Source organism: Amblyomma americanum, chromosome 7 (genome assembly GCF_052857255.1).
Source record: "Amblyomma americanum isolate KBUSLIRL-KWMA chromosome 7, ASM5285725v1, whole genome shotgun sequence".
NCBI lineage: Eukaryota > Metazoa > Arthropoda > Arachnida > Ixodida > Ixodidae > Amblyomma > Amblyomma americanum.
Window position 1 is genome coordinate 38,039,079 of NC_135503.1, and position 121,896 is coordinate 38,160,974.

General features: G+C 44.5%; 7 protein-coding genes across 16 annotated transcripts; 4 read left to right on the top strand and 3 right to left on the bottom strand.

The window, feature by feature from the left end:
- Positions 1-2,170: 2,170 nt before the first annotated feature.
- LOC144097648 (gastric triacylglycerol lipase-like) lies at positions 2,171-14,964 on the top strand. The gene is made up of 9 exons (XM_077630299.1): positions 2,171-2,275; positions 3,977-4,184; positions 5,538-5,649; positions 7,188-7,338; positions 7,794-7,886; positions 9,333-9,491; positions 12,093-12,164; positions 12,461-12,529; positions 14,600-14,964. The coding sequence occupies exons 1-9, from the start codon at positions 2,171-2,173 to the stop codon at positions 14,843-14,845; spliced, it is 1,215 nt and encodes a 404-aa protein (XP_077486425.1). The 3' UTR covers positions 14,846-14,964.
- A 1,438-nt stretch (positions 14,965-16,402) lies between these two features.
- Positions 16,403-21,157, bottom strand: Bet3 (blocked early in transport 3). The gene is made up of 5 exons (XM_077631875.1): positions 20,873-21,157; positions 20,638-20,735; positions 20,289-20,385; positions 19,470-19,652; positions 16,403-16,610 (listed from the first exon to the last, which is right to left on the bottom strand). Exons 1-5 carry the CDS (start codon positions 20,912-20,914, stop codon positions 16,491-16,493), a joined length of 540 nt encoding a protein of 179 aa, XP_077488001.1. The 5' UTR covers positions 20,915-21,157; the 3' UTR covers positions 16,403-16,490.
- Positions 21,158-21,363: 206 nt separating this feature from the next.
- On the top strand, positions 21,364-26,308 carry LOC144098918 (RWD domain-containing protein 1). The gene is made up of 6 exons (XM_077631874.1): positions 21,364-21,528; positions 21,673-21,750; positions 21,826-21,953; positions 24,117-24,260; positions 25,479-25,665; positions 26,121-26,308. Exons 1-6 carry the CDS (start codon positions 21,456-21,458, stop codon positions 26,213-26,215), a joined length of 705 nt encoding a protein of 234 aa, XP_077488000.1. The 5' UTR covers positions 21,364-21,455; the 3' UTR covers positions 26,216-26,308.
- A 2,248-nt stretch (positions 26,309-28,556) lies between these two features.
- Positions 28,557-54,659, bottom strand: LOC144098923 (uncharacterized). Of its 2 annotated transcripts, XM_077631880.1 has the most exons (12): positions 54,224-54,659; positions 53,225-53,390; positions 52,301-52,379; positions 49,465-49,527; positions 45,021-45,106; positions 41,852-42,003; positions 39,956-40,030; positions 38,159-38,203; positions 37,915-37,953; positions 33,469-33,507; positions 29,989-30,027; positions 28,557-28,672 (listed from the first exon to the last, which is right to left on the bottom strand). In XM_077631880.1, the coding sequence occupies exons 1-12, from the start codon at positions 54,377-54,379 to the stop codon at positions 28,646-28,648; spliced, it is 966 nt and encodes a 321-aa protein (XP_077488006.1). In that variant the 5' UTR covers positions 54,380-54,659; the 3' UTR covers positions 28,557-28,645. The 2 variants fall into 2 exon arrangements, with proteins under 2 accessions (XP_077488006.1, XP_077488007.1); XM_077631881.1 differs by lacking the exon at positions 33,469-33,507.
- LOC144098925 (26S proteasome non-ATPase regulatory subunit 9) lies at positions 28,865-29,980 on the top strand. The gene has a single exon (XM_077631888.1). The coding sequence runs from the start codon at positions 29,008-29,010 to the stop codon at positions 29,641-29,643; it is 636 nt and encodes a 211-aa protein (XP_077488014.1). The 5' UTR covers positions 28,865-29,007; the 3' UTR covers positions 29,644-29,980.
- Positions 54,660-54,823: 164 nt separating the features above from the next.
- Positions 54,824-80,078, top strand: LOC144098924 (androgen-dependent TFPI-regulating protein-like). Of its 6 annotated transcripts, none has more exons than XM_077631885.1 (9): positions 54,875-55,007; positions 55,293-55,471; positions 58,453-58,620; positions 59,803-59,925; positions 61,190-61,291; positions 63,114-63,229; positions 76,108-76,259; positions 78,855-78,930; positions 79,254-80,078. In XM_077631885.1, the coding sequence occupies exons 3-8, from the start codon at positions 58,468-58,470 to the stop codon at positions 78,920-78,922; spliced, it is 714 nt and encodes a 237-aa protein (XP_077488011.1). In that variant the 5' UTR covers positions 54,875-55,007; positions 55,293-55,471; positions 58,453-58,467; the 3' UTR covers positions 78,923-78,930; positions 79,254-80,078. The 6 variants fall into 6 exon arrangements, with proteins under 6 accessions (XP_077488008.1, XP_077488010.1, XP_077488011.1 ...); XM_077631886.1 differs by having other exon boundaries at positions 55,293-55,409; XM_077631887.1 differs by having other exon boundaries at positions 55,293-55,409; positions 58,459-58,620.
- On the bottom strand, positions 65,461-117,194 carry LOC144098921 (uncharacterized). 4 transcript variants are annotated; one of them, XM_077631877.1, is made up of 12 exons: positions 116,972-117,194; positions 105,701-111,045; positions 101,308-101,446; positions 100,506-100,704; positions 98,216-98,370; positions 93,771-94,157; positions 92,485-92,598; positions 91,044-91,157; positions 89,675-89,822; positions 87,703-87,762; positions 87,475-87,590; positions 80,495-86,850 (listed from the first exon to the last, which is right to left on the bottom strand). In XM_077631877.1, exons 1-12 carry the CDS (start codon positions 117,170-117,172, stop codon positions 86,668-86,670), a joined length of 7,161 nt encoding a protein of 2,386 aa, XP_077488003.1. In that variant the 5' UTR covers positions 117,173-117,194; the 3' UTR covers positions 80,495-86,667. The 4 variants fall into 4 exon arrangements, with proteins under 4 accessions (XP_077488005.1, XP_077488002.1, XP_077488003.1 ...); XM_077631878.1 differs by lacking the exon at positions 87,703-87,762; XM_077631876.1 differs by lacking the exons at positions 80,495-86,850; positions 87,475-87,590; positions 87,703-87,762; ... (1 more) ...; positions 91,044-91,157; positions 92,485-92,598 and adding an exon at positions 65,582-73,084.
- Between the last annotated feature and the right edge of the window lie 4,702 nt (positions 117,195-121,896).

Consider the following 121,896-nt stretch of genomic DNA (forward strand, 5'->3'; position numbering starts at 1 on the left):
TCCGGAATAATTTCGACCACCTGGGGATCTTTAACGTCCACTGACATCGCACAGCACACGGGCGACATAGCGTTTTTCCTCCATAAAAACGCAGCCGCCGCGGTCGCGCACATGTGTCTGCCGGTATTTTCGGCATCCCCGATTTTGCTGGACGTCTTGAACAAAGCTGCCACTCTCTATATTTCTCCCCCCGCATGTGCTACGTGCATTGCGCGTATCTCATTGTTTTTCGAGCACTGCCTATTGTATAAGCGTGGCATCTCGCGCAACCACTTCTGCGCTACACACTGCATATGCCCCGCTCCCACTGCTTAGCCATCTCAAGCGGTGGGTGTGTGTGCAGCCGTTCATTGTCCGAATGACATCATTCATCTAGAAGGAGCGGTGTGCGTTGTTTTTTGGGACATGCACACGTGTTCATGATGGGCAGTCTTCTTCTTGAGGGACGCACCCATTTCTGAGAAGATCGGTTTTAGGGCTTGCGTACGAGCCAGTGAGAAAAGTAAGAACATTTTGCTCTGTTTTAATAGACCCAGCTTCCTTCAATCTTTATCTACGTTCACCTTAACTCTTGTTTTTGTTCGCCTGACCACTAAGGTTGTACTATCTGCAACGAACAGCCTGCTAGTTTATACTGGGCCTAACGTAAATAGAATATGAGATGGTGGCAGTGGACGAAACAACTTTAAAATTGAGCAGCACAGAATCGAATAATTCGTCTGCAGACAAAAGCAGACCACAGCAGTTTTTATGTTGAAGTTTTTCGTGAGCTCTTTTTTTTTATCATTCACTTTTCATGGCTTTCCTTTCTCAAAAAATTCGTTATATCGCGACAGAACCTGAATGGTATTTCGGTGATGGGAAAATTCGTTATATCGAAAAATCATAGTTCGTGAAATTGGTGAGAAAATTGATTCCCGTACTATAAATCGAGACGCGATTCTTAGTGAGTTGCAGTGTGCTTAATTCGATAGATCGGCCATGGTTACAGTGACGATATACCAGGTGTTTGAGGGAACCCGATCACTAATTTTTGAAAATATGGTTTTTGAGATAAAGAGAAGCGTTTTGTGGCATAGTAACGCCTGTATTGGCGGACGGCAAAAAACAGGCGAATCATGTTAACTAGTAAAGTGATTAGTTAAATTCTAATAGTTAACCTTTTTACTATTACGATAGGCACCTGGTTGAAATTAGATTTGTAGCCGGCCGTTAGTAATAGCATACCAGTGCTTTGAGTTTAGAAGACGAGATTACCATCGCCGCTGTGTCTCTACAAAATTTGCTTATTTCGACTAGTTATGTGCACTGGAGGGGCTGCTTTGCGTGCATGCTTCTCGATAGAGCATCTAGTTTGGCACTATGTAGCCAAAATTAGTTGAGCCACAGCGGCGAGGGTAATCGCATTTCTAAGCACTGATATGGCTATTACTAACAGCCGCGGCTACACGTCGCTCATTGCAGTCCGGTGCTATAAGCAATACTTAAAAAGTTAACTATTAAAATTTGGTTAATCACTTTACTAGTTAACGTGATTCCCCTGTTTTTTGACGTCCGCCAACATTGGTATTACTATGCCGCAGAAAGCTTCTCTTTACCTCAAGAACCCTATTTTTTAAATAATTAGTGATGGGTTTTCCTGAAACACCTGGTATGTATACGCTGCTCAGCTGTCCACTTTCGGCTTTTAGTGAACGTATGCAAGCTTTCCTCCTACACAGTCCGGAGGAACATGTCACAGAGGATGTACAGTCGAACGTTAGCGCCGACTGAAGCGTGCCTAACATGCTCCTTGCTTTCGGTGACTGTTGGCTGCCGTCATGTATGTCATAGCGAGCCCGTCTTGTTCCTTCCTTTGTCTACTCAAGCGGCTGTCATGTTAGCCCTTAAATTATTTACATGGTTCACTTTGTTCTACTAATAATTACGGCAATAACTTCTTTACGTCATTATCTACATGGTATGTCGTTTTGCGTGAACAAAAGCTGCGTTAAGCAGAAGTAAATTCGTTTGAGAGTGTATTGGCACACCCTTGACCTCGATCGCGTCGAAGAACCACAAATAAACAACCCTGTTTATGCACGTCTTGCACCATAAATAACAGAATGCGCGAAATGGACAAGAACCCGCCGACCGCAGATCTGCATATTCCCTTCTCTTGCTTTCAGATATGCAGAAGGCAGGTTCTGTTTTTCTATTTTTGTTATGTTTCACCGCCGTTTCGACGGCAAGCGGCGCCTTGCGCAGGATCAAGGATAGCACCGACAAAAATGTCGTGAGTATGTTGATATATGAGAGCTGACCTCAGATTCAGCCTTTTACTGCGCACGCACGCACGCACACGCGCGCACGCACACACACACACACACACACACACACACACACACACGCACGCACGCACGCACGCACGCACGCGCGCGCACACACATTTCTGACAGTAATCAGGCCAGACTTTATCAATGTTATATTTGGTCATCTTTACTGCAAATTAATTTCTTTGTTGCATGGGACACAGCACCGAATGATTTGAATAATACACTAATAGAAAATTTTTGTTGTGTTTGAGTTTTTTATCTGTTTGTAACTTACGGAGAAAGAGCGACAAAAGGAAGGAAAGGCATGTAAAAAGGATAGCGGCCTCTCTATCACGTTCTCAAAAACTAGTGCGAGAAAGCCGGTCCACTGTAGACTGCACGTTTAGTATCTATCTACCACACAATAGGCCAGGCAAAGCTTTCTCAAAAATAGCTGAATTGCGTTCAATTGTGCCTTTAAAATATTGTTCTAATTTCAGGTAGACTACATATTAACGGTTAGACACACGGGCGGTTTCAATGGTAGCGATCTGCTGATGAAAGACAAAATCAAATGAAAAAAAAAGACTAACTTTTGGTCGTGTCCAAGTGTGAAAGGGTGGCAAACAATAGCTCCAAAGCAACCCCACCGTCTTTCCTTACCATGAGAAAAATGGAAGTTTTTAAGTGGTTTACTTTTATTATTTTTGTCTGAAAACAATGTGGTAGTCACATTATCATGCAGCACATCAAACTGAAGTTGAAAAAATGCATTATTTTATAGTGCGCATTTAAAATTGAACTATTAGGCGGTAATGTAAAATGTTATTTGTCTGATGCAAATGTTGATGAATATTAAATTAAATGTTTTTAACCTTAAGCTTATAAAAATGAGAAGAGACTTTTAAAAATGTAAAGTCATATTATCGTATTTATTTTATTTCATAAAGCATCTTAAACTTAAAATGCTCTAACTTGCCAACACATTGAGCTACAAAATAATTTTTGCTGCCTCATTATGCCGTTTGGTTTCACTGCATGATGCTATTGGCTTTACTGCACGGCGTCATGGAGGAGAGAAGCGCAAAACGCCAATCTTAAAGAGAAGCCGGGTACAAATATTAAAAGCTACACAAACTGAAAATAACGGCCATAGTACTGCGAACATTCCCAATACAACTTGGGCAGCACAGAAATCAGTGACCCCCCCCCCCTCCCCCCATTCCCCCCCCCCCCCCTAAAAAAATTACAAAGCGAAGTTCATTTCCGACTATCAGCGTCAGGACGTTTGACATGCCCGCTACGAAAATTTGCGCACCGCACTCCTCTGTCCCGTACCAAAATTCACCGCTTCGTAGCAAAATTACTAATTACTTCAAAACTGAAAGTTGCCTGCTTAGAGTACACATATAACAGTACAAGTTCATATATAACAGTACAAGTTCGAAAATGCATAGGTAGCTCTGAAACAGCGACCGATATCTAAGTCCCTCCGTTGAGGCGCACTAAGACCGCATGATAAAGGATGCCACATTCCAGAAAGCCCACACAGTGGCCCAAGTGTTACTCGAGGTTCAGGATCAACTACACAGCGTTCTCTTTAAACAGGGCAGGATACTTTTCAGTTACGATATAATTCGCCGAGAAAATGCCTCACGCAGATGTCACTGTAAAAATTTCAGTCTCAGCTGATAAGCAGCAATGGCTACCCCGTGCAAGAGTACACCGTCACGACCGAAGACTCGTACGTCATCACGATACAAAGGATACCGGGTGGACGAGGAGAGAGGCGCAGAAGGCGCAGAAGGCGGAAGCCGGTCGCCTTCCTCATGACGGGCCTCGAATGCAGCAGCGCCGAATTCGTGGTGAACTTGCCGCACCAGAGCCTTGGTGAGGTGGCTGCAGCTAGATGCAGCCCATTTACACTGCATTTCGCTCCGTAGATAGCCGGTTGACTTTTAAACGAAATATCGATCTTAACAGTCCTCGTAATACGGAAATCCACCGGGGCATAACACGCAATCTGGTGAAAAGGTTAACTCGGCCGGGGATATAAAGATTTTCGGATAACAATATAATATCAACGTAATTAGAAATCCATCACTTGCTGAAAATCTATGAACTTTCAGGTCAGGTGGGCGGATGAGATTAAGAAGTTTGCAGGCAAATGGTGGATGCAGCTGGCAAAGGACAGGGTTACATGGAGAGACATTGGAGAGGCCTTTGCCCTGCAGTGGGTGTAGTAAGGCTGATGATGATGATGACTCGTTCCAGAGATCAGCCGAATTAATTCTGTGAATGCAGTATTTCAAGCTATATGCAAGGCTTATGCAGAATAAGAGGGCGGACATCAATGATTGCTTGCAAGCTTACAGCTGCATACCATTATAATAAAGTGCGCCCAGAACTTACCACGAATTAGAATGTTGGAATTCACGCTTTACGAGACCTACAGATGACTGGTATTTCAGTTCTCATACATGGAACATGGTACCGGCCTTTAGGCCCAACCTGGCCGGCTCATAGATCTCGGAGGCACCCGCGCACGCGCAAGTGACTCTGAGTCCGTACAGGGTACCGGTAACATTCTACACTGTTTTGGTACAAGAGATGGTACCGTGGAAACAGTGATTAAAATTTAAAATCGCAAGAACCGCGAGAAATTAGTTATTGTTCCCGTGTTTCTTGCGTGCGCTCCTTCCGACCACGCTGCCCTCATTGATAATTACAGGCATGTATAGATTACCACTAATGAACCAAGAAGCCCGTATGAAATTTCTGCTCCTACGGAGTGTTTGGTTATTCTAGACAATTTTTCCCCAGTCATTACGAAAACTTTTGGCGCTTCGAGTTCCATGAGTGCTATGTTGTGTGTTCCTTGTGTGTTAGCAGCGAGAAATCATTTGTACATAACTTTCGCACAGTTAGAAAGGTGTTGTTAAACGACTTACTAAATGTAGGTGGTCATTTACCACGCATGATGATAAAGTGACACTAGTGTGGCATGAAAGCAGAAATGTAATTAGCTTTCCCATTTCATTTCTTCCGCAAATTTTACGTATACATGGATGTCACAAAGGCGCTTACAGCGAGAATACCGGAAACGAGCAACGAAACGGTGATGAGCCGTCAATGAGCAGACTGCCACGCGTGATCGCTTTCACCTAATGTAGTTGCTGTTGCACAAAATTTGCACATACTGCACTGTGGTCACTGGGTTAAGAATAACATGTATACCCGCAGGTTTCATTCTAGCAGACCACGGCTTCGACGTCTGGTTAGGCAACGTCAGAGGTACACAGTACTCGCGACACCGGCGCCTAAAGAAGTGGATGACCAAGTTTTGGAACTTCAGGTAACCCAAGGCCTGCTTTGTAGCACTATAAATGTCTGCCGAAGACAGCTGGACATAGTTCGATATTTATACCCGACCTCGTTCAGAACACCAAAGAGAGAGAGAGAGAAAAAAAAGAGGTGATATAGCTACGCAATAGCCTGCTACAGGGATCACGCTGGGAGAGATCACCGCGGCCGTAACAGGAACAATGATGTGAACAAATGAACCCCTCGTCACCTCTCACAGAGGTCAGTTAGGGTGTCAGAAGACCACTGCAGGGAGACGTGTCACATATAAAAAGTGGCACAGCCGCACGTTATTTTTTTTTTTTCAGCGAACAAAAAAGCTGGTTTAATTTATACGCCAAGAAAAGCATAACAACTTACAGAATGACCTATAACCAGCATAGATCGGAACGAGAGTCTTTTGCATCTTGCTGCAGATCTGTATACATGTGAGGCGGCTATCTCATCGAGCAGAAATCGGAACGAGAGTCTTTTGTATTTCGATGCGGATCTGGATACGTGAGGATATCGCAAATCGACAATATAGAATCACCCCCTCCCCCTCTATATATCCACCTCTGCGGCGTAAAGAACGCACTGTTTCCAAATGAAGCACATATCCTAAATCACCACCCTCCGCCGCTTATCACAGTTACCACGCAAAGAAAAGGCGTTACAAATTTTGCTCTTACGAGCGTTTTGCACCATTGCCTTGAAAACGCGTCCCGCCATTTCCGACCTGTCCTCCAGTGAGGCAGACTCGCAACACTTGCGTCGCTAGTACCAGTCCTGTGTGGAAAGCACTGTGCTGATTTTGTAAGTGTATAGAAGCCCCTTTCAAATACAGAATGCATGTCTTGCACCCCCCCCCCCCCCCCCCCCCCACCCCGGCGGCCGCGTTTCGACGGAGGCGAAACGCAAAGGCGCCCGTGTCCTGTGCGATGTCAGTGCACGTTAAAGATCCCCACGTGGTAGACATTATTCGGGAGCCCTCCACTACGGCACCTCTTCCTTCCTTTCTTCTTTCACCCCTCCTTTATCCCTCCCCTTCCGGCGCGGTTCAGGTGTCCGCCGAGATTTGAGATAGATACTGCGCCATTTCCTTACCCCAGAAACCTATTACCCCCCACCCCTTCCAAAAAAAAAAAAACACGGCGCGATTCAGGTGTCCGCCGAGATGTGAGATAGAAACTGCGCCATTTCCTTACCCCCAAAACCAATGCCCCCCTCCAAAAAAAAAAAAAATCAACCATGAAATAGGTGAGACATACCAGTCGTTGTCCTGGGTTAACTGCAACGCCCTGGTGTTCTTTTAAACTTCCATGTATAGTTTCTGTGCTTCTCTTCCGTCGAAATGCGGCCATCGGGACAAAGTATCGAAACTCTTGCCTCGTGATACTTCAGTACAGAACAGACCGGACAGAGCTGTCCTGTTACGGAGAGCAGCTCTGCTTTCCGTAACAACGCTTTCGTTTGCAGCTATAGCCAGCGTTATTGTACTGTCTTCTTTTTCGCCACCACCCAATAACCCGCACTCCGATTTTTGCGCAGCTTTGACGAAATGGCCAAGTACGATCTGCCAGCCCAAATAGACTTTATACTGCGCGAGACGAAGCGGCGAGCGTTGGAGTACGTCGGGTGGTCTCAAGGAACCCTGATCATGTTCGCCCTGCTTGCGGAACAACCTAGCTACAACAGGAAGGTAAGCAACAACAGCCGATACGCAAAGACCCGATTCTCGTTTGATAACTTAAATGTTGGTGAAACGTTGGTAGTGAGCTAGGTTGCTACTCACTATTATCTCAGCCAATCAAAAAGAAAACAATCTGCAATTAAAGATTAAAATTTTGTCCACTCAATAAAGATAAGGGGTGGCAACATGCCACTTCATCACATGTGAAATGTGAAAGGAGGACCTCAGTTACCTCGCAGTGCATACTGTGGTAGATTGCGAGCTATACGTTGCAAACTTCATTGAGAACAGAGCGGTGAATGTGATGCGAATGACACCTGTGATGCGAATGACTTTGACAGTCCGAAGCTGCAATATCTCAGTTGAAGAAAAATATAGGCTTTATACGTAAATCTCACGCGACTATGAGCGAATTATAATCCCGCTTCTACTCTCAATCCCACTTTTTTTACGACTATTTCAAGGTTCGTCTCTTCAATGCCATGGCACCAGTCGCCTATTTGGGCCACATGACATCGGATATCAAGCTCCTCATTCCGGTATCGAAAATGCTGGCCGCGAGTATATTTCAGCGCAACCCGAACACATGACTTCACTTGAACAGCCAGCTTCCGTTCCCTTCTACACTGACTGCTTAAAAAGCGGCATTTTTTAATCACCTTTGAGGTGACCTGATGTAGACATTTCCACGCCAAAGGCGCTCACTGCGGTCATGACGACACGGCGGTCAATGACACTAGCCAGTTTTGACATTACCAACGCAATTACCGCACCGTACAAACATCAAATGAAAGGGAATTTTCAGCAGTTAGCTTTAACTTGCCCAGGATTGTAGAAATGCAGGAAAAAGAACAAGGAGTAGATTTCTGAGTAAATAAAAATCGGTTGGTAAGTATAAAACATTGTAAAATTAATAATAATAATAATTGGTTTTTTTGGGGAAAGGAAATGGCGTAGTATCTGTCTCATATATCGTTGGACACCTGAACCGCGCCGTAAGGGAAGGGATAAAGGAGGGAGTGAAAGCAGAAAGGAAGGAAGAGATGCCGTAGTGGAGGGCTCCGGAATAATTTCGACCACCTGGGGATCTTTAACGTGCACTGACATCGCACAGCACACGGGCGCCTTAGCGTTTTTCCTCCATAAAAACGCAGCCGCCGCGGTCGGGTTCGAACCCGGGAACTCCGGTTCAGTAGTCGAGCGCCCTAACCACTGAGCCACCGCGGCGGGGCGTAAAATTAAGCTAATTCCAAAATTTCTGGAAACTTTAACGGGACACTCAGGAACTCTCTGTTGAATTTTTGTTTTAAGTGAAAATCGATTTTTTCTCGTTATGCTTGTTCGGCAACGAAACACTCATTTATTGTTCAGAAAATTGAATTTAAAGTGGAATGCTTTCCCGCCATTCGATTCAAAATTGTGAATTAAGGACTCCGTGGCCACCGACAGGAAATGTTTTATCAAGTAACCTAGCCTGTCTTCACTTGCCATCCACTGCCCCGCAATGGCAGGTGTAGTGACGTACCGCTTAACCGAAGTGCTTGCGACCTAATTCGCATCTGACCTAACCACGTTAAATCGTTCGTCACTTTTTCTCGCTGTGATGTCATTCCACTCTCGTCACCCGGCATACCGAAAGGCTGACCTGAGCGATAAGCATGCGGTGCAGCTCTACCAAAGCCAATGGTCAGAGGCACGAAGAATAAAAATAGAATGTAATTAAAAGAAAAAAGGTGTATCTTTCAGTTCAGGCAAATCATTTTGCGCCGCAAAAATCTTTTAATTTCGTTCTACAATAAAACTACTTTACTATGCGGCTTCGACGACGAATGCTAGGGAAAATACCCTGTACCCATTGAAACCCTACTGCGAGTGAAAGTGAAAGAGACTTATTAATCCAGAAGTTAAAAGCCTGCGTACTGCTGAAACTTCGCAAATGAGCGAAAAGAGAGACAGAATGCGGACCTTCCTCGGGATCGAAGCGCTGGTTGTTTCCATTGCAGGACCTTGCCCAAAGTGCATTCCGCGGGGCTTTCCTAGCAAAGAACAGCCCAGTTCTCAAAATATTACGAAAAAAGGCCTGCGGAAGCGTCAAGCAAGGCCCTGTTTGCAAGTCTGCATTCAAGCTATTCAATGGGGGATTCCCCATAGAAATGAACATGGTGAGTCGCTCACAAATCGTTCAACCTCTCTATCCGTGAAAGCAACTAAACCATAGGCCGCACATGTCACGCTTGCAGAAGTGCATCTCTCTCTTTTTTTTTTTGAGAAATAGTCAAATTATGGCTCCATTCATCAGTTGTACTCACCATATCACCAGGTATCATGCACATAACCACTGAGCCATCGCGGCAGCTACCTGTGTCCACCCTATATGGCCGTACTCAAGTCACTCTATAAGGAACACCGCATCAATAAATAAATATATAAATGGCTGTCTGAACGGAGTCAAAAACTGAAACCTTTACAGCCCTGAAAAAGGACATCAGTATCAGTAGCAGCCTGATTACGCCCACTGCAGGGTAAAACCCTCTCCCATGTCTCAAAAATTAATCCCATCCTATATCAGCTGTGGCCACCGTATCTCCGCAAACTTAATCTCATCTGCCCACCTAACCTTCTGCCGCCCCCTGCTACGCTTGCCTTCTCTTGGAATCCACTCCGTTACTGCCCACGTTTCTGCCCCGTAGGTGAGTAACAGTACGACACAGCTGCGGTACACTTTTCTGTTGAGGGATGTTGGTAAACTGCCAGTCATGATCTGAGAGAACCTGCCAAATTCTCTCCACATCATCTTTATTCTTCTAGTTATTTCCCTTCATGATCCAGATCTGTGGTGACTACCTGCCCTAACTAGATGCATTCCCTCACCACTTCCAGCGCCTCGCTACAAATTATAAACTGCTGTTCCCTTACGAGACCTTTGAAGATTACTTTCGCTTTCTATATATCCTAGAAAAGAACATATATACGAAATAAAACATTTCCATAATACGTTCTTTATACAGACACCCATTTTTAAAACAATTGTTTAGTCGGATCAGAACCCTTCGTGAAGGAGACAAGTACCGCTATACGCACTGCTCAGGAAAATAAAATTCATAATAATATTAATGAGGAAAGAATAGGCACGGTAGCTGTCTCCCCCGATCAGGGTGGGCAGCCGAATCCCACCATTAGGGAAGGGGTGGAGGGGTTGAAAGGAGGGACAGAGAGTGGGAGTAGTAGTAGTAGTAGTAGTAGTAAGTGGTTTATTAAAATAATAATAGAAAGGAAGGAAAAGAATTTTGCTTGCCCGGCATCTGCCATCGATACTGAAGCACCTGAGCTGGGGCAGCGGAAATAAAAGATAGCAGGCAGAATAGAGAAATGAAATGAAAGAGGTGAGGGGACAGGAAGAAAGGATAGGGGGGTGAGGTAACATATACAAAATAAACTATTTACACAATAATAAATATGCACAGGTTGCGCGCGTGATTAGTTCATGATTAAGCAAGCGGGAGTCTCCGTGTTTCAGGGCTCCGGATCTATTTCGACCACCTGGGGTTCTTTAATGCATGTCCACTGAGATCGTACTACACGAGCATCTTTACTGTTTCGCTTCCTGCGAAATGCAGCCACCGCACCCGGGGTCCAATACTGCGACCTCGTATTATGTCTAAAGAAGGAACGGTGCCACACATCCGAACCTCTCTCTTTACTTCTTTCCGCCAGGTAACGGTCCCTCTTCAACGAATAATTTCTTGCATAGGCACTCTTATAATTAAAATCAGCACCCGAAAAAGCGCCACGCGGATGACTTTGACATTCATGCCTAGCTCTCTCAAACATTTATTTTCTTCAACAGGGTTCTTCATAAAAAAAAAAAAGATTTCATTAAAATTCGAGTACCTGCAGTCAAGATTCTGGATGGATGGATGGATGGATACGGCTGAACCCTTTAAATCGGACAGTGGCTCAAGCCACCTAGCCATGTCTTGTGAAATTTTACTCCTGTCTTGCTTTTAGCCACTAATCAGATAACCTTTGCTTGGTTACTTCTAACCTCTTAAAATCCACTTTCCCTTCACTATCCCTAAACCCCAATGCCTTGGGTAAGTCAGCCCCGCTGCTTTCCACTGTAGGGTGAAGCCCTTTACAGAAAAGTATCAAGTGTTCAGCCATTTCCTCCTCCTCTCCGCACGCAATGCACAAAGTGTCTATCTCATGGTACCTGACTCTATACGTCTTAGTCCGCAAAACTCCAGTCCTGGCCTCAAACAACAAAGAGCTTCCCCTACAATTATCATAGATATTTTCTTTGACAATTTCCTGTTTAAACGTCCGGTATGTTCCCAGTGCCGATTTCGTCAGCATCCCTGTTTTCCACAGAGCACTCCGTTTCCTTAACCTTTTTCTTAACTGATAATTGCTGATTTGCCCCTTTACTGCTGTCCAGATATTTGCTTGTCAATTTTCTAGTTCGTTTTCTCCATTTAGTGTCAACATTCTTTATATACAGGTATCTGAAAACTTTCCTAGCCCACTGCTTTTCCTCCATCTTTCTCAATCGTTCCTCAAATGCTATCTTACTGCTAGCCTCTCTGCTCTCGAAAGACGCCCATCCCATATCACCCTGTACCGTTTTCACAACGACCTCTGGTGGCAGGTCAGCGCGATAAACTGAAAGACGTCAGTAAGTCGACATAGTTCTAGAAATGTGCCCATGGAGTGTCTTTTGTTTATGACTATACTATAGCGCTGATTGCGTTCATTTTTTGCAGACGAGATTTCCGTTGTATATGGCCAATAGCCCTTCTGGATCCTCCGTGCGGAACATGTACCATTATGCAGAGGTAAGTTTCCGTGGTGTTCCTTGGCTGTGCAACAGATTTGCCTGCTATATTGCGGGAAAAAAAAGAAGCAAATTGAATCGAAAAAGTTGCATGAAAACATAAATATATACGTGCATATTGCTAACAAATGTCGAAAAATGAGTACGTACTACTGAGAGGTGCATGCTATTCGTAATAGTCGCAACACACAAGGAAAAAATTAAAACTACATGATCAAGCCTTTCGGTTAACTTGCTAACTTTCATATTATTAAAATACTCAGCCAAGATTCTAATTCTTCTCGCCATCTATTGCAGCTCATAAGAGACGACCGCTTTCAAAAGTTTGACTGGGGACGAAGGAAAAACATGAAAGTCTATGGACAGGTACGTCTGCTTCATAAATTTATTCAGCACGCCATAGAAGAAACTTCTGTCACGGCCGATATTGGGTATTGCAGTCAGCAGTGCACAACTAAATGTGCCGGCTTACCTGCACGTCGCAAGAGACAAATGGCAAAGATTGGCGCTGAACCGTTGGACTCAAGAGGGTTACGGAAGAGCTAGAAGGCGACATGGAACACAGGAAACGTTCAAAAGCATGCACGTGTAAAAGCACAAACGCAGAACATGACCCATGTTAGTGCTTAAATTTGTAGCCCTTCCATGTTTCCTAGTTCAATGCAACGACCTCCTCTCCCGGCCTACGTCATCAGCGAACGTGTTTCTGGTCCGATGGGCAAGACATGTGCTGTAACGAGGAGGCCCTCATCGGGAGAAGGAAGGCTGTGAGGTGTCTCGAATCAGGGAACAAAGGCGACGAGGGGGCGCTCGACACAAGAAAAAAGAAAGAGCATTAAATGACAGGTTAAACACGCGGAAGGTAAAAATTGGATAAATTCAACGGAAAAGAAGCATAGTGTAGAACTATGTCGATACTGGAAAAGGCAGATCAGGAAGGAGGTGTTTTATGATAACTCAAGAGGCAGTGCCCTCCTCTTTGAAGCTAGGTCAGGGTGTGTTAGAACGAGCAGCTACAAAATGAAATTTAACGAAGAAGATTACACATGTGCTGTGTGTGGTAAATCTGTAAAAACAATAGAACACCTCATACTAAAATGTGATGGTATCTATCCCGATGTCGATGCAGGCACAGTCACTCTTCCCGAGGCCCTATGGTTTCGAGATAACAATGGTCATGTAAATAAATCTGCGGTGGAAATGAGCAAAAAGCGATTGGAAGATTTGTGGCTCAGAAGCAAAGAGATGACAAAAGGTTAGAAGTGTAGGAAGACGTATTTAAAGAAAATGGCGAGTTTTAACCACAACTTACAACACAGTTAAACAAAAATAAAGGAAGAAAAAGAGCTGAGCATGGTGGCAACTGCCGTCACTCAGTTTCAAAGGGGACGCTCCTACCTTAGATCCATCCATCCATCATGTGCATAGGAAAATTATATACTTTAACTTAATAAACAGCAGCTGGTAACAATGGGATCCGAACCGCGGCGTCTTGTATTACTATGCTAACCAATCACAACTAATGTTCGACTGTTCCAAACAAGCCAGAGGCATTGAAATTTTTTAGCGTGTCTCATATGATTGGCTTCTGGTTAGGTAACAAGAAAAGCTTTAACAACGGTCTACTTTTTGTCACGGAGAAATTCTGTTCAGCGGTCCTGAATGTGGGCGGAGCTTGTCTGAAAGATGAAAACCGGTTTCGAAGAAATGAAAGGCCGCAGTAATTGTCACTCCTCAGTAGGCTCAATAGTTTGTCTAGGCGGTAGTAAAAGAGGCGTGTAGTGGAGAGCTCCGGAACAGTTTCAACCACGTGGGGATCTTTAACGTACTGACATCGCACAGTACATGGGCGTCTTGCTCTCCGGAAACATGGCCTGGATTGAATCCGGGTCATCCGGCAGAGTAGCCGAGCGCATTCACAACTGAGCCACCGCGACCATTGGGAGCCATGACCTCTGATATACGGGGCCCGAAGCCAGAGTTTGCTCAACTTAGCTGAACCGTGCCGCGTAGCCCAGCCTTGGAGGCCATATGCATGTCCAACATGAACGCCGCCACGAACCGCGTCATGGCACTGAACGCGGAGACCGATCGCGACAGCATGCCGTGCGGCGTCGGCCGGAGCGAGCCTTGTTTTTGAAACAGCCGTCGAAGAAAACTAAGGCGTTCCCTATTCGAAGTTCGTGCTTGTCCCAAAACTATTCGAAAACTTATGACCGCATTCGATTCGTTTCGAATATAACTTTGAACATGCAATATTTTATTTGTTCAGCGAATCGAACAGGAGAATATTCAATTCGATATTCGAAAATTTCACATATTCGCGCACCCCTACTGCTTACTCAGTACTTTGCTGTGAGTAGAAAAAACAAGACAGAAGGTACTCTGTCTTGTTTCTTCTCATTTCTTTTTCGCTCGATGTATCCGCGCCCACAGAAACGGCCACCTCAGTACGACCTCAGCAAGGTCACAGCACCAGTGGCACTCTACTGGAGCGACGGAGACGTCCTGGTCACGCCAAGAGACGTGGCGCACCTCGAGAGGAGCCTACCCAATGTGGTGCTCAGCTACAAGGTGCCCGTGCACGGCTTCACGCACATAGACTTCGCCTGGAGCACCAGAGCCTGGAAGCACGTCTACAGGAAGATACTGGAGATGATGACCACATACTCTAGGACGTGACCAGGTTTGCGGTAAGTCACGCTATGGCGAACAGAATAATGCCAATAATACCTATGCCAATAAACAACTTTTCTTTCCCGAGTGTGTCCGCACGTGACAGCGGGGTACGGCGCTCTGCTTGTTACTCCCTCCCATTTCCCCAAACGCATAAAAGTTGAACACATGCCAACTACAACGTCTGGGTGCAACTACGACAGTTTCTTCAAACTGCGCCACGCACAAGCTGGCCACCCACCCGCCTACCCTTTGTGCACGCACGTGCAAACACACATGCACGCACACAGGGTGTTTACACCTCACTGCTGCTATTTTGACCAGTCAGGTCCAAGCTATGTAGCAAAATTAGTTCCAGAACATCAAGTGGTGGGCTGGGCAAGTTGGTAGCAATCCATTTTAATACGAGAGCATTTAGGAGGACCATGACTGCGAACACTGTCCAGCGTGGGCGCTTGTGTGAAGCCTCCACCAGCCAAGTGTGGCAGGTGGCGTTCATGGGCAGTTCCCTCTCTTCACCTAACACCTCCACACTAACACCAGCTCTAACAACACACTGGCGATAGCAACTGGTAAGGACACATCAGTGCATGGACTCCTAAACTTTTTCTTTGAGTGGGTGGGGCAGGACATTGTTTTGTTATTTATTCGTTATTTAAAGATTAAATTTTATATTTATCTTTTTTTCATACTTTGCACTGTTCAAAGGTGTATTAGTTAATGCATATAAAATGAAATAGGTTTAATAATGATGTACAAACGAGGACTGATTGGTTGCATTGCAAGTTTGCGCATAGTCTGTTTCACTTCTACTAATCATGGTCATGAACTGGGGGCAGACAAATGCATCTGTTCGGACGTGATTGGTTTAGGCTACTCAAACGAAATGCTTTATGAATGGCTACGAAGCCAACTCCCTCAGCCCTACTGTGATTTACATTAATAATGTTTTAGAATTTAAGCTTTTGTCACAATCTGGTGCTAGTGTAAGCAGCTGGAAGCTGGAGTGGCACTGCCCCCTCGGGAGAGAAGCTGGGGTGGCGACGCCCCCTTGCCAACTGTTCAGAGGTGCTTGCTTGGTGACAGGTGATAGCAATTCAGTCCTAGTAATGACAGTGGCTTACTGAAGTTACAAGCAGGTCTAGAGGTCGTAGTGGTACAGCTCATGCTACAGGTTGCAGAAGGATAAGACATACGAAGCGAAGGTAGGGAAGAATGCTCTCGCATTTCTTCCACATCAATCCAATTGAACACCCCTCAATTTTTTATACGGCACAACAGACAGTAAAAGGGACCACAAAGAAACCGCAACATGTGATGTCAGTATTGGACAAGCCATGCCTCGTACTTGTCCATCTTTCATACCGCATAATAATATATCCTGCAGAATACAGTCATAACAGCTGGCCCTTTCCAAAAGCCAGTTGACCAGGATACGAAGTAATAATTTGCAAGTGGCTCATCAGAATGGACTATAACACATAGTGCGAAAGTGTCAAGTGTCTTACAATATGCAAAGCAAGTTCCTAGACAGCCAGAGCATGTGTAACAAGGAGAGTTCAGTTTTTCAAGGAATGCATGACATCTTTATTGTTAAGGTGATGGTGTGCCATCATAAAAACAACGCAGCTATGGCACTACCCCAGTCTCTTCAGTCCTCCCCTGCAGGAATGGCGTCTTCGAGGCGCCTGACGAACTTCACTCGGAGTTCGGAAGTAGAGTCGCCTTTCAGCTGGTCGTGGACGAAACAGGCTACCACCTCTGTCTGCACCTGAACAGTCGCAAAGAGCGAGGAATGCCAAGTCACCCTCACTTTTCCTTCCTTCTTGTTCCTTTATTCTTGCACCATATACACTAGACAACTCGTGCACTCATATCACAATGCATTCATATCGTCCAGTGGCCTGCAACTGATCAGGACACTGCTAGAAGCTTTGCTTGACTTCCGGGCTACTAAGTAAGGCAAAAAGCTGAGAGGGGCCATTTCAATGCCTAGTGGCAGTAATAGTGATTCAGTGCACATGTATAATTTCCACAGACATGCCAAGCTTCTCATGCCTGTGACATGCCAGAGCCATGAGATGAGTACACGTTTCAGAGAAACAAAAGTTGGCATCAATGTGTACGGCCAGTGCACAAGGATGGCTTAGTAAGCTGAAGGTATGCTACTTTCTTCACGGTCTCCCATGGAACACAACATACAGGAATGAGGGCCACACAAGCTATCACTGTCACCCTCATTGGCGGGGCATGCCAAAGACTTGCAGAAGCTTCTTCCCTGAACCATGAAAATATCTTGGCAGTGATGATAAGGCGGAGATCACAGGGTGGTTTTTTTTAACTCATACTTTTTCACGTACGGACGATAAGCAGGGTTGCAGCTGTCTAGTTCCCTTATTATACACCACCTCGAACTTTGAAGAAAAAAAAGGAAAAGAAACAGACTTCTAAGGGAGTACCTGCTCATAAGAATGGAGGTCAGTGTCAAAAGCCCTATAAGTAGTTTTTCACAGCTGACACCAGGGTACGTGAGGTGCTGGTTGATCCCACTCACACTAACGAATAAGTTCTTTTAAATAGCAAGAAAATATTTTTCTGCTGCTTCATTTCACAGGAGAAGAACGAATGGTGGGCTCTATGGGAAAGAAAATGCATTTTTGAAAACTGCTTTTTAAGCACAGAAATGCACTGTTGCTCCTCCTTGGTTATTCAGGCCAACAAATGAACGCTCAAGCTATGTTCCTTTATTGTCAACGTTTATAAACTTGAGCAATAAATCTTGTAAAAGGCGAGCAAGATTGCGCTGCAGATAGGAAAAATTTAGCAATTTAATGAAGATTTTCGGCCTTGGCCTCTGCCACAAGGTCCTCGTAAAACCACTTTTGGCAAACGCTTTCATCACGCAGTTTTACAATGATCCTTCCTCTACCACTCATTCAGAGTGCTGAACTCATTCTCTGCACAGAAAGCTTCGCAAGAGCATGATTTCATTGCATGATACAAGTTTGTGCACAGAACAGCTGACCCGTAAAAAAAAACAAAAGGCAGGTAAACTGAATGACATGAGTCTAGATTGAGACTGCATTACAGACATGTGCACAAAAATTTTTAAAAGCAAGCTCCTAATGTGGTTAGATCTTGTGGCAGGAACAGCGCAGCACGAGACAAAGAAAGGACAGGCGGGACACGACGCTGTGAATTAGATGCGCTAAAACTTTGGTTTTTCACTTCGGTTTCAATTCAAGGCTCGGTTTTCAAGGTCAAGCAGGCTTCAGACAAAGATCGGCGAAATCCACAAGTGGGGGCCTTAGTGCTAGTGCACTAAAACTGCAGGGGACACTTAAGCTCTGCCATAAGGGTATGCCGTGATAGCATTTATGGCCATATACTCGGAATTGGTCATTCTCTACTTTGCATTCATAGACCACTGAGAGTCCTCATATTCCTGGCACAGTGGTGCAGTGGTGCCTGTGATGGCACGTGCTGCCACTAGTGGGCTTGTGAGGCCCAGGTTGTTTTTCCCGAATGACCTCTCGTGACCAGTTATTAACTGAACTGCAACCTGCCATGGTGGGCAGTTTTCCCACAACCCAGAGGGCAGGTTGTGATGGCTGACAAGGTCACGTGACCTAGGTGGCCAACTTGCCACTTAAGTTGCTTCAAGGTGAAGCAGGCATCAGACAATTATTGGTGAAATCGCTGAGAGCAGGCGTAAGTGCTTGTGCACTAAAAATCTTTCAAAGTCATCAATGAGTAAAACTCCCAATTATCATCAACCACAAATACTGTATCATCACCACCAGCATGACTATGCCCACTGCAGGACAAAGGCTACTCCTGTATCTCTCGAATTAACCTTGTCCTGTTCCAATTGCGGCCACCCTATCCCCACAAACTTCTTAATCCCGTCCACCCAACTAACTTTCTGCCGCTACCTGCTCTGCTTCCCCTTCCTTGGAATCCAGTCTGCTACCTTTAAGAACTTGCTTTCCGAGCACCTTCTTTTAATACTCTTCCACAAATACGCTGCCATGTGAGTGCACACATCTCATGCCCCACATAGGTTAAGGTAGTTTGAGGTGGCATGGTGAAAGTGGTATAAATGCTTCCTTTTGCGACACATTACACAACCGATGTCATATGGCCCATTTAATTGGTAACATGATCCATTGAAGCCCTCATGAATGGACCATTGCCTTACGTATACATGACCCACATCTGCCCCTCAACAGCTGGCACCAACTCATGTCATGTCACCTGCACACACCTTCAATGTTATTTTTTTACTTTACTCACACTGTGGTCATGCAAAAAGAAAAATGCTGTTTCTGTTTTTTGGGGGGATTTAACATCCAAAAGAGACTCGGGTTGTGAGGGATGCCATAGTGGAGGGCTCTGGATAATTTCGGCCACCTGAGGTTTTTTTAATGTGCACTGACATCACACAGCACAATGGCCTCTAGCATTTCGCCTCCACTGAAATGCAACCGCCGTGGCCTAGATCAAACCAGCGTCTTACAGGTCAGAAGCCGAGCACCATAACCCCTGAGCCACCGTGGCGACCCAAAAGAAAAATGCTGTACTGATTGTAATGAAGAATTGCTTAACATCATTTCAACCTGCAGCTCACCATTTCAAGTGCTCCTCGGATCACCCCAGGAATGATGTTGCTGTACTTCAGGTTAGCATGGCTCTCCGGCAACTCGACAAACTCAGTGAGTGGGTTGCTTTCCAGTATAAGCGAGAACTCATCGCCCGCTGGGCTCCAGTTTGTGATGGATGGATTAATACCCAGGTACATCTTGAAAGCCATCTGCACAGAGCATCACCAAGACTCAGGAACTGACAGCACACTTGTCAGAGTCTAAACACACATCTCCAGTTTCAGAGGAGCATTATAAAAATGCTTCGTTTTTTTCTAAGCCACTATACGTATTAAAATTTTTGCAAAATCCATACTTTCACTTATAAGAGTAACAGTGAATGCATTAAAGAAAAGGGACTAAGACCAGGTTGTAGTGAATTCTGTGATGTCACTTAGGTCTGTTTAGGTTGTAGTGTATCTTGTGATGTCACTTAAGTCTGTTTTGTAAAGTGCCAAGTAACTGGTAGCATTTTAAAATGCCCAAGTAAATTTTCATATCCCGGCCTTGCAAGCATTACAGTCATAAAAACAAAACCCTTGCCAGTGAAAATGATGCACTGTTGTGCCCATGCTGCTGCTTTTGCTTGCCTAAGAGGCAGTGATCAAGAGCCTCAAGTTGGTGGTGATATGTTCCACGTGATGAAAGCGTCTGAAATCGATATTTGGATATTGGGGAAAACTCCTAGCTTTTATTTACTGTGTTGCCTGTGTGCCCTACAGATGACAATACGTGTCCGATTTTCATCGTCACTGTGAACACAGCAAATGCTGAGACTAACGACAGAGCCCCAACCAGACACGCACCTGAACCTTGTCAGCAGTGTCTCGAAAGTCAAAACATCTGCCCACGTTTGTCCGTGCCAGGAAATCTTCAATCAGCCTAAGTCCTATGTTGTAGCCCCTGAAACAGTACATAAACCACTAATATATGATTCCATTTTTAAAATTACACATCAGTAATTGTAACCGCCATGCAGAATGAGTACAACCGAAACAAAACTAATACTTAGCTGATTAATTCAGCCACCAGAAACAAACACAAGATATACCATGCTCGTTTTCTCTGAAAACACAATGGCTGAAAACTGGAAGCAAACAGTGAACACTGCTGCTTTATATCGTAGCTTGACATGCACTTGCCGCTATTACTCACATACGATCCAGCTGCTTGTTAACTTCCTCGTCGCTCTCATAGTCTTTCATCATTTGAGCCACCAGAGAGCCATAGGTGAGTGTGAAGAGCTCGGAGCTCTGAAGATGGGAAACGAGAGAACAAGTTTCGGATTAATCAAAGGCGACGCTCAGGGCTCAGAGCGTCACTTCCTCCAGTGCTAGCAGGCACAACAACATATAAAGGCACGAAAAATGCGCAGAAGAGCCGGTCGTACCACTTTCTTTGGGTCCGTGCTTCGCACAGCTTGCCGGGACATGGTACAGTCGGATGTAATATCAGTTTAGTCCACCACTTGAGGAAACGAACATGTGCTCACCACGAAGGTGCCGGTGAAGAAGATTTTGAAGTGCAGTCAATGAAGCGTATCTCTGAAAACACACAGCCCGTGGAGGGAATTCACGTGAACGCGTTGGAGTTCATAAAACTGCAACGCCCCAAACAAAAACACAACACACCCCCATACTAGATCACGCTTGCTTCCCAAAATCTGCACAATCTAAAAGCTAAAAGCACCAAGCGTTCCCAGCGTTCCGCCCAGGTTCTGCTTCCGCTGTCGCTGTTACGTGGTGTCGTCGCTAGAACCTGAATTATAAAATAATACAAAACAAACAACTTTCACTTTAAAAAACATTAAAGTAGTAAACAATGCCTTTAAACTTTCTCAAATTTATCTTAAGCGCATCAGAGTGAACACCGTGCGATGGCGCTGCCAGCGTTCCAGTCTCGTCAATATGGCGGCTTCCATGTGTCGTGTTTGAGAAGTAACGTTAACGGCTGTAGTAGCAGCGCGTAGGAAGATGACAGACTTTCAAGAGGAGCAGAAAAATGAAATAGAAGCGTTGGAATCCATCTATCCCAGTGAACTTGAAAGTAAGCATTCTGAGATTCATCTGTTTTGCTTGCCATTTTTCTTCCGTGGTGCCTCGTTTGTGCGTGACAGGCATATGATGCAGTCGACTGATGTGCTCGGTTTGATTTACTCAATCTGTCGCGCTGTTTTACTGTTCTCCGCAGTCTTAGAAACAGACCCTTACCATGCCTTCACAATTGACATCAAAGCCGACGCTAGTGAAGATCCGGAAGATGAGCAAAGTAAGAGACGCACGCATCACGTACGGGAACCTGTCACGAATGTTCTCATCTTGTTTTTCACTATTATTGTTCTAGTGTCGGTGAAGTTGAAGTTTACTTACGTGCCTCGGTACCCGGAGGAAGGGCCCATGATTGAGGCAGCCGAATACGAGAACATGACAGAAGAAGACATCGAAGCCTTTATGGCAATTCTTAAAGAACAGGTAACATGTCATGTAAAGTTTTGTTCTTCACTGAGTCGTCCTGCGTTTTATAATTGTGCGCCTGAAACCGTGAACCTGGCAGTAGAATACAAGGACTCCTGCTTTTGTTTACTACGGCTTTCTACCTTCAAAGTTGAATTAATAGAGGTGTCAGAAAAGGAGTTCACAAGCCCGAGGGAAACGTGATCTGTGGGTTCAGCGATCGGCTTGCCTAGCGCTTGTTTTTGGTAGGCCCGCAGACAGTCACTGCTGCTATCGCAGTCAGCCAGGTTACATGAAATGCAGTTATGTTAATACACTGGGTACAGCAAGTAAGAAACTTGCATCTGGTCCAAAAAAAGGTGACACCTTTTGTTAGCAGAATGCTGAAATGAATCATCTAATGTGCGGAGAGGAAAACAAGCCCTGTATTCTGTTGAAGTATTGTGCATTTGTTTGTCTAGTAGCCCTTATCTATAAAGATTTGTGACTCACTGTTACAGTGCGTGGATATGTTTTCGTTTACTTCATGTGGAGAGCAGGGTTGCATAGTTAGTGGGCTGACTTGTATCAGCTGCTTGTGTTACATAAAGAACTGGATAGCAATTCGTGTGAGCTTATTTTGGGATATATATAAAAAAAAAACACGATTACATTGGTTGTCAGAAAATGGAGTGGTAACTGTCTCACTTGTTGGTGGACACCTCAACCGTGCAGTGAGAGAAGGGAAAGTGGGAATGAAATAGGAGAGAGAGGTACTGTAGTGGAGGACTCTGGAGTAATTTTGACCAGCTGGGGATCGTTACCTTGCACTGACATCGCAAAGCACACGGGCACCTTTTTGCGTTTTACCCCCATCGAAATGCGGCCGCCGCGGTCGGTTCGAACCCGGGTACTCTGGCTCAGTAGCCGAGCGCCTTAACCACTAAGCCACCGCGAAGTCTCCACAATCCACCTCTAAAACGCTAGGTCAACTCTAGCTTACCTCCAGATTGCAACGATGATACCGTGCTTGTTAAAAAGAAGTTTCCAGTTACCAGTGTTTAACTGTAGCAGGGATACATTTTGCGGTGGCGAGAGAGTTTACAGTTACGAGTGTTTAAACATAGCCCTGCTACATTTAAGCGCTCGTAATTGTAAACTTCTTTTTAACAAGCACAATGTCATCGTTGCAATGAGGAGGCAAGTTTGAGTTGACCTAGCGTTTTATATGTTGATTATGGCGACTTACTAAATGGTTGTACGACTTGTCTTTGTGGACAGAGAAGCAAGCTTTGCAATATACAATTTGTGCCAGAGTTTGCAGTTAGGCGAAAATAAGTTTGGAAAGCACAAGGCATAGTCATGTGACGTTGTCTAAACAAAATCATGAACAGCTTTTGCAAACCTTTAAAGGAACATCCCGAGAGAAAAAATCGCAGACCATCAATGCGATTCATGCAGTGGTTCATGCGTTAACATTAGTGTTCGCCTGATGTTTGCATCTCCTGTACTCTGCTTCAGCTGCTAAATGATGCTGCATGTCGTCTTCACTGAGCGTGTGTTGCATCTGAGGCTTTGCCTCCGCTGCGGCATCCCTGTTGCGCTGAATGGCAGTATCCTCAGCAAGGCACTGCCACTCATTTCAAAGCTGCTAAAGCTCAGCCTACCATGCTGGCAGGCTTCTGCATCGCTGACCGAAGGGGCAGAATTCATCACTGGTCCCCTTCCTGTCGGGGCCTGTTTGAACTGGCATCATTCACTAGACTAAGTCCAACGGCTTCGGACACAGGAGGAGAATGCTCAGTATATGTCTGGCTGCTTCAAATTGTGAAGAACTGAAGGAGCAGGCGCCGCTCCTGATGTGTTATATAGCATGTGTGTCCTCCCACTGTCTCCGCATGCTGATTGGCTGCTGCACCTCCTCCTCTCTGCTCTCCCCCGCCCTTCTCTCCACAGCCTCAACCTGACACTACCGGACAGATTTTGCGAACATGGAAGTAGTAATGCCAGTGCATTAAAAAAAAAAAAAGAATTTTTGTGTGTGCTTCAAACGAAAAATACATGGTTGATAGCTTCCCTATCACATGTAGTTCATGTGATGGCCATCTCCTGAGTACAGTACAAGCAGGATTTGTGTTAGCCTTTCGATGTGTGGAGCACTTCAGGTAACCTGTGCCTAACAATCATTCTCTTTTTCTGCAGGTTCAAGAAAACCTAGGTATGGTCATGATCTTCACATTAGTCTCTGCTGCAACTGAGTGGCTGAACCAGCACACAGAAACTGTCAAATTCAACAAGGCTGAAGCCAAGAGGATACAAAAGGAAAAGGATGAGGAGGCAGAGAGGGTAATACAAACCTTGCCTTTCCTGTTGTGGATTCCATTGTTGGATGCAACTCAAGAGCACATTTACCGATTGTCATGACTTCGTGGATAACCCGGTTAATCTCCTTGCACCTATCGGCTCCCTGTGATGTCACTCCAGCAGGTGCTAGGGGATTAACCGCGGTGTCATGGCAACCGTGTGACACCATTGGCTGCAGGGCCTGTCTTGAGGTGCACTCACTACTTCGTTCTTGAGTTGTATCTGACTATAGCATGCATATTCAGGTCTTGCACAGCTACCCGCTGTGCTTGTGGTTCTGATTCCATTTCAGTGCCATTTTAAATTTTAAGCCGTGAAACACCTTCCTTTCATTTACAACCACTGCAGGCAGGTCACTCTTAAGGCATCTGTCATGCTAGTAGGGTTATGTAAATGGCTGAAGTGAGGCTACCGTAACTATGGCAGAAGAGTGTAAAACATGAGCTGTGACAGACCTGTAGCTCTGAATTGTGCATTATTTCCTTTCAACAGCTCCTTATAAGCTGTCAAAAGGAAATGGATTTTTTTTTCTACTTTCACATACGATCTAGCCTTTTTCTTTGTGCGATAGAAATGTTTTGCTTTGCTTTATCTGGCTGTTAGCATTTCCAGGTGTACAATATTTTAGTGTGAAAGCTCTAGATGCATCGCGAGTGAAAAAGTCGTCCTGTCTGGGAATGAAGACTCTACCTGCCAGCTGTGCCACCTGTCATGGTTGCTAGGTAGAGTGCACTAGCACTAGGTGGCCCAGTAGCGAAAAGGCCCTTATGTGCCCTGATGAAGCTTCCAGCTGACACCTGCCACGGTTTGTGGGTGGCAAATGGGGACAGGGAAATCACTTCTCTACTTTCAGAGGAGAGGGAAATACAAGTGGGAGAGGGAAGACTGAGATGGTGACAGGTTGCAGGTGGTCAAGTGGAGAGCGGGAAATCCCCCTTTCCTTGAGCTAGCTCTACTAGGTGGGTCACAAGCGAAAAAGCCCTTGTGTGTCCTGGTGAAGCCTCCAAATGCCACCATTTCCTCAAGTAGGGAATCTTAGGCTGCTTACGAGCTTTATCATTTATTTTAGGTGAGTTTGAGGCTTTCTTAATTGCCTAAACAGAAGTAATCAATCTTCTCATTTGTAGCATTTACTGCCTTTAATTCGTTTTTATGGCAGCCCTGCAAGCGATTAAACTTTCATTCTACGGCATGCTGCAGGTTAAATTTGAAGGTACCAGGGTCACTGTGGAGTCCTTCCTTGCATGGAAGAGCAGATTTGACGCAGAGATGGAGGAAATTAGGAACAAGGAGAAGACATTTATTGCATCAGGAAAGCTGACCGGTCGAGAACTCTTCGAAAAGGACCAGAACCTTGTCGACTCGGATCTCCAGTTCATGCAAGATGGTAGGTGGTTCTAGCAACTCTCTGGTAACTTATGCAAACTTATGGTAACGCATGCAAAGGAAGTTTTGATAGTTTTCAACACTTGATATGCAGCTCTATAGACCTGGACAATGTTGCACGAGTACAGAGAGCTGCAAGTCATTTTGCTAGCCGTTTAGATTTTTTTTTTTGGTAGGTCGTACACATGTAGCATTTTTAACGCACGAAAATTTTAAAATTTGTAAAAGGCATGAACGTTGCTGTTGTATCACCTTGATATTGGTGGTATTCCGATTTCATTGAAGGCTGCAGTACTAATGGGAATGTGGGCACCAGAATCGCATTGATTAGAAATATTGCTATGCTCACATCCAGCAGCAAAGTTTCATAAGAACAGTGCAGAATATATCAGACAAGACTGAAAGATTGATTGCCTCCTATATTTAAGCATACTTTTGTCACCTATATTCTTTTAGGAGAGGAAGACGTCAAAGTGGATGAATCGTTGTTTCAAGAACTGGAGGATTTGGACCTGGAGGAACTTGAAGAACCTGACGATATAAAAGCATGACAATAGGAACAAGCTTGTTGACATTTTTCTTAACCATGTTTGTTTCCCGAATTCAGACAATAAACATTTTCTAGGGCACGAAAGTTATATATACACCTGCCTAATGGCTTGAGTATTTGTCAGTCATACCAGTACTTGTGCTGACATGCGCAGCTATACTGTGACTTGGCATTGTGTTCCCTACAGCTTTGCAACACATCCTCCTAAACTCCTGCTCATCCAAAGAAAGATCAGAATTGTAAACAGCCCCTTTGCCAGAAGGACACTGCAGTTTAGGCTTCACCTTACTTTGCACCCCCTTCTTGCTACACCTAGGCAGAGGAGGCCGCCATCGCCCTAGCACATTCGAATGCTATAAATGTGTCTTTAGTGATTCCAAAATGGCTTTGTCCAACTTTGCCAGAGGTAGGATTCACATCCCTGCTTGGCACCCAAAATTTACCATGCAGGGTAGAGCTCCGCTGGGTGCCAACACACACTGGGAACCTTGGAAACGAGGCTGCCAATAATGTGGCCCAAGGTTAGATTTGCAGAGCTCAGGACAGCCTCAGTATGGGCTTTCGAGGGAGCAGGCGCACACCTTTGCAGAGCTCACGCAAATACCGTTTGGACCGCCAGACTTACCTCCTCCCCCACTCCCAACAGATCCACTGGAGACTCCTCCAGACCCACACTCTGTCGTACCCTCAGCTGTTATTCCACTATTGCGGCACCTCCCCTGCATGCTCCCTATGTGGCAACCTTCACACCACATGCTGCCACATCGTTTCGGCTGCCCTGTTGATCCTTCCATGCAGGGACAGCCCACCATCTCAAGTTGGGAGGACTGGGAGGTCATGCTCTCGTTTCCGGACCAGACATCGCAGCTTGCTGCAGTCACTCTGGCTGCCGACAGCATAAACAAAAGGGACATGAACATTTCAACATAAAGTGGGCAGTGATCCAAGGGACCCAGAAGTGTCCAAACTCACTTGCCTCATTAAGTTTTTTTCCGTCTGCCCGGTGCAGACAGAAAGGCCATCCATGTCAACAGTTCCTGCTGAGACCACCAGGCATTTTCATATTTATCTTTCCTAAAATTGGCATATTTATGTTGTGCCCTTGATGTGGGTATTATGTAACTAAATAATGGTATTGCTGTTTTGTAGAATTATTTAATGTTCTAAAGGGTTGTCCCAAAACAACTAGACATTAGGTTATTAAAAGGAATCTACCAATTAGTGTAAACTGCATGCAGGATACACGCAGATTAATTCAGTATGCAGCAGTTCAGTAACTTTCCTAACAATTCATTACAGCTTTTCACATTAAACAACTGCATAAAGGAAAATTTGCGGCAGAGCAGAGTTATATGAAACCAGAATGTGTATTTGTGTCTAGCTGATGAGAAACTGGAATGCATAAGCAGTTGCACATTATTTAGAGTGAAGCTGCAAGAAATTACTCTGTTAATAACAAGAAGGTACACTTTCATGCACTGTGTTTGGAACAATTTCTTCAATTAGTTTTGAAGTGTGAATTATTGGCTGGAGTCTCTAATGACCAGGCCCTACCCATTTTCCAGGCTCACAGTCAAGGCTATAAGGCAATTTTCACTCATGCTCAAGCAGCTACTGGCACTTTCAACACTACTCGCATTCATCAGCCGTGTCACGTTTTGCAGGTGGCAGCACACACTTGGGTCTAGATATACCCATTGTTCAATCCTGTACAAGTGGTGTCTTTTGCCTTGTGACTAACTAACACAGTTGCAGGTGTTCACGCAGAACATATTTTGGCAATTACTCCCTTGGAGCATGTTTTATTTTTTCCAAACTCATCGCGAGCTAATTCCACTGTAGAGCGCCTATGGTTAAAAATCTCTGCGCACCGAGCTTCAAACCAAAATACCTGTCTAGCCTGTCAATCCACAACTGACCAAGACTGAGGAGAATCGAATGGCCCAAGTTTCGGCAGTACTTTTGCAGCGTAAGGTTTGCTGAACAGTAAATATTAGGCTCACTGGCGCCTTGTTATATGATGCTATGAAAAAGCCATGTTTAGTACCTCCACATACTGCCAGCTGCTGTGGCAATTATGCTGGTTCCAAATTTCTATCAACTCAGTAGAAATTGGAAGTTGATTCAAAATGGTACTGTATCAGAGCTTTTGCCAAGTGTCCTTGCAGGTGCACTGCAGATTACAGACCCACGATTTAAAGTTTGCTACTAGCCACAACTTTTTTGTTGCATAATCATGCCCTTTTGTTTGCTACATTAGTTTGCTACATGGAAGAAAGTGACAGACGGTAGAATGGTACTTGTGCCAATGTAGGAGGTTTAGCGGGGCGGCCAAACAGAAAACAAATGCAGAAAAAGTTTATTTTAATACGTCTACAGCAGCACTGACATTCAATACGGCGAACACATCTGAAACTATCTGAAGCTGCTTTCACCACGGCACACCCAGATTGCTCTCCTGAAAGGCAAAACAGAAGTAAACCAAACATTTTGAAGTTATATTAGCAAAACCAGCTAAAGCGCTTTCTTTTGCCGGTTAGGCGACACGAGCGTGACGAAGAAAGGGCCGGGGCAATTTCCCGTTGCCGGGAAAGAAAACCGAAACTGAGCAAAAAAAAGCACTCAGTACAGCGTGCTGCTACCGACATGAATTTTCATTGCCACCGACATCACGCAATGGCGCCCGATTGGCCTTCGAGTAGCTAGCGAGCGACTGCGCAAGCAGCGTGATGCAGCGGATATCGCGTCCTTAGTTCGGTTCAAGTAGCGTTTACTGGCAAGCTAGACGCAGACATGATAGACCAGAAGCAAATCCTCGCGCAGCTGACCAAGCGAAAGCTCGACATCGAGGCCGCCATCAACGCTCAGAATGCGATACTCAACGCGAACGCAGTCGGTATGGACGAGCCGCTGGTTGACAATGAAGGCTACCCGCGCTCCGACATCGACGTCTACAAGGTACGACACGCCCGACACCGAATCAACTGCCTCCTGAACGACCACAAGGCGGTCATGAAGGACATCGAGAGGAGTCTGCACGCCTACCACGCGCAGATCTCGCGGAACGGCGCCGCCGCGGGCACCACCGCCAACGGTCATACCGTGGAGACGGCGGACTCTCAACAAAATCGCGGTGCGCACGGCAGGGCCTCGTCGCCTCTGCCTTTCGCAGTGGTGGGGAACGTCGAGAACGGCTCGCCCGCGCAGGACGCCGGCCTCAGCACCGGCGACAAGATTGTCAAGTTTGGTTCTGTGAACGCCGGCAACTTCGCGGACGTTACGGCGATTGGCGGCGTCGTCCAACACAGCGTAGGCAGGCCCGTCAACGTGCTGGTGAAACGAAACGAGGAAACCTTGCCCTTGGTGCTAACGCCGAAACAGTGGCACGGAAGGGGCTTGCTAGGCTGCACTATTCTTCCGACGCGCTAGGAGTGACTTCACAGCAGTTCTATTCGACTTTCCGCCAACAAAACCTGCGATTGGTTCCCGGAGACATTTCCGCTGGTCCGGCGTGCGCACCACGACTGTTCAGCGAGCCGCGTCAAGCGGCTGCAGTAAAAAATTAAAACCGCAACTTGCTGCGCAATAAAGACTGGGCCTTTGTTAAAAGAACAGGTTCTGTGGGTTACTAGGCTTCTCAAAGACACGGCATGACAGCTCTTGCTCATTGCACATGCATTGAATACACCCTCCTAACAATTCGTCCGACGCGATCACTCTTCATTAGCGCGCACAGTTTTATTAATAAAAACCAAATGGGGCATAACGTGTCACCTTCAGGACTGGTGTCGGGCTCTCCTTGAGTTCTGGCGTCTGCAAGCAACAGGAGACAAACAAATTCACTGCTTCTGTCTAACAAATGGTACTTCTGTGCCAGATCAGCGCCGCCACCATGCAAAACAAAAAGAAAGCTGCTTGCTTAGGTCAAAAATTTTTTGGAACAACTTGCAGCTGGAAATTGTGACTTAAAGCAACACCACCATGAATGCAAGAGAAAAGTGGTTGCGCTTCCTTAGCACACATGCATTCGCTGCAAATGGCTGTGTGCACTGCCATTAATGCTGACACTCTGCAGACTCAACTGGTGAGTACATCACCCAATTACGCATTGTCACTCTACTCATTCTGTGTGACCTTACTCACAGCTACATGCACATTTCTTTTGATCATGACCAGTGCTTGGTTTAGACTATTTTTACATGCCAACAAGCTATACTGGAGGAAAAATTAAGACCATTTGGGGTTTGTTGTTGTGCACCAAATTGTCACTACAGAAGAATATTTGCATTGTGCCTACATCTCGATGTGGCTGCCATCGCAGAAAATCAGACTTGTGCACTTGTGCTCGGCAGTAAAACAGCATTTTCAGTGAGCCACCAATACGGGTATGGATAGCGGATGTTGCACGATATTTCGCAGATGTCACTCCGAAATCTTTGACATCAGCGATTGTTTATAGGCTGAAGTGAGCATTAGTTAAGGCAGCCCAAAAGCAGCACAACTCCACTGACTAGTGGAAGCAGGTGCTGCTGCGCATACTTAGTTTCCACAGAGCTAAACAGAATCATTGATACAGCGCAAGCTCATAGTTTGTTAATATCTACCCATGCCCACACAGTTGTGCCGAAAACTTTTCAGTGGTGAAGTCAATCCAGTGGTCTGCAGATTAGTGATACATCTTTTCAACAACTCATCCAAAGGAAAGGGCAGACACACAAGCAGTGTTGGCAGTAACGCGTTATAAGTAACGCGTTCCTTTTTTCGGTAACTTAGTAACGTACTCGTTACCATTTCCAAACTGTAACGGGTAACATACTTACGTTAACATTTTTCGGTAACGGGAGGTGTCGCGTTACTAGTTACTTTTTTGTTAAAATTGGGACCCACTCCACATTTTTTTTTTAGAAAAACAAAGCGCAGAGCACCTAAACTCTTGTTGTAAATAAACAAAATGTACAGGTGCTCTCGACGACCCTTGTTGCGGCTCGCATGCATGCCAGAAAACACCTGCCCATGACAACGCACCCAACAAAAAAAAGAGAGAATAGCCATAAAACACGTACACGAACATGCATTCACACACTTGCCTTCAACTACCTCCCCTTCCCAAACAACTCAAACGTACAACTGTCTAAAGAGTGGAAGCATGCGGATCATTTTGGAACATCACATTTATCAGAATTACCTTAAATTTGTTGAGAGTTCAGCGATATTTTCTTTGTGAAGTTAGAATTGATGATGAAATGTCATATTTCGCTTAATGGCTTCACCATGTGCCACGCAGTTAGAAGCCATCACATGTAACTCTACAGGCAACTTTAAGCCACTATAACATTGCTAAGCTCCTGCACATTTGTGCAGAGTATTCCCGTTAAATCAGGATTTCGCGTAAAATGTTGCTTGGGCTGAAAATTTTATGCAAAATGTGAGCTTTATGAAATTGTTATGGTAAGTTCTTAAGGCGAAGACTAATTAAAATTATTGGCCACGAAGTAATGGCAAAGTAATGTGCGGTACCTTTTTGCGGTAACGGTAACGATAACGCGTTACCTTTTTTTGTAGGTAACATAGGGCAGTAACGCGTTCCTTTTTTAGTTGCATAACGAGTAACGTATTTAGTTACTTTTTTTCGGTAACGCCTACAACACTGCACACAAGTCCTAACAGGAATATGTTTGTGACATCAGAAGTGACTATGTTTACTAGCACTGCACAGAACAGCACAGCAGTTCATGCTTTACAGCTGCTATTGGAGGTGGGCGAGACCGGAACTTCAGGCCACACACTTCCATCTTTTCTCTGATAGCAGAGCCGACCACCATGTGTAGAATGACATCTAGGCAAGATTTTCCTGCTTGCATTCACTACTGTAGATTACTGTCTCAGTAAAAGCCCTTCATGTGAGAAAGACTACCATTTTTATGCCAAATGGAATTCACAGGAAAGCATTTACACTTGTTTGGTAACTACAGCTAACTACAAGTCACTGGAGTGTGTAAATCAACCTAAATTTGCAGGCAAATTAATGGGATTAGTACTAGGGCTGCATGAATAGTACTTTTTCGAAACTAAATCAAATACAAATAGTGCAGTTGAAAACCGAACCGAATACAAATTGAATATTTGAGTGATCATTTGCTACACTTGCTCGAATATTCGTACAAAACAAATAACTATGCGAAACAGCGAAGCGCTAGCGGCGGCGCTATAAGTCGTGAAACTAAAACTGTACCTATCGAAGAACGTAACACCGATCTCCGCTAGGAGACATGCAACACGAAGTCAGTATATTAACTCTGTGACCGTCATGTCATGCGCATCAGAAAATTGCCTTTTGGTACATACGACAACAACGAAAAAACTACCGCCAATGAGAAGATGAGAGGGACGACAGTTTCGAGCAATGGCCTCCAATATCGAGCACGAACGCAGAATTGGCTAAAACTAGCAGACCCATGTCGCCCGCCATGTCGCAGGGCGTTGGAGTATGCCCTGGTTTTTAATCAATCGCCGAAAACAACTACAATCTGCCCCATTCAAATTTCAAGCCAATTATTCGAAAACTACTCGAAAACTTCAAAACAAGTTCGTTGTTTTGAATAGTTTTAATCCTGCACTATTTGGTTCATTCAGCAAATCAATAGAAGAATATTCAATTTACTATTTGGACAATTAGAATATTCACACACCCCGAATTATAACAAATGTACAACACTTTAAAACTAACTTGTAACCAAAGCTACAACTAACCATAATTGTTTAAACTACAGCTCTTAACCATTTTTTCTGCTATAACAGACTGCAGCATTCACGAGAAGGTCTTGTCATGTAGGACCTGGTCACAATATTATTTTTAAAACACTAAATCGGCAAGCCACCTTATAATAAGCAGTGACATCTTCAAAGAACTTCTACTAAGCAAGTAACAGATGCGACGAAATCAAAAGTACAATTTGATTTTGTCACTGCTCCTCAACTTGAATCTCTTTTTATTCAGTTGAATCATGTTTCAACTTGCCTATCAGAAATCATGGAAAAGATGGAGCCTGATAGCAAATCATTTTTGCCCTTCTCTCCTTGTGTCAGGGAAAATAGCTGATGGCGTTCTGTTTTCGATGATCTCATAAAGGCCACGCCACAAAATAAGCCGCGAAGTGTGCAAGTGCAGTGAAAGGAAAATAAAGGACCAGCAAAAATTTTTCAGCGCCTCTTCGGGCAAAAACTGTACTGTTTTACACGGCGACAAAGCTGTACCTTTGGGAGTGCTGGAATGCCATGCTGGAATGCCATGTACTGAAAAACAAAATCAAATGTTCGTTTTATCGCATACACTCCCTGTCACAAACAGCTTTGCAATACGAAGCAGGCTGCATGCAAATTATGGCGTGTAAAGGAAGATGCTAACTTTAAATTACTCTGCTGTCGAACTCTGGTGCCTGCAAGAGGAAATATTTTACAAACACACAGAATGCATTAGCATTTTCAGCCAAACCCTAGCTGTTAATGCGCAAGGACAAAACATGTAATGGTTATGCTTGACAACAAATCCCATCTACATGCGCGAACACCAGGAACCAAACATGGCCATTCTGGGTCGAAGTTAGGTGCACTAATCTCTGGGCTGTGAGAGAAGCATTCAGATTGACTCCTTACAGTCCTGCATGCAGTCGCTTCCAACTGTACCTTTCTAGCGCTGTTTTTATGCCTCATACCCATGTAAGTGTGCAGCTTTGTTTTAATCCACTGTGCTAATAGGCACATGCATCATCAGTGCTGGTGCACACAAAAATTGAATTCCGCCAGTACTATGTCAAAACACTCACTACAGGGCAGACAAAAAATTACAAAGGTCACAAGCAATATTAGTTTGCAGGGCCTATGCTTCACTTATTCGACCACCGTAGCAATGGGTCAACCTTGAACGTGCTCGTGGCTTCTTGTTTGCTTCCAAACTTCATTTTTGGTACCTGCTTGAAACGCAGTCAGTATGCATTAACTTGATTGATGTCCAGTTTAATATCCTGAAGCTGCATGTGGGCTACAAGTGACACCGCAGTGGAGGGCTCCGTATGAATTTCGGCTATATACGGTTCTTTAACATGCATCGACATCACATAGAACATGGACATTTTCGCATTTTGCTACCACCGAAACGTGGCCGCCGCAGCCAGAATTTGATCCTAAGACCTTGTGCTCGGCAGCTGAGTGCCAAAGCCACTGCGACTGCAGCAGGTGACTTTGCTAAAAGGAGCAGGGTACAGGTTGAGAGGGTCATATGCATGAGAACAGCAATGCAAGCAGCCACTCGTGCTGGCTGTGCCTCTAAGAGTTTGTGGCTTGAAGCCAAGCAAGCAACTTCACTGTGGCTGTGAATGCTCACAGACACACTGATGCGAAACAATGAACTTGGTAAGTAGCTTAGGCTGAGATTCACTGGTTATATGGCTCCTTGTGCTTCCAGACTCAAAGGCACTTCTAACTCATTTACATGCCAGAATGCAACACAACACGATCTGGTGGGAAAGTTCAGAGGTACAAGTGTACCTGTTGCAGTTAACTGAAATTAGCCGTGGCTAACCAACATTAATCGATTAATACATGTTTAGAATAATTAGAAATTGATGACATATCAGCAAGGTTATTACCTATAATTGAGTGAGGTAAATGGTTATGAGGCAATTTGATTAACTAGTAGCCATTAGTTAAACAGTTAATAAGGTTACTGCATGGGGAATAAAATATTACTGTGCTGTTGAGGCCAATGGACCCCTCTTCTTCCACTGAAAAGGTGAAATTTCATTGGTTTGGTTTATGGGGGTTTTAATGTCCCAAACAGACTCAGGCTATGAGAGATGCCGTAGTGAAGGGCTCCGGAAATTTCGACCACCTGAGGTTCTTTAAAGTGCACTGGCATCGCACAGTACACGGGCCTAGTCACGATATTTTTCCCTCTCTCTTTTGTCGATGTTGTTGGATCCAGATGTGTCTCCAACTCCGCGACACCAGGACCACCACCGGCCACACACGACCGACCTGTCCGGCTGCCACCCACCAACCTCCCGCGCTCTCCTTAGCGCGCACCCATCTCCTTGTACTCCCGCCAAAACTACAACCTCAGCCAAAAGGTGACTTTCCCTTCACCTTTCGGACGCAACATATCACAACACAAAAGAAAAGCACGCAATATAAAACACACGCCTTGCAACACAAAAGAAAAGCACAAAATATCGAACACACGCCTTGCTGCAAGCTGCCGTGGCTAACTAGAAAAATGCCACAACACGGGGAGAGAAATCATTTACGACACATGCGTCACTGTTAGCCGCTCTGGCCTAGGGTGCCCGGATGCCCGCTCGCCTCCGGCACTGGCCCAACGAGCAAGCTGGCGTGCCTAACTAGAAAAATGCCACAACGAGGGGAGAGAAACCATTTCCAACACATGCGTCACTGTTATCCCCTCTGGCCTAGGGTGACCGGATGCCCGCTCGCCTCCGGCACTGGCCCAACGAGCAAGCTGGCGTGCCTAACTAGAAAAATGCCACAACGAGGGGAGAGAAACCATTTACAACACATGCGTCACTGTTAGCCGCTCTGGCCTAGGGTGCCCGGATGCCCGTTCACCTCCGGCGCTGGCCCACCCGAGCCGTCCTGTCGTCGTCTCGTGTTTCAGACCGACCGACTTCCAAAAACAGACCATTCCTCCTCGCTTAGGCCGAGGCTCCCGAAACTCGCGCGCGCCGCCGTCCTGAGAGTCTCTCCCTTTTGTCGGCGCGTTCCCCTGCTCCCCTTCGGCGGCATTCCCCACGCCTTACCACGACGTACACCAGCTGCATCATGATAGGCCTCTAGAATTCCGCCTCCGTTGAAATTCGACTGCCGCGGCTGGGATCGAACCCGCATCTTTCGGGTCAGCAGCCGAGCGCCGTAACCACTGAGCGACCGCGGTGGACAGAAATTTCATTGATAATTTTTTTGATAGCTTACAGTTTAAAGCACCCTCTGGAGCGACATGCAGGCTCAAATCACTGAGCTGGACATCTACCCCACTACAAAAGTAACAAAACACTTTATATGTATAGCAAACACACCTAATACAAGCTAGAAAAAACTATTTGAAAAGCAACATAAAAACATAATGCACTGCATCCCTCTCAGAGATTGCAGAAAGTGTAGAGGACATGGCCAGGGTATCCTTGGAAAAGCAGTCTTCACTAAGTCTGTTACTTTTCTCACAGACTGAGCAAACATTAGTGCTTCATTTGACTAAGGCAACTGTAAAGGAAGCACAACTATTTAGAATCAAGAACTAGTTGAACAGTCCTAAGGACTGTTTACACAGACCTTGGATGGACTACCGCAGCTACTGCACAAACCCCGTAGATATATTTTCTGGAAAATTTAGATTAGAGTATAGTAGACTTTAAAACGAACTTGAAGGAACCAGAAAATTAACGAAGGTCTTAACAGAGGTGCCCTAAAAAAAAATGTAAGCATGTTAGATGTGTCCAAAAATGTTACATGAAAATATTACATAAAATGGCCTTGCAGTGAGAGGGCAATTGCAAATAGTAGAACATTTATGGTACTATGCATGATGTGAACTGAAGACAGAGTATATAACAAGCTCATGTTATCCTAGAAAATGGTACAGGTCTAGTTTTCTTTCTCTCTTTCCTGCAGAGGGTGCCGTTTACTTTTTTCATTCTTGCTTTCCATCCGGCTCAGAGTGCTCCGAAGCTGCCCAACAGAGTAGCCTTGTGTCTGTCTCCTATCTCGCTCCTTCTACAGCATAGCTATTAGCAACTACATGTGCAGGCACACCACATGTCTTTGTGTCCGCCAGAGACATTGTGTGCAGCGCTGATTATCTGGCCGTCTCTGAACCATGATAATGTGTGCTGCCACACTGTGTCAGTTGAAAATGCAGCCCCGGGGTTTTCAAGCCCCATGTCAATGAGCAGGTGCACTTGCTCATATACACCTTTTAGCCTTTCGGAGGCAATTCGCGGCACTTTAAATTCACGCAATTCTATGATCTGACCCATGTCAGATCTCTGCGCCAGCATAGGTGCTGTGGTGCCTTGCCTTTTCCACACCGGCAAGAAAGCACAACTCCCGCAAGATGGCTTCCACGCACTTTTCCCAAAGGTCCGCTGAAGCCATTTTTTAGGAGTGAGCTTCTGTGCTTAGAAGCAGTTGATATATTCTTTTCTTTCTTGAATGAGTCCCGCAGACACCCCGAAGTACCGTTGCGCAGAGTCACTGTGCTTCACGGTTGTTGTCAAAGTTCATCTTAACCGCAGCACATGCGAAACATTCTTAATTGAGTCCTATGAGAGACCAACCAAATGGCCTCAACGTTGTTCACCTTCTCTGAGAATTTGTCTTAACTGAGTTCGTCTGAACTAGAGCCTACTGTATATAAGTTTCCACCATGACCTGATTACTTAATACATGTATCACAGCTGATGTTCCCACAGAATGAAACACTTTTTCGTAATTATGACAGCCATACGTATATAACCATTATATTGCACAAATTTCTACATGACCCAATTTATGGCATTAATGTATTCTACTGTCGAGCATTTCCTTCAAAATCTAGAATTTTCTGCCAAGTTATTTGGTGCTGCTTGAGAGATCCATTTAGGAGGTGGTGACTGTCCTCGGGTAAGGCCATGGCCAGCCACAGTGCCTTACCTTCAGCTCTGTCCTTGTCCAGGTGGTCTTGTTCTCCTCCTAATCATGAGGCAAAGACACAGGTTCAGCACAGGTCAAATTCATCATGATTTCAATTAAGTTTTGGCAATAGTACTTGTAGTGGAACAATGCTTCAATGTACAGTGTTAAAAAATGCTACCACTGACTAGTTCTTTAGTGTATGAAAAAAAAAACAAGTTTTAAACCAGTAAATGGCACAAAAAAGGGAAGCTCGAGTAATCACCTCTTCAAAAGCACTCTTTTTGGGCTCGGGTGTTTTCGGAAGAGGCTGAAAAAGAAAAGAACAGTAACTTGCGTGACAGTTTATAATTACACAAAATACTCTATTTTAGGAGCCTGAGGGCAATATACAGGTCGATTCACCCAGCCACTTTTGCAGTAAGGCAACATAACAGTCTCTATTTTAGGAGCCTGAGGGCAATATACAGGTCGATTCACCCAGCCACTTTTGCAGTAAGGCAACATAACAGCAAAGTGCACATATCTTGCCATTATCCATTTCATTCTTTTTTCTTTGCTACAAACAAATGCAAATGTTCCTTTTATGAATACTCTGGGCTTCGGGCTCAGGTCATTTAGGATCAGATAGATATTGGAAGTCAAGTCCCTGTTGGTGGGGTTGTTTCCCCTTTTATTTTTATTCAGTTTCCTACTGCAACAAGAGGAATGAAGTATTAAGACAGAAAAGCTTACTGCAGCTCTCTAAATAGAAGATGAGTAAGTTTTTTATTTCACGAGAATCGACTCAACCAATGTGCACTACACTTGCACAGGCACTCACATTGGGAATTGATTCATGAAACTTTAATTGTGCTGTTGTTGGTTTTCGACACTCTCAGTTGACTAACCAGAATTTCTAAATATACTACTGCTTGGACCAGCATATTTCAAGGTTGAGTTTCTCACATCAAGCTTTCTTTTTCCAATTTAAAACTTCTGCTTTTTTACAGAATGGTTCTCTACCACAACCACTTGCTTCCAACGCAACAAGCCACCAGGTATTCAGGAAGCACAAATGATGGTCCATAAAAAGCACTGCAAAATCTCGTAATGTGTAGAACTAATTCCGCTGAATAAACAATGGCTGAATTTTGTGAATAAACAAGGCCAAGTCATGGGCAGTCATGAATAAAAGTTTTTGGGATGAGGGTTTATGGAAAACAAAAAATCTATTTCTGTGTGATCAGGCAAACTAATTTGATGAAAAGGCTGCAAAACTTCAGTGGACATACATGCTCTGCCCATTGAAATGAATAACAACTAACCGGTTACTGAGGCAATGCAGAAATTTATCTTTTTCTGTGAGCCCTCATCACATGAACTTTCATACACACTATATGTACTGAGTTAGTTATAAATGTATCTGCAAGAAGGAAAGCAACAGAAGCAAGAGGCAGCAGTTTGTTATGCAAAAGGTAACTCTGTTTGACTAACACTTCAACAAATTTTTAATATTTCAAGCTTCTTAGCGTTTAAATGAAGACAGATGGCACCAAAGAATCTGAATTCACACAGGCCTATTGCCACGCAGTATGCACTCAAATGCTCTCAGAAATGCCCATATAGGAGCTACTACAACATGAATATCTCGCAAGCTATCCAGCATAAATTAATATGAAAAAGTGCACAAATAAGCTTCTTCGTAGACCATCATGCTGTAAGTATGAAGTGTATCTTACAGCGGGGAGGCATCCACGACCTAATTTGTTAATAGCTTAAGACCCACTAGACCTACTAGTATCCATTTTCATTTCAAAGAATAAATTCATGTGGTTTAAATACTACACATATTACTTAAACTAATAATTTTCCACTGCTTTGAAAATCACTACAGCAGACAAGACATTCTGAATTACACATGAAATAAGGAAGTTTTATGTGTCTCCTGTTGAACAAAAGCATAAACCACAATATCAGGGCTTAAAATTCCATAATAAATGACCCGTAAAGCTGAAGACACCAAATGCAGCAGTAAAACTGACAGCAAATACAAACTCCAAGGTACTGGGATGAAACAGACCTCAACTCCACAAGTGTAGGTTTCATCAGTCAATGCTTGCATCAGCCCTCGAAACTCGAAAACTTCGGACGGCTCCTGTAAGTTAGCGTGCAGCCACACAAGCAGAAAATGCTTTAACCATAAAAAAAAGACAATGCATATACACACACAAATGTCCATGCGACCAGTGCTATCCAGAATAATTTGCTTGTATATGTAGTAACACTTGAAATAAAAATGAGTGTTCAGGATTGTTACTGGTTTCAGAAACTCATATTAATGCTTCTCCCAACCAAAAGCACTGGCTAGCTTACTAAAAACACTGGCTAGACAAGGGCAGTATTTCACTGCTGACGTTAAAGGGGCTCTGAAACACCTTCCGAGAAGAGCACATCAACTCACTCAACCACTGCATTGTGTTGTCATGAATACCTGAGCCGAATAATACACTTCTATACCCAGCAGAGAACCCACAATCACTCGTGAAAGTTGGCGAGCCTTTTCCAGTGTCTTTTTCATGCTCGCAACCACTTTCATCTCACCGCTCCTGCGTATACCAGTTGAGAGATGGCTCTGGTTATACTGGTTAGATTCTTTGAGACCTCAGGCAGCTACCATGGCCGTGGCCAATAAGAGACTTAGCTCCGGCGGGTCAGGAAGCTCCACCCCCGTCGGTGGGGCTGGCTGAGAAGTGCAGACCTTTCAGTGTGCAAAAACTGACAAGAGGAGAGTTAAAGGCACGAAGATGCTGAAATTCAAATTTTTGCACCTACAGATAACTGAGCTTCTACAAAGCGCATGAAAAAAAAATTCTTGCTCGAGGATATTTGTGAAGCGGCATCCTTTAACATCACAGGCATGCCACAACTTTATTAGAGCCCCTTTCAGAGCCTCTTTAGTATACAGAAGAACCCTAGTGATACAAACATAGCTGATACGCATTCACAAAAATACGTGACCGAAATGCATTGTGGACAATATGCAAAATTTCAGGTGTTTTGAAAATTCTCCCGCACACCCACAGGTATGAATGTGGCAGCCATGACCACGCATGTACGCACCATGGCCTGCTAATCGGTGACACTGCAACCGCCAGTCGTATAGTACACAACACATGCAGGGAGCGGTGGCTGCACATCCATTAATAAATCCCATAAGCCATAAATAAATTTCCCATGCTTCAGCATACAAATCTTGTCAATATATGATGGTACAAGTTTTTGAGTGATATCATTATTTTTTTTGTGGCCCAATGAGGATTGCATCACAGATTCTACTGTACCACAGTTTGTTGTGGCATATGATACCTTGTCCAAAATTAATTGAGATACCTCATCATGTGTTGCCACCATGCCAAGAAATTCATGCTGCAAGGAGTGCCATCAGTCTTTAGGGAATGTGCCATGCCTTGTACTATAAAATTTCACATCTTCTTAACTGAGGGGAGAACCTAGGGATAGGTTTTATAAGTGTCTTTCAAAGCAATGCAACAGTTACCAGCACAACAAAGCAAGAATATACATTAGCAGAGTGCATGACTGGGCTAGTTCATCAGCATGAGCACAGCAAGATAGCGGCATAAAGTTGCACGAAATGGAAAGAGAGGCACAACTGCGTAAAGGATCGAAATACAAGGTTTTTATGCTGTACATTGCTAAGTGCATGGGAGCACTTATCTGGCCACCAGATGTCATCAGCATGCGAGTGGCTCTGACCTAAGCAGAACACTACCACGTCATGTTGAGGAGCAGAATTCTTGCTCCTGCTCAATATTCCCGACAGTGCAGGGTTACCATTCAGCTCACACAGCAACAGTTTCAGCACAGAACTGAGGTAGTAAACATGCATTGCAAAAGACATGTTAGCTACAGTGAACTTTCAAACCTGATTGAAACTGCATTCAAATTTGTCTCGTACCTTGACAGATGTGTAGGAGGCTGATGCAGTGTTTGCTGCTGCTCCGAAATCCTCTTCTGGCAGTGGCTTACGCCTCAAGAACAACAGTGAGTCGTCATTTCCGATTTCTTCAAGGTACCTGTCCAACTTCGATTTTCCCTGGGAGTGGGGGCCTGCAAAGAAAATGGGACGGTGTAGGAAACATTGAGGAGAGTCATCACAGACTTGAATGAGCAGCCAGGAAATGTGGCAGAACTCCAAAAAACATCCAGCCCTTGCTTGCGAAATGAGCTGTGCACGTTCATTAACTTTTGTATTAAATTACTGTTGTTCTCAGTACACAGGCAGTTACTCGCACAGTTTTGGACTCTGTTCTTCGTTTTTGCAGTGTTGTTGCACAAAACTAAGCGCCCGCATGTGTTTTCTCCACTTTGCTCATACAAAATGAAAATGTCCTCAGTATTCAATGAAATACATGCACTCCAGCCCACTCATAACAGTCCCAGTTTTAACGAATGCCCCCTTTGCAAAAATGAAGAGGATGCAACTGTCATGTTCACATTTGGTCCATTAGTCGTACAATAAAACCAAGTCTCTGAGAGAACAAGTACCTGCAGGCACGGGATTCCATGACAGCGAACATGGAAGTGCCACAAACAAGCATGACAAGACATGCTGCACGGCTGCGGCCATTTACTATGCATGTCCTCTCAAGCATGTATAAAATAAGAGTGGGACAATGGAGTGGGAGAGTGGGAAACAAAGAATAAAAATGCAAACAGGTCTGATTATCATTTGCAAAAAACAGTCACCAAACTTTCGAAACGCAGTTACTTTGCAAGAGACCATGTACGTAGTCTACCGGAACTACGAGTATGACCCGTACTTCGGAGGAATCATGCAAGCATACTTCCTTTTCCTACACTCAAGTCTCATTCTGCAACTTGCATTTGAATTGTCCAGTTCATGTTTCATTTGTCCTCAATAATATACAAGCCCAACAGTGTGTGCGAGGAACATGAAAAGAGTACGGGGTGCTTGAATGCAAGAAAAAGGCGAAAAAAGAAAGTCTGCCACACGTGCGGAGCAAAGTCTGCCACACGTGCGGAGCATCACCCAGGGTCTACAGTCACACCTTCAAGGCATGTAAAAAAAAATAGGTGTCAGAGTATGCATGCACGCACACATATATAGTCTCATACACATACATGTGGTTAGGTTCTTGTGCTTCCAGTATAAACTAAAAAAAAAAATGCATTCCAGACCTTCCATTTTGCCTTTTGCAGAAAAACTCATGAATATAGTTGGTGCCCTTTACAATCGGTGCATCCTACAATTTCTCAACATTTAAGCAGACCAAAATTCTTGCACTACAAAATGAAGCAAATCTAGGGGCTGCTTTTCTATCCAGTCATTCAAACTGGGATGGTGAGTCAAGGCCCCTCTTTACATTTGCATTTAGACTGTTGTGAAAATTGTCCGCATGTTTTCAGCTGAAGACTCTGCTCGGAAGTTGAGTGCAGACTTTTAAAATCAAGCCATTTCTATTAGCAGATGTTAAGCAAGAAAGGTGGATCCAGCAAGCCACGGATTTCGGAGCAAAATATTTGAGCAGACAAGATTCAGACAATGAAGGCTGTGTCAGTGCAGACCCATTACAGCAGATCTGTCCTATATTTCTCTTTTATGTATTATTTGTAATTGTGAAGAAAGTTAAAAGACGTGGCTTGCTTGACATTTGCACTACTGCTTCTTGCTGCAGTTTCAAATGATAATCAAGATGATAATTAGGACAGTGATTACCTATTGGCACCTGCCCGAGTACAGCCATACAGCTACAAAGGAAAGCTATAAAGCTTTCTCGGAAGCTCTGTCCTTATTTAAGATATACGTCCAGAGTGCAAGAACTTTACTTCAACTGCAAATCTCCTGAAAGAACTGAACAGGTTTCATTGGTAGCCAAATGACTGCCCTCATGTAAATGCTATGAGTAATTACTCCCTTGACTAAAACCTACTTCAACTTACAGGATTCTGCTAAATGTACCTGACTCACTAAATCACCTCATAAATTCATGCATTAGATCTAGGTCGCTCGAACAGTGCACTAAGGAGTACATTGGCGTCATTTATGAGCAACTCAGGTTTTGAAGCACCATTTTATTAAGCATGCACATTCGCATACAGAGTCGTTTGCTTCTCATGCCTCAATTATACGGAACTCTGCAGGCAATGACAAATGTCTAAATGCACAAAAAAGAGCATGCCGTTCAAGCGTTTTAGACAAGTGTGTGGGCATCAGTGAAAGCATCTGCCAGCGTGGAAAACAAACACACCACAATGAGACAGAAGACGAAATCATGACAAGGTGGTAGACAGAAAACGAAATCATGAGAAGGTGGTAGTCAGGTGGAGTAGTCAATGTCTAAATGCACAAAAGAGCACGCCGTTCGAGCATTTTAGACAAGTGTGTGGGCATCAGTGAAAGCATCTGCCAGCGTGGAAAACAAACACACCACAATGAGACAGAAGACGAAATCATGACAAGGTGGTAGACAGAAAACGAAATCATAAAAAGGTGGTAGTCAGGTTGGAGTAGTCAATGTCTAAATGCACAAAAGAGCACGCCGTTTGAGCGTTTTAGACAAGGGTGTGGGCATCAGTGAAAGCATCTGCCAGCGTGGAAAAAGACAGAAAACTAAATCATGAGAAGGTGGTAGACAGAAGACGAAATCATGAGAAGGTGGTAGTTCGGTGGAGTAGTCATGAGGAAGGGAAAAGTGCAATAAATGTCCTAATTCACCATGGGCACCCAACTCATACTGTGAGGGGAGAGATGAAGGAGGTGAAAGGATAGAGGGAGGAACAGTAGTTGCAGTGCCAGACTCTTGATTAACTTCAACCAATTGTGGCTCATTAATAAACAGCGACAACACACGGGTGCTTTGAATTTTGCCCTCATCAATAATTTTGCCCCCAACACAGCCGCAAAGCAGTTTAATGAAGGTGCCGTCATTCTATTTGAAGCAGCAGAACTCCGAGATCGTTTGGGCAAAAACGATGGTCTCTCAGGTGCACCTTGCCAAGCAGAGAGTGCATATGGGACTACAACGATACATAAGGCCAAGCTTGACACTGACCGTGTATTTGAGGAGCCTCCTTGTTCCAAACAGGTGAAAACAGTGACTTACGGGCAGGAGATCGGCTTGCAGGTTTGGAGTTCCGAAGTTGTAGTGATCGCTGGCGGAGGTGTGAAGACGTCTGACTTGTCCTACTGCTGGATATAGCACAGGAAGGTAAGAAAACATTACAAGCAGAGACTGGCATGGCCACTTGGCAGGAAAAAAATGTTTAATAGCAGACATAAACAACAAATTAGTGGTAAATCGTAAAAGCCATATTCTTTTATTCTGATCAAAGTGTTAAAGCAGAGACAAAATCTTCATATTTTTATTTTTTTTAAATGGACTAAGTATACACCTCATGCCAAGGCAAATTGCTTTTTCAGTTATACACATAAAGACATTAGCTGTGCAATGAACCAAAATATTTATTATACCGTCATCTTATATGGCGAAATGAGGAATGACTAAAAACTATGATTTTTCATATGGGCATCTTTTTGAGAAAAAATGCAGCAATAACAAAAAAAAATAAGATTTTTACTTATTGTGGTTTATTACACAGCTAGACGTACAAGAAATAAGTGTACAAAGTTTAAACAGAAAATCTTGAATGGGAATAAAGTTAGGATTTCTCGTGTATGAAGGAATGGCAGAAAAGAGTTGAGAAAAACTGCTAAGAAGGTTGTGAATAGCTACAAATGCCATAAAACAATGTCCAAGAGGTTTAAAATACACAATATCTACAGCTCAGGACCTCCTTTCACAAGCTTGTTATTGCTTTTGCTAGTGTGACAGCTAACTTCTTTTGTGTGCACTTTTTGTGACATCAGTAGATTGACAAGCAGATTTCCAGATACACTACTGGTCACCTGTCACGAAAGCTTTAAGTGTGTGCAGACCAGGTTTGATACCACTGTGCTTCAAAATGTTTAGCACCTCCCTGTTGCTTTCGTTGAAATGACACATGGTGTCATACAAACCAAACTTCAGTGCTGGTAGGCTGACAACCATTTAATGCATTCCAAACACCTCACATCGCTTTTGTGAGTTTTAGTCACTAAAATCAAGCCAAAGTAGACATAGGTGGTAAGAAACAATTATTATTAGTCGAAATTGTGAAATGAAAAAGAAAAAATAACCAGATAATTTAGGTAATTAGTATTTTGATTTAAAACTTTCTTTCAGTTCCGCGAGATACAAAGGGGGCTACAACTTTGGCTGTACCTTTTGAACGGTGTCAATAAGAAACAATTTTGGCTGCAGTTCATTCAGAAATTAATAAGTATTTTGATAAAACCAAATTTTAAAAATTAATTTTCAAAGATACTGCGTTTTCAAAGTAGCCTCACATTTAAAGTCAGATGAACAAAGTTTTACTTGTGCTACCTTTGCTATTTACAGAATGCATGCTACTATAGAACGTACATGTCACACTCATTTATTTGATTTGTAGATGCCCTTTCTGGTACCTGCTGATACATATATGAATTACTTCAAGGAGACCTAGAATAAGCTTCAACAGCAACTGGGTCCTTTTCTTCATAATGTACAAAAATTCCTCATGCTGTGATCGAATACTGCCAAGACACGATGGCACAAGTTGTATGTGGGTCTCCACCAACGTGGTGATAGAAGCTTTCAAGCACGTTCATTGCCAGCACTTTGCATGGGCTGCATCAAGAGGACACTTCAGACTCCAACCTGCATGGCTTCTGGCAACTTGATAATGGCTCAGTTTTTCTAGCTCCATATTAATGTTAATTTGCACCCCCCCTCCCCAATTTGTGTCATGCTTGCTTAAAACTGAAACGTGATACTTACGTAATATGCAGCATACTATTAAAAAGAAAAACTTCCTTTTTATAGTGTGTAAAATATCACTCCATCACCTAAAACGTGGTGCTGGGTAGCTGAATGGGCAGTGGTTGAAAATCACAATGCTAATGCGGAAACTATAACAGCACAAAATAAAAGGCTTGTAAGACATTCAGTGACAGCTCAAGATGGAGTTGAGAAACATGCAACACACCAAACCCCAAACATACAAATTTTCATTACTCTGCAGGAAAAGAAATAAGCTACAAAAGCTACTTGTTTTCTGATCTGCTGGCAGTAAGTAGTGCAATATGAACAGAATACACTGCAGCACCCAGGCAACACTAATTATAGCTAAATTACTAATTACTGAGCAACATGGTAGGCCCTATTCCAACATTCTTGGCCACTGCAAAAAAAAAAGAATGAAATCGCTGATACGTCATTTTAATTCACTACAATTAAGCCAGCCTGCTTCAAGAGCTGAAATGACAAAAATCAATATATCGACCAGTGGCATAGCCAGAGATTTTGTTCGAGGGGGGCTCATGTTGCACCGCGGGCTCCTCCTTGTAGACTTTGTAGAGGGATCAAATACATTAATCATAATTGCATTGCCATTGCGAATGCTATTGCTTATTAGATGCTGCAAACAAAGTATGTCTTGAATGCTACGCACTGTCTAGACAAGTAAAATATGCATTTTTCATAAAAGAGCATCTTCATGTGTTCAAAAAACTGTGGCAGAAATAACTGATATCAATGCTTCCATTTTTTTTTGTCTATTTAGTAATTAAGGAAAATGTGTCATGAATTTTAGAACTATATCAGTTGGAAACCGGCAAAGTAGACCATGTCCCTGATATGAATAGTCAAGTTCAGGACAAATATTTTAACGAATCTTTGTCGTTCAAGAACCTTGTTTACAATTTTGTGCATATGCAATGGCCACGAAAAAATCGTGACGCTGTCCTTCGTTCCAATGTATTGCGCGGGCGCAGCTGTCACTGGTCGAATATTGTAAGTAATTATAGTCGCAACAGAGAGCACATATAAAAAGCAGGAGTTCCGCAAAATATACATTACGAATTCAAAGATACAATGGAATATCACAAATGCGAAGATACATCTTGAGAAAGCGCAAAAAAGCGCCAGTGGGAAACAAAGTTCACTGCATGTATACTCAAAACATGGCAAGAAGATATTTAAACATACATATATTCCCTAATAAATCTACATGCCTAAGTTAAAGTTGTTCTATATAATATGTCAAACAAGCAAAATAAACATGTTGCACAATCACAGATAGTAACCTTTGCGCATAGAGAGACAGACTGTCCTGTAAGAATAAAACTATGATCGCAGAAATCGTGATAAGTATTTGGGCCATGCGGTGGTCGTGACAGCACCACATGGATATAGCAATAGAGGAAGAATACAGAAATCAATACGAAAATGTGTATTTTAAATGCCTGCAAAGTGGCAACAATCATTCTGCAAAGAAAATAAAGAAGGGTATTGGTCTGGTTCAAAAAAGAAGAAAATGCAGGTAGCTAGAAAAGGAAAGAAAATGACAAACGAAAGCCACAAGTGATGCGACAAGTTGAACTACCCAATATCCGAGAGTGTTTGTTGGGAAATGCCGTGTGCGTTGAGGCTTTCAATGAGCAAGGTCAGTCAAATTAGCTATTGATGTCCTCGTAAGTTTCGTATTCGCATGATAATTTTCATCATGATGCTAACTGTCACAATAAACGGCAAAATTTTCTGCGGTTAAATTTTAAAGGCTAATGAATAGTCATACGTTTTCCTAATTAGTCATATGTTTTCCTAATTATGCATTAATGGTCCTGAAGGAACAGAGCCTTTTACTTGCATTGGTTTTGTGCTTTACTATGTAAAGGACAAAGTTTATGAGAAATATATACCCATAAAATTTCGGAATTGAAATTCATGCGCCCCGTAGATTCCGCGGCTGCCGCGAGATGCCGCGACGAGCCTGCTCGTCATCGAAGCGCCCTTGACATCTTTTTTGTTTTCTCTGGCTCGTCTGCGTGTATGAGTTGAGAGGGGTGAGGAGGAGGAACACCATTTTTAATTGCCGATATCTGCAGTGTTACTGAAGCTAGCTTAAACATTTTTTGCGGTGCGGTGACGAGTGATGAAATACCAATTACTTGTGCACTTTTCCTAACCTCAGCAAATATAATTTCATGGTCCATTAAAGGCTTTCTTTTTATGTAACAAAATAAGGATAAGAATACCCACTAGGTTTCTGAGAAAAAATATCATGGCATACTAGAAGATTCTGAACATATGAAGCCCTCTGCGTGCTTATGTCTACTATAAAACAAATCAAATCAAGCAAGGCTTTAGTGACTACAAAGGCTATACGAACACATACAATAATGTACAAATGAGGGTCCCAAAGTCAGAAGACAATGGGATTCTCGGTAGAGAGTACTAATGAGAATTACAAGCTACAGCTGATCTTCACACTACTACAACTTCATGACAGAACTAGCAGAAATCTAGGACAACTGCACAGATCAGAAGGTGAGCAAGCAAATGCTACATGGTTCAAAATTCCCAAAGTGTGAAGTGACAGCCATTTAGCTACGCCATTGCACAGTGCCCTGCAACTCTAAAAGGGGCTGGACAACCACTTCAACAACAACAAAAGAAGCCAACTTACGGACAAAATGATCCTGTTGCTACGCTGCTGAACACTGGCTCTAGTTTTGTCACAGTGGGTTGCCTACAAAAACAGGTCAAGGAGGAAGTCGTCCAGGCAAAGAAAAAAGGCTGCCCAAAGCTTCTCATCCGCACACATGTTCGCATGCACGCACAAAATAACTCATTCACATCTTGCAAATGAAGAAATGAAGTGGACAAGCCAATTCCCAGCGTGTGCCCTGCTCCCAGAAATACGAAGGGAAGACCCACCAAGCATCACTGTTAGTAGAGAAAAAAAAAAATAACAACTTCTTGTTTTCCTCTTCACCAGCCTCACCAAGGGTAAACTTTGGACTTATGCTGCTTCTTTCTTATGCATTACATGCAAATACACTTTTTTCTAACCTGGTATGTCACAGCCTTAGCGTAGAAGAGACTGCAAAATTTATGTGGTACTGCCCTTATGGCGAAACCACTCCTAGGCCCCTATTATGCAATTTCCTGCAAAGTATAGGCATAGTGGTCATCTCAAATTACACACATGCAGTGTTTCCAAATGGCACCTTTGGTGTCCTGAAGCAAGCAGAGGCAAGCAGAAGCCAGCAGGGCTATAGGAGGTATGCACTCAAGCAACAGTGGCCGCCATTTTGGTGCCCATGTAGCATGGCAAAAGGCTACAGCGCATGTCTAATCAGGTTATCCTTCCTCTTCCGGCCTGCACCCCTGAAGCTGTGCTTTGAACATTAAAATGGCACCCGTGGTGTCACGTGAATACCTCCTATAGGCTATGATGGGAGACACCACAGTGGAGGGCTTAAGAAATCTGACCACCTGGAGCCCTTTGTTGGTCACTGACATTGCACAGTACCTCGGTTTTATTGTATTTCACCCGCTGAAAAGAAGCTGAAATCGTCAAGATTTGATTCTGTAATTTTGCACTTAGCAGCAGGATGCCTTACACTGCTGTCACATCGTGTTCTTAGTGACAATGTGCACTTTCCATTCTGACCAAGTTTACTAGGATTGAATTGAATGCAGATCTGGCATTTCGAAACAGCAAATTTCAATCGCAACTGAGCCCAGTCTTGCTCGACACCAAGCCTGCTCGCCGAGGGCAATCGAGATATTTTGTTTGGATCAAGGAGCTGTCATTGCCACCCTCACACTCAGAAAACAATGAAAGACAAATAATAAGCAGCCAAAATATTTGCTTAAGTATAATAAAGTGGACAATGTTTTGATGAAAAGTATGTCTTGCTTATCGCTGCTCCAGTATAAATTAATTTTGTTTCAAGTAATACGAGTGCTGGCAGCACCACCTGGCAAGCAGCGCGACAACTTATTAATCAGGATCGAGCGGAAATATGCAACAGAGCTGTATGCAGAGGGAGACTTTAATGAACACAGGAGAGGTCTGGCTTGAAGAATATGGCTTGACAAAACCAGTGCAGTGCTAGTGGTACCCTCGTTAGCGTGCACAGGTCTCTCCATAAAAGAGTGGGGGGCAAAAGTTCATGGTAGCGCCCTTTCATGGCGTCTGGATAGCAGGGAACAATATGGTATAAAATTTGCACCCCCTTCCCCATAACGGAAAGCTGGGCTGTTGGATTCAATTATATATACATCATAGCACTAAACAAAGAAAACTTGGTTGTTTAGTGCTATGATGTATAGTCCCTTCCCCATGTCTGTTAGGAGCGAGCAAATGCCCCCTTGCCCCCCCCCCCTTGGTGCACACACCTATGAGTGCCCGAATACATGCTCTGCCCATCAGCGCCATTAACAGCATGCAGGCAATCGTAAACAAAGCTGGAGTTTTGTGCCCTGTCAAATATGACTCTGCTTTAACAGACATTACAAAGGAAGACTCCAGATCAGCTCAGATCTTAAAGTGCTTTTCAGAATTTCGTGCTGCCGACAACTTGTAATGTTTTGCTCCAGCAGAAATGCTGCCAAGGAAGTGAGAAGCCAGCCCTGCTTTCACCCTAAAGATAAGTCAAGTCCCACTCCCACCCCAAAGCAATACCACTGACTCAGAGGGATGCTGAACTGAAAGGGAAATTGAAAATTGGTTTTTTAAGGAAAGGAAATGGTGCAGTAACTGTCTCACATCTCCTTGGGACAGACAGCACTGTGCCAGGGGAGGGATAAGGGAGGGAGTGAAAGAAGAAAGGAAGAAAGAGGTGCTGTAGTGCAAGACTACGGAATAATTTCCACCACCTAGGCATCTTTAACGTGCACTGACATCCCAAAGCACACAGGCACCTTTTGCGTTTCGCCTCCATCAAAACACGGCTGCCATGGCTGGGTTCAAACACGGGAACTCCGGTTCAGTAGCAGACAGCCCTAACCACTCAGCCATAAAATCAGCTTTAAATACCTGATGTATGAATATCTTAACAAGCCCCGATGTTTCAAGGCATGAGTGTTGTGGCATTCTGCCTCTGCTCATATGTGGTCACTGCCACAAAATCTTGAACCTGCAATTTTGTGCTTATGCCCTATAGCCAACTTGATATTGACTGCTAATGCCTTGGCTGCTGCAACAGGCAGAAAAGAAATAAGTGGTGGCACGAGGGGTTGGATATCTGAAACTCGCATATGGGATGGGCTATGAGGCACACCACAGTGGGGGGCGCTGCATAAATTCTGATCCCCTGGGGTTTCTTTGAAGTGCACTGGCACTGCACAGCACACGGGCATTTTTGCATTTCACCTTCAAAGATAAGCAGCCACTCTGGCAGATGAATAGAAATGAGCAAATGAAAAACTAAGGAGAGCTAAAAATGGAAGGTACATTGATACAAAAAGGTGGAAAAGAAAAAAAAGCAGAGCGAGAAGCAGAGCAAGGATACGGTAAGCATGGCAACCCACAGGATGTGGGTGAAGGTGTCTCGTCTGCTGAATCCTGGCCGCTTGGCATGTGCTGCAGGACTGCAAAGATAATTTATTAAGGCATGGTCAAGTTGCACAGACTACAGCATGTGAGGGAAAGAATCCTGATAAGATATGAGAAAGCCTAATCTAAAGAAAAAAACAGCTATTGCATATATGATGCAAGAGTGAACTTACAGCGCAAGAGTTCTCACAACATGCTGTATGCATGTCGAGCTTTGACATATTACAGGAAACCTTAAAACACCTTTCGTCAACAGTGTCATGACTTTTTCTCGGGGAACATCCCTTGGCTACTCATACTGCTGGATGATGGAAAGTACATGGCATGTATGTGGGCTATGTACTTTCCAGTTTTACCCGATCAACACCGATAAAGTACATGGCATGTATGTGGGCTATGTACTTTCCAGTTTTACCCGATCAACACCGATAAGCATCTGCTGGTAAAAAAGAAAGATGATATCTGTTAAAGCCAAAAAGCACCAATTTCTAAGCATACTGAGGCTAGCAGACGACAGTATCTACCAACTAACTTTCCCACTCCTTTCCTTTTCAAAGCACAGAAATGCTGAGGAGGAGTACCGCCAATATTCTAAATTCATGTTGACAAGAATATCGTCGCAATCAATCGTTTCGTCCTTCAAAAGCGCAGTGGGCATGACCAAGCACCTAAGCGCGCAGTCGACTTAATTGCAGGAAATGTTTAGTCATAAGTATGAATTTTATTCATAGATACGTTGAAAATCTGTTTCTTTTACCTATGTGAAGAAAGCTCGGATTTGGCTGAACATATACAAAAAAGAAAGGATCAGCCGTAGCGGCGGGCAGGACTTGATCACATCTCTCACCAGTTATTGCCAGCAACTGAGGCAAGAACTCACTAGGCAAAACGTCATCAGGAACTTTAAGCCCAAGAGGTAGAAGCTTCGGCAAAAGGTCCTTGTTGTCACAATCTGCATTTTCTAAGCAATCCGTCATCTCTTGAATCGATGCCAGTTTCTCCTTCACGACAGCTTCAAGTCGACGCTCAAGGAGTTTAAACTGCGCCTGAAAAAAAGGAGAGAGAATTGAGTTTCTAAGCAGCAGTAGAACATTCAGTGCAGAGGCCACATGAAAATACATTTGAAACAAAAACAAATGCCAAGCTGACCCTTTAAGAATCAAACGAACCACCGCCTAGAAAGGGGTCGCCAACAAGAAGTCCAACCCCCAATTATGGTGTATTCAGGCACTGACACAGCTTTATAACTGTACGGGAAGTGAAAATCTGAAAAGAACAAACTTGATGGTAAAAGGATGGAAACATTACTGCAGACAACATCATCACGTGCCCCCTGGCCGCTTGATGACCCCACGCTGGGAGCCATTAAAGTCTACATGTGTGTCCCAACGAAGGACGCGCCTTCAAGTTAATAGGGTCCATGAGCCATGGCTTTGCCGACGATTTTTTACCACAAGTAGCACCAGGATTTGAAGCACTGCTATATACATTCCGTGAGAAAACAGCCTGTCGCCCCCACCAAAAGCCTTCACTTTTTGTATGCTTCTGCATATTCCTTGCATAAATGTTGCCTTTTCATATTCCTCTACGTTACCATGATTCACATTTTCGAATAGCGAAAGTTAGGAGAACGTCTCAAGAACTGAAGGCAAAAGTCTTTGAGGTATCGCTTAACTGCGGCAGCTGCCTCGATGAAAGAAACAGAAAAGCGCTAGAGACGAACACCATTACTGAAGAAAATGATAGAAGCTAACAAGTTTCTGCGAGTAAGCAGTAGACGAACGTCATACTGTCAAGTGCGGAACCAGCGCTTTTCAAGGGTGAAAAGACAGCAAATTTGAAATCGACGTTTCACAGGCCTTAAATCGTCACGACTTACCTCAAAAGTCTTCGCCTGTTCAAAAGTCATGAAGGCATTGGTAGGCAATGCCTTTACCGGACCGCTCAAACAGTTGGCGGCGTTGGCGATTTCGACGTCCAGTCGAGCGGCCACTTTTTTCAACTCTGCAAACGGCTCTTTATGGAGGCTTTCCATGTTTACGGTAAGATGAGCCAAATGTCAAAAGACGATTCCCAGATGGCCGAAGGGCCGGTACGGAGGAACTACTAATATGATGCAAACGGGCGAACTAGCACCTCCGCGAAATTCATGCACCAAGCCGAATCTACCGCTCTTCAATAAGCCGCCACCTAGTCGAGCCGCGAAATTGAAGCTAACCAGTCAGAGTTCGACATAGGCAAAGGCAAAGTTTTCCCGCTTTTTGAGCCAAAGGAGGCTAAAGGTTTTTGTCGTGCCCGTCACAATTTAATCTCGAGGTTTTCATCTACTTCAGACTGCATTTCACATCCGTAATATTCAAAAGCTTACCGCCATGCGGCAGGAAAATCGCTATTGCCACTATTGCGCCTTGTTTTCTGCTCTCCTTCGTGTCCTCTACGCTCTCCTCCGCGGAATGGCAATTTCTCTTCTTTTTTTTCGTGCGTTTTTATCAGCTGTGTCAGATTGATGCTCGCGCGAAGTGATCTACAATCATAAGCATGACGCAGCGGCGCTTTTATTTGCACAGCCTGTCTCGGCGGATGCGTGTCGTTTTTATTAACGATAAAGAAGAAGAATGTTGGTTCGGCGCGCTGTAGAAGACGTAAAAGCAGGCGACAAACCGGTAGGTCAACTGCGTTCCTAGCAGCATTGCAGCTCACCGTTTTCCGCCCCACGTGACAAAGCGCGCCCAGCTCAGAATCAAAAATCATGAGCACGGAGCGAAAAGACTCCGATCACATGAGGCGCTACTTGAGCACGCGGTGCCGGAGCTGTGTGCGGTCGGATTACGCGATCGATTACGAAAGTAAAGGGACGAACAGCAAGGGGACCCTTTTTGTTCGATTTGCCCCCGACAACTGCAATGCGCCTACGTGTGCTAATTTGACACCTGTGTTCTTATTCCCAGCATACGTGTAACGATATCGCCAGTGCAGCCATACACTCCCCACCACTCGCCGTGCGCGCACCGTGAACACAAGCTCGTTGTACCCGCCGCAGTGACCCTGGCCACGGCTTTCTGCCGGTGAGCTCAAGATCTCAGTTTTGACACCAACCGTGCAGCTGCATTGAAGGACGAAGGCTAGCGTAAGAAGTCCTCTTTTTCAATGATGCGCATAAAGCCCTTAAGATGACGTTTGAACGCTTATAATGCAGGCTACTGCTTGAGTAAAATATATTTATCCTGATGAACATACACAACTGACACCGTTCCAGCCAAAAATTCCACTTGTAAATTCACAATTAAAACACTTAACTCATTGGAAACCATTCAGAACCAGATGGATTCTATCTGGGATCCAGATGAGCGGTAGCTCGGACAAGAAAAAAAAAAACCATTGGGCCGAATTGGGCATTCTATTTTAATCTATATTAATGGACTCAACTGGTGAGACGCGTGAATCTAATTCGGTAGACCAAGCGGTTTCCTAGCTACTTCCAGTTGGGCAGTCGAATTGGTTCTACCATTAAAGCTGAGACTCAACAAGGCTGTTTATTGGGCTAGTTGGTTGCTCATGATTTTGACTAAAAAGAAAGCGCACTACAAGACGAGGACAAGCGAGAGAGCGCTTTGTCCTGTCTCTCTCGCTTGTCCCCATCATCTTGTGCACTTTCTTTTTAAAAAAGTCAAAATCATGAAGTTGAGAGTTGGACAAAATCCCGTTTGGTCGGGGACAATCATTCTAAAGCTTAAAATATGGATGCCAACCAAAAGGGAGAAAGAAAAACTAAAAACGATGCTCACAGTGAGATGACAAAAGCAGTGGATTAATTTCAGGTGGAGGCAATTAATGGAATAACTTCTTTTCAGTTGCCAGCACTTGTGCCCTACCTTGGCGCCTCTCAAAATCACTAGCCTTGCCAATGTAGACGCAGTCACAGCTGGAACACGAAACGCTGTAAATGCCAGGGTATTTTTCTTTGGGAAGAATGCCTTTTACGTTAACCAGCGCATGTCACAGTTTCCTTGTCAGGAAATGGGCAACTTGGACTTCCAATGCGCGTAAAATACACGCCAAGGCCTCACTCATTCTGGCGTCCATATTTTAAGTTTTAGTGTGGCTCTACCATTCCAACTGGAAGCCAATGATGTCCTTGACTGCGATCTGCATATTGCTATCTGCATAAAAAAAAAACATCAAACTAAATTCTTGTAATAAAGATAGCAGTTCAATCTGCTGAATTGTTTTCGTCATTTCCACCATCAGTGCAAGAAAAAGATTATTCAATACAACTTCACTCAATGGACAAGCACCACTGGCTCCAAGAGGAGGATCCAATGAATGGGGTGTATAAGCATGAAGAAAAAAGTTCTCTCAGTGGAGATATATTGCACACTTTGGTGCTGTGCCACCTCTTCAGGCTTGTAGTGTTCCTATGGTTTATGTGTCATGCATGCTGGCCTGGAGCTGCCGCTTGAGATGAGAGTCCATACTACAACAACGCAGAATACTGAGACAGAACGAGGCAAGACAAACACTACACTGACTAACAACTGCTGCAGCCATCACATATGTTCATACAGTTTCCCATCATTTGAAGAAGATTGGTGATAGGTATGCAGTGCATGTAGTTTTCAAAGCTGAACATAGCTGGCCAGTGGTCCGTGAGTGGCTGGGTAATATGGATAACGACACCAGCAGCGGGTGCAGTGTTTGCCGAGAAGTGGTTTTTCTGCCCTGCAGGGAAGGGGTATTGTACGAAATTCCTCTTTCCTGCGGTAAGACATACATAGAACGAACTGGGTGGTGTGTGAATACACGCCTAGAAGAGCATCTAGATACGCTGGGAAAACCACCTAGCTTGAATGTTTTCTGCACTGCCGAGAATGCAGAGGTTGTCAACCAGATTTGAAAGAAGCAGATACTATACTGAAATCGCTACCAAGTTTCATGTGAGGTGGTCGATGCATTTTCTATCTCTGAAGATGGTGAAGCGTGTGTGGCAAAGGCTTCATGAGTATGCATAAAAATGACATTTCGTTCCTGCAGTCTCTGCTTGCAAGGCACGATTGACTACGACTGTGTATTGTGCCATCTTCGCCTTGTGTTTTTGTTTGAAGGGCTGCGGCATGTGCAAAGGTGTCACGCGGAGATTTGCTGAGACCGTTTATTGTGATCTTTTTAATTTGCTGAAGTGTGGATTGATTTTTCTCATTTTTCTGCAACCTAAAAATCTGATCTTTCATAATAAAGCATTCATTTGTTGGTCTGCGCTGTGTTTGTCTTGCCTCATTCTTTGTCTTTTGCACTGTTGCAGTATGAATTATAACTTGCTCAGCTTTTTGTCCTCCAGTTGAGTTCGGAGCAAATAGTGAACCTTATAGGTGTTATGAATAGGAATACCTAAATACACAACTGGAAATTTTATAATTGAAGCCATGCTAAATTTTAAACAAGACGCTAAATGAACAACACACGAAAGAGAGAAAAATTGGCATGCAAAACCAACTACTGCAGCAACATATTTTATTGAATTTGAAGCCAATGGATTTTCTTTGACTGTGCAGACATTCCAATGGGAGTCTTCAATTGGAAAGCCCAATTGGAACTAAGAGTTTTTTTTTTCCTGGGCAGCCGTTTCTGAAGTTCTAGTTGGTCTTTCTTATCTGAGAGGTCATCAAGAGCTCACAAAAAGTGATTTGGGCTCACACCCACAGTGATTTTGTAAGTTTTAGCTGCGACGTTTGCACAGGCGCCCACACTTGAAGTCTGTAGTAGTGCTGATGGTTCTGATAAAACATCAAAAGAATACTATATATGGCCTGCACTGACGGAACTGCACCTGCCATATGTTGGGGGACCAGGGATGCGGTGAAAACGTACAAACTTGACTAATGCTTTTGTCACCATACGCACTGTGGAAGCTTAGTGGATACTGTGTGTAGTTCTTTATCATGGCAATCATGACACCACAAGTATGCCATTTGTTGATCAAAGGGATAGCATTCCAAGGCTGTGAAAGGTTAAACTGACATCAGTACAGCAAGCACTTGTTGGTACTTTCTCATTGCATGAGTATTTGATAAATCAGTCTAACTGCGTTTCTTGTTCCTTTATGCATGTCAGCTCAAGCCTGCCAGCATGGTGCACTGGGGGACCAAGCTGTTTCATGTGGTTGCATTCTGTACATATGCATATTGCATCTACTATTCCGAGGTTCACTTGGACATTCCACAGCGGACCCCATCCCACAAGAAATTTGGACGCTACAAATACCTGACTCATTGGAACCTGGTATGATCTGCTTCCAACTATGTGTAGTGCACGGCAGTAGTCTTTACTTCATGTCAGGTCTGGGGCATTTTACATTATCTTGGCTAATCCCTCTTTAAGTGCATTTGGACACGACTTAAGGTATAAAACATTACCGATATGTTGCATGTAATGCGAAGGCAAGATAACCGCTGGTCTTTAAGGGTAATGGAGTGGATTCCAAGAGAAGGCAGGTGCAGCAGGGGGCGGCAGAAGTTAGGTGGGCAGATGAGATTAAGAAGTTTTCGGGCATACAGTGGGCACAGCTGCCAAAGGACAGGGTTAATGGGAGAGACATGGGAGAGCCCTTTGCCCTGCAGTGGGTGTAGCCAGGCTGATGATTATGAATGACTAGTGTCACATACTATAGATGAGTACTGCCACTTGGCAGCCCTCGGGTGAGAACTCAAACTTTTTTCACCACCTTCATATGTTTCTCTTGCTACCTTGTCATGAGATGCCGCCATCTTAGAGAGTTCAGTATTTCCGTGGCAGCACTGAATTGCTGTATCCCTTTGGCTTAACACTGCGTTAGTAGCTATGTGGCAGCTATTAGTATTGCATTTAGAACTGCAATCGATCATTCAATAGGATACATTTGGTTGGGCTTCGTGGTTATGAATAAGGGAAATGTGCAATAACTACCTCACTCACATGAGGACACCTGAACAGCACCGTTAGGGAAGGAAGGAAGGAAAGGCTAAAAGGAGGGAGAAAGAGAGACAGAGTTGCCATGGTGGATAACTTCAAATTTGTTAAAATGCAATGTCATCCCATGGCACATGGCGTTTTTGCGTTTCGCAGCTGGGAAGATGATGATGGTGATGAAACCTTTGTCGCTTGGCTGTTATATTTCTCCAGTTATCATGGGAGAACATTACTCAGGCAGCTGCGTGGAAGTTTTTGGCATTTGGTTCAAACTGCTGTCATGTAGAAAGCCTTGTTGCATGTAGTTGACTGCTGGTAGCAAAAAGTGTTCGTGCAGTTTTTTTATCTGTGCAGTCAATTAAAGGCTCCTGCAGTAGCAGGTGTCGTATGTGTGTCGTGTTGTCAAATTTTTTTGTGTAAGCAAGTTTGATAAGCACTATACCTTGATTTACATGCTGCAGAGTATTTGTATGCCTGAATTCAATGTAGCAACAACAAAGACATCTTGTGTTGCAGACATTGCAAGGCTTTATGTTCACCCTGAGCTGTTTCATCGATTTTGCTCCGATACGTGACAAGCAGTTCCTCAAGCAGCTGCGTGATCACCTGTTCCTTGCACTGTCACTGCCAACGTGCATTGTGAGTGGGGTTCCTTTTTCTTTTGCAATGCAGTTTCGTTTAGGATGCAAAAAATTTGAATTTTATGAAAAGGCAGCATTGTGTTCAAAGTTCTGCTGTTGTACTATTGCAATCAAAAGTTTGCAGGACACGAGTGTGTGGAAAAAATTTATTTTGGTGCAGTTAAGTAGTTTATTCACCAGAAATGTGTCAATATATGAGGGGATGTCCATGCTCTATTCGCTGGTAATAATACCGTGTGACTGGGTCGCCAGGCAGAGCTACAATAAACAATTTCCGAGAACATGCGTCCCATAACATTTTGATCGCTATAGTACCATTTTTTTTTGTCATAACCTGCAACCCACTGCTTGAAATTTGTGTACCGTGAATAGTTAAAATTTTGAATAAATGTTCACAGCTTAGCACCGTGGAAGCCATAAGTTGTCCTGATGCAAACATTTGCGCACAGCAAAAAGTGCCAAGCACAGCACATAGTGCTTGTATGGCGTATTTGTATAGCATACATTTTTGCAACGTATAGATTACAGTTCTTGTTTGGGATATTTGCTTTTCCCAGTTTCAGCAGACTGCTTTTATTTTATTAGTAGTAACTTTATTTTGAGCATTTTAAATTGCGGGTTTTCATCATCACATGCTTCTGTGCTCAAAAGCAGACACTGGTACCATTGTTGTAAAGGGCACTCAGAAAGCCTGTGCATCACTGCACCATTCACAAGACTAGATGACAGCAACTCTGGCTTCCAGAAATATGTACAGCCTTGGCCAAAAGTCTGAAAGCCACTTGGGTTGCTTTTCACCCATAAAGCTGAGCACTTGCAGCACATCTGAAGACTAAACAGTCATGAAAGTTGAAGGTGAGGGTTATCGCTTTGCAGACATTTAGAGCTTCATGGTTGCCACAAGTGCCTCCCCATTACATAGTTGAAAAGCAAATCATGGGACCTGAATACTTTTTACCAAGATTGTACATTCTTCACAAAGACTGGACACACTGACCTGAGCATTTAATAGACGAAAAATTAATCACCTGTGTGCATGTTGACTGCAAGCAGCATTTCGCAGGTTTGATCCATGCACAGTGGCCAGCATTTCTAAAAGTCAGGTTCAACTTATACGATACACAAAAATGATGCATTAAATTTTGTTGCCTCTTTACTTTCGTATTTATGCCTTCACCATGCCCTAATTTAGCAGTGTTGCGATCAAACCAAGCAGATGGCGTTGGCTTTCCTGCCTGTCTAAACTGTGCTACTTTTTTCAGTTTGTGACAGGGCTGTTTTGGGCGCTGTACTTCTATGACCGAGAGCTGATTTATCCAAGATCACTTGCAATTTACTATCCTGGGTGGCTCAATCAGCTGTCGGTGCGTATCCACTTGAAACATGTGCATTGTTAAGACTGCTGCTTTTGTTTTCTTATCTTTTGTTAATGTGCACACATACAGGAGCAATCCAGTGATGCTGTTTTTGTGGGAAAGTAGTCCTTTTTCCAGTCGTCATGCTGTCACAGAAGGCCATAAAATTGACGCACTAGTAATTTTGGTGCAAGTCGGGCTTATCCTGGTTTCTAGCATTCGTGTACTTCTGTCTTGTAGAAAATTTAAGACTGCAAATTTGGCTATACTGCACTGGTTCATAATGCAAGGAACAAGAGCAAAAAAAAAAAAACAGGACAGAGAACAGCATTTTCTTTTTTGTCCTTCATTTCTTGCACTGGTTTTTCTCAAAGAACCTTTGGTATCAAAGGACTTCAGTACAGCAGTGTGAATAAGTACAGTAAAAACTCTAATTCAAACGCCGTTAATTTGGATCAGGAGAGCATGCTTGCAGGGCTAGTTGGTATTGAATGGCGCACTGGAGAATGTCTTCTATGTCTCTCCTTTGTTCTGTCCTTCGTTTAGTATTCGCACTAACTTCTTCGCAACGTTAATTCAGAAATCCAGATAATTTGAACTGCCAGCGCAGTCCTGGCCAATACTCATGTAAGTCTATGGCATCGGATGATTGCAAGTTCGGACGCTACGGGCCTCGCACCAGTTAATTCGACTGGCCTCCAGAAGGAAGGCTGCATCCAAGTATGATTTCCATGGCAAGTGGTTGTCAGAATAGCCCTACTCAAACCTGAATTGCATTCTGCAGAGTTGCCTATGCAGTTCTGACGTAGGTGCAGCGGCAGGCATGACGAAAAACAGGCGGCCCCGTCTCCGAGAATAGTTGGAGGCCATAGTTACGGTTACACTTTTGCGAGCTTTATACAAGCCTGTGACGAGGCTGGCTGTCAGTTGCGCATCAGCCAGCTAACCAAGCCCAGCTAAGCTCTGTTTATGATGCCAATTGGTGCTGCCTCCGCCTCACATGCAAAGCTGCCGCTTATGAGGGGGCTCCACCGTTACCGCGTAGCACCTTGAAGGACGCCAGGGATACCCTTAAACATTTTGGAGCTGTTCTCCCGACAGCTATACAGACACTAAAGCATTGACGGAAATGTGAAAAATAGTCAATGTCACACTGTCCTCATCTCATAAGGAGGTCATGATTGTGAAATCTTGCACTAAATAAATTTACCGTGATGCAGGTGGTTCCTTTCAGTTTTTTCGGGATTGTTCGATAATTCGAACATTTTTTACGGTCCCTTCAAGTTCGCATTGGCGAGCACTTACTGTAGGTGATAATAATAACAAATATTAAGCATTAAGCAGAGTGGCATTGAAATTCTGTCTGGTTCATTGTTTGAATTCATAGCCAGGTATTCCTTATTATTTTGAATTGATGCGCAAGATAAATGTAAGTGCCCCTTCTTTGCTACTTTCTTTTTTCCCTCGGAATTATAAACCTCTAAAGCCGAGGGTATGCTTAGAATCACAGGATGCTTGAATTTACATTATTCACTGTCGAACTCATGGGGCATGTCTTCCACTTGGTTTTAGATGTAATTCAGTGTCTGTCTTAAAATTTACCTGTAATGTGACTCGCTTTAATTTCTTATGAAGTCATGTACTACAAGCCTGTAAATAAACAGCATTTTTATGCAAAGAAAAACCACAATTTCGGTTGTACTCTGTACTGCAAAAATATCCTGGCCTAGTTGTTCTTTCTTTAAAACTAGACATTGCGAACATCTCTTTTCTGTCTGATGTCTCTGCCTGTTTGCTTCTCGAGTTGGTAAGACATTGTTGTTGCTTTCAGCACACCAACATTTCGTTCTTCGCACTGCTTGAAGCCAAGCTAGTCTACCATGTTGTGCCCCAAAAGAGAGATGGGTTCCGCACCATATTCATACTAGTCTGCGCCTATGTTGGGTGGTGAGTTCGTCTTCTGCCCAAAACTCGCTCTGCATGTACAAGTACTTAATTAGGCAAATAAAGGTTTGCAAATTGTGTAGTGAAAACATACAGGCTGGAAAAAACTGCATTAGCGCAAGCACACAAGCAGCTGTTTACGCCAAAGGAATCAGTGAATGAAGGTATACTTGCATTAGCGGCATCTGGTGTCATGGATTGCAAGCTTTACATGCTGTGTTGTGCTGTACGAACAATAGCAGAACGGACTAATGGGCATGACCAGAAGTTTGTTTTATATGCTCTTTAAATGCCCCGCGATTAAACTATATGCTATGAATGAATTAAGTGTACAAAAGTCCTGGCTACCAGATGGCACTAGCAGGAATGTGGCTTCAGGCTATTTGTGTCACTGCTACGATGCAACAACAAATAAAAATTTCCTTTGTGTGTACTCTGGCTTCATGTTGCCTACTGAGAACGCGTATAGTATCATCATGTGGACTGCTTCTGGTACCGTATGGAAGAGTAATTGTCATAGTCTACATTAGTGCGTTTCAACAATATTAATCATTAAGCAATAATCTCAGCAGTGAGCCAGAGTTCCCGGGTTCGAATCCGGCTCCGGCGGCCGCATTTCAGTGGAGGTTAAACGCAAAAGGCGCTCATGTGCTGTGCAATGTCAGTGCACGTTAAGGTGCCCAGGTGGTCGAAATTATTCCAGAGCCCTTTACTACAACCCCCCCCCCCCCCCCCCCCCCCCATTTCTTTTTCCTTTCTTCTCTCACTCCCTCCTTTATCCCCTCTTATGTGGTTCTTCGAGAGATATGCGAGACAGATACTACACAATTTCCTTTCCTGAAAAACCAGGTTTCATTTTCATTTCTGGAAAATCAGAAGATGAAGATACTTGGCTCCGCTTGCAACCCAATCTAAATAATACTAATAATAAAGATTATTCTATCTCCTCTTCTTCCTGTACAGCAGGTGCAATTTGATAGCCTGTGTGCCAGATTTCAGATCAATTTTAAGTTCATTTTTTTTTTTTAGGGGAACAGAGCTTGGATAGATGCTCTAGGTGTGACCGTTATGTGCCTCAAAGACACAGACGAAACCAAACTGTATGATAACAGCAAATTTTTTTTTTTTGTCATTTCAGTTTTGGGGACTCAAGCACATGCTAACAGCTTTCATTTTGAGCTTTATGTTTCTCCATTTCTCTGTCTGAAATGTTTGTGAGAGAAATAAGAGCTGCTACTGCAAACAGGGCTTCAAGTAGTGGTTTTCAGAATGCACAAACATTCCAGGTATTTGGCCTATCCACGTGCAGAGGTGCAGAGAGACACTGCTAAATGGTTCACATGTTGGCTGTGGTGTCAAAAAGTACTTACCGCAGTTTACCCATCTATGATCCCACGCCCCATCCCTCAAACCGCTACACAAACTAAACTTGAATATCCAAGTGAAAACAGCATTTCAGAATCAAGCACTCATCAGAGAATAAAGAATGCAGCATTGCTTTCATTGAAGTTGAAATGCTTTTTCCTTGAAAAGTGCCCAACAAAGTTCATCCTCATAATTCCCGTATAGTACCTTGTGTTGTGTGAAGGCTAACAGATAACAGATGGATCTATTAGCTCATTAAGGTTTAGTCAGCCAGCACTTGTGTATCGTAGCTGTACACCGAGCAGCTTGTTTGTATTCACCCCTCACTGCTGCTTGGTCAGGCATGATCTGACTGCACTGAATCTGCAAATTGCTGACATTTTAACTTGATAGCATTAAAGGCCCTTTCACCAGAAAACCTGGTGTCGTCAGCATTGTGAGCGAAAACTCGCTTGCATGGCTCTGGCAGGTGGTCCCCAGAAAGCAACCTAGGGGGCAGGTGGGCCACCTATAGTCACGTGACCTTGAGACATCATCACAACCTGCCCTATGGATAGCGAGCAAACTGCCCACCGTGGTGGGTGGCAGTTAAATTAATGATTGTTCACTCAGAAAGCAACCTGGGCCATACAGGGCCCACCGCTGGGAGCACCTGCCATCGCAGGCCAGTGACGCATTGCTTAACCTCACCTTATATATGCACTTACCTTTCACCTTTTACTAAAGATTACTGTGGGGAGGGCCACACCAATGAGCTTATATGCGAATTTCTGAAAAACCTTGCCCATTTGGAAAAAAAAAAAAAAAACGTCTCACCACAGCACCAGGAGGGGCATGAGGACTCCCAGCGATCTATGAATGTAGAGAATGACCTGCATATATAGGGGAATTAACCTATTACACTATCGCATCATACTCCAAAGGCGGAGCTTAGGTGTCCCCTCCAATTTTTTCTCCCTTGCATTCCTGAGCACGAGTGATGTTCCTGCCATAATTTAACCAACCTGAACTAACTAAATGCTTGATTGTTTTCAATGTCGCTTGCAGATGCAGAGCACATTTCAGCTAGTGTTTTTGACTTGGAGGTGTCTCTCATGGTACGCGGCTTAAATAACTGACTCCTGCCCATGCAAATGTCCTGTGTCGTGCTTGGCTTGTATACATAAGAATACACCTGCATTTATGACGGCAGATAGTCGACCTCAAAACGTGTTTTCTAACATATGATGTATGATCAGTTACAAAGAGCTCTTGGTAGCCATGCAAATAATATTGGGCATAAGTACTGGACAGCCTCAGATTGTCTGACAATGAGTTTATTAGTTTATTTAAAGTCAAATCGTATGGACAGTACAAACACAGTTACAGCGAGGCCGCAGAAGTGGGTACTGCTTGCATGTACGACAGAAGCTAAGTGATGAAGTGCATTCACAGGTACCGTAGTGGATTCATTTGGTCCCTGGTATTAGTGTAGTGGAGACTGTACTCAATCTTTTTTTTTTTATGAAGTGCCAATTTAGGTCAAGAAAATGAGTTTCAGCTCCATGATCTGCGAGTAATGCTGTGCTCAAAGTGTAGCATTGTTAAAGATTGACGAGCACATGGAACTGACCACTTTTAAGGAATAATTCAAGAGATGCGTGCTGTGTTTTTCATGCCACAGTGCTTTACAGGTTTCAATGAATTGATGTTTGCTGTCTGGTTGCTGCAAGCATGCAGTTGTTAAGGACAAAATCGTTCTGGCGGTTTCTTGCTTCTCGTTGATCTCCTCAATGATTGCGTCTCTGGTTTGGTGTCTGCTTGAAAGTGTGCTGATGACTTTCTGGCCCTGCGTTTGGGTGCTGCGGAAGCCATTGTTAACTTGTGCTCTTTGGGTGAAGGTGGTGAGGGGGGGCTGTGAGGTGGCGTTTGACTATGCTTGGAAAGGACTGATGACTCTGATGAAAGATGCTCTAGTGGCCCATGTGTGGCTGGTTGCTTGCCTAATGACAGCATCTTCTGGACTAGATCTTGACTTTCTGCATTCTCGTCTTCGGGTGCGTCTTTGTCTGTGGTCTCTGTTCGCTCCGTTGGCTCTGTGAGCTGTTGTTCAACCTCCATTGGCAGTGAGTGTGATGCGACAGTGTTTGGAACTGACAACATAATTTGCACAGATTCTGTTCTTCCAAGACTGTGTGAGCTGGGTGCCTCAACACCAGCCTGTCCCAAAGGTGTCTGCAGTGCAGAGCGCCCATTGAATAACCCTGCACTGGCTTCCGATGGTGGCAGCAAGATCGAACTTTCAGTGTGCTGTGCAGTTAATGTTTTAGTGCCTTTAGCGTAGCCACAGCCTGAGGTTAAAACCAACACTTTTTGATCAATATGTGGGTCTCCATGTAGTCTTGGTGGTGGCAGGGCTGGGTTTGCTGGATTGATACATTCTTCATAAGCAACTGATGGTGGTGTTTGTTTTAAGACTGCTGCCTCCAGCTCTCTGCCTGCTGTGTGCTGTTGGCAAGGGAAGTCGCTTCTGTTGGGAGGGCAAGTTGGTTGTGCCTGCTGCTCATTTTGAGGCTCATTAGGCACTTCTTGGTGGTGAGCATCACCGTAGGCAGTGCTAGTATCGCTATTTTCAGCCCCAGGCATTAGGGGAGAGAGCGGAGCGTTGTTAAATGGCGAGCTGGGCGCCACATCACTTCTTTCTGCAGGAGTACTGCTTTGCACTTCCCCCTCAACAGCATGCTTAGCAGCACCCTCCTCTGTCTTCTGTGATTCTACAAGAATTGTCACAGGAACCTGCTCAGGAGTTGAGGGTGACAAGACAGGATTACTAGCTGCGTAACTGGCAGACCCGGTTTCGCCCTCAGCAGTGCTAACTGTCCAACTCTCTTGTTCAGTTACTGCTAGCTCCTGTTGGCACTCCTCAGACTGGTAACAGCCGTCTTGAACTGAAATGCTGGCTGAAAGTAAAGTCTGTTCAGCTGAAACTTCAACTACTGAGGCAACTTCAATATCCTCTGGATTTACAGCAGTCCGCAGGGCTTGCACGCTGTCCTCATTTGTTTCATGTTCTCGGGCGCCACCTTGACACTGGTCGTAGGCTGACAGAACAACTGCTTGCATTGCATGGACTGAAACTTGCTCGTCTTGGAGAGCTAACGTAGGCTGCTTTTCATGCTTAACAACAGAGCTGTCCACTTCGTCCCAGGATTGCACCTTAGCCTCATCACTGCAGTTATTTTCATCATTTTTACGGTAGATTGATTCACCAGCTCCTTCAATTTTGTCAGCCAAATTTAGCAGTGGCATTTCAGCTCCATAATCTTCAAGTTGTTGAGGAAAGCTGAGATCCTTGTTATCACTGGCAACAGCATTTTTTGCAAGTACATTCGTTCTAAACTCATGTGCTTGTTCACTGATGGAAGCATTCGTTTCTTCAATGCTAGCACTGTCCATATCGGTGTGCTCATTGCTTACCCCTTTCTTTATCAAGGCTAACGGTGTACTTTCCGCTTCGTCTTTCAGCGACAGCGTAGCAGAGAAATCTTGCTCTGTGCTAAGTGAGTCTGCTTGATGCTGTTCACTTTTATCTGCAAATGCGTGCTGACAAGTGGAGTCATCTGCACCATCTGTAACAAGTCCATCCACATTTGTCTGCTCACTGCTTTCCTGCTTTTGCACCAACAGCAACAGTGTAGTTTCAGTTTCTACATTTACTCCTGGCGATATCGCCGTCAGGTTTTGCTTATTACCAGCAGATGCTTCTGGTAGATTTTCCAACTCATTTGCGAATGCAGACTCATGACTTGAGTCATTTCTGCGCCCTTCTGTGATATCGCTGCTGAGCTCTGTCTGTTTTTTGTCTGCTAACAATTGGTTAGGCGGTAAGGCTACTGTTCCATTGCCATTATCTTCTGGTAGCTGTTTTACGAATGAATCTTGATCTCTGTTATAAGTAGCAACCTTTTGAACTTGAACTTGCTTCACTGCATCTTCAAGCACAGGCTCATATGCAAGCTGATTTGTGTTTGCTCCTGAGAGAGTGCTGTCTTGGTGTGCCTCTTCGGCCCCTGTCATTTGTGCCTGACTTAAAAGTAATACTGTTTTTCCTGCTTCAACACCTTTGGCCACTTGCAACACAGAGAGGTTTACATTTTCATTAACGTCGTCCTGAAGTTTGTCAGATCGGGGTTTATTTGACTGATACCCAAAGTAATTTGGGCTTTCCATGAGAACATTGTCAAAGCTTCTTTGCTTCTGGCTCATAAGTTGTACTGCATTCTTGTCTTCATAATTTTCTGACAGTGGTGTTAAGGACACATTTTGTTCAATGCTATCGTCCTTTAGTTGGTCTTGTCTTAATTCAGGCTGCATGAATTCGTAGCTACAGCCACGTCCAAGCTGCTCAACTGTACGGTTACTCTCAGCATCTCTTTGCTCAATAACTGATTCCTCTTGGGTAGAGGGTAATGATGTTTTAACTGCTTGAACATCCTCCAATGAGTGATCTGTGATCGGACAGACCATTCCAGTGGCAATGCCCTTATCAGACTCGTACGTTTTGGTTGTAATATAATAGTTGGTACTAGAATATGCACTCTCTGTAGTGTGGTCGTCACTCATGCCAATTTTCTCAATGGTTGTTTGCATCTGGCTGAGAAGAGGCTGTGTATTTCCAATTTCCACAGTTTTCACTGGCAGGCTCGCAGGCAAATTCTCATATTCCATAACGGCAATCTGTCGCTGAGGTTGTTCTCCCTCAACATCAAGTGCAGGTTGCACGAACTTTTCTGCGTCATCACCGCTCGGTTCAGTAGGGTCTCTCTGCAGCTCTATTTGTCCAAAAGTTACCTCTTCATTCAGACATGCTGGTGCACTTTTGGCTTCAGTGTCTTTTGACAACAAAGCCTCGGACTGGGTGACCATCACATCTTGATGTTGGTCACTGCTAACCTCACCATAAGCACCTGCTTTGTTTATTTCAGGAGGCGGTTCATTTAGACTTTGTTGAGCATCTAGGTTTTCTATTGGGAAGCAGAGCATGGGCTGCTCAGGTTTTCTGACTGCAGGCTGTTCAGCCTGCTCATGGCTCAACAGTGACTCGAGCAAGGTGAACTTGCTGTTCTCATTGCCGACAGACTGAAGAGAGCAATGTGGGTCTGTGTGTCTGGAGACATCATGCTGACTAGAATTAGGCTGCTGCTCTTCTAGAGTTGGCTCTTGCTGAATTGACTGTGCTTCATTGCTATCTGATACAGCAGTCACCTCCTTGTTTGGTCCATTAAAGATACCTGTGCGCTGCAGTTCCTGGGGCTTCATCTCGCCATCCCCTGAAGGCAACATTGATATCTTGATATCGATGTCATTATTCTCTGATGATGCAGACTCCCTTTCTTCATTCGAAGGTGAAATGCCATCTGATTCAGCTTCATGGGAAGCACCACCATCATTTCTTAAGCTCACTTTAGGTGATGCAAATTCAGTTGTTTCTTTTGTTATTTCAGATTCTTCAGTCTCAATATCAATTTCCTGCGCTTTATTTGATGGAGGAGTACATGGAGCTTTGACAATTTCGTGCTTCATGGATGGCATGCCATCAGACTCAGCTTCAGTGGACGTGGCATCATTGTTTGTTAAACTCACTTCAGGCGTTGTCAATTCTATTGTTTGTTTCGCTGCCTCAGATGCATAGCATTGCACAGTCTTGGAATCTATTTCCTCCTCCTGATGTTCACTTGACAGTTCTGGTGGCTGTTGTGTGTGTGTGCACACTTGTCCTGAGCAACATTCAGTGAGCACGACGTGCTCTGAAAGCTCCTTCAGTGTTGCAAGCTGAGGTTCTGAGGGGAGGCCTTCTTTCTGCGCCTTTTCGGGGATGGTGTGTGCTTCCTGGCTAACTCCTATTTGACTATCCCTTGAGAGTGGCACGCCTGGTCTGCACTCTGGTTTAACTGCCTGTATGGACAAAGGTGCGATACCATCTGAATCTTGCAAAGCACTAAAGCTTGCTGCAGCATTTGACTCACACGTGTAGCTTTGACTTTGAAGTAGGTCAGACTCTGCACGCAGTTGAGGAGACCCAGTTCCCAGTTGGCTTGCTACCGTGCCACCAAGGCTAAGTTTAGTGTTCTTCTCAAGGCATTCATGCTGAACACTGATGTCTTGCCAACTGCTGCTGGTTCTGTTCTCACTGCTGAGTGAAGCTGATGTGCTTTGTACATTGCCTAGTGCGGCAGTCACTGTTATGTTTGTGTTTTCTGCTAACAAAGGTGTTTCAGGTTCCTCGGACTTCGGCAAAGGTTCCTCAGGCTCAGGTTCCTCGGCAAGCATCTCCTCATGTACCTTCCTGAACGACATGTGCTCTGCTTGTTGACAAGGATTATCCGTGTCTTGCTGTACAAACTGTACGAGTTCTAGAGATTTGTCTTCTGCGGTTTTCACCGGGACGATGTCTTCATGTTCCTCTTTCTTCTTCAGAGACAAAGTACCCTCCGGTTCAACTTGGCGGTATAGCGTTTTGCCTGTCGTTAATGCAGGCTGAGAATTGATTTCATCTAGCACTGAGACTTGTTTTGGTATTGGAGTGACAAGTGTCTCAGGCTGTCCTGAAGTGCATTCCTCAGTTTGCTTGTGCAAAACATTGCTTGACTCTTCCTGCGGTACATTTTCTTGGCTTTGTAGAGGCACTTTCGATGTTGCAGCACATGCACCTGTATCTCTCGTTGGTGATTCAGCAGGAATTCTTTCGTGTTTACTAACAGTTCCTTGTGCCCGAGATTCCACTGAAGAATGACCACCGTGCTTTGCTTTGTCCTTGTTCATTGATGCAGGTTTTACCGACTGTTCAGCTTCACTTGATTTCCTCTGTCTCGTGCCATTGGCCAATCGCATGCATTTAGAGGAAGGCTTGGACTCTGCGCCATTGCTTCTGTTAACTTCAGTTTGTGAGTTTGAGTTTTCTGACAACCAGTTTTGCCCTGCTGCAGCCTTTGTCGTGAAATCCACTGGGTGCTTTGGAGGGGCAGACTGAAATCCTCCATCATCCTTACATTTTTCACCTGACTGACTATTTAGCTGTGCTGGACTGCTCTTAGCCTCCTCTGTGGTTGGAGGCCGCACCGGAGGTGCCGGATCCACAATCTTATTGCCAAACAATAAATACCCAGGCATGAGCTGCGTAACAACGTTCTCGTGTATTTGTTGGCGCAAAAACCGATCCCACTTGCGATGCCCAGCAGTGGTTCGGCTGTGCCCTGCTGTCTTAGGCTGCTGCTGGACTACATCAGCAGAAGGCTGGGGGCAAGGTTTGCCATCAGACTGTGAGCACCGAGGAGTTTTCAGTTTTGGTGAGGACTGGCAACCATGAGGCTCTGCTTTATCAATGCTACCCTCGTTGCTTTGAGCCTGCTTTGATTGCTTCGCCAGTGCTGTTTTGCTGTCGCATGTGACGCACGCAGTGTCCTTCTGAGACGTCAGAATTTCACTCCATGCTTGCTTGCACAGTAAAGCACCATCATGCCCTGTTTCAGAAGACTGGGTGGTGGCAACAATTTTGGGCGTAATTTTCAGCTGCTCATTATTAAGCACTGATATGATGCTTTCTCTTCTCAGTTTCTTAAGCCTTGCTTTGACGCTGTTTGAGTCTGATGGTTGCACTAGCCCACTCTGCCTATCTTTTTGCTGAAAACCCTGCTGCTCTGCGCTAAGCACAGGAACTTTTTCTTCATGTTTGTGCTGTGATGTGCTGCTTTCAGCAACTTGTTGCTTAAAGTTAAAGCCTGATCTATTCGATGTAGACCAGTTATCGCATGGTGGCAGTTCGAGTTGTGATGACTTTTCTGTCTCAACAGAAGCCTGCTGTTCACTTGGAACCATTCCTTTAGAATCTGTTTTCAGGCTTGGTGCTCGTCTTTGAAGATCTACTGGCTTAGTTTCCTTGCGTGTCTCTGTCTGATCTTGAGCCGCCACCTTTGCAGCTGACTCAGAGATGGAGTCCCTGAGGTCTGAGGCAGCGTCTTGGTGTGGGAGTGGTTGTTCCAGTGCTCCATCCTGCTCCCGCTGCCCCACTGCATAGTTTTGCTGTTCAACGTTCGGTTTTGCTGCACCAGCTTCAGACTGTAGTTTTGGCGGGGAGCTGCAAGGCTCAAGCTGCTGAGCTTCAGGGGGGATGTATGGTCCATCAGGAAGGGGTATGCTTTCTAACGGAATGTCCTCTAATGAAAAAATTGCGCACAGATCTTTGTTAAATGCGTTGCACTGCGTTGTGGTCTGGGAAGCTGGGCTGTCGCATTTTTCTTCTGACATGTCATCCTGGTCAAGACGGTTGCAAGTGTCTTCCTCGTCATCAGGACTGCTCAGGCTCAGATGGTTGGTGCCCGACTCCTGGTTGTGAGAATTGCAAGTGGCTTGCTTGTCGTCAGGGTTGCTCAGGCTCAAAGGGTCGGCTCCTGGTGAACTGTCGGGCTTTAGGCGGGCTCCACTTTCATGGGCATCACCTGTTTCCAGCTCTGCAGCCTGAAAGATAAAACAGTATTGCTAATTAGTGGTAGAGTTGTGTTTTGCAGTAGGCTTAACCTCTTGGAAACAGTATTGTTTGCAATTTGCAGTAATAAATCTATTGCATGGGGCCTAGTTTGATGTCATTTTATAATTGCATCTAATCGCCCAGAAACAAGCCACACTGAAGGGACATTAAAGTCAGTTTCCATTACAGCTGCATCTTGCAAACAAACGGGTATTTTAACCTGATGCCTTGTTTCATAACTTCTATTCTTGTATGAAGTGCAGAAAGGATGCAGAAAGTTATATACCAGTAACTCCAAAATTGCCAGACAGGACCCGACAAAGTTTGGCCATGTCTGTTACGTATGCCAGCATGACAGTAGACAGCTTCTAATACCAGCCACTACATGCCCATTAGCATTGTTGTAAAGATATCGAAAGTGATGTCACCAGTTGCAACGACTCCACTTCTGGAAGCAAATGGACTATGTGTGAAATTTGCTTTAGTGTCCCTTTAAGCGCTGTTAAAAACGCTTGATCAGAAATTGCTCCACAAGGCTCGTAATTCAAAGCAAACAGCTTCAGTTGTAAGGTTGCAAATGTTACTTTTTTGCAAGGCTTTCATTTTATCAGTCTGTGAGAAGTTTAGCCAGCCACGTTCGTTACTTGTTGCATGCCCAGTTATCCCCTGTAACAGCTTGTAGTTTATTTCACAAGCCAGGAGAATAGTACCACGTTTTTTCTTTATTATTTTGAGGACTTGCTGTGTGGCGTTTTTCTTACGCTTTTATTTTATATGTTTCAATGCAGGCCTTGTTGTGCTTGGACAGGGTTAACACTGCTTTTTAATCATTACAAATGATACAGATACCATTATAAATAATGCAGAGCTTAGAAACAACACTTGCAAGCATTAATTACTAAGCTATCAGCAAAGCCTTATTTCCAGTCAACAAAGGCACCTTTACTGTAAAACGATTCAACAGTATTTATTGTGTCATGTTGGTTTGAAACATTTCTGAGCAGTACAGAACAGAAGTCCACTAGAAATCTGCACTTGTAGTTTTAATGTATGTCCTGGAACTGTGTTTACTTTGAATGATACTTGCTTCCTTGTCTACTGAAAGCCATGCCATTGAGGTGATAAATCCTTGAAATCCTGCTCGAGCCTTCTGGGATAACGAGTGATGATGTGTTTTTTTTTTTTTTGTCTATGACCCGCCTGGCACCTCACCTTGCATTATTAGCAGGAAGTTTGGAGCCGTGGGCAGGATCATGCTGCTGGTGTCCAGCATAGAGCCTCCTTGTTGACAGCAGGCATGTTGTCAATGATTGGGCACTTCTTGCAAAGGATGGCATGTTAGACAACTTGATGCTTGCTTTATGTTAGTCTGTAAAACACTTCACTTGCAGAATGACAACTTCAGCAGTGATCCATCCTAGTCTGGCATGGTTCGTCTGTCATATTTGCCGTGCCCTGCCATCATTTTAGAGTAGCATGAAGTTCAGCGGGAGCTTTCTTTGCACTGGTAATTCTGGTTGTCATTGCCCATTATGCTTGCTTATTAAGTTCATCCTTCTGTCAGGCCCTGATAGTTCAGATGTTTAAGTAACATTGAAATGGAGCTGGCTGCTTAAAGCATGAAGCCACATCCTTTTGTTGCTTGCGCTATAAAATGTCGTGAGTTGTCATGTTATGAAGTGTTTCAAACTCTTATTACTTCTAGCCACTTCAACAGTGGCTCAGTTCCTGTATCTTAATCTGTTCCAGCTTACTGGTAGTGTTTGGATTGTGGAATAGGCACGAAGTGACGATTATGTGACAGTATAACCCTCACTCATGAAAAAACAGAATTGCAACAGCTTCTGACCTGCCTGCAAATATATAGTCACACTTTCTATTGCACAGAGCATTCTGTTGCCTGAAAGTCGATTTCATGCTATCCATCAGCCCTAGCTCTTGTTTCCGTTGGTGTTGAAGGTGCTTCTGTAGTGGTGCTGTGTGTTTATGTGCTGTCCATACTGGGCTCTCACCACATGATTAAAACTTTGTGGGCAGGTTGTGCATTTCATACAATGCATGCTAGTAAGCAATGCAGAGTTAGAAAATTTATGGGAATGCACCTTTTCATTTGGAAGGAAAGGTGCAGTGAGGCATACATAAGGTGCCGAAATATTTAGCTTGAATTCATTAGTTGCACATTGTAATATAAAGCAAGCATATCCAAGTTGCTGCCAAGGCCGGTGCAGCCAAAACATGAAATTAATACAGCACTGTCTCTTTCCATCATAAGCACGTCATAGGAGTGGTAGGGCAGATGTATCCAAAAATATTATGGCCTTTCGCATACTCAGTTCCAGAACTAAGCATTATATGTCAGGGACAGCTCTTGGATGTCAAGCTTTTTGTCTCTACCTCGCATTCCTGTGCACTGTTCATAGAAGACAATTGAACAGCATTACTGTGAGCATCCATGTTTGTAGCCATCCTTTGCTGTGCTCATCCGTAGCGTGCTCATGCAATCATTGTTGTGGTTCTTACTGTGAACTCTGAGCACATTTTTTTCCTTCTTCAACACGTGCTGCATGCTCTGCCAGAAGCATCACCTCCATTGGACACATGCATGGCTCACTTCATAGAGGGAGTCTTGGAAATTAAAGGTTGCAGTCTTATCTACTTCATTATCTGATGACTTGTGACAAATTGCTATTGGGCCAGGTTCGGGAGACTGTGAAAACGCTTGGCTGAAAACCTGGTTCAAGACACCATAAGTATTTCATGCTTATTGCACTGCAAACAACGGAAACGCAAGAGACAGAATGGTATTGTTCCATAGTGCAGCAGCAGGCACTTTGTAACAAGCCTGGAAGTTGGTGCTTGATTCAGCAGTGTACTTGTGTTTTCGTGCACAAGTGCTTCCATTGCTTCCATGCATCGACTTGCATGCACCAAATTGCTCTTGCAACGCTTCGGTAACTGCCTGTGATACACGCAGGTTTGTCCTTGCAGCTTGCTGAATGCTTATTTCTTACAGGATCACATACCTCGGATTGGTGTACGACATGTGGGTGTATCCTGTTCTTGAGTACATGTCGCCGGCACTGCTGCCCATCTTCATCGGCTGCTGCTCGGGGTCCATATTTGTTGTGTACATCATTGCTGACAAGATAAACCACTGGTTTTGGCGTGAGTGTCTGACCCAGAACATACTGCAGAGTTTGTGCACTTCAAAGAGCTTGCCGGTGCATGCACTGTGAGCACTCATTTCCTTGTGGCCACTGGTATGTCAGTTAAGCAGTGCATCATTTATTACACAGTATGCGCATAACTGTCAGGCAGTTGATGTGGTAGCCAGCTGCATTACTGTATTTTACAGCCCATAAAGTCTCCATCTCCCAGTATACTTCCTCTTTCCAGGAAAATCTTGATAAGTCACATATGCGTGTGTAAGTTGGTGTTGAAGTAGCATACATGTACTGTCGTTGCTAGATGTGCACAGCCAGAAGCCAGCCAATTAAGATCATGCTGCCAAACCATTACAGCAATAATGATCTGTGATGGCCACTGCCACAAAAATGTGGCGGCAATTCCAGTGGAAAGGCAGCCAGCACACATGAAAAAAAGAAAAAGAAATGAACAGCCCTGGATGAATTAGTTGCACAAGTTCGAAAAGTGTTTTTCACATTTAGCCATGAACATTCTTTTTATCCATTTGAGCCTCTTACATTAATCTTAGCAAGGGCTACGGGTCAAGGGGGACCATATTTCAAAAAAATACGGTTCTAATATCTCCTGCAGGCACAAATTATCCCAATTGGGAAACATGTTAAAATTATCAGATTTACTTACGATCATGCCAAGATTGAACGAAAGAAAATTTTCATCCTTCCAGATGCTTAATTATGCATTTTGTCTCCTCACCGTGACTCAACACTGGTTTCAAGGTCTTAATTATGCTGCCTTTTGAGCTCATTCATGCCGAAAGACTTCGTTATCTAAATAAATCAGCATAATTTAACCATTTTAAAGCACTCATTTTTGCAAAACAAACAAAGCAAAATTGCACTGACTGTAGCCATACCATAGCTACCTTAAAATAGGAAGGCATTTATATCTTAAAATCTATTTTCTGCATTAATTTCGTATGCTTCACTTAGCGGTTCTGCAGATGACTTCGCACATTTCTGTGCTTTATTTTAGTGTGTACATTTCATGAACATTGCATTTTCTGTATGAGGATTTGACATAATTCAGGACGAGTGTACAAATGCGTACACAGTGCCTCAACTGCACAATGAGGCAATAGTAGGCATGCACTGCATTTGCTGATGTGTAAAGTTAACCCACCTATGGTCAACCCTGCATTCTTCTTTTTTAACTGAGCAAAAACGGAAGGACTGCCACACTGCATCTGTATTACAGAGTTTGCAAAATAGGTAGTGCTCGTGTACAACCACTTTCCTCCTCCTTAGAATCTGTTGCAGTGTCAACCCGGTAGTGGCTGTTGTTCAATGCAGTGAAATAATGGCCGAGGATCACCCATGAGCTTAACTCTTTCCTTACCGCGAACAATGAGCGACTTTGAGTGTCTTAAAATAAAAAATTATTTCTTCACAAAGTGCTAAATACACTGTGCATTGTTATACATCAAACACTAGCTTATTGATTATATATCAGAACGAAAAAAATGCCAGTTGTGTGCACAAATATGCTGGTAAACACAAAAACAAAAAAGAATACAAGCAAAATAAAAATAAGCACTGCACTGAGCCAGGAGTTGGTTGCAAAAAAAAAATTGAAATATACAAAACGTTGCGCATGTTCTTAGCTACCATTCTTGTCATTTTCAGCTGCGTATACATAACACACTGCACTTTCCGTGGTCTTTCAAATTATGTAATGTGACTGCTGTGCCACTAGAGAAAGTAGTCATCTAAGGTCATGAAGTGGAAGTAGATATGGGATATGGTGCACATTACACTTGTTCTGCGTTTTGTTTTTTATAGTAGAACTTGCAGTTCCTACTTTTGTCCATTTTTTTCCTTTCAGTGGGTAGCGAATGGATTCTGTAGGTGAAAAGGGGGCATGGCCTTCCTTGACATTATAATAGTAGAAAAATCTGCTGGCACATATGGTAAAATATCTTTGCAGTGTGTTCCAAAAACCCGAAATCACCAAATAAAACCCACTCTCATCATTTACAAGTCAAGCACACTACATAAAATACAACATGAATGGTAAAATGAAACACGTGCGAGCAAGCACTGATGTCCCAGGCCTCTGAGACAATGTTTGCAATCAAAACTGAAATGCGATCATTCACATGGTTGTCTAACTCACCACCGCTGCTCTAAATAAAAAAAAGACAGCATAAAAACCGACCTAAGTGCTCTGTACAGCCTTTTGCCTTTGAGGAGCGCGCAACAAAACGGACGCTGTGATCCGCGACCAGCAGACTACGTCTGGTCAAAGTTTCAGTTTTCACGTCGCCGCCTCTCGTTAGAAAAAAAAAAAAACTGAAACCAAAGAGATGCCTTTATAGAAGCAAACTAGATGGTGCAGCTTGTCCAAGAGCGCAGTCTTGAATTTTTGGTGGCACGTTCAAAACATCAGTAATATATGCCCGATAGCCTATGGCGTGGTAAGGAAAGAATTCTTTCAAACAGCTTCATTGTTGTGTAGAAGCTTTAGTGTAAGAATACAACTGCAAAAGCAGGAGTGACGTACCATAAACAGCACCTCTAAAAGCTTGCAAGTAACCATTCTTTTCACTTTCTACAGCCGTCCCTCCAACGCGAAGACCTCCTGAGCAGCCTTCGAGTGTGTCTGAACATGACCATGTAGACTAAAAACCTCGGTGAGTTGTTTGTCTCCACAATGAAATTCTCATGCAGGAAGAATGGCTTGTGTATCCACACAACCACTAGAGCTTAGTTCCTGTAAATCGTGTAAGAGCATTTCATGAAGATAAGGGTTTTCCTTTTTTTACACTTATGACTGGATGCCAGTTTGTCGTAAACTCTCACGTGTTGAGCTGCATGGTCAGCCATCAACCACCAGAAATGTAACCTACAGTTTAGTAAGCTAGGACCGAAAACTGAACAGTTGACTTTTCGCATGGTGAGAGGAAAATGAGACTTTACTTGCTGTATGAACTGAAAAATTTTCTGCTTTTTTCAGGTGTGCTTGGAAGAGCCATCAATCTAGTCTTGTAGTACTTGAAGAGCTGCCTAAAAAATTGTTGTTGTAGTGTGTTGTTGTTGTTACTGTCTGAGTAGCACGCGAACGTCTGCTGTTGTGTGCTGCTGCTTAGTGCATTAAAAGCATTTGCAAATGCAGCGTTAAAATGCACAAAAACCACAAACAAATGCAAGAAATAATGTTATGCATAATATATAAGTTTGGACTGCATTGGTGTAAAATGCAGAAAACATTTTCTTTGTACTCTGAGGGATGACATGAAATCATCCTTAGTCACTGCAATTAATGTCCCAACTAATTGCAGAATGCATTTTGATGTGTTTAGTAATATATAAAGCGCAACCATAAAAATGCTGCAATTAGCTGTGCTACTAAGAATTTTTCAGCGCAGTTTTTGAATGGTATTGTGACAACAGTGCCTGCAATTCTGATGAAAGGCATCAAGCTTGTCTGCACGAGCATGTTATGATCGATCCAAACTTGCTGAAAGCTGCAGCTTGTGCTGGCAGCATGGTGAAGTGCAGTCTTACTGATACTACAGTATGAATATTCTGGTAATGCAGTTCCTTTTTTTACACTCACAGTCGTGCTGTTTTGCATGGCTGGTATATATTGTATGTGTTATTTAGGCTTATTTTTCTGGCTCAACAGGCACGTCTTGCATACAGTAGTGCTGTTTTTGTGTTCATGTGACTGGGCGCACTGCTGGCCTGCTTGTCCAGAAGTGCGTCTCGGTGAGTTCCAAAGCATATTAAATTTTGTGGGTTTTTATGCTAATAAAAAAATCGGCTCATGTGGTGGTTATCTATTGGAGTGAATTTACTGTTTTGAACAATGCTATATAAGCACAACCAGAACAGCCGACACATTATTGTGATCCAGATTGGGAATTTGGGTGAAGTTTAGTACAGGAAATACCAGTGAGTTGAAAAACTAAGTTCAAGCTTGAACACATTGTTGCTGTTTGCGACATTTCTTATAATGGTTGATCATTAAAGATTCTCTTAGAGGACCAGCACATGTGGTTGTGTGCTCTCATTATACAAGCAAGACAACAGTCTTGTAGGAGTACTTAATTTCTACAGTGCTAAATTTAAAGGCATCCATTATTTTTGTCACGGGCACTGTACAGACTGCCCTTGCACATCTTCTGAACTGAAACAGTGCATTTGTGAGGAACATGACCCACAGTGCAACATAAAAATCTGAGCAACAGAAAATTTTGAACCTCAAATTGTATTTATTGTGAATGACTAGAGACAACCAGCAAAACTGAAGGTTGTGGTATTGTGCTAGTGCTAACACAAACTTCCTGAATGCCAAGGCAACAACTGCATTTGACATTCTGTTTAATTACTTGACAAAAATAAATTAAGTAAATGTGTCATTCCATTGCACTAAAAATAGAACTGCCCTTTGTCTGTGGATAGTCTACATGAGCCTTCTATCGCTTGTCTCAAAGCAGAGAGCTACACATATACATGGTTAAACAGTACTGCAGTACTCCCGGACTAACAACGTAAAAATCTAACGTAAAAGGAAGCATATTGCACTGACATTATGCAATGTTGTACCCACATACATGGCAGTGAAACACACAACTATATACATCCTTTACAAGAGAAGCATACTTCTGTTTTCATGAATTTGCAGAACAAACCAATCAGACTGCACAGCCTCTGAAGACACAGACCTTTGAAGCCACAAGTGGCATAATGGAACGACTTGTAGAGCTGGAATACACAACTGACTGCGTGGGCAGCTGAGCAACTGCAATGATAGGCATTTATGAGCCATGTCCTTTACACACTGACTACACATAAGTTATCTCCACAGACACACAAATAACATATATAGCTCTTGACACAACAATTACACATACACTGAATGCCATTGCTATTAGGTGACTTTACAAATTGTACGGTAGCAGCCATAATACAACAGGACACATTCTAAAATCTGAGCTAACATTGTCAAAGTACATAGCCGCGTGTGCAAAAAACAAATGGCGTTAGTAGTTTTTCTAAAAAGGCATGTACCCATTCTCCCCAAAAGAAAGGATACTTAAAACAGTCTGTAGATCATTATGCTGCGCTTTGTCATTACACATTGGCTACAGTTCGTCTGGTGAACGCAATGGTGTAGAGATTTTAATCTTAGGTTTGTTATCACGAGTTTTCCTTTTCTTTACTAAGGCCCAAGTGGAAACTGCAGATCAAGGCCGCTCGATTCGGAATAGGTGCAATGAGAATGGTGAAGAAAACGCTTATCACAGATGGTTCCGAGTTGCGCGTGTTTGCAGTGTTTATAATACGCAGCGACCACAGAATGGTAAGGTCTCGAATTAGCTTAGACTTGAAGAGGGAACGAAAGAAGCTGGTGAAGAAGAAGACCATTAACGAGTTAGCCGTAAGAGGGAAAGCACGGGAGTTTGGGATAGCGCTGCAAAACAGATATTCGGCTTTAACTGTGGAAGACGATCTTGATGTTCATACAATGAACGATAATATGACATCAATAATTACAGAGTGCGCAGTAGAAGTCGGCGGTAGGAGAGTTCGGCAGGATACCGGTAAGCTATCACAGGTTACGAAAGATCTGATTAAGAAGCGCCAAAGCATGAGGGCGTCTAACCCTGCAGACAGAATAGAACTAACAGAGCTATCAAAGTTAATAAATAAGCGCAAGGTAGCCGACATAAGGAAGTTTAATATGGAGAGAATCGAGCATGCTCTAAAGAACGGAGGTAGCCTAAAAGCAGTGAAGAGGAAACTAGGCATAGGTAAAAACCAGATGTATGCATTAAGAGACAAGCAGGGCAATGTCATGAGCAATATGGATAAGATAGTTAACGTAGCCGAAGAGTTCTACACAGACCTGTACAGTAGCCAGTGTAATCAGAGCGTTAATGAGAAAAACAGCAGTGCACAGCAATGCGTCATCCCGCCAGTAACGAAAGATGAAGTAAAGAAAGCCTTAGGAGCAATGAAAAGGGGAAAAGCAGCTGGGGAAGATCAGGTAACAGTAGATCTGTTGAAGGATGGCGGGGACATCGTGCTAGAAAAACTAGCCATCCTGTATACCCAATCCCTTATGACCTCGACTGTACCAGAAGCTTGGAAGAATGCAAAAATTATAAGAATTCATAAGAAGGGAGACGGCAAGGACTTGAAAAATTGCAGCCGATCAGCTTACTATCTGTTGCCTACAAAGTATTTACTAAGGTAATCGCTAATAGAGTCAGGGCAACAAAGTATTTACTAAGGTAATCGCTAATAGAGTCAGGGCAACCTTAGACTTTAATCAACCAAACGAGCAGGCAGGCTTTCGTAAAGGATATTCCACAATAGATCATATTCACACTATCAATCAGGTGATAGAGAAATGCACAGAATATAACCAACCCCTATATATAGCCTTCACTGATTATGAGAAAGCATTTGATTCAGTGGAAACCTCAGCAGTCATACAGGCATTGCTTAATCAGGGGGTAGAAGAGCCTTATGTCAAAATACTGGAAGATATATATAGCAACTGCACAGCTACTATACTCCTTCATAAAGTCAGCAATAAAATTCCAATAAGGAAGGGCGTCAGGCAAGGAGACACGATCTCGCCGATGCTATTCACCGCCTGTTTACAGGAAATTGGGAACAGTTGGGAATAAGAATATATGGAGAATACCTAAATAATCTGCGATTCGCTGATGACATTGCCTTGCTGAGTCACTCAGGAGGTGAACTGCAAATCATGATCAATGAGTTAGACAGGCAGAGCAGAACGATGGGTCTAAAATTAACATGCAGAAAACCAAGGTAATGTTCAACAGTGTAGCACGGGGACAACAGTTCACAATTGGCAGCGAGAGCCTGGAAGTTGTGAAGGAATACGTCTACTTAGGGCAGGTAGCGACAGCTGTTCCAGATCATGAGAGAGAGATAACTAGAAGGATAAGAATGGGGTGGAGCGCATATGGTAGGTTCTCGCAGATCATGAGTGGCAGTTTACCAATTTCCCTCAACAGAAAAGTGTACAACAGCTTTATCTTACCAGTACTCACCTATGGGGCAGAAACGTGGAGGCTAACGAAAAGAGTTCAGCTTAAGTTAAGGACAATGCAGCGAGTCATGGAAAGAAAAATGATAGGTGTAACGTTTAGAGACCGGAAGCGGGCAGAGTGGGTGAGGAAACAAATGCGGGTTAATGACATCTTAGTCGAAATCAAGAGAAAGAAATAGGCTTGGGCAGGGCACGTAATGCAAAGGCAAGATAACCGCTGGTCCTTAAAGGGACACTGACGAGAAATTGAAGTTGGCTTGTATCGATAGAATACCAGCTCCTGATCACAAAAACGCCGCTTTTACTGAAAACAAAGCTCTTGCAAGGTAGAAAATAGCAAGAACCAAAATAAAGGTATCGCCGCCACAGGCCAAACTCGCAAGTACAAGCGTGGTGACGTCGTAGGACAAGAGACGCCACCTTGGAGGAATTTTCCTTCCTACATGTTGCATGAATCTCTGAGGCTGACAAAGCAAGATTGCGCGGTTCAATACTGAAGTAAGTTTTGTTTTAAAACCGATAGTGCAATTTTATCACACAAAGAAGGCAGACAAAAGGCAACCTGAATGTTGGAAGCAAAGAAAACCGATGCTTGGCAGCACCACAGGCAGCCAGGAGAGTTTCGATTTGTTAAAGCGCTTTGCGTCTATGACCTTTGCGTGCCCCATGGTTTTGTTTTTGACGCGCCTCGATTTACAAGCGCTGAACAGCAGAGGAACTCCAAGTGCCGCTTCAAGTGCTAGTTAACCTTTGAAGGAGCCTGTTAAGGCTTGTCAGATGATCGCCACGGTCGATGAAAAACTATGATGGCACGATGGTCGGTAATCGTACAAGGCAGCACTTGTGTCTTCGCACGCTCGCCCGGCGAAACATTCCCGGCTGTGCCAGTCAACTTCAAACTACTTAACGGAAATCGTTTATTAGGGACGGGAGACAAGGTACAAGACAGTTCAGAAAAATTGCTGATGGCCTAGCTCTGTTAGGCCAGAATATACGTAGCGAAAGCGCGGAGATTTCTGCATCGGAATAGTGCATTCACTAGATGCGCCTTTATTGACAATTGCTACTTGAGCCGTCGTGGTGGAGTGGTAGCGTCTCTGCCCCAAGCGCCAAAGGCCCTGGTTCAATTCCGAACTTCGGCACAGGGTTTTTTTTTTTTATTCAGTGAGTGGGCGGGGATTTTCAGTAGCTCCTATAGTCGCCAACGAATACGTTGGTTAGCGGTTAAGCGCAGGCTCTGTTAAGGCGCGTTTATGCTCCGGCGTAACACGTGCGCGTGCGCTGCACGGCGACGTTAGTCGGCCAAAGCGAGACCCTCTATACTCCAACTGCGCCTGACCGCCGACGCGTTCTTCGGCGGCTTCGGCGCACTCTGATCGCACTGGCGGGGAGACTTGGAGCATGTCTCTATTTCGCGGCGAGTGCGCCAGCCGCCGCCGGCCTGGCCAGACTGATTCGGCTCCGCGGCGAGGTGCACGTTGTGACGTAGTTCAATAACTTCGGCAGTTGGGCGGAGCTGTTCTTTTCGAGCTCTCGGCTAATTTGATCCATTCACGGTACACATATGAAGGTACATGCAAGTGGGCGAGAGAGCCCGATCCAGTGGACCCGTTGGATCTAGCGGAAGCCTTGAAGCGTCATGCGCCGGCTTTAGTTTCAAGGCGCCCACTTTAAACGCGACCTCCCTTGAGCACCTTCTCCATTTTTTGTGGCAATAAAATAAATAAATAACTTGGCCCTTGCAACCGTGGGAGAGCTCGACGCCGCCTGCTGCCCCGTGCAACCACGCCGTTCAAGGAATCCCAATCCGTTGGCGCCAAAGCCCCGGCCAGCCTCCGATGGGCACAACGCGCCGACCTTGTCCTGGCGCCTCGCGACTCCCCGTACTGGGGTTATGATATTTAGTTTGCAACGGCTGCTCACTGAGGAAGGGGGGAAACGACCCGCCGGCACCTAACCTAACCATGCTCCCTCAAACGCTCTGTGGGGCTGAGGTCGCTGAAATGCAGGCCGGAGATTTTGCGAGAAATAAGTCGTCGGGTTCGGGAACAGGATCCATCGCAACGCTGGCAAGACGCCGGTGCAAACGTAAACAGAGCGACGGTAGCGACCCCCGATAGATGCCTTCAACGTGCGGCGGCGGTAGCTTTCATTTCGGCAGCTGCTAGACCACACCGCTAGCTGCCAGAAATCACGGAGTCTCCGTTTACGTCACGTTTCACGTCACTCTGTCCTGTGACGTCATAAGAGTTCTCGAGTTTGAATCAGAGCGGCGGGAAAAACTTTTTCAACTTCGAATCCAAATTTCTTTGAAATAAATGCATCTTTCGCTGCCGGACAAGCAGCAACAAAGCCATGAAATGCCGAACTATCAAATTTTGCTAACAAAAAAAATTTAATAGGGTTCTCCTCAGTGTCCCTTTAATGGTAACACAGTGGATTCCAAGAGAAAGTAAGCGTAGCAGGGGGCGGTTGAAGGTTAGGTGGGCGGATGAGATTAAGAAGTTTGCAGGCAAAGGTTGGATGCAGCTGGCAAAGGACAGGGAGAGGCATGGGAGAGGCCTTTGCCCTGCAGTGGGTGTAGCAAGGCTGATGATGATGATGATGATAATACGCAGCCACACATCAATTGGATATAATTGGCCAACCATAAACATATTGGTTCTGTTCCCACCAGAAAACATTATGGGATACACATGACAGAAAATGTAAGCTGAACAGGAGTGCTGACAGTTCAACACACAACATCAAGAGGTAGCCTGTAAAAAATTAGTCCACCTGAAACAAGGCAATGCATACCGACTGCTGCTGTAATCAAACATGCAACGAAAAGGCAAGTGCTATAACTAAACACTGCACAAAACAAAGCTCACCAGCACAAACAACATCTGCCTGAACACAAACTACTGGTGGTTCGGCTGGGAAGGCCATTTTATGTACCCATCATCGAAAGTTGTGCAACACTTGATTTTTAGGCAACGTAGACTCGCCAGTGGTGCAGGTCTCGCTCAGAAATTTACTAACAGAAGGAGTGTGCCGAAGGAAGGGGGAACTCAAGGCATGCCGTTTGCATTCGGTGTTAGTGCTGCCCCTTCGTGTGCCAACAAACTAGCAACATAGTGCAGTATGTAGTACATCGCCACAGCTTTCTGTACAAATCACTATATCCATAGCATTACCTGCACATGCTGCACACGGTTGTGCAAGGCTTAGTGGTCAAAAATCACAAGCACAAGCAATCCAAGCTTTTGCTGAACCAGCCACACTAATCGTTAATTTACTTTGAAGCAAGACTTGGCAAAATCTGGATTCACAGATATGTTTGGCAAGGTATCTAGTACATGAGATCAATGTCCTGATGTGTCAGCACTGCTGCCATTTGCCCAGAAACACCCAGGGAGTAACCTCTGCCGATCACACCCGTCTCCTGAAGGCACAGCATGGCAGCCTGTGCTCTCGCGTGCTTCTTGTTGGCACTTGGCTCGCGTGGCTGGTACTCTCTGCCATTCACTTTGACCTGAAACAAGACGCTGCAGTCAGCATTCTCTCACTCAAGCAGAAGTAAGCGATCGGCTGTGTCATCGGCAAGGCACTCAATTCATCAACTAGCACACACATTGCTGCCACACTGAAGTAACATCACAAGAAGTAATGACCTGTCTCTTGACAAAGGATTTTTACTGGCAGAGCAGCTTACTAGTGCCCAGGTGCACTGGACAATGCTAAGCTGCTTGGAACAGCACAAATGCTTGCAGCAAAAATCCGCACTGAACTCGCATGGCTCAGTGATGACGCATATGTCTCATGAAGAAAAAACATGCAGTATTAAAAGCAGATTGTCATTTCATCACTGAAATTTAAACATAGCAGTTTGAAACATAGCTCTTGTGCTATCATAGTCAGAATATGTTGACATCACATACATTTGAATTATACATATTGTGAATGTGTCCCCCCACCCCAACTAATCTCAATGAAGCATATGCATGTGGTATGTGGAGTTAATGCAGGGTTAGAATGGTTCCAATTACACGAAAGCATTTACTGCTCAGACCCATCCTCATTGACGGACAAAACTGAAAAAAAAAAAAACCATTTCTTTCAACGACGGACTGGCGGAACAAAAGCAGGTAGCACTTGCCTTAAACAAGAAGGTTTTCTTGTGGTCAGGTCCACTTTCTTCAGCCAGAGTGAACTCTGGAGGGCCCCATCGCGACTTGATGCAAAGCTCAGTGAGGGCCGACACAGGGTGCTTGCCTGTAGGCCAAAGTGAGCAAGCCAGAAAGAGAGCGCAGCAGTAACACCGTTACCACTTGCGACACATGCCAATCGCATGTCGCATGGCAGCACTGCTCGCTATGTTTCGTACCTCCCAAATCGTGGTGCGCGGGCAGGGGAGGGCGTTTTGTCTCTAGCTCCGACACCAGACCTGTGGGGAGGGAAAGACAAGGCCACTTTTATGGTATGAGATAGCACAACCTGCCCACGCTTGAACTGCAAGGACAGGATCAGGGCTACATTCCGTTTTGCCATAACTTTGAAAACTATGGAGGCTGTGGGTCGAACAAACTTACAAGGTCTCGGCAATCAACCACGCTACTGCACCCAATGTGTGGCATTGTGTATCACCCTACCCACTTTTGCCTGCTCTCTTCAGCTGTGGTCGGTATGGAATATTCGTAGAAAAGCAAGCCAACTGCTATTCAGAATCATGCAGATTCAGGCAGGACAGCTTTTTCAGTGGATCGTTTGGATACGCGCTAGTCTGACCATGCTCGCACACGCGGCTGCCATACTTTCGAATTGCCACATAAACCTAGGTGGTACTGAATGTGAGTGAAATTGCAGACTTGTTTGAGTACAATTAAAAAAATAAAACTCGATCAAAAGTTATCAAGCATAGCAGTACTGTCGCACACAAAGTCAAGCTTTTGAACAAAATATGTTTGTTCCGAACTACTGTCAACTGCACTCAGTTATCATTTACATGGGATGAAAAAACCCCACAGCTTTTCCGTCTACCAAGTTATAGCAAGACAGGATGTGAAGCTTCTTGTTGGCCACACACTCTCCCCAAGGAAACACAACAAATCTACACAGGGGTTCAGGACATTATGCAAAAAACAAGAAAAAAATGTGGAAGGGAAGCAAATGAGAGCGGTTTAAGACGTACTGAGTACTCATACTGGCAATTTATGTGCAAGTAAATGTGGTAAAAACCTACAACTTAAGAAAGAGAAGAATAAATGCACGAGAACAACATACTAAAATAAACTATGGTTCAAGTCAGCGAGACATCAAGTGAGGATTAAATCAGTAAGGTGCAAAGGTATGTTTTCAAGCACAACTACTGGTGGTATACTGACAAAGAGCTCTTTAATCATACCAGTCAGGAAACCAGCTACAGCTCGCACATATAAAATTCTATACATCACCTCCTCCACAAGTTAAGAGCTACAAAATATTGCACCACCTATAGTCATGTCTGCTACAAAAGGTTGTTTGAAAGTTATCTTCTGACACCTTAAAACAATGTTCATAGGCAATGCCTACACTTACTAGCTTTCAAAAATTGGCCACAAAAGATGGAACTCAAATCAGAGATTCATAAGTAACTCTTATACTAGGCAACCCACTACATATTCTGAAAATAGAAAATGCCACACGGATCTGAAGGCTGCATGACTCAATGGCCTTCTTCAAAATGACTGCATGCTGATGGCCAAAGCACATCGAAAAATATGCAAAGAACTGATACTAGATGATGCAGTAGGCAATATTTCTGAAAATGGAAAAGAATGCATAAATCCAATCGCTGTGTATGGTTCAACTTCCTTTCTTTGTAGATGGAACTGTGTTGATGGCTACAACAGCTACAGTTTTGAATGTCTTCTCAGCTGTCGGTGCTAAAACTTTAAACATATTTGTTTCAAACACTCCTTTTTCACATAGTTGTAGCCACGTTGGCTTTTGACAGAACTAGGTGCCTGACAGCCAGCTCACATGGCACTATTGCACATTCCTGTTCACACGTGTAGACAACACAGAATTTCTAACCAACACTAACTGACGAGCTTGAATGTCATTAGCAATATTTTGTCAGAATGAAAGGCACTGTAATCGCACTGCAACAGCATGGCATAAACTCACAGAGCTAACTCATTTATGTGTGCCACGCAAATCACATAAAATTTCAACTCCCTTCTATTTCTGTCTGTACAATCCCAGCCGTCATAGCCATGGTTTCTCAACATATCTATGTCAGTAACAAATAAAGTGCAGTGCGAGGAGGTGTCTTCCAAGTCTTATAGCTTGCTTTAAAGTGGCCGTGTTCTTCGTACCTTTCTTATCAGTCTTGATGCTGGGAAGCAGAGGTTCCAAGGCACCCTCCTTGTTCTTGCCCAAGCCTTCCCCGGGTGTCCAACCCATTTTGCGCAACAGGTGCATGCCTATCCCTTCACACACAGGTGCAGCCTTCATAAATTGGTCCTAGGCATTGATAGAGAAGATGGCGCTGTTATGACAGTAGCTCGAAAAGCAGGTTCCCAGCAGTGTTAAAATGGGAATAGATGAAAATATACCTGGATACCGCATCTTCAGTAATGTTTTATTATTGCGCAACATACATACAATGGAAAAAATGGCTGACAGATTCATCTGGGCCCTTGGCAATAGTATAACCTACATAGGTGTTTGCTAACAATTTTGACAAGGCTGTCTCCACATACAGTGCAACAAGACTTGTAGCAGCTCATATCTTGACAGCCTTGAAAAATTCCCCCTTGCGAGTTGCCGACATATCTACACAAAAACCTCAAGCCAAAATTACATTTTGCTGAACCTCACTGCCTGCCCAACTTGCTCAACAACAGAAAATAACTACTTTTTATGGCAGAATGCATATACCTAAAGTAATTTATTTTTCTGAATTTTCACTCGTGCAATACGCTGCAATGTTTGATATGACATCATCTGATTTTTGCCTCTGCCAGGAAATAAGTAAAAAAAATGGCAAAGTGCATTTCCGTGGACATGGCTGCATGTAAGCCAATGGTTCAAGCAGGGGAAAATTTTTAAGGTTGCCAGCATAGGGATGCAGGTGAACACACCGTGAAAAGGCACAAAAGAACTCTGAACATCTATACCAACCATCTGGGCAGGGCAATATAAAGCCTAAAGCACCCCTACCAATCATCTAGGCAGGGTAATACGCAGCCTGAAGCATGCCGTTACTCATTTAATCAAGAGTGTGACAAAAACTCATCTTCAGGTAGTGTTTCACACCACTGCTCTGTGCCAAGAAAACTCGCCTTTAATGATAACGCTGTTAAAGATGTTACTTTTACAAATGCTCATCATCTTTGGGTAGTGCATCACACCACTAATCTGTGCTAAACTCCATGTTGATGATGTTACAACTTGCCACTGACTGTCCCGACTGATAACAGGCAGACATATACCACTAGCACCAATTAGGCCACTCCGTTATGAACCAGTGCAGCATTAAGATACATCCTTTAATGGAGAAGCCTGTAGGCCTTGTGTTGAGCACTCCGATTCATTGACTATGCTAATCACCTTAGAGCACTGTCCAAGCTTAAAGCTAAAACAGTGCCATTCCCCGACAGAACCGAAACTGGACTGATGAGAAATACAGTGTGCCTATGATAAGCATTTGACACAAGTAGCTTTATACGTATTGATACATACTTTTTTAACCCAAGCTTGATTTGGCCCAGACAGCTCGTCTGGAGTAAGCGGCTTGAAGTCTATCGAGCCCGTATACTGTCCTGGCTCTTGCTTTGATGCTATCCAGGCCTGAAACTGTTCACACAACACACACACTTAGCACTGATGCATTGCAGAAGTTTGCAACACATAAAAGACCCTTACAGGAGCATTTTCCAAGTTGTAGACGCCACCCAGTTTCCTGGTACGTGACAGAAAGACCAACTACGCACCATTGAAAAGGTCCTGCCTCCCTTTTTTTTTGTTACTCAAGATATTCTAGCAGCCACAATAGTGAAAATTTTTGCTCTCTGGTTCATATCGGGCAGCTACAAACCTAATCTCAATTAATCGGAAACGTGAATTGAAGCAATGTCATTTCATTAAACTTGCCTTGAACAGCTAATGAAAAAAAAGTGACCTGCAGATCCCAACCAGGAAAATACAGTTCGTATTGCAGTTCCGCCCACAGCACACACCTCAAAGAAAATAACTTGAAGGTGAATGTTTGCTGTGATACCTAAACAAGCACCAAGTTTCAAAATTGGCCATAATCTGCTCGCTGAAAGGAAGCAACGATGACTTAGACAGTGCTGCACAATGCTCAGGCTTGAGTTTACATGAATGGCTCACATAAGGCTTGCCTACTGTGCTCAGACCATTGCATGCTTAACTACATCCTAGATTGTTTACTGCCTCAACTGTTCCAATAACCAAGTGCAATTGTGATCACAACTTATTCACAATTTTGAGTGTAAAGAAAGATGTGCAGTGCTTTTAAGTGTGCAACAAAATTTCAAGAAATAAGACTAGGTTCTACATTGTTGGTCTCGCAACGGTAGCTCCTCACTGCCACCAACATAATAACGAATTTCTATTAGACATCACCTCAACTGTTCCAATAACCAAGTGCAATTGTGATCACAATTTATTCACAATTTTGAGTGTAAAGAAAGATGTGCAGTGCTTTTAAGTGTGCAACAAAATTTCAAGAAATAAGACTAGGTTCTACATTGTTGGTCTCGCAACGGTAGCTCCTCACTGCCACCAACATAATAACGAATTTCTATTAGACATCAAGGCTGCTGCTTCACAGCCACTTGATTGCCAATTTCACCTAACAAGTTGCATGTAGAAAATCTGAGCACTTCCAATCGGAACCAAGAATCAATTCTTAAAAAGAAAAAAAAATAGCAGCAAACTATAGCAACTGCAACCTGACCTTACAGCAACTCTCGGTCACCTGCTGTCCTGGCCAATTCTTTAACTGTTACGGAAGCAATAAAAATGACACTGTGCCATGCCCCGATCGTTCACGAGCAAAACAAGTCCTCAAGCACATTGATAGCGGGTGCCTGCAAACGTGCAGTTGGAAAATGCTCCGCAAGGGCTACTAGCTGCACACTCCGAAGCAAGCACCTACCTCCTTGTGACAGCTGTGGTAAACCTTCATCGCTTCCAAATCCATGGGGTTCTCTCTGAGGGCCTTCAATGCTTCGACACGGCGGCTCATTATGGCCGTAATGTCGAGGCTCTCCTGGCGTGTGGAGAGGAGGGGCACATGCACACACTGCTCCCTCCCGCCTTACACTTTTTCATTGGGTTCTCAACCACACACACACACACACACACAAAATGCACGTGCCATTGAGCACCAGTTGGCTGCATGCGCCACCCTGAAATGTGCAAAATGGAGAGAGTGCAACATACCAGCTCCAGCTAAAAAGCTTTTGCTGGTACCAAAGTTTACTTCAAAATCAATTTTTGCCGAACAAATCTTGTGCAGTTTTTTTTCTGTTTGCTTTGCCAATCACATGCGTATCTCATTTCTGAAGACATGGATTTAACAAGTGTCCCAAGCTTTTCCGCCTTTGAAAGCAGCTCGCCAGCAGCAGTTTGCTTTAGCTCAATCTTTCTCACTTACCATCACAAAGGTATCCACCAACTTCCTGTCCTCTTTTTCCGTTTCGTCATGCCAAATATGAAAGTTAACCCTAAAGGTTTAGCTGTGGTATTGCTAGTAGAGATAGTTTGCATGTATCACTAATGCTCGACAACGAAAGCCCCACTCAACTATCATGAAGAATATCATTTAGTGCTCCTCAACATTGCCTTGCAATTGTGCAGGAACACTTCCTGGTGTGTTCAGACCACATAAGGTTGTTGAAACAGCACACACGAATGCAAGGTTAAATAACAGACAAAACTTGTTTGCTCCCAATCTCCTCTCCTGCTGCGACAGAAAACCTTACCTTCAATGCGCAGCAAATGCACATTGCCATTTTCTGCATACTTACAGTGAAAACATAACATAAACCACGCCACACGTGTACTAAGTATTTTAAATTATCTGAAATACTAAGCAGCAGTGACATGCAACAATTCTGGAACCAGCAAACCTTTTTCTAGCTGCAATATGTCAACAGGTGTGCATCTATCAATGCATAACCACCTTCCAAACTATTGCTATCGGAATAATTCCAAACTAAAGCTCAAGTAAATTTCTGCCATGCAGAAATTCCGTCAAAAGCACAACACTGCGAGGGCAATGCAGCCTCAGCAGCAGCAGCTCTGTCAGTCCATGTTTATCAAGCAGCCAAGCACAGTAGCTCTGGCTCCTCCCCTCTACAAACACCCCAAAGACGGCTGAAGAGACAACCACACTCGCCCATACAGTGCCACAGAGCGAGCCGAGAGAGGGAGCCCTACCGCAGCGTCAGGCGGCTCCATCACCGTCGATGAAATCACGGCCGACGAGACAGGCAGCGGAACCTCCTCCACCTGAAACACAGGCGGAGCGGCAGCAACAGTGGGCAGCGGGGTGAAAGTGTCTGGGTAAGGGGGCATGTGGGTGGAGGCAGGAGCAGGAGGGGGCGTGAGGGCTAGCGGGGAGGTGCTTCCCTCCTCCCTGTGAGTGTGACTCTTGGCAGCCCGAGCGGCCTTCACGGGGGCCGCCGGCTCTGTCTTCTCCACGGGCACCCACTCGAGCTCTTTCACACGGTGCTGGCTGCCACTTGAGACAGGGAACTGTTTGTGCAGGTGAGCAGCATCGGCCACCTTCTCGGCGAGTGTCTTCACGGGGAGGTTGGTGGCATTCTGTGGAGGAAAGCGCGTGCTTAGCCCCAAGCGCACAGGGGGTTTCCGCAGGACGGGCAGCAATAGGGAAGGGGCCACGCGGGGAGCAGAGACAATGAGGAGGAGAAGGGAACAGAGTGTCTCTTGCGTGTGTTTGTGAAGCCCGCGTGCACAGATGCAAGGAAGGGCACAAAATCAGGTTGTTCACAGAACACATTTATTTTGAGACACACGTAGAGATGGGTAAAGCACAAACACCTCGTAACCGGTACAGAGCAGGGCAAAGAGAAAAGAGCCAGGAAGCAAAAATGACGCGCGTTACCATTCAACAGAGGCAGCTGCTGACGGCTTCTGAAAGGTGTAAACCACGATGAGACAGAAGTCTTGGAAAGTAATACAGAAAGAAAAAATATGAAAGGATGAGGCGGCATGCCGTAACAGCACATCTTGCAACAAAGTAACAGTTGAGAGCACTGATTCAAGCACACTTTGATGGGGATCATATTCATACGACTATTAAACTGACACCTTTTCCTCCACATAGAAGACCCTGTAAACAAAGTGAGGCGCTGCCATAATTTAATTTTAATTGCAATGGTTAAATAACCGCAGAGCTCAGAACCGCATTACTGCTATTTAAATATGGTAAAGTGGAGTAGCAGGCCACGGTGATGTTTCCACCGGCCAACCTCTCCACCTTTTCTAGCATTAAGCTTTATTTCCTCTCTCAGTAAAGGTAATTACTGTAATGATGTACACATATTAATAAAGCAGCACTATGAGCTAGCCCTCATGCTTTATAACTTGATTCATGGTAGCGATAATAGCCCAAGCTGCACGCAGCAGTCTCTCCCTTACAATAGTCTTTCTCTCGTTACTTGTCACGAATCTTCAACAAAACAGCATTGTAGGCAGATGGCATGCTGCCTTTCTAGCCAAACCCAAACAAGATGTCTGCAACAAATATATCTTAAAGAATAACCAACACGTTTGCGCCTGACGTCAATCACTGTATTGTTGAGTGCAAAGCACCCAGAATGCAGCAAGACGCCAAATTCCGCGTGGCTTTCTTTGGCTAGAGCTAGTGCTTGTAGCACTGAACTTGGCATCAAAGAAGCATGCTCAAATAAGCTGCACAAACAACCAGGTCTGAAAGTAATTAGTGAACAAGTGACACTTTAAATGCTATTGCATTTTGCACTTCTTTGGTACAGTATAGCGAAAAAAAATATTCCCAGCCACTAACACATATGTGGGTGACCTCTGGGCTTTTTATTTCTTCATGCAAAACCCCACTTTCACCTCGTCATGTAAACCACATGTGACAGAATGAAAGGGCACAAGTGTGCAACAGTATGTTCAAGTAACACTGACAATACCAGCCCAAACAACTCTCAAATTTATGAAACACCAAACATGAATATTTGATCGAAACATCACATCAATGCAAAAAGCACAAGCCATATGAACAAACTTAGGGTTTCTGAAAACAAACAAAATGTTGCAGTAATTCATCTGGAAGCTAGGCGCTGAAGTTCCGTAAGAGCTGTACAATCAGAACTTAGCTAAAAATAAAAAGCCAGCAGCTGCCTAGCACATTTCATTGTGTGCAGAATGAACAGAGAACTGTAGCACGTTCTGTAGCAAAAGTAAGCCACTGGTCACTCTAGGTTGTACAAAGTTACATGTAACCAAGAAAATGATAAAGGCAAAAGTTCTTTACAGTTTTCTACCAATGGCCAACAACAAAAACCATAACATGAGTTGTGCCATGTTACAGGAAGAACAAAAAGGACTGGTAATTCCTTGCTGCAAGCAGCAGTAATGTGTCACAAGACAATTAAAAAAAGAAAAAGTGTGCTTCAAAGAACCAGAAGCTCGTAGGAAGAAATTAACGTAGACAAACGATAGGCCATGAATGATGATGTCACACGTGAATGCTCAGACATAGAACAACAGAGAAACTTCTAAAAGTGCCTCTGCCATGTCAAGACATCTGAAGTACAATGAAGCATGTTACTTCTGTCGACAAAAAGAGCTTCAGCAAAGTGACAAGCATACTTGCAAAAATAACACGAGCACAGTCACATCAAGAATGCCAAGCTATTCTAAATGTAGAAAACAAAAGTAACTTCGCACTGCAAGTCGAGCCAAGCCAAGGCGTGTGTGGCAGCAGGCCAGACAGCACTGCCATCGGTTTCCCACCGGTATCAAACCGGATACCAAACTGTGCACTTCCAACAACATACCCAGTAGACGATAAACTAGTACGGATACACTAGTACGGAGCAGTTTTGTATGTCTGCGTGTGTATATAAGAAGCCACATCAAACAAATTCTGTAATGCAGAGTTCTATTACGCAACTTTATAGAAGTTCATGGTGTAGCACATAACCAATTCTTTTTCTACACTGTCAGTTTTCCTACACCACACAAGTGGAGCTTCTCCGAAATGCCCGTGCAAACTTACTGTACGCAAAAAAAGTTTCCAACCAACCAAATAAAAGTAGGCCACAGGTGACCGTATCCAGGCTTACAAGCATGTAATATACAATACATGTGTGAAGCCAGGGTGCGCACGTATCTTCCCAAGTAAAACATCGCATGAGCCAGCCCTCAGCAGGCCCCAATGCTGAGCATGCAAATTCAGATCATGCCAAAGCTTTCAGAAAAGTGCGGCTCGGTGATGAAAGCTGGTGAAAACTAGAGCGTGCACACATGAAACTTGGAGTGCATTGTTAGAGTAGTCATAAAACTCGTGCACAATGGCCTCAGATACTATTTTCCAATCTTTATTGTGAAAACGCAGAACCTTACTCATTTTTTTTTTATTGGTACAGTCGGCTGCCATTTTTTCAACATCGGTCAATTCATATTTTATTTTTTTTCTTGATTGCTCGAAAGGCGGTGCCTGCGCTTTTATGTGGAGGAAAAAACACCTGATCTTTCAAACTTCAGAAAATTGCCAATAATTAGGCAACATGCACTGCTAGTTATGCTAAGGTGGTAAAACAAATTATATGTTCAAAACTGCAAGGACTGTGGCAAAGCACATAGTTCGTTGCACAAGCTGGCAAGTCAACTGAGGAATACATGTGAGTGCAGCCCCTTTGCGAAGATGTCCAAGAGCTGCAACTCAAAACGGTTCTTCACACATGCACCAGTAACGCTGAACCATTTGTCCAGTCCATGCTCCTCGAGCAAGGTATTTCAAGATATAGTAGAAGATACTGAAGGCAAATTTCAACTTGCTGGCAGTTATTGAATGTATCCTTTGAACTTCATCTTAGATGCGTCATATGAATACAAGTCGACTGTAATGTTTTGCAGCAATTAGTTCACTCTGCAACCAGATGCTTCAATGCACCAGAGATAAATTTCGGCAGGATCTACAGAATGATCAACGTGCACAACAAAAGCATAGCCTTTTCAGGACTACATATCAATGTGGTTACACCTCCACAAGCAGGAACTTGACATGCTGCTCAGCAATGTACTGCAGATTTCTCAGTGTCTCCGCTACTCTCTAGCTCCCACATGCAGCACACCGAAACGTATATCAATCACGTATGTGTGTCACGAGACAACAATGCAAAAATGTAAGCATGCGATGTTTTCAAGTTCAACAGCAAATAAAAAATATAAAAAGAAAGCCAACACCGAGCAGACACACCACACTGCACATCCACTCAAAAATGACTTCTGTAGTGTCACACACCAAAGGCAGCAGACAAGGAGGTGGGCGACAGACAGATTTCAACGCCCTTGAAACACCTTTTTTAATTGTTTCCAAGTGATGACTGTATAGAGTCCTCACTAGTCCAAGACGTGGCACCTCGCGCTCAGGGAGGATCAGTCACAATGACGGTGTATGCGCGGAGCAGAAAAATAAAAAAAAAGAAAGAAAATGACCCAGAAGTCTTTTTAGAAAAGAAAAAAAAAACACTCTGAGTCTTTTTTTTTCCCCTTGCCCTGTCCTAGCAGATGAGTGTTTTTGCTGTCTCTCAATGTGCAGCGACTGGTCAGTGATAGGTGATCGCCCGAATGGAATTGTTTTCGTCGGCGTAGTAGGTACTTACAGGAATGTTAAATCTAATCGGGGGCGGAGGGTCCTTCAGTTTGAAAGGGTGGTGGTGGGTCTGTTGAAACTCTTCGGCCACTTCCTCGGCCGTCTTGGGTTCGACTTCGCCAGCGTACTCGCGCTTCTCTTCATCCGAGATGGCCTTGCAGATCTCTGCCAGAAAGAAAAAAAAAAGGAAAACAAATTACGTGCAGGGGCGAAAAGGGGGGAGGGATGAGGGAGAGGGACACTCTTAGCTCCAAGCCTTGGATCTGCACCGTACACATACAGAAAATGCATCAAGTGCCCAATGCCTTAAGTTTTAACGGGCACATGAAAGCTTCATTCGGTCGCGCACCATAAAACACAACACAACTAAGTTTTAATGTCATTCAAGTGGTGCTTGCACAGACAAGCTCAATACCGTTTCCTAATGGATTTGTTATAACTTATCTGCTCGCAAAATGCATACTCTCATCACAATCACTTGCATACAACCGGATCTCATTTCACTAAAAGCCAAATATTACTAAGTAACAAATATTCAGAAGACAAGGGTATGGAAAGAGGTGCCCGTTATGACATAAATGACGGAAGCCAACAGTAACCGAAACCACGGCGCATAGGGGATATCTTTTTTTTTTGTGTAGTTTTTATCAATGGAAGATTAATAAATTAATACCCCCGAAAGCAGAACATTTGAAAGCCGTCGCCATAGCTCAGTTGGCAGAGCACCGGACGTGAAATTCGGAGGTCGTGGGTTCGGATCCCACCGGCGGAATGTGGCTGTTTTTACTTCTGCTTTTATTATTCTCCTGTTGATAAAAACTACAAACACATCCCCTATGCTCCTTGGTTTCAGTGACTGCTGGCTTCCGTCATTTGAGTAACAAATAGTGTTTCCATAGGCTTTGGTCAAATGGAGCAGCTCTGCAGCATTTTTGATGTTAACGAAGCCATTTTTTACCACCACGTTTGGTGACACTGGTTTGTACATGCACTGACACACGGATTTCCAGCTACTTTTACAGTGCGCCAAGCAAACAACAGGACTGTCAGCAGAATAGGTTCAGTGTTAATTTGGACCACGGACCACATTTAGGTACTAACACTGACCGCCTGCCACAGTGTAGACTGTGCACAGATAATGTTTGCGCTCTAGTACCTGTGCAGACTCCAGTAGCACAGGGGCGATGCGGGTCGTGGGCCAACCACAGTGTTGGAATGCTGGACGCAGCTAAGCGGCATGTCCAACTTTCGGTGGCGTTTCAAGTTGTGTTTATGTTTTGTGAGGCCAGATTGCACCACAAGGTGTGAACATTAGCTTCTCTGCTTCTAAGTTGTGGTGGGCACTGTGCACGACCAAGGTTTGCTAGAACTAGCATTTTGCACTGCGGTTTGATACCAGCCATGGTGCTAGTTGCACAAGCTCAGGTGGTGGTGCAGGCTGACCTAGGGTCGTCACGGCCTATGTGCCTGATGGCTGTGATATGTCGGTTGTTGCTGTGGCACATCTCAAAGTCCAGTCAGGCCCAGAAGCAGAAAACACGACAATGGGTAGAACGTGCTTTGTACACAACTGCAGACCAGACTACTGAATCCGTCGGAGCCTGGTCACTGAACACTTTGGGGCCGGGCAATTCCCAGAGATAGGATATTGCAAACGAGAAGCAGTGTCTGTGAAGCCCTTTGGCAAGGTCCTTTTGAATGCACCCAGGAAACCGGAACTGTGTTGGCAAACACTGTGCCCACCAAGACGTGGTATGAAAGGCAGAAGATATGCCGACAATGTTAATAACAAATATGCCGCTGCATAATTTGCATGGCTTTTGAATGCACAGTAGAAAATTTTGTGGTGCAACATTATTGAGGGCAACATAGTCACTTTAGGAGGCCAACTGCAATTCTTTTCAACTGACATACACCAAGTTCAGTTTAAAGCCAGGTAAGTATTTTCTATCTTCGCGTGCACAGCGGTCTTTCCTTGAGCTAGTCAATTGCTCAGCAACATCGGTGTCAGCATAAAAGATCAGCTTGGTGGGAGGAACATCAGGGAAAATTTTGCAAATAATTTTTGCATCGCATAACTAAAAGTGCCCTACACTATTCACTAAAGTGTCACAAATGCAGTGTCGGTTTCCTTTTGGTCCCACATCCAAAAAGCGCCTATGTCAAGGAAACAACACTCAAGAGACAATTGAACATTGGCAGCAGTTATTGCCTCTGCTGCTCATTTAATTATTAGGTGTGTGAAATGCTTGCATGCGCACCCCTCAATCTTCAGGATGTCCGATGGCACAATCACTCACCAGTGAGTGCAGCCAGAGACTTTTTGACTTTTGGTGGCTCCTCTGTTATGCCAAGGGTGACGGCTGGACCTGTACCATCTCCTGACATGGCCAGGGGTAGGACAGGTGCCTCACTGGGTGGCGTCGCTGTCACATCCAGCTTGGCAGCCAATGACGACCTGGGATCAGCAGCAGCGGCAGCCACTGCTGCTGCTACCACCTGCAACAAAACATAAAAAATTATCCGCCGCCGTTGAGAAGTTGTCATAAAATCCTTGCAGTCGTCTTTGGACTTAACATGACGTCTATTTTTATACACTGCATTCTCGGTGATACAAACACGGTTGATATAGATTTTGCGGTGATGCGAATTCGTGAAATTCCCTGGCCGGAACACATTGTGCACAAATGGCGGAATTCCGGATGTTCCGAACTCTCTCCTGTGCCACTACGGGATGATACAAACGCAAGAGCTGCAACCGTACTCTCGAGCACTAAGTGCTGCCCGCATATCGCCGACATCCAATCACCAGTCGCGCAATACACACCGCGAGTAGCAATCTGTGGCCACACGGCCATGAATAATCCCATCAGCCGTAGGCAGATCTGTGTGAATGCATCTTCTATGCTTCTGCATACAATTTTTGTTCATTTGGATGATACAAAATTTCGGATGATACGAAATTTTTCATGACACTGTGAGATTCGTATCACCAAAATTCTACTGTATAAGACAAAAATATAAAAAAAGAGAATAAAGGAAGCTTTGTATTATACCCTGGTATTAAGGCAAGCCTTGGGCTGAAAAAAATTCTTGACTCACCTTAACAGTGGCATTCACAGCTGCAGCTGCAGCCACAGGGAGTCCCTTGGCGACAACTCCACGTTGCAGCATGGCCTGCATGTTCTTGCGAGCAGCCTCCAGTAGCTGTACCTTGTCTACCTTGACCACTGAGGGCTCCCTAAATGAAGTACAACATGATCAGCAAGTGTGGGTTTCCAGAGCACAAGGCAGTCATCAGCCACAAGTAGTAGGCTGTCAACAGGCTTTTGGCAATGTTTGCCAACCAAGTAAATCCAGGGGTGGCACCTAGCTGTCGCTGCATAGCAGGCAGTGAGGCACACTGTCAAGCTTGAACTGATAAGTTTAGGCGGCAACTTCCATGAGGACATATGAAAAAAAAAATCCTACTAAAGACATACAATAAATTTCTTCACACATCTATCTAATACCCGACCATATGGCAGCCACCCCCCCCACCCCCCACCCCCCAAGGCCTTTCCAGAAAAGGCATCCTGTTTCACCAAAGCACCAAAACCTGAAAGGAGCACAACACAGCTACATGGCTCAGCTCAAAGGAAAAGAACCACTGAACTTTCAACACAACTCACTACACTAAACTGGCCAGAGGTGAAAGTTTCAAAATTGAACTGGTGAATTTTATTCATCCTTTAAGCTTAGAAATTTGTTTCACCTTACTACTGCGAGTGACACCTGTGCGAGCGGCAAGTGAGAACCGTCAGTAGCAGCGGAAGATTTTGTTTGTTGTTTGTCATCCCGGGCACCATGCACATACACTGTTGCTGCTACACCTTTACTATCTATCTTAAAGGTGCACTAAAGAGGAGTCTGAACTCGTCTTTTTACCGCGGGAGCTCTACACGTTCCGGGCATTCTTAGAAACTTTGAATTATTGTCCTGTGTGGCCGATTCTCCTAATTAAATCAGACTAAACGACCCGGCTCCCGCCTTTTTTTTTTTTTAACTGAACGCGGTAGGTAGGCGCAGTCAACCAACGCGTCAGCCAGTCACGCGGTGGCTTGCCGCTCTGCCATCGGCGGAGTGATGCATAAATCAAAGAGTTCACGTGTATTTTTATTTCCGTGGGCCTAATTTGCGGCTATACTGTCTGTAACTGAAACTGTTTATTCACAGAAACTTTAAAAAAAATAAAAGCAAAAGCGAAGCCGCCACTGGACTGGCTAAAAGGCACTCCACGCGTTGGTTGATTCCGCCTACCTACCGCAGTCAGTTCAAAAAAAGGCGGGAGCTGGGATGTTTAATCCGATTTAATTAGGGCAATCGGCTGCACAGGACAATAATTCGAAGTTTCTAAGAATGCCCGGAAGGTGTAGATAGAGTTCCTGCGGTAAAAAGACGAGTTCAGATTCCTTTTTAGTGCACTTTTAAGATCGGAGCAGAAAATACGAATGCTCATCCAAAAAGTAAAAGTAGACAAACGATCTTACATTTATAAGATGTTTTCAAACACTGTCATCTGCTAAGGTTATTTTTTGTTTGTTTAGTTTTTCAAATTGCACGGCACTGCGACTGCAGCTTCTGAAAGGACAAACCTTTTTTAGCCTTTAAAATCTCGGATGGCTGCCTTCACTTCCAAAGCCCTTTGCAGAAAAGGCACAGCACTTATATGCCAAGTAAGCGCTGAGCGCCTTTGAAAAAAAAAAAGAACTGCCTCTCAAAGGCACATGTGGTACCCGTATGGCAGGATACATAAACACATCTAAGGTTTGTACAGATGCATGTGGGACTCCCTACAAAACTCGTCCAGCTCTGTCATCAAGGCCACCCTCGAAGGAGTGACGAATAATTGGAGAACTTCCCATGGTAACATTCACCATTTGAAAATTGGCTGTTTGCAGCCTGTTTTGCCTAGCATGACATTTTCTAGAACTTCACCTGATTATGCCACTGCTGAAAGCAGCCAATTCATGAAAGTGGACAGATTCATGAAAGTGGACAGAGTAGCCAATTCATGAAAGTTCATGAAAGTGGACAGAGCCAATGAACACACTAATTAATTCTTGCTTCTTGCCCTCATGGTTTCCGATCCTTCTGATTGTAATGGCTAGCAACTAGTACCACCAGCCATCAACCTGATCTGAGCAGAAACCGAAAGTTATTGTCTGGTCATGTCTCATTTGACTGCGATATTAGGTTTCTCATGAAGTATGACAAAATGCTGGATTGAAGCCACCATACACCTATAAGGTGTGAAATATGTTGTATGACAAAGGTAAGGCTCTTCAAGTAAACTGAACCTCATTTCTCCACTTTCTCTGGCTCAGAGACCTGCAGGGTCTAATGACATATAGCTTAAAAAATGTTCCTACTCATGACTCCTACACGTTTTCGCCGACATAGTGCAGAAGCATTTACAAGATTGGAGAGCAAATTAAGCTCTCAAAAATATATCTGGCCAAAGCTACTAACAAACTCAGAAATACCATTTCCACTGATCGAGCATGCTTCAAACAACAATGAGAGGCAGCCTTAAAGGACTATAGACACCAAATTTTTGCTTGCGTGTTTTCTTCTTTCAAACGATGCATTAGACATTTGCATACATGGAGTACCCTGTGGTATTCGTGTACGACTGCTGAATTATTTATAATTGAATTTCTTCTTGACGCTGTTTCAGTTTCATCGACCGAACGACGACTGTGGCGTCAAGTTGATGTTTTGGTCACGTGAGCCACTAGAAAAACTAATATAATTACTGACAGGTCATTTTTTGTGATTCCAGGTCTTGGAAGAGGCTGGATTAAATGTTGCAGTGAATTAAAACTACATATCAGCGATTATATTGCAGTTTTCTAGTGGATCACATGACAAAAACATCAACTTAATGTCACAGTCATCATTCAATCGATGAAACCGAAACAGCATGAGAGAAGAAATTCAATTATAAATTATTTAGCGGTTGTAGGCAAATACCACCCGGCAATCCATCTATTTTAATGTCTAACGCATCGTTTGACAGAAGAAAATACGCAATAAAATTAGGTGTCTATAGTCCTTTAAAGCAGGATGCATGTAAAGTGTGTGGCAAATGGGATAAGAGCACCAGTGAAGTAAACCTTTATGATGTAGATATAAAAAGCCAACGAATGCAGTATCAAAATACCTAAAGGAAGGTTGGTGTACCGTTTCAGTGGAAGTCTCCCATTGCCAGTCAAACAAGCCACATCAATATCAGCATTCAAAAATTTTTTTTACCCTTTTCTTTTCCTGTTCTTTCTGTCTGTACACTGTTATTCATATACAAAAAAAGGAAAAGAAATGCCCAGATGCATCTTTTGTGTCAAGCAACCGTGATACACACTGCCAATGACACTGGAGCAGCTACACTGTCTGCCGACACGGTAAAATAAGCTGGCAGCATTCACCCTTCATTCGCCACGTGAAGTGTAATGCATTAAATTCATGGTGGCCTGTCTTCCGAGATTTTTCACTGTGCACACTTTCTTTATTGATGTTTACACCATGCAGATCAGCTTTTAACAGCACCCATAAGAGGAGAGAGCACACCAATGAAGGAATTTACTTGCATAATGAATGTAATTTTTCTTTAATATATGCATATATATATGATTACCCGGGGAGTGAAATAACTACGAAAACAAAATAGCAGGTGCATTTATTATGCAGGCACATCCATCATGCGAATAACTACAGTAGGATGCGCACAAGGCACATCGTACACAACAAAGGCGACTGCACCTTTGACCGGAAAAGTGTAGTTGCACTAATGGGCCAGAATATCAGTGAAATATGAAGGTACTATATACTTATTTACAACGAATACATTGCTGCATACCTTCATCTCTCATCTGCAACAGCTATCGACTGGTGCAGTGAAAAAGTACAAAGCAGCAGCAAAAATTAACTGACTTTCAAGGAAGAATAGTACTGATCGCAAACCAACAGAAACCGTTATGAAACAAAGCTACTGTTACTTTCAATACAGCGTACCAATATCCCTCACCGGCACACTTCGATTTTGACACAAAATGATTTTGCTAAGAACTAGCACGAATTAGGGTCTCTGAGTTGTATTCAACGACACATAAAGTAAATCCTTTAATTCTGCAAAGACTTGAAGAATATCAACTGTCTTTCGATTACACATATATCAAAGAATTGCATGGTTTACGATCTCAAATAGTGTTACAATTTGCAATTACAGCTCTGTTTACACCAATCTGCTTAATTTATGTATTGTTTTGTCAAACTTGACCTAGAATGTGCAGATACATATGTACACCCATTTTTCTTTTGACTATTGTTCTTTAAGGCACAAGTATTTCCCCTACCTGTGTGTACTTTCTGCCTACTGCAATCCCACTGGCGCCATATGTTCAGTTTCTGACTAAATAAACAGCACAGTGTAAAAGCAGGAATCCCTCTGACGTACCTCTCACGGCTGCGGCTCTTCCTTTTTCTTTCTGGACTGTGGCTCCGTGACCGGCGCCGGCTCCGACTGCGGCTGCGGCTCTTCTTGCGAGGTGATCTTCTTTTGCTCAGGCTCCTCCTTCGTGGGCTCCTGCTCTTCTTTCGCAGTCGCTCTGCACTGCGCTTGCGCTGGAGCTCCATGGCACGGCTCCAGCTTCGCCGTGGACGGCTGCGGCTTCGTCTTTTCTCGCGGCTTCGGCTCCTCCGCTTGTCCCGACTCCGGCTGCGGCTCTTCTTGTCACGACTCCTCCTCCTCTCTCGGCTGCGACTACGCTTCCTGTCTCGGCTCGGGCTCCTCTTCTTGTCCCTGCTGCGGCTTCTCCTCTTGTCTCTGCTGCGACTCCTTCGCTGCTCTCTACTGCTCCTCCTTTTGTCTCGGTTGTCTCGGCTGGGGCTTCTCTTTCTCTCACGACTTCGGCTTCTCCTTTTGTCACGGCTACGGATTGTTATTTTTTCTCGGCTACGGCTCCTTCGTTTCTCACGGCTGCGGCTCCTCTTTTTGTCACGGCTGGGACTAATTTTTCTCTCTCGGCTCTTGCTTCGTTTCTTCTCCTTGCTGCGAAGGCTTTTGTCTCGGCTGCGACTTCGCCTCTTCTCGCGACTTTTGCTTCTCTTCTTTTCGCGACTGCGACTCCTCTTTTTTTCTCTGCTCCGGCTCCTCCTCTTGTCTCGACTTCTGCTTCTTTTCATCTCCCTGCTTCGGCTCCTTTTTTTGTCTTGGGTTTTCTTCACTTGGCTTTCAGCCGGCCCCTCTTCACTCTGACTATCTGGAGATGCACTTCTACTTTTGCTTCCTTCTTTCAAAGTATGTTCCTCTTCACTTGAACTTGAGCTGCTTGATGAAGATTCCTTCCTCATCCTAGCTTTCTCAATGGACGATGCACTTGATCTACTCCTACTGCGGCTCTTGCGCTTCACATCCAGTGTGTCCCCTGCGTCACCAGTGGAAGAAGGATCTGCTTGTTCTCTGGCCGAGATGGTGCGCTGCTCTGCATTACTGTCCTTGCTAGAATCCGCACAGGCAGACACAGGTTCAGTAGCTGGTGTAGAAGCCTTTTCAGTTGGCTCTTTTTGGCAGAGTGAGGCATCGCAACGGGCTTCGTCACTTTCAGCAACTTCTTGCTCCCTAGGGCTACCAGTTGAACTGGATACTGCACCTTCACCACTTGGAATTATCGACTTCTCGTAAGCAACGGGTTCATGAAGATTTTCCTCCCCTTTGCTCAAGCCTTCTGGATTTCCCTGCAGTACATCAGCCTTGCCACAAACAAAGCTTTTACTGCTACTAGTGGCTACAGCCTGTCTTTGCTCAAGAGGTTCCGAGTTTTTAAGAGTTCTGTTATCTGTAGAAGCCGCAACCTCGGCGGGCCTACTACTTCCAACTGCGGCAGATCTCTCTTGAACTTGGCAAACATTCTCTTTAGAACTACTGCTGCTCACAATAGATGTGCCAGACACTTCATTAGCTGTGTTTGGCTCTGGGCAACCACCTGTACCACTTGGGTCATCTTGCTTATCATCCATATCAGTTTCATCAGATTGCTGTGGCTCTGGCACTGGTTTAGATGCGCTGGGGACACTGGCTTCAGCTGGAGGCACTGGTCCATATGTATTGGCCTCAGGCGTCTCCTTGTCTGCTATCTTTTCAGAAGACTGTTGTTTCTGTAATTCTTTTTCTTTGCAATGTTCTGCAATACAATCTATATTGAGAGCCTTGGAGTTTTCTGACGATTTAGTACGCACATCTAGAGACTTATCATCTTGTGAATCTGTGCTTTCAGCATCACTCTCCCTACGCTGCCTTTTCTTAACTGGTGAAGATGGTGCCTTCTTGCTTCTCCTTTCTGGACTGCTGTCAGACTCGCTGCTAAGTTCATTCTTGTATCGTTTCAGAATTAGTGTCCCCCTAGGAGACTCTCTTTCCCTGCTCGGCTTTCTCTGGCTTGAATTTGTCTTCCTACTCTCACTTCGTTGAGAGTGCCCTGTTTCCCTACTGCGACTCTGTCTCCTGGGCTGGTCACGGCTACGACTCCTGCGAGACCTACTGTTACTCCTCTGGGACACCCTCTGCCTGCCACGGCTCAAGCTGCGGCGACGGTCACGGCTTTTGCTTCTCCTTCGATCACGGCTTCTGCTTCCCCTCCTGTCACGGCTCTTGCTTCTTCGTTTTTCGCGGCTTTTGCTCCTCTTTCGTTCACGGCTTTTGCTTCTCTTTCTTTCATGACTTTTACTTCTTTTCCTGTCTCGACTCTTGCTCCTTTTCTTTTCCCGACTCTTGCTTCTCTTTCGGTCACGACTTTTGCTTCGCTTTCTGTCACGACTCTTACTTCTCTTTTTCTCCCGGCTCTGGCTCCTCTTCCTGTCACGACTCTTGCTTCCCCTTCTTTCACGGCTCTTGCTTCTTTTCCTGTCTCGACTCTTGCTCCTCTTTCGTTCTGGGCTCTCACTCCTCTTTCGGTCGTGACTTCTGCTCCTTTTTCTGTCAATACTCTTGCTCGGTTTCCTATCTGGACTTCGGCTCTTCTTTTTCAAATGGCTGTCACGTTTGCTGCGGTCTGGGCTAGAGCTACAATGCCTGTCACGGCTCCTACTTTTAGCCCTTATTTCCTCTCGCTCAGTACTGTCGCCTTTGCGAAGCCGCTTGCTGTCTTTGGTTGGGCTTTCAGATTCGCTGCTCCTCGACCGTTTTGCTTTTTCTCGGTCCCCGCTGCGGCTCCTAGACCTGCTGGACTTTGACCGCTCCATGCTGCTGCTGCGGCTGCTTCCTTTCTCAACAGGCGAGGAGCTCCTGGATGAACTGTTAGACTGGCTTTTCACCTTGGCACTTCCTGCAGTGCCACCTACTTGATCAGTAGCCATGTCTTCGGGTAGCTGAGAAGGTGGACTTTTCGTTGAAGCAGGGGGCACAACCTCATTTAAAACCTGGCCTTCAGTCTGAGAAGGAGCAGCAGTGGGTCCAGACTGTTCTGAGGCCAACATCTTACCAGCAGGACCCAACTGTGTGGGAAGTGGACACGTCTGCTGCTGCTGTGTCACAGGTGAAGGCTTTTCCTGGGGCAGTGGCGTTGGTGTGCCATGGGTGACTTGGGCCTGTCCTGGAACACCAACAAATTGAAAAGGAATGTGCACAGGCATTACAGTAGCCGAGTACAGGGCACTGCCATGCAAGTTCACAGCTGGTACAGCTGGTGCAGATGTGAAGGGTGCCGGCGGCACAAGCTTGGTTGCAAGCTCGGGAAAAGATGCATGCTCGTTAACCTTCACGGTGTTTTCCAACATTCCAAATTCCTCAGTCTTGCCAATGGTCCTGCCAGGTCCCATCAGTGGAGGTTCATTTGATGCTTGCACTGTGGCCATAGTGCCGACAACTGCAAGTCCATCTTGCTTTGTCTGCAGCAGGCCCTTCTGTAGAGCTGACCCACTCGGATTGACCTCTCGAACGAATGGTCTAACTTGCCCCACAGGCTTAGTTGTCTCAGGTTTCACCCAAGGTGGTGGTAGCGGTGCTTGCTGTGGTTCACTATAGGTCCAAGGAATTGCAGCTCTAGCCATACTTGGTTTCTTTGCTGACTCTTCCAGTGAGTCGACCTTGAGAGGCGGTGTATGCTGTTGTGAGCTAGTTTCGGTCCCACATTCAGGAGGTACTGCAGGTGAAAACGTATTTTCTCCAGAGGGCACAGATTTAGCCAGGCTGTCATCGACTTCAAGTGCACCAACAGGTGATGGTGGGTTGGAAATATCCATGTCCTCCAACTGAGAGTCGTCAGGTGGAACTGCAGGTTCCTCTGGAACAGGGACTGCCTCCAGGTTATCTGTCACTGGCTGTGGTTTTGAAGTTTTACCAACTGCTGCAGCACATGCTTCAGGCTGTGGAGGTTTAACAGATGGCATAGTTCTTTCAGGGCTTGGCTCTTCATCAAGGAAACTGCCATCTTCCTCTTCAAATGGCCCATAAAGAACCACTTGGTTTTTGTCACTGTCACTTGAACTTTTTCTATCACCTGTGTGACCTTTGCCAGATATTTCCTCTGAAGATTTTGAGACAGAGCGTTTTTTTGAATCAGTGGTGCTTACACCAGTATCACCAGGTAGTGAAGTCTCCCCACTGGTACCCTTTTTCTCACTTGACTTATCTCTTTCAACAGCCTTACGTTTTTCTGATTGTTTTCTGTCGCCACTTCTTGAGCGTCGGGACGAATGCTTTTGTCTGCTGGTTGACCGTTTGCGGCTGCGACTGCGGCTTTTCCTCTCTTTCTTGGGGCTTACACTCTTTCTTCCATGCCTTCTATCCCGGCTGGTACTTCGTTGAGAACGCTTAGGACTGCGGCCTGGACTCTGACGAGGTCGGTGCCTACTTTGAGACCTTCGCCGACTGCGGCTACGCCTTGGTGAGGGTCTTCCGCGGCTGTGCCTGGGTGGTGTTCTGCCGCGGCTATGCCTGCTCCTCGACCGCCTTCGACTATGGCTACGAGCTGCCCTGGAGCGCCTCGGACTACTGCTACGACGACTCTCAGGACGCTTTTGGCTGCGACTGCTACCAGCCTGGGAACGCATGGGGCTACGGCTTCGATGACTGCCACCATGACCACGATGCAGGCTTCTGCTACGGCTTGACCTTTTTCGACTGCGCGACCGATCACGTGAACGGTCCAGTTTTCTGTCCTTGCTCTTGCTCCTGTCACGTGCCGAACCCTTGCTTAGACTGTTGCGACGACTCTTGCTTGCACTACGTGACCTGCGTTGCCCAGAGCGTCGGGAGCTATCTCTACGCAATGGACTCGGGCTCCTACTCTGGCTCTGCCTGTCACTTTCATCTTCAGATGAACCAGATGATCGGCAGCGCTTTGTCCTGTAGCTTCGTCCTTTCTTTTTAGTTGATTTCTTGGACGACCCTTCATTCGCAGACTGGCTCGAAGAAGGCTCTGATTTGGAAGTGTTTCTTCTGTCATCCTCGGAGTCAGAGCTGCTGGAGGCACCCTTGCTTTTAGCTGGTGATGTAGATTGGCTTGACCTTCTAGTGGAGTGTTTAGAAGGTTCTGCTTGGTCGGTACGATTTTTACCTACCGTGTCCCTCTGGTGATCACCTTTACCAGCGCGGCGCTTGTCAGCATCAGTGCCCGCACCGTCCTTCTGGGGCATATCTTGACGAGAAAGGTTGGTGTCTGCAGGCTTACTTTTGCTCGGTGACTTTTCCTTTGGCTCTCTGTCGGGACTTCCTGCCTCATTCTTTGCAGGGTTTTCCTTGGTGCTGCTTGCTGTCACCTCCACCCAGCATTCATCAGCACTGGAGTTGGCCTCATCCGCCTCCTGTAGGCAATATCAAAAAGTTGTAGGAATCAGGCAGCATACTGCAAAGCCTATGCATCGCCGTAAACCTCCGACACTGAGCACTTCACGGCAATTTATTTTTGTCCTCCAGACAGAGGACTGTTACAATACAGCTCACTAATCATAGGCTACTAATGTGAAAATCAGGATAAGTCACACTCTTGTGACCACCCTTTGTGCTCTGAAAAGTATTACGCCTACCAACTGAGAAATGTGTTCTAGTGAACCATTTTTCCATTCCAGTCTATGGAGCTGGCATACTACACTGAACGGTGTAAGTGGACCGTAAGATGCAGAGAAAATGCAGGAACTCACAACTAATACCTCTGTCACATGGGCAATCTCAATGCCGATTGAGTCAATGACCATCGTAACTTTCGATGACCATCCATCCATATGCACTTGTGCCACACGGCAAATTTCAATGATCACTGAGTAGTCGGCATGAGATTCACTAGATGGTGCTAGGGTAGCAACATTAAGTAAAAACAGGAAGTAAAGCATTAATAAAGCGAGCTTAATACTGAAGTACTATATTGAAAGTTTTTTTTTGGAAAAAACTATTAGAGTACTTCACAGTTCCGCATAATCGACAGCGAGTGACGGCTGAACAACGATGGGCAACAGTGGGCACTTCATTTAAGCAGCATTAATTTTTTATCAGCGACGCTGACACAGATCAGTTACCATCTTTGTCGCGTTCATTGGTACTATCATAGCAGTACACATGGGACATTGCATCTGACCACTTGACTGTCTGCAGAACTGTCATTTTTACTGCCGATAAAAATTTGTTTACGGAATGGTCATAGTAGTCTAAACTTTTGTTATTTCTTTCTTTAGGTTTAGGTTTATGGGGTTTAATGTCCCAAAGTGACTCAGGCTCTAAGGGACGCCATAGTGGAGGGCTCTAGATAATTTTGACCATCTGGGGTTCATTAATGTGCACTGATATAGCAGTACACGGTCCTCTAGCATTTCCCCTCCATCGAAACGCAACCGCAACCGCCGGGGCCAGGATCAAACCTGAGTCTTTTGGGTAAGCAGTCGAACACCATAACCACTGAGCCACCATGGTGGCTTAATTTCCTTATCTGTTTTGAGTTTTTATATTTTGTTTTTTCCCCAACATTTGGTGCTTGAGAGGCTGCTTTCAGGGCCCTTGAGAGTTCAATGACCATTCGTGAACCTCCACTGAGTCGATCCCCATTGAGTTCGACATCAATTGACTCAATGGGCATTCAAACTGCCCGTATGACAATGGTATAAGTGAAAAAATTTATGTTCTATAGCATATTTATGTTCTATAGCATAGCAGATGAACTGAACAATAAGGCAGGTCAGTTTATGGATGCTTACCATGACTGGGCCATACTAGAGGCTTGTTTCTTTTTTTTTTTTTTACCCTAGTCAGGCTTTGCATTTTATTACTTAGCAATACTCCAGAAATTTACCTCAAGCCTCAATATACGTTGCTTTATCGTGCTCTCACCGATTTTATTACACACAAGCAATTTAACAGGCCCAGTAAATCAACTTGCCAGTGTTAAAAATCATCATTCACAGTGAGAGAAAGTGTACTCCTACCATGGGCACTCCAAATGTATGCTATTTCTCTCTCGATAATGCGGTTTTCTGCAAAATTTGCAAGTCGGATAACCTTGAAAGTTAGATTATCAATCTACATTGATGAAAGGGATCCGGATATTATACATTTTCTTAGTTTTCTGGTTATCAATCTTTTTTTTCAGCATGCCAAAAGCCACATATTCATGCAAGAGGCAGCGTTGTACTGCGATGCAGTGCTGCTGCAATACACACAATGCCACCCCGTCACTGGGGCAGCAACACAGAAGAACACTGCATCGTTTATGCTGTCTTCATCAGTATTATCTGTTACACATGCTCACACCTGTGAGCTCCGTTTTTCTCAAGCAAGGATGGCGACCAAAGCTGGCACATTTCACTTTCACAATTTTACAAAGAAGAAAACATGCAAGCAAAAATTTAGTGTCTATAGTCCTTTAAGGCCGCAAATATTTTTTGGCACAATGGAAACTTCAGTGAGCAAGATGCCTGATTTCACATCAATTTTACCAGAAACAGCACAGAAGATCTTTACGGAGGATTTTTATATGAGTGAACACACTCTTAATACATCCTAATGTGGGAAATAATGAACGGTGAGCACACCAGCAAAAATCAGGGACCGGAAACAAATCTTATTTCATGTCAGCCAGACAAGAATTAAAGGCTGTTAGTACAGCATAGCATTAACTTGTGTTTCTGCATGCAAAGGAGTTATGATGCATTAATGTGTACCTTACCGACAACGGTTTCAGTTAGCTGTGCTACAACTATAACAGGCAGATAAAACCCCCTTAGCACCATCTGGTAACAGCTACTCAAAACACTTCAAATTAGCAATAATAAAGGATAACCATTTCATCCTATACATTTTCCACATAAAAAAAAGCATTGAAATTGTACACAGCAACTAACTACACTTCGTGAATTAATATGCAGTCAGCTGACAAACTCATATGCAGATTAGCCACTTAGCAGTCCTAAAGTTATCAAGTATGAAATGCTTCTAGCTCCCATTCTCACCAACTGAAGTAAAACACTATTCTGAACTTGAGGCAAAGGTGATACCAAACAAATTTCTAAACTTCTGTTTGAAATATTTTCATATAGAGAAAAAAAAACCTTAAGAGCACTCCAAGCTAGACTCGAGCCGACGCTGGCACCAAGTGACCCGATGGCCACACAGCACAGATCTCAAAAGCACAGAGCACAGTGACCTGATGGGCACAAAGCAATTCCTGAGAATACTCAGCTATAGCCACAATGGTTTGTGCAGTGTTTGTAACTGGTAGCTGCAAGGCTGAACACATTGCTATCTGTGGAATAAATAGGTCCACTGAAAAGATATGCCACTATTTCAATGCTTTTAATGGCGCTGGCAGTGACAGTGTCAAAGCAAAACTGGCAACAAATGCCACAATAACACGGACAAGGGCGTAAACCACTATCATCTTAACATAGTTACAGCAGTGGATAAAATGACGGACAAAAGGAAACGGCAAGCCAACACGGCACTGACTAAACAGCCACCCACTCTATGACTGGTGCATTCGTTTCGCATATCCATGTGCTTGGTGATAAAAGTGGAGTGGCCGATAAATTCGAGCACGATAAGGCATCAACAAGATCTGACATACTATGCGGGATAGATGTCAGAGCAGAGAAGCAGAGAAGCTTTTATAGAGATGTACAGGAAGGAAAGAAGGAGGCCAATGCAACCAAACACATTGCCAAGGCTGGAGGAGAAACGCAGACGAACACCACATTAACATGTTCACTGTGTCATGGGTCACGTCATTTATTCATGCTGTGCGGCCACAAATACTGGGTCACATGTACAGGCCTTGGGTCAGATTTTATTTTTAGGTAACCCTTCTTGGACCTCACAACAAAATCTGACCCATGGCTTCATCAACGACTCAGTATTCGTGGCCGCACAGTACGGATAAATGACATCACCAGCAGGTGACATACGATGCAGTGAACGTGTTAATCAGTCTTATAGCTAGCCCGAGCCTGACACAGAGTGCAGCTAGCAATCTATGATTCATCCAAGAATGTTCCATGCTGGTCCTGCTAAGCATTGCAGGTTAGCCCCTACTCACAATGACGAGACAGGCTGCACATATTTTTTTTCAGTATTACCAGGACCCCAAACCCCAAGGCAATTCATTTCTTTACTACAGCCAAGCAGTTCGGTCTGTCACAACAATCTTCCCATTTGTTCCACACACAAAGCTGTTCAATTAGAGCAGAAAGTAATTATTCTCACTCCCAATCTCTTTGAGCTGGCGCTTTGGACCAGTCAACATCGCTGTCATTAAGGGAGCTCGATCAGGCTCCGCTTAATTCAAACTATGCAAGATTCAAATGAATTCTCAGTCCCCTTTGAACACTAAATTAGTGAGCTTCAGATCTAATACCATCATCAGGTAATACCGCCCAGCTTCCATGATACAATGTGTGCATATTCATTTCACAGAGACTGTCCTGTTTTCAGAACAGCAAAATTTTTTTCCCTCTGCCAATTTGAATAATGCCGGGGTCCCTTGCTACTTCCGTACTAATTGTGAAACTTCTGTGTAACGCTATGAGAAAGCTTAATGTGCCAGCTGCAGTGACCGCACTGCAGCTCTTCAATCGGGGGGCACAGCCTTCGATTTGAAAAGAGACGGGCCCCATATGGTGCACACACAGCCCCAGAATTAGACAACATCTTGTTGTCCTGTAACTCATGCATAAAAGCACAAACCAAATAACTGTTCTACCTTCCCCTCTTCTATTCAGCACTAAACTTAATTAACTTATGATTACTTTTTCTTCACAACACTGGCAGCTCAGCTATCTCATTCCATGTGCGAGGATTCAGCAATGGCAGAATAGCAGTTTGCTGCCGTTGCCACCTGTCATAGTTCATAGTGGCTGGCTTTGTAGCTATATGAAATGTCGCAGGAAGTTTTATGACCAATAAAGTGGCCAAGGGACACCTAGTAGCACTGAGATTGCCCCTAGCACCTGTCTTTTTAATCCCAGCAGCAAAAATGCACATGGTCAGTCATACTTCAAAATTTTAATGAATCCTCTTAAGTGACAACTCTGTTAAGTGAATCAGATTTTGTTTCCTTCCAAATTCTGCTTACTTGAGATTGGAGTACTCATTGGTAAATTCTATTTTCTACTTTAAATAAGGGTAAAAATAATATTCTGTATGTTAAGACATATAAGCAAAGCAATTTTCATAACTGCCCCTTTCAAATTTACACCTAAAAAGCCCTGCCAGTCCAAAAGCAGCTATAAATACCAAGCTGTTATGCAGTTAGCAGTCACAATAGCATACATATAAAGGCTTTAATGCATGACACACATTTAAAGGGATGTAAAAAAATCTCTGCTGTATCTCCCTTTGTCGAGAATTGGTATTTGTTATGGTATCCAGTGAGTAAGCTAAAAAGCATGGTGGTGACTGTAGCCAAAATTGATTCGAGCTCAAAAACACAGAAACATACAAAATCATGAAAAGCTCAAGCACTACAAACGACTATTGTGAGACAGCATAATCAAAAACAGCTACATTTATGGCGCAGCAGCATCAGTGTTAAACATTAACTGAATATCCAGCAGAATTTGCTCCTCTTATAAAAAACAAGCTTCACTTTTATTGCATTGCCACTGCAATGTTTTAAATAAGCAAAAGACACGGCCAATTTTGATTACTGCTTGGGAATAAGCTTCTGCACCGATACCGGTTCCCGATTGATCCTTTGCAGCCTCAGACAACACGAATGTCGGGCGAAAAGCCACACAGCAATGTTGCGATACTGTTTGCGCGTCATTGGACACCGAGCGACGCGAAATTTGCAAAAACCACTTGGGTTCTTCGTTATTCCAGCAAAACAGAGCGCGCTCCAACAAAAACAATGAAAAGTGCTGTGCACGAACTACTACGATCTCAGATATACGCAACTGTCTGGACTGAGCACGACAGCAACACTACATCTGGGCTAAGGCACACCATTAAACGAGAAGCAGATAAGATACAAGCGATTAACCAGAACATTACCATCCACAAAATGCGTAGCATGGCAACGGTTACGGTTTACCAAAGCCGAAGCGCAGACCACGACACCAAATCAAAGCCGGAAAACAGAACTGCCAAGCCTCGTCGCACACTGGCCGCCATTCCGAAGCACTGACCAAAAGCTGGCGTGAAATAGCGCAATGGCAAGCCCCGATGTTATATAACAAATCTTTCTGCAACGCGGCATTTGCAGCACGGTCAATTAACGACGCCATTCACAAGAGGGAACGGAACACTCACGTTCTCTGAATGAGCTTTCCGGGATTTGTGCTTTTTCTTCTTTTTGTGCTTCCGTTTCTTGGACTTCTTGGATTTGGAGGAGTGCTGCGAATCGGAGTGCTTTTCCTTGGACTCTACGTCCTTACCTTCAATCTTCTTCGTGAAATAGTCAGCTAAAATATCTTCAACTCTGGTGTCGTGAGGCAACGAAATGTCCTCCATACTTTTTTCCGCAGCGGCACGTTCGCGCGATGGCGATCGCGTTTGCGAAATGCTTGTGAGTTCTGTGGTTGCGCGTGCCTGAAAACGACGCAGCCACCGCAGAGTTCGGTATAAATTTCAGCGACTTGCATACGCAGTGCGCTTAAGGTAAATTGTAAAAAAAGGTAAAAAGTGCGGTAAGGTAAAAAACGAACAGTGCAGCAGACGAGGCACATGAAAATTACTCAGTCTGTTTGTGTCTTTGCAGAAGACACACAAGTCTCGGGCTTCTGGAGAAAGGAGATACTCAGATGCTGCAACAGGAGACTGCTACAAAACCTCGACGCTCTATAACATGTATATACGTGGTGGACGGCGGGTGATGGCACAGCGCATAAATTGTAGGCATAGGGTCCAAATTTCAGCGCAGCATTAGTCAGTCGATCGCACCTCCCAGACAACACCAAATGTCCTGAGGTCATCCTAAATAGGTCCAAACATCCTCATCCCAAAACAATACGTACCGTCTTTGCTAAAAGGAGCCAGGCAACGGTGCTTGTTTCTTGGCGTTATAGTGGAGCACTTACGGCTCTAAATCTGTGTAAGATTAGAAGAACTCTAGTTCTCACTTTTCGAGAACTTTTAGCCTTTAGGGGTACGTGTCACTATGCAGGCTTAGCAAACCCTAGCTGTTTCCTGCATGGGTACTTTCGGCAAAGACAGCGGGTCATGCGTACGTTTTGAGTGCATTGTGACAAAACATCCGTCATGGAATTCTCTTGTACAGAGTTGCAACACTAAGCGAGCACTATGCGAAAACTGCTTGTTATGGGGGTCGCCATGATATAGACAACGCAGATTTATGACTAATTCTGATCAAATCAGGAAAGTATATACATCATCCAAACTTGGTAAAAACAAGTCGTCGTATGCTATCTCTGCATCAAATTCCAGCGCAAATTAAGCTAGCGGTTTAACCGAGAGAAGCATTTAAGATGCGCGCGTTTAGCATTGCAACAGTCTATTTGTTAATGACGCTCCGAGGATGAAAATTTATGAAGCACATTTACACAGCTACTGATCCGGTGTACCCGGGTTCGAACCCGACCGCGGCGGCTGCGTTTTGATGGAGGAAAAATGCTAAGGCACCCGTGTGCTGTGTGATGTCAGTGCACGTTAAAGATCCCCAGGTGGTCGAAACTATTCCGGAGCCCTACACTACGGCACCTCTTTCTTCCTTTCTTCTTTCTCTCCCTCCTTTATCCCTTTCCTTACGGCGTGGTTCGAGTGTCCGCCGATATACGAGACAGATACTGCGCCATTTCCTCCCACAAAAACCAATTATTATTATTCATTTACACAGCAAATGTTATTGTTCAATGCTTAACATTTTTGAAGCGAAAAGCTTCACTACGCTAGGTAAAGCAGTCGTCGCATAGGCCGGAGAATGACCCTGAACAACCTTCAGCCCAACCACATTAGCCATGTATGACCATATGTGTTACCGTTATGGTGTCGAACCCTTGACCCAAGACCTTTAGTTGACCTTTGAAATCGGGTGACCTTCGGTTTGACCTTTGACCTTAAGAACATCCGATGGGGTGGTGTGAAGCCACGTGATGACATCCGATGGGGGTGTCGTAAGACCATGTGATGCCACGTCATAGCCACGCGGTCGTGTGGGTATATATAGAACGGCTGTCGCGAGCGTGTAGCGGAGCTGCCATGGACGCTTAGCAAGCGTCCTTGCTTTTCGCTGAATTCCAGTTTTAGTCAAGTTAAGCCACTTCCAATTTTTAATAGAATTATTGTTATTGTATTGTGTACAAATTTTTCATTAGATTTCAATTCAATGCCCCATATTGCCCTGCAGCTGGACTGAACGTTCGTAGATTTTTTTTTTTTTGCTTTTGAGGAAAGGAAACGGCGCTGTAACTGTCCACCAAGATACAAGAGAGAGAGAGAGGCAACTTTATTTGCCGCGGGTGTCGGGAATTAGGGCAGGTGGGTCCTGTGTGGCCTCCAGGTGGGGGCGACGTCCTGGGCCCTCCAAATCAGTGTAAGTTGAGTGTTGTCCGGCTGGGTGATGAGTTGGTCCCAGCTTTCCGCAGAGGGAGCTGGCAGGAGGGCCTGTGGGAGCGGGTTATTTTCGCATCCCCAGAGGATGTGGGCCCGGGTGGCGGGTTATCCGTGGTTGCAATTTGGGCATGTGGGGTCATATTCCCAGTTGGTGATTAGTAACAGCCTGGAGTGGCTGAGAACTGAGTGCGTCTGCAATCTGCGGAGCAGGGTGGCTTGCGCTCTGTGGAGGCCGGGGTATGGGGAGGCGAAAAAACGGCGTCTCGTCTCTTTATGAAAATTGGTGATGTCGGCAAAAGTCTGGTGGGCTTCAGCGAGGGCGTCTGGATCCGTGGAGCCGGCCACCCGGATTGTTAATCCACGGGCAAGTCGGTCGGCCCCTTCGTTTCCACAGTTGCCCGCGTGGGCGGGTACCCAGGTTAGGTTAATTTTGCGGTCGGGAGTGCACCCGCGCAGGATGCGTGCGGCAGGAAGGCAGATGCAGCCTGCCGAGTAATTTAGGATTGCTCGTTTTGAGTCACTGAGGGCTGTGCGCGCACGGCGGTCAGCGATGGCCAGCGCTATCGCTGTCTCTTCTGCTGCGGTGGGGGAAGGGGCGCGCACAGTGGCGGCGGAGATCAGGGTAGATTTCGGCGTGGTTGCACAGAGCACGTAGGTTGTTGCATCTTGCCTTGCCGCATCGACGTATGTTGCGTGCTCGTCACCACGATAGAAATCATCCATTGCTCGGACTTTGTGCTGACGGCACTCGTCGTATCGGCCAGGGCGCGTGCTCTTTGGTAGCGGTTTGACGAGGCGGCTATGTACGCCTGTCGGGAGGGGGGGCATGGCATGGGGGTCGCCTTTTGTGTTGACGTTTAGCCGTCAAGGATGAGACGCCCGAGCTTGGTTCTAAACGATGAACTTGGGCGATGAACTTGGGCTGTCTTGTGCGCCTCTTATAAGTTCCGTAAGAGTGTTGTAAGTGCCAAGTTGGAGGAGGTGTTGTGTGCTGGCGTATTGTGACAACCCTAGGGTAGCCTTGTACACCGAGCGGATGATGCTGTTTACTGCCTCGTCATCTTTTCGTCGAAGGTGATAGTAAGGGTAGGCCACTATTATGGCGATGAGAAATACATAGCCGACAGAGGTCGTCCTCCTTCATGTATACGGCGTGTGGAGATGCGGCGGATAAGGCCGACTACTTGGTGAGCTGTGGTGCGGAGGCGTTGTATTGATTCTGAGTTGTGTGTATTGTTCTGTACCAGCATGCCCAGGACCCGAATGGTCTGCACGGAAGGTATGGAGTGTGTGCTGATGTGGATAGCTATGAGCTCGCGTGCTTCGGGGGCGGGTCGGCGCACTCTCCTGTCACGGATGACAAGCAGTTCCGATTTTGTTGGGGAGCATGTGAGGCCGTTCTCCTGTACGAAGATGTGGACGGTGTCAATGGTTCTCTGGAGTGAGCTCTGGATCTCGCCATCTGAGCCGGAGTTGGTCCAGGGGTTATATCGTCGGCGTATAGGGAGTGTTCTACGCGAGGTATGGCGTTCAAAAGGGTAGGAAGACCCCTCGTGGTGACGTTAAAGAGGAAAGGGGAGAGGACAGCGCCTTGTTGGGTTCCGCTGGTGCCCAGGGTGATCTTGTCCCTGCCGAGTTCTCCAATGTGGAGTCCTACGGTGCGGTTGTGTAGGAAGTCTGCGATATAATGTAGGTACGAGTGCCTACATTCATCTCAGCAAGATTTCTCAAAATGGAGGCGTGGGACACGTTATCAAACGTCTTGCTAACGTCGAGGCCGAGAATAGTCCGTGTGGCTGGGTTGAGGCCTGGGTCGAGTATGCCGTGTTGTATTTGACACATGATGTCTAGAGTGGAGAGTCCGGCACTGAACCCGATTATAGTGGGCGGGAGGAGATCTTTTTCTGTGTAGGTTTGAAGTCTGTGGAGGATGACGTGCTCCATGACCTCACCAAGGCAAGATGTAAGGGAGATGGGTCGAAGATTGCCCAGCTCATGTTTTTTTAGGTATGAAGATCTTGCCCGGTTTAGGTATGAAGATCACTTTGGCATGCTTTCCCATGTATCCGGAAAGCGACCATAATTTCAGTACTGGTACGTGTCTATTGAAAAGTTCCGTGGGTGCCTCGATGAGCTGGTCGTCGAGGTTACGCAGCGTTTTGTTGCTTATATGATCTTCACCGGCGGCTGCGGTGGTCTTGATGTGATTAAGGCCAACACGGGCATCGGATCTTGTGATGTCCATGCCCATGTCGGCGTTTGGAAGTGCCGTGTAGACCGCGGGGATGGGGATTTCGGTCGAGGTGTTCATGTACTTGTCTGTCAGGGTGTTGAGCAGTTCCTCGTTTGTGCCCTGAAAGGCGTGCACTACTCGGGTGAGGTTCTTGTGGGATGTGGCATTAGTGTGGTTCGGACCAAGGAGACGTTTAAGTAGAAACCATGAGTTTTTACAGCATAGCTGTCTGTTCAGGCAGTCACATGTTTCATGCCATTGTTCACGGTTAAGCTTGGTGGCGTAAGGTTCGATTGCTCGCTCAAGGAGAGCGAGACGAAGCTTGAGAGGGGAGTTGTGATTGCGTCGGAGCCAGCGAGTATGAAGGCTACGCTGTGCTTCCCACATGTGGATGAGTTTGGCGTGGTGTGGGGCCATCCTCCACCTGGGTTAC

Coding starts and splice junctions, on each gene's coding strand:
- LOC144097648 (XM_077630299.1), top strand. CDS start 2,171: ATGCAGAAGGCAGGTTCTGTTTTTCTATTTTTGTTATGTTTCACCGCC. Junction 4,185..5,537: donor CTTGCCGCACCAGAGCCTTG/GTGAGGTGGCTG, acceptor GTATACCCGCAG/GTTTCATTCTAGCAGACCAC. Junction 7,339..7,793: donor AACCTAGCTACAACAGGAAG/GTAAGCAACAAC, acceptor GACTATTTCAAG/GTTCGTCTCTTCAATGCCAT.
- Bet3 (XM_077631875.1), bottom strand. CDS start 20,914: ATGTCCCGGCAAGCTGTGCGAAGCACGGACCCAAAGAAAGTG. Junction 20,736..20,872: donor GCACGGACCCAAAGAAAGTG/GTACGACCGGCT, acceptor TCCCATCTTCAG/AGCTCCGAGCTCTTCACACT. Junction 16,611..19,469: donor TCCGAGGAGCACTTGAAATG/GTGAGCTGCAGG, acceptor GCGACTGTTCAG/GTGCAGACAGAGGTGGTAGC.
- LOC144098918 (XM_077631874.1), top strand. CDS start 21,456: ATGACAGACTTTCAAGAGGAGCAGAAAAATGAAATAGAAGCGTTGGAA. Junction 21,529..21,672: donor CTATCCCAGTGAACTTGAAA/GTAAGCATTCTG, acceptor TGTTCTCCGCAG/TCTTAGAAACAGACCCTTAC. Junction 25,666..26,120: donor TCTCCAGTTCATGCAAGATG/GTAGGTGGTTCT, acceptor ATATTCTTTTAG/GAGAGGAAGACGTCAAAGTG.
- LOC144098925 (XM_077631888.1), top strand. CDS start 29,008: ATGATAGACCAGAAGCAAATCCTCGCGCAGCTGACCAAGCGAAAGCTC.
- LOC144098923 (XM_077631880.1), bottom strand. CDS start 54,379: ATGGAAAGCCTCCATAAAGAGCCGTTTGCAGAGTTGAAAAAAGTGGCC. Junction 53,391..54,223: donor AACAGGCGAAGACTTTTGAG/GTAAGTCGTGAC, acceptor CCTTTTTTTCAG/GCGCAGTTTAAACTCCTTGA. Junction 45,107..49,464: donor GCAACAGGATCATTTTGTCC/GTAAGTTGGCTT, acceptor TGCTATATCCAG/CAGTAGGACAAGTCAGACGT.
- LOC144098924 (XM_077631882.1), top strand. CDS start 54,960: ATGTTGGTTCGGCGCGCTGTAGAAGACGTAAAAGCAGGCGACAAACCG. Junction 55,008..58,452: donor TAAAAGCAGGCGACAAACCG/GTAGGTCAACTG, acceptor TATGCATGTCAG/CTCAAGCCTGCCAGCATGGT. Junction 58,621..59,802: donor ACCTGACTCATTGGAACCTG/GTATGATCTGCT, acceptor CTTGTGTTGCAG/ACATTGCAAGGCTTTATGTT.
- LOC144098921 (XM_077631876.1), bottom strand. CDS start 117,172: ATGGAGGACATTTCGTTGCCTCACGACACCAGAGTTGAAGATATTTTA. Junction 111,046..116,971: donor GGAAAGCTCATTCAGAGAAC/GTGAGTGTTCCG, acceptor TATTGCCTACAG/GAGGCGGATGAGGCCAACTC. Junction 94,158..98,215: donor CGATTAGATTTAACATTCCT/GTAAGTACCTAC, acceptor TTTCCTCCACAG/AATGCCACCAACCTCCCCGT.